This window comes from Cynocephalus volans, chromosome 5 (genome assembly GCF_027409185.1).
Source record: "Cynocephalus volans isolate mCynVol1 chromosome 5, mCynVol1.pri, whole genome shotgun sequence".
NCBI classification, from domain to species: domain Eukaryota; kingdom Metazoa; phylum Chordata; class Mammalia; order Dermoptera; family Cynocephalidae; genus Cynocephalus; species Cynocephalus volans.
In genome coordinates this window covers 163,013,393-163,157,571 of record NC_084464.1, presented here as the reverse complement: position 1 = coordinate 163,157,571, position 144,179 = coordinate 163,013,393, and the positions used below count along the sequence as shown (strand labels likewise).

Below are 144,179 nucleotides of genomic sequence, written 5' to 3'. Positions count from 1 at the left end.
CTATGTCCGTCCCACCTTTGTATGCTGGGTGTGTTGGGAGCGGATAACTAGTCTCTTTAGATCCACGGGTCCATAGATGCAGAGCAATTATGTCCCAGGAACTGAACTTAATGCTTACCCCCACCAGCCTCCTCTGACCTTTGACCTGATCTACGTGATGAAATTTTGAACTTTGAACTGATGCTATAAAGGGACAAGAATCATGGGTACCTTGAAAGGGGGTAAATGTCTTCTGCACATGGGAGGGGTGTGAATCACAGGAGGCAGGAGGTGGCTGTGGCAGACACGCTCTGAGGTGCCCCTGGTGTTCATGCCTTTGTGTGATCCTCTCTCTCCTTAGTCACAGAGCAGAACCTGTGACTCCTTTGACAAAGGTGATGGGATGTCACTTTGGGGACAACCTTAGGTTACCTGAGACTCCATCTTGCTAGTAGATGTGTTCTCTCTACCCTGGTTGGCCCTGAGGAAGCTAGCTGCCGAAAATCTTATAACTGAAAGAAATTGAATGCAGTGACAGCCACATGAGCAGGGATGTGCGTACTTCCTCAGTCAAACTTCCAGATGAGAACCTAGTCCTGGCTGACACCGATTGCAGCCTGTGAAAACCTAAACAAAAGACCCAGGTAATCTGCCCCTGGACTTCTGGCTCATGTAAACTGAGATAACAAATGTATGCTGTTTTAAGCTGCTGGGTTTGTAGTAATTTGTTACATAGCAATAGATGAATAATGCATGCACTTTATCCCTTTAACAGGAGTAAAGAGTGTGATGTTAATACATAAAGATTTTAATGGTTACACAATTATTGGTTTGCATGATTATTTTTATTAATTTGAACATATCTTTAGAATATTTATAGCCCAGTTCACTTATGAAATAGATAAATGTTAAGATTTTAAAACAATTTTGCATGTAATAGTAGTTTTTCTGTATATTTTAGCCTCGAATTTTAGTTGATACAATTTAGTACGTGAAATTTAACAAAAAGACTTACAGAATGCAAAAGTCTTATCTAATAGGCATTTATCTTCTACTGTTTGTCCAACAGCTCCATGCAATTTACAGATATTGTCTTATCCTCAGAACAATCCTGGGAGGAAGATATTTGTACTAAGTCTAGTTTGCGGTTGAGAAAACTCAGGGTTGGACAGCTTAGATAACTTGCCCAAGGGATAGAGCTTGGATTTGAGCCCCAAGGTAGATTGACCCCAAAGCTATTTATTTTAAGGTTTTAAGCTTCAGTTTTATCCATTTACTTTTGTCAATACTTTTTAAAATGAGCATTTGAAAATATTTTTAAATTTTCATAATTATGTTTCACATATGAGATAATGTAAATACAAAGGCTTTACTCTTTATATTTCAGTATCTTTTATTAAATATCATACAAATTACAAAATAAATAATTTTAATATCGCCAATTGTTAGCTACAGTATTTCTTATTATTACATTACATTATTTCTTATATTTATCATAGATGTCATGAATATTTGCATCACAAAGAACACTGCATTCTACTTTTATACTGGATATGAATGAGCTTTAATTAAATAATGTTTACTGAGCATTTGCACAGATAACGATGTTAAAATATAATTTTCAAAAAGTTAAAAACGTGGTTTCCACACAAATAAAAGCCAAATATATGTCAAAGATTTAATTCAACTAAATAGGAAGGGGATAAGTTAGATGTTAAGACTAATTCAAAAAAGAATCTGAGGTATGGAGATTTATACAGTGAATGGTCAGAGAAATGCTGAGATGAATTTGCTAATAGATGCAAAATAGGTTAATGTTCCACAAGACAATAAACCATAACTTGTGGCGTTTCTTTTCCACTAGACAGAAATTTGCATCTCTAATGTATAGAAATTCAACATGTAACTTTCCTAAGTCTTCAGCCTTTTATCAATAATAAGCAATGAGTCCAACCAAATATACCCACCTAGATGATCCTTGGTTGGGCCTTTAGACAATGTCCCTACCTGACATCAACAAGAATTGCCATTTTCTTGTTAACTATTCCCAAGTTTTGGATAATTTGTCATTGTCTAAAAATATCTTTAAAACAAATTTTATATTTGTAGATTTCTTTCTGTGTTCATATGGGAAATATTCCCCCCAAATCTTGATTTGAAAGACAGGTTCAAAATTTGATTATTGAATCTGGTAGACAGAGATCTGGTATGCAGATACTATAATTCATAATAGCTGAGAGCTAAAACTCCCCACAGTAATTCAATTGTCATTGCCTTCCAGTGGTTCTGTGACTTAACTTGCCTCTTGGTGAATTGTGAGCCCTGGGGGAATATTAAGGTGCAAAGCTGGGGATCTTGGGGAGAAGGAAGAAGTAGAACAGTAACTTTTACTATTGAGGGTCTGATGCTACACAATCTGGGAAACCCATACAAGTGAGTTATCATCCAAGAAAAAGGGAAACCTCCTTGGGAATTCAAGATTGTGTAAGAAAAATTCTCCCCGGATGCTTTAGTTGCTCTGAAAGGGACCATGTTCACTCACAGTTAAAGGGAAGCAGTAACAACTCTTTCTGTACTTTTAAAGAAAGAAAAAGAGAGTAGAATGTCACAAATCTTTTCTGCAGTGGCAGTTGTTATTAGATTTGGGATAGGTTTATTCAAACACAATTATTAACGGATGTGGGTAACAGTTGTAGTCCATAGGAAGTTGGCCTGGGGGTGAAGTGGGACGAAACAGAGGACTGCTACTTTTTATTTTAAGACCTTCTGAACAATTTGAATTAAAAAAAACCATGCACATATATTAATGCGATATTTTAAAACAAAATTATTAGAAAAGCTAAAATTTTAGACATAGAAGGGACTGGGGAGGCCACGTAACCCAACTCATTTTATAGAAGAGTTTTAGCCTCAGAACTGAAAACATTGATTTACAACTAAGAATAATAATTAGAATATATACATATCTATATTGAATTCATGTGTTTTTAGATTCTAGTTTAATTAAAATCAATGAGATAGAGTGATTCCTTTATTGAGCCTTAATCAAGTTATTCTAACTCAATGTCCATAGCACAAGACATGAGATATACCAATAAAAATATTTTTTTATTAATTTTCATTGAGAAAGACAAACTGATAGAAGCATAAAGGCACACACACACACACACACACACACACACACACACACACACACACACACACACACACACACACACACAGAAGACAGGAGAGTCACCTTAGAGGGAAAATACCCACATGTCACTGCAGTTCCCTTTTGGGTTATTTAGTAAAAGTGATTTGCTGATGTCTGTCCTCAAATTTTATCAGTGTGTCTGTCTATGATGATATACAAGGGGTCTTCAAAAAATCATGGAAAGACTCCTATTATCTCTCGATTCTGTTTTTCCACAGACTTTTTGAAGTACCTGGTATTTCTGATTCAGTATAGTCTCCTCTTCCCGCTAAGGGAATTTATCACGTATAAAGAGGCCACAGGGAAACAGCTCTCCGGTACTAGGTAAGCTCAGCGAACGCTTGCACAAAACACAAACAGCTAGTGTAGATGTTCTGACATGTGCCCTCCAACCACCTTCCCACTCACTTCCTAAAGTGTTTAAGGTGAGCAAGCATGAAAGGCACAGTCCTGCTGGAAGTCCCTTTGCATAGTTCCCTAAGTTCATAAGCCGCTCTCTGTGTGTGGTCTGCTGCGAAACACAGGGAGGAAGGAACCTGGGGGACTCCCGAGGCCCTGAGCATCCGGGGCGGGAAGGGACCGGGCTCGTGTCGCTGGGAGCCGGGCCGGCCGCTGGGCGTCGCTGCGGTGAGGACCTGGAGCGCGGGCAGGACGCGCACGGCGGGGACGCTGCAGCCGCGAGGGGCCACCTGCCCCGAGTCCGGCATCCACCCAACCGGAGAAGAAACTGTCATTCTAAAAAGCAGAACCAGCGACGAGTTCAGCAGTTTAGACGCAAAAGCGTGAGGACCTTTGCTTGACGAACGGCTGCTGTTTAAAGAGGAACGATTTGTAAGGAAAGGAGTGACATTCGCGGGGCTCAAAGGAACATTTGGTTGCTCAAAAAGGTTGATTTTTTTACGGGAAATTTTTCAAAAGACTCGTTGTGACATGGGTCGGATGCTCGCACGTCCGTGTTCACACGGTGGCCAGGCAGGGGTGCTCCCGGGACGAGGGACCCCGGGGAGCCCTTTACCTTGGACTTGGTGGCGCGCACCCCCCCCCCCTTGGGTCCCTTCCGCAGCCTGGAAAGACGTGAGAATGTGCCCGGTCACAGAATCCCAGCTGGAGTGTCCTCGTTGGGGACAACAGTCATTGCAGCTTCGAGGGACACAGCTTGCAGGGGAGCAGAGGAGACTGCGGGCGGGCTTCTGGGCCGCCGGCGGGGCTGCGCGGGGCACTGCGGGGCGCGGCGGGCGGCGGGGCCCCTCTGCGCCCTCATTAGCGCCCGCTCTGCTTAATGGCTCCCTGCGGCTGCGTGTTTGCTCGCCGCGGGGTGCGGCTGTGTTTCCCAGCTACCGAACCGGAGACTGACCAGGCTCTTCTGTCCTTGTCTGAAGCCTGTTCCCGGACCTGGACCAGCGTCCCCGCGCCGTCCCCCAGGCCGGGCGCCCCGGGTCCACTCCGCGGTCCAGCGCCTGGGGGGGACCGGGACGGGGCATGGCTGAGAAGCCCCGGACAGTCCTGCTCCTCTCCTCGGGGGTCTATAGCTCCCGCCGTCACTCTGATGCTGAAGGAGCTTCGTGGGCAGAATGACTCAGGAATTGGGGGCCCGGGACCCCAGCCCGCCCCGGGGCCGGCCTTCGCTCTTGGAGCCCCTGGGCCCCGGGTTAGGCGGGACCAACACCTGCCCCAGAAGCCTCTCGGGGTATTGGAAATGCTGGGAGCCGGACGGAAGGGAAGACCCCAAACACTGTGACCCCCCCAAACACCAGGACCCGGACGGAAGGGGAGACCCCAAACACTGTGACCCCCCCAAACACCAGGACCCGGACGGAAGGGGAGACCCCAAACACTGTGACTCCCCCCAAACACCAGGACCCGGACGGAAGGGGAGACCCCAAACACTGTGACCCCCCCAAACACCAGGACCCGGACGGAAGGGGAGACCCCAAACACTGTGACCCCCCCAAACACCAGGACCCGGACGGAAGGGGAGACCCCAAACACTGTGACTCCCCCCAAACACCAGGACCCGGACGGAAGGGGAGACCCCAAACACTGTGACTCCCCCCAAACACCAGGACCCGGACGGAAGGGGAGACCCCAAACACTGTGACCCCCCCAAACACCAGGACCCGGACGGAAGGGGAGACCCCAAACACTGTGACTCCCCCCAAACACCAGGACCCGGACGGAAGGGGAGACCCCAAACACTGTGACTCCCCCCAAACACCAGGACCCGGACGGAAGGGGAGACCCCAAACACTGTGACCCCCCCAAACACCAGGACCCGGACGGAAGGGGAGACCCCAAACACTGTGACCCCCCCAAACACCAGGACCCGGACGGAAGGGGAGACCCCAAACACTGTGACCGCCCCCAAACACCAGGACCCCAAACCCACCAGGCGTCCTGGGGGCCCTGCCTTCTATGCTATAAAGCTGGGACTGGACGTGAATGTCACAGGAAACCTCCGTTTCCTTTAAAAGTGTTATTCCGATTGGGAAGAGCCCTGAGAACAGCTGCAGAGGGAGAGAAGGGCCGGCCTCAGAGGGTCGCCTGCCTGGTGTCCAGGGATTCCGCAGTCTGTGCACAAAACATCACATTAAGAGAGGTTGCTCTAGAAAGTACACTAAAAAAAAAAAAAAAAAAAAAGAAGTCTGATGAGTGCTGATGGGTGAGCTACGTTCTCTGATCTTTTTGTAGTCCTGTGCATCCCTGATTTTATTCTTCTTGAACTGAAGAAGGAAAATGTGACCGTCATGTTACAAATTCCTGGGTAAACTAGAGGGTTCTCTGGGGGTCACTGTTTTAAAGAAGCTGGTCCACATGTCTGGTGATGCTTCCTAAAACAGGCCTCCTCGGGTTGTGTCCCCAAAGTCTAAGAGATGGAATCGTGTTTGGGAGAGGTGAGAATGATGCCTGTTTTCTACAAAACTGTCAAGTACGTTATTGTCATAAATTGATCACAGACAGCGTGTTTCTACGGGACAATTGATTTATACAGTACAAGGTAATTCTAGAGTCTCCATGCCAAAGGCAGATACAATTAGAAATTGAATTTTATGGGAAAGGTATATTTGTCAGCTCCTTCTCATGTCTTCAAAACTCCTGTCCCCTGCCTTGTAAAGCCCTCCTTCCTTCCTCCACCTGCCCTCCTCCTGGGAATTCCCTTGCATGAACTGCTACCCACCACTACTTACCCAAAAAGGAAAAAAGAAAAACAGTCGACCTGCCGTCAAATTGTCCCCTTTAATTTTTAAAATATGAATGAGCCCCTAGAATTTAGGGACAGAGGTTTTCAAATGTGTGATGTTACTTTTTGGTGTCAGTAACCTTTTCCTGACCAGATAGCTGCAATTACCGAGCCGTTACACTCTGATGCTTACTTAGAAAGGGGATTTTAAATTTTTAGTCATCTGCTGACTTATAATTTGCCATTAAAAATGTCACTCTGCCATGTCTATATATACACACTTGTTCTCTTTGAAAATAAGATTATAGGGTTGCAGAATGAATTGACCAAATGTGGAATCTTGAAGAATGTGAGAGATTGTGAAGATTTTGGGAAGCTGATTCAGGAGGAAGCTCACAGAACAGAAATCAAAGAAAAGCTCCAGAATATAAAATTTAAAAGTTTGTATATTTCCTATTTTTTTATTGTGGGTTTTTATATGTGCTTTAACTTGCTTGTCATTAGTGCTGGGAAGTAGTGATAGCATGTGTCTTACACTTGGGCTAAGATTACAGGACAGCTGTTCTTTAGAGATTTTTTAATATTTTGGTTTTTTTAATAAAATAAGCTCTGAAAAATAGTGCTTATATGTTTGATATTTTCCTTTAGTGTTGTAAAGTCAGTGATAACAGCAATCATGAAGAACTACAGTTCAGAGTGAGGGAAAACTACATGCTTTTCACCTCAGGCCATTACCAGGGCTGTCTCTCTCACCAAAGTGAAGAAATTTATTTCAATAAATGTTGAGTATTGACTTCTTGCTAAGAACTGTGCATACGTCTGTGTGATAAGTGACCTCGAGGATGAAAACACAGTGTTCCCAAAAAGTGTTTGAGTATTTGTGAACATGAGATTTTAAAGTAAGGCTGAAGGAATTTTGTAAGTTGAATTTACTTTATCAAATCATATCACAACTAATAATGTCACACCGTGGGTCTCAAATCAACAGAATCATTGACCCTTATGGGAGCATAATTTCTAAATTATTATTAAATTATTTTTAAAGTAGTAGATAGCAATAGTCTGAAGGTCAATGAAACTCAGACCAACACCATTCAATAGTGTGAATGAACCGTTCTCTCACTGGGTGGCCTGTGGCCTTTGAGATAAATAGGTTGTTTCAAGTGACTCACATAAGAACTTCATAGAGTTTGGTAAACAAATGACACCTTTGCAAGGTTTGCAATATCCCCTGGGGTTCATTCATGCATCTGTATTAAATGTTCACTCTGGGCCAGGTACAGAGCTGGGCCATGTCGGTACAGAGGTGGACACGACAGGCTGATTTCACACTTTTTTCTTTTGGCAAACGCTGAGGCGAGTACTTTTAGGTGACCACAATCTTTGGTTCATCTGCGTCACATCAGTGCCCTGAGAGGATGTCCTAGGCTCGCTGTTCTCAGATCGGTTGCTCCTATCTAAGTTCTGGGTTTTACAGGCAATATTATCATTCACATTACTCCATATATTGTTTAAATGCTGTTCCCATAGAAATAGCTAAAGAAATTTTGTTCAGACTTGAATAATTCTTAAGTAACTTGTGCCATAAAAAGTTAACTTCCAGAGAAGATTTAAACATTGTTAGTAGAGTGACTTTTTTTTTTTTTGAGAATGGAAAAATTCAAGTGCAACTTTGGGGATGGTGCACTGCAGAAAGAGGGCCTGTCGCTCTTTTCACGCATGTGCAGAGCTCCTGAAGGAGGCAAGCCCCCGCCTCTGGGATTCATGGGCAGGGGCCAGCCCCAGCGGCTTACGGAAGGCCTGGTGGACAGGGCCACTGGGATGGTCATTCTGCACGCATGGCTCATGCCCTTTCACTGTGAACGGCCTGTTTGTGTATATAAGTAGGACTGAAATCCATGGGAAGTCACAGACTAGGGATCTTTTTGAATGGACACAGAAAGCTGGGTCACCTGAACAAAGGTTTTAAATTAGAAATAGATGATAGTGGACAAAACACTTTTCTCACTATGGAAACCATGTGTATGTGGAGGTAAAGTAGAAAGTTCTATTGTCAGTTTAAAAGTGTATCTGCCATCAAAATATTGCTTTCAGCCATTAGTAATTGTTTTATGTTTTATAGAAGACCAGTGTGAAGACAGTGTCCTCCTAATTGCAACTGAAAATCTCAATAGTCATTTGGCGATGAAAGATCTGTTTTAGCCGTGGGTCTAGACTTAGGTGTCTAATGTGAAGGGATGTTAACATCGAGATGTTAGCAGCCTGTTCATAAATATTTGAAAAGAAAAATAGCAACGTATTTCAGAAAATACAGGACTTTGATTCAAATACGTACATACAAATATTATCTACTATAATTCTGGAATATTTAAATCATATATGTGTATAATGTGCTTTTATCTCTATCAAAATAAAAAGGTTAGTTTTCTCTACAATTTTAAGAATTGATAATATATCAGTAAAGTTTTTGATTCGTACATAATAATAAATTCAAATTTTATGAGCACTTGTGTATATAAATAATATTATTGAACACTGAAATACCAAAATAAATCTTGTATAGTTAAAAGTACTGTGAATTCTCAGTTTTGTGCCAAAAGGAAGAATTTATTTTTCAAATGTTGAGCTTGATGTTAAATATTAAGCAGTATATCTCATTGTAAATTCATAGCCTTTCCTACTTATAGAGCAGCAAAAGTTTACAACAGCAAATGCTATATTCTACTGCCACATAAGGACGTTGGTCCTCTTGATAGCTCAGAAATGTCTCTTCCCAGTGTGTTATCCTGGAGCCTGGGCCTTGGCTGCTCCAGGAGAAGGGAAACTGGGCAGTTGGACAGCACTGAGAAGGACAGTGAGCTCTGCAAGGGGAAACTGGTGAGATTTCTCACATTGATGAAAAATGTGCTTTCTAACATGATATTTTCATTTCTATTAGGGAATATTTTTGCATTTCTACTATAGTCCATGCTTTTTCAGTACTCAGCATTAATATCTTTATTCCATAAAGTGACTGGTATAAATGGCACTTTTTCATTCTCATTGCATGCAAAGTAATATTTTGCCTCATCCAAATAGTCTCATTTGAAAGATGTGAAAAAAAAGACAGTCTTGATTCCTGCCTTTGAAAAGAATATGGTGCATCTGAGGAGATCAACCATATGCTACAAATGCCCCGAGAAGAATAACACAAAAAAAAAAACAAACGGAAGCGCTAGTATGGGGAGAAAGAGAATAACCTGTGCTTGTGCTTTATTATGCAAAGTCAGGGTGAAAATGACTTAGGAGGATTGCCTCTGGGAAGCAGGCTTCAGCATGGTCTGAAAGGATTTGCTTCTGTGGAAGGCAGAGGGCTTCTGTCGTGGACAGGCGTGTGGTCTGCCAGCTGGGCTCTGCTGCAGGCTGGCGGGAGGGACGACTTCTGACACCACGTGTGCTTTTTTTCTTTCTTCCTTGTGCTGTTCTGTGAATCTCCATTCCCTTCAAAGTGAAGTTATTCCAAGATAGAATGCCACCATTTGGAAATTAAAGACAGAAAGATCTAGAACACAAATTAGAATGTCAAAATTATGAAATGTATTTTAGTACCTGCAGTTTACCAGTTAGACTTCAAAATTAAGATGATACTTTTGGCTTTGTTTTATAATATTGAATTTTTATTTGCATACTCATATGTAGCAGCAGTAGTGTAATGGAAAAAGCTCGGTCCTGGAGAAAGAAAATCTGGGTTTGGCTGTGATCTGGCTCCTTAATAGGGGAGTTGGCAGGTCCTTCATTTCCCTGAGTCTCTCTCTTCATCCAGAAAGACGTGATGATGATGCCTATTTTATGAGGTTATTATGAGTGGAAACGACGTGAAAGTACCTGACACAAATTTGTTTTAAAGATAAAAATGAATGTTTTATTTTGTCATATATGGTTTTATCAAGTATTTTTTTGTGAACGACTTGATGTGTTGGACCTTTTCTTTGAACTTTTTCTTGACTAGAATATTATTTGGGGCACTTGTGGTAACTGGGGCTGCTAGGAGGAGCAGGGCTGTGTCAGTCTGTCTGTCTGCAGAGCCTTGGCTGCTGCACACACGGCTCACTAGCTGTGCCCTCCGTGGTGAGCTGGGGAGGGCTGGGCCTTTGCACTGGGGAGTAAGGAGCACGTCAGTCTCAATGTGCTAGACAGGGCAGTATTTTTGAGTCTACTCTATCAGATGGCTGAAGCTGGCTGAAAGTTTAATTTGTAGTGATCATTAGTCTTATACACTGCGTTCTCTGGAGAGAGACAAAATGGTCTCATGACTGTAGACTCTGAAGTTTCACTAAACACTTTTGAATCAAGATAAATCTTACATATTGAATGAGGAAAAGTGGTTTTCTCAAACACTGTTGAAAATGTGGAGCTTTTGAAAAAAATTACCATCTTTTGAAAGTTAGGTTATTATTGCCACAGAAGTTGAAGAGTTTTAAAAAGTTTATGTTAATTATTTCTGGTTTTGTCCCCCCACCCCCATATTCAAAGAAGAAGTGAAAGCAGTTTATTTGTCCAAACAAACATGTACACAGAAGTAGTTAGTGCAGCCAAAAGTGGGAAAAATTTTGGTAGGGAACTTACAAGATTTTGTGGAGGTTTCAAGTCAAGAATAAAAATGTAATCCTTTTTTAGAAAGAAAGCTGAGCTGGATGGTGAAGCTCTAGGAAATTTCAGAGGAAAAACTCAAATGGGTTTACCTGAGCCCAGGAAGACAAATCTAAGGGGCAGCGTAAGTGGCCTCAAACACTGGGATTCTCATGTGGATTTCTTATTTATTTTGTTTTATTTCATATTCTGCTTTGGACTAAATTGTGTCCTCTCATCCCCAAAATTCATATGTTGAAGCTCTAATTGTCAATGTGACAGTATTTGGAGACAGAGTCTTTAAGAGGTAATTAGATGAGGTGATGAGGGTCAGAGTCTCACAATGGAAGGAGAACTTGCTCGTTCTGCCCACCATGTGAGGCTGCAGGGAGAAGGCGGCTGTCTGCAAGCCAGGAAGAGAGCCCTCACCAGGACCTGGCCTTGCTGGCACCCTAATCTCAGACCTAATTTCAGACTTCCAGCTTCCAAACTATGAGAAAATAAATGTCTGCTTAAGCCACCCAGTTTGTGGTATTTTGTTAGGGCACACCAAACTGACTAAGACAATATTGCAATAAACATATGTTATGTTAATTTCATATTTATCCTAAATGGTTTCAGAAACCAGAAGCAGAGCCAATGGGAAGAAGTTACAAAGAAATAAAGTTTGGTTCAATATGAGAGGGATATTTTCTTAATGGCTTAAAGTGTGTCCATGGGCCGGGTTGACCTCTTCTGGGTTGGACGTGTGGAAGTGTAGACTGCGGCCCCTCCCCTGCCACAGGGGTTTTAGTTTTGAGAGGAACACCCACCTGAGTGGACTCTAACGTTCCTTCCAATCCAAGATGTGTAGTAATCTAAGTACAGACAACAAAAGCAACTAGAAAAATAAAAACACACAATGTGAAATACAAACTTTACAGAAAATCCCTATTCAGAAGTCTACTTGGGTATATGCACTAGTCCCTAAACTAGAAACCACTTTATGAATGTAAGTGGCTGGTAATGTGTAATGCTACAGAGCTTTCAACTTTATAGCTTTTTAGGGGATGTTCACATTGTTTTATATAAAGAAAAATCCACAGCCAAATTTAAACAAGACTTATTCTACAGGGATTAATCTGTAGTAGTAACAGTGCTGCAGAAAAAGTCTTTAGAGAATGAACTAAAAATAAAATGTTTCTTACATAAAATATCGAAATAAGGAGACAAATGGTCCTTACCTCATGATAAGGCAGTAAGATATGGGCCAGGCAAACGACTAAAATACTAACACTGAATATTTATCTAACATGAAATTTTAAGCCTTGTTCACAGATTCGCCCAATGAATCCTCCCACAAAGCCTGTGACATGGTATATCTGCAGTTTTTTTTTTAGCAAACCCATTTGACAGATGAGGAAATGGAAATTTAGGACAATCCACTCACACACTCATCCCGAGGAACCCAGTTAGCACAGTGTGAACTCAGCGTCTCTCCAGACCCATAGACCTCACTGTGCACCACCCACGCGGGGAAGAACAAGGAATCTGCAGACACGCCCAACAGCACACATGCAAGAAGCTCTTAGTGTGACCAGCGATTGTGAGGACACCAGTCCCAATATCAGCATTTATTTAAAAAATGAGCCTGAAGTGACTTTCAAGTCTGTAAGACCCTCCCCCAACATTGCTTTTTGCTGCACTGTAAGTAAGTATTCCCACCAGAAGCCTTCCTGCAGAAGGACCCTCAGGTGACTTTGGAAATTAGTTTCTAACTCAAGGAGGGTGGGTGCCGCTCGCACCAAACTGTGAGAAAGGCCCCCCCTCGCCTTTAATCCAGCCCGGCACAGCGGGCCGCGGAGCCCCTGTTTGGTTTGCCTGGATTAAGGCAAACCTATCTCTGGCTCAGCACTGTTACTCCAGAGCTGACTGAAGGTGGAGACTGTTCACAGAAAGGCGAGAAAAAATAAAACTGAAATGAGGCGAGACTCCTTTTAACATGAAAAGGAGAAGTGCCCCTGGAAATTAAATCCCAAATGAATTTGAGATGATTGCTCTAACAATTTGTCAGCAGCCGGAAGATTAAGTGCAGGCCAGCCCCACTTTGGAGGAAGGACAGTGGAGAAAATGAATGAAAAATGGAAAATCAGAGCAGGCAGGGCCAGCCTCCCTCAGGTCGTGCACACAGCTGTGGCTTCAGTGTGTGGTTTTACAATCTTTCTGGTACAGTTTCATGTGTTCTGTCTAAAACCATGTAGCACAAGGCTGTGGCCTCCCCCCGTGATGCGACTTGGGTGGTGTGTGAGCAGCTGGCTGCGGGCTGACCAACGGGCCCTGCATCCAGCCAACTGCTCGAACGTCAGAAAATCCTGGCGGGAATGCTCCTGACATACTGAAGCCACAGCATAGGGACTGTGAGCAGCTTGGTCCAAGCGGCCACGTTTCTCCTCCCAGAGACACTCAGACACAACTTCAGTGACACTGTCACGAGCAAACGCAAGAGTTAGTTGGGCACAAGAAACCAAATATCTGTTCACTGTGGGAACTGCCCCCTTCAAACTTGGAGCTGCTGGTTGAGTTATATTGGGAGGGCACTTTTGACTGTTCTCTGAATACTTATTATCCTTATTGAGGTTTATATGTGACCACATAATGTGTACACATAAATCTGCCTTTCACAGGAGGAAGAGTCCTACTGTCACTGCTCCGGGAACCACTCACAGTCTAAGAGGAGGTCGTTGTATTTTTGCTGTACGTTGAAGCCCCCTTCTGTGAGGCTGATGTGCAAATGCAAACCAGAGCTGGCTCCTTGGTATCTTTGTCCCCACTCACCTGTCCTCCACTAGGACAGGTGGCCTCACTCATGCAGGAAACGACAAAGTGAATAATTGCACACACAGACGTGCAGTATTAGAAAATTTGAAGTATTAGAAAAATTTGCAGTGTTAGAAAATCTGAGATTTCTTAGGTGTGTTTGGATGGATTCTTCACCGTTGTCAAAGGCAACAATCTATCAATCCATATGATACACTGTATCCATGGTTTCCCTGTGTGATCCAGGACCAGCAGCAACCCCTGGGAACTTGGAAATGCACATTCTCAGGCCCGCCCCAGACCTCCTAAATCAGAAACTCTCAGGGTGGGGCCCGGCATTCTGTTTTGTTAAATGAGCCCTCCAGGTGATTCCGATGCAGACTTAAGTTTAAGAACCACGGCTGTTGTGGTTTCAATGTTTTTCAATGTGTTTCAAAGTTCACATGCTAGAGACTTAATCCCCAACAATGGTGTTGGGAGGTGGGACCTTTAAGAGGTGATTAAGTCATGAGGGCTTTGCCCCATAAGTGGATTGATGCTGTTATTGTGGGAATGGGTTCGTTATTAGGGGAGTGGGCTCCTGATAAAAAGGATGAGTTTGGCCCCTCCCCCTCTCTTTTCCTTCAAATTCTCTTCCTTCTGCCATGCAATGACGCAGCAAGAAGGCCCTTGCCGGATGTGGGCCCTGGACCTTGGATGTTCCAGCCTCCAGAACTGTAAAGAATACATTTCTTTATAAATGACTCTGTCTGTGTGTGGTATTTTGTCATAGCAATGCAAAACTAAGACAATGGCCCTGAGTGCTAACCTGGCTCAGGTGTTGAAGTGTCCCAATGTAATGAACTGTTAGGAGTCTGGAGCCCTGCTTTTGTATCTGCTAAAGATAGCCTGCCTCCTTTACAAAATTGCCAGGGGGGCTTGTTTCTGAAAGTGACTCTTCTCTATTTTGCCTGGCCATAGATGTGGTAGATGGCAGAAAACCCGCAGCAATCAAGCTGTGGGCTGGGCTTGAGCTGCGAGGTTTTTGTTCCCAGGTGGAAACGGGTTTGCCCTGTCCTGGCACCTAGTGACCAATGGCACACATTTATGAGAAACTCTTTAGAGACTAAGCTGCTCTGCTCTGTGCTAAAGCTAACCCTAACTTCGTTAGCACTGAATCTCAGTCTGTGGGCTGCAGGGGTGACCCGCTGCGGTGCACCTCTCCCTGGCCCAGTGTGGGGAGGTAAGGGGCAGACTCATCTTCGCTAGTGTGAATCGTGTTTGTGTGAATCGCCCTTCCAGCACTTTGTGGAAGACAGGCCCCCGGGCGCCCAGAGCACAGGGCAGTGGCCAAAATTGGTTCCCAGAAGAGTTTCAATATGCTTTAGAATCAAATTGATTGTGAGTGACCCAAGTCCTCAATAGGTCTTTTATTTTAGTCTTAAATCTCTTTATTAATAGTAACAACTGCTAATATTTGCAGAGCACTTGAACACTTTGCAGAGCAATTTTGTGGTACTTTTACAATAAGCTGCTGGCTTTGTAGTTCTGCAGATGTTGTGTTCCGTGCTCAACGAACTGAGGCACATCTTTTTACGCTCCGCAGAACGTGGTTCAGAACTGACGCTGGACGGGCTCAGCACACGTGCCACCACAGGGGATGGGAGGAGCCCTAGCAGAAGAGAAAGAGAAAGGGAGGAGGAGTGGAACATGGGATTGGAACAAAAAATGAAGCTCTTAAAAAAATATTGTATACGTCGTATCAGATAAGAGATTTCTTAAAAGGGAGGTCGTGAGGGGCTTTGGAGACCACCAAGGGTGGCGCCAGGATGAACACAGCCTGTCAGGTAACTTTACAAACTTGCTTATCTGAAAGCCAGGTTTTAACTTCAGTTTTCCATGTCTTAGTGAAGAAGCCCTCCTTTCAGATATCTAGTGAGCAGGACGTTGCGGGCACATGGTAGATGCTCAATAAACACTCCTCAAATGGACGAAAGATTCCTAGAAACAATGACTGACTGATGTTCCCTTGCAAGGCTGGGGGCTTCCCCGGAAATGTCCCTTGTGGTTCTCAGCCCGGAGCTTGCCCGAGAGACAGGAGGAGGGGACAGTGGTAACTCTCTGGGAGGCCCCTCCTTCCCCCTGACAACTCATGACAGCAGTGAGCCTGGCTCCAGGGCAGGCCAAGCAACCGCACCAGGCAGGAGCACCCAGATGAGAAGTGACAATGGCGCACAGACTGAAGGTCTCGGTGACACTGACCTAGCAGACCCTCCCTTCTAGTGCTGTGGCCATGCTGTAGACAGAGCTTCTTGAGATGGGGAGGGTCCCGAGTCACTGCCAGCTTTTAAAAAAGAAACCAAGATCAGCGCTTGTCTCCAAGAAACGGCTGGATGACCCCAGAAGAATCATAGAGAATGACCTTCTTTCCTGCCAGGTCGAGCCTCCTTCCTGACAGATCTCAGGACCTGTCCCTGGAGTTGCAAGGAATTCCTAATTACATGTGAGTTCTCAGGTGACAAGTGACACCTGACGGTCCTGCTCATTCCCAGTACTGGTGCACTTTATCTCCAGCACAGCCATCGAGAGAACAAGCCACTGCTTAGCTCTGAGGGCTGTGCACCTGCCCGTGGAGAAGGTGGATAATATTCGTGCTGCTTCTTTTGAGGAAGAATGAGCTGTCGGGTAGTGAGACTGACTTTGTCCTCGACTTCTCTTTTTTTGGTCATGTCTCACATGCAGTCTGTCAGCAAGTCATGCTGGCCCTTCTTTCAGAACACATCCAGAGAAAGCTGGAGACTAGTGCTGCCTCTTCTGGACTCTGTGTCAGTGGATCATGCTGTGATACCCGTCTCTCCAGAATCGACCACTCCCTGCACATCTGTGACTCCCGGCCCCGAGCCAGGCTCACTTCTTGTCCTACCTGCTGCTGCTGCTGCCCTTAGCCCCAGCACACACCAGCTTGTCCAGCCTTGTGGCAGTGTTTCAGTCGTCTGCTGCTGCTGTATGGCCAGGTGCCCGCAGCCTCACGACATCAGGCAGCAGCAAGGGTACCGCACCTGACGGCTGGCGGGGCATGGGCGGAGGGCCCCTCTGTCGCTCTCCCAGGCTCGGTCATGCAGCTGCATTTACTGTCGCCTTCTCTCTCTCTCTCTCTCTCTCTCTCTCTGTCTCTCCCCCCTACCTGTCTCTCTCCCCCTGTCTCTGTGTCTCTCTGTCATTTTCTGTCTCACTCTCGGTCTGTCTCTCTCTGTCTCTCTGTGTCCCTTTCTCTCTCCCTCTCCTGCATCTTCCTGTCTCTCTTCATGTTTCTCTTGGGCAGGGTGGCTGTTCTTCTAAGAAAGAAGCAATAGAAGATGTTGTCCTCTTTGGACCTTGGCTTGGATGTCACAGAATGTCACTTCTGCCATTTTCAATTTATCACAGCAAGTCACAGGGCTGCCCAGATTCAAGGTCAGGGAACACTTGCCACCTCCTGATGGGAGGAGCCACGTGGTGGCACCTTACAAAGAGCAGTGCTGCTGGGCTGGCTTCAGAGACCAGCTACCATGAAACGCAGGCCAGCCTCTGTCGGTCTCCACCACATCCCGCAAGTGGCTCATGTGTCACCAAGGCCGGCATCCTTGCCTGATGCAGCCTACAGGGCTGGTTTGTTCATTCGCCTGTCTGTCTGTCCGTCGGTCCCCCTTCACCTGAATGTGAGTTCCTTGTGGAAAGGAGAGTTTATCTGCAAGTTGCTGTGGCCCTCAAGGCCAAGACTGGCGCAGGCCAGACAGCACGTGTGCTGTCTCCTCACTGAAGGAGACAGCACACGTGCACGCACTTAGGTGACCTGTCACGGTTTTATTCAATTCTCGGTTGCATGCTATAAACAAGCCCTGAAAGACAGCATGAAACACTGCCACATGGCCACCAGTTGTCTTGAGGTGGGAGGTGGGACAGGAGAGAAGACACTGTCCCAGTGATGAGTTGAGGCCTGTGCCTGAGGGAGAGCCATGACATGAGAAGCCACTGGGACTGACTGCTGCGGGCCACAGAATGCAGTGTAGACATGGTGGCGGGCACAGCAGGTGAGGGGCCAGCCTCAGTGGAACACGGGACCAAGAGTGTCAGGCCATCGCTGTTGAAAGACTACAGTATGCGGTGCCCGTGTTGGGCCCGTTTGGTAACAGGAGTTATTCACGTTGGATTTCTCCGTTGCTGCTAAGCTAGCGGGGTCCATCGTACAGCAGTGACTGGTGTTTCCTCTGGAGTCTTATAGGCTGTGCATTCCTACCGAGGTGGATTTTTCCCCCTTTTTTGTTTGGTTTATAAAAATGCTAGCATTAAGGTTAAAATATCATTAAAATAATATAGAAGTAAAATATTTTTAGCTATTCGATGAGTCTCTAGTGTGGAATTCTTTCCTTTAATTGCCTTTGTTTTAGGAGTAGCATCAGATTAGACACGAAGAGCATGAATTTGCCCTTTTACGCAGTTTGACAGATGGCCAACACCGAGCTCTTGTTCTAGAAGCTAATCCATACCGCTTAGTTTGGTAACAGGGTCCTTACGTTCGGAGGGAGTTGTCTTTAACTTGTACACAATAGAAGAGATGTCTGCTAATGTTTCCAGTAAGGATGGAAGAAAAGCAAGTTATAATAATACTGGGTCTAGGGTAAGAGTAATAATAAACATCAACTCTTGTTAGAAATGTTAGGAAGGATATTTTGGAAAACCATTATCTGGCCATTCTGTACTTCCTTTTATTGTTTACTTCTTTTAAATTTTCATTTTTACGTACCTTTCAGGATTCTAAAGACTTTATAGTTTAGCAGTGACAAGTTTTTGTCAATCAACGCAGTGACATCGCACACTCATTTTTAATACTTAATGTTAAAATCTTCATTTTCCTTAAAAGTAAGTGGAAACGATATCAGTTACTGATATGCAGGGAATCGTAAACTTTTGAATTTCAAAAATAGCAATGCAAAACAATTACAATTACATTAAATATAGATTAATTTGACTTTCACAGTTTTAGACAAATCTGAAATTGCAAAAGGTATTAGTTCAAATCTCTAATTAATTATGTTATTTTGCTTGATAGCCTGTCCATCCTTATTTTGGCCAGAAAGCTGTTCTGAAAGCATATCTAGATATTCCGAGAAGCAATAAATAATATGGTTGTTGCATACTTTATGCCATGTTTTATAAATACTGTCAATCACTAATAACTGCGTATAAGGAAATTTTCAAGAACTGAAGATAATTTTCCTCTAAGAAGGTACAAAACAACAGTACACTTTGGGAATTTATTATTGTAGGCCATTAGTTACATGCTGAGAAATCTAGACAGATATAAAGACAGTATTTATTTGAATGAGGAAAAGTTATATCAATGACCAAATATGTATGTAAGAATATGTTTATAATTCCAGGAGTATTAAAATACGTAATAATACCTCCAAATAGACTGTGTTACCTTGTGAAATGCGACAAGGCATGTCCCACCCAGAACCTGGAAACTTCTCTATCATCAGAACTGAGTGTTTGATGTTGTTTTTCCAGACTCGGGCGTCTTCTCCAAAACCAATACGCCGTCTGCCTCAAACACAGGAAGAGTCTCAGCAGCCACCTTCCAGGGTAAGTGATATAGAGTCTTCACTGCGGCTTTGAAATCTTAAGGTTATTTATCAATTTGATAATTAAACCAGGACTGAGTATGGCGAAAAATACATTCTGAGAAGCAATAAATAATATGGCTATTATTACAGAATTAATCATAGAATCCCTACATTTGTGTGTAGCAATGAGATTGTATATGTTTCATCTCCACGAAAATGAAAAAGGTTGTATATTGTTGTTGTCTGTCCTATTAGGAGGGGACATGGTCCTGTATGCAAGGGTGTGTTTCTCTAAAAACCAAGTGCTTACTTCTCAACTTAATCAAATATCATGTATGCATCCACTAAAGAAATATTCATTCGAGTAGGCACCAGAACAGACTTATGAGAGATAAAGAGATGAACCAAATTCTCAAGTGACTAACGTTTGGGTAATTTTTTAGCATGTATGGTACTGAAACTTGGTTTGGGTTTTAGAAGGAGAGGTGGAGTCATTTTTAATTGTGATAATCTATGTACAGTTCGATGTTGCTGTTTTTCTTTTCAACAAAAACAGTCCACTCTGAGAAAGTACCTAAAGGGATCAGAAATAAGGGCTAATGAGAACATTTCAATGAAAATACACTCTTTCCACTTATTTTATCCCTGGTCGACTACTAGCAATTCAGTGTTTCTAGTTTCCCTTTATTTTACTATAAGCGTCCTTCAATCTATAGTTAAAACTCACCCTAAACACTCTTCACTAATGTGCGAGAAATGGCTTAGAATTACCTTTGCAAAGATGTTCCTGTGAGGTAAAACATGCAGTATTCTCTCTGGAGCTCCTATAATTGAACTTTTATGGAAATTTGTGTGGTCACCAGATGCCTACAGGGTTGAGTAACCCCCTGGAATGAGAGAGGGGAGTGTGCCCAGGATGGCCCTTTTTTGCCTTTTTCTTGTGATTTCAGCAGGCAGATCATCAGCTGTGAGTGTATATAGTTTCTCTCTTTTTCACCTTATTAAAATAAAAAGATGAAAAGAGTCTGACTTGCTTTTATATAGAGGTGATATTTTCATGAAAAAATACAGTTTCCTGGGAGGAGGACTTGAAATCAAAGCTTCCACTACGTGGTGGTAGCACGCCACCAGTGTCCTGTCCCTGCAGCTGAGGGGTCCATTCCTGGGTGCTCAGACTGTAAACAGCCTTCAAGGCACTTAAAAAATCTGCATTTTGTGGGCGTTGGCACAATGAACTCTGGCTTTCTCATCTGCCATCTGTTCTTTGTGTCTGAGTCTCCCTTTGAACATTTGCCTTGGCTTGTAAATACTTCAATTTATTTCACTTCGGGTTTCAAGTTGATGCCATTTTGCCAAATGCACTTGTGGTTGGTCAGTCAATTCCTAAAAAGTCTTCATTTTTGTTAGCCTGACTTGGCTTTTCTTGGTAAAAAGCCAAAGTGCAGGTTTTAGGGAGCTTAAGGGCACCCACAAGACCTGGTGAATCTCCTGCTGATGATGATGACAGGGCAGAGGTCACCTTTCTCAGCCCCTTTTATGACCCACTGGAAGCCACATTGCTCTTAGCTCTAGCATCCAAACCCCTGAAGCCCTGAGGTCTCCCCTGGGCTGGACACGGGCTGTCAAATGGCCCCAAATCCATGTTTCCTCTTTGGTCTCTTCAGGGCTGAGGCAAGGCACAGGAACGAGGCAGGGATGTCCCAGTGCCCTGTCCACCATTTACATCCTCGTATCTGATAAAATTCACCGCTTCAGGGTTTGTTCTTAAGAGAAACCCCACTGCCCTGGGGCAGGCAGGGCTGCTTCTGGGGAGAGTCCCAGTTCTCTTGTCTGCGAGGAGGCAGGAAAGGACCGAATGCCCAGGACAGAAGCCTGGGGTCTCTCCGTCAGTGTGGCATCCTGCCATATGGATTTCCTGGTGTCCAGGAGGGCTGGAAGAGGGGCTTTGCCACATTTGTGACATCTCAGAGTGAACCTGCTATATTGATAGGAAGGAACTAGAAGTTGTGAATGGAGTTCTTTATTGTGTGAGGTGAGCAGACAGAAGTCTAAGAATGATGCTGTGCTGTCACCAGAGAGCTGGGGTCCACTTCACACCAGCTGAGTGTGTGGTGACCTTCTCCTAACTATTCCCTTGTCTGGGGTCCCAGCTCCTCATTCCAACCCCATTAGTCATCTGCTCCCATTCTCCGTGCCCAGCCACATCAGTTTCCTTGTTCCTCAAACACCCGGCCCCACTTTCTACCCCAGGGCCTTTGCACACCCAGTTCCCATTGCCTGGAATGCCCTCCCCTGAATATCCTCATGGCTACCTCCATCACTTCCTTCAGGTCTTTGCTCAAAAGGCTTGCACTGCCTGACCTATGTAAAATGTCTATACTGCCTCCACACCAAAGTAACATGCCTACACTGCCTGACCTGTGTAATACATCTACACTGCCTGACCTCTGTAATACATCTACACTGCCTGACCTCTGTAATACATCTACACTGCCTGACCTCTGTAATACATCTACACTGCCTGACCTCTGTAATACATCTATACTGCCTGACCTATGTAACATGTCTACACTGCCTGACCTCTGTAATACATCTACAGTTTTCGACCTATGTAACATGTCTACACTGCCTCCACACCAATGTAACATGTCTACACTGCCTGACCTGTGTCTCATGTCTACACTACCTCTACGCCCTTCTGTCATGGTGATAATTTGGTTAGAAATTGGGTTGTTGAGGCCATCACCCTTGTTTCCTCCCACATGCATCCATCAGCTCCAAGGAGGGAGGAAGCCTGCTCCAAAGCCCCCGCCTGCTCCCTGCAGCATCTGAAACATCTGCTGAGCACTGCTCCAGACCTATGTTTTTCTGGGGGGTGAGTGGGATGTCAGTTTCGCATCCTAAAGGTAACATAACACTCACACAGTGCCATGTGCAAGTGTGTCTGTGATGAGGGTGTTCAAAGATGGTTGCTGAAAGTTATCTTCCTTTTTTTAGGGTTTTTTTTTTTGGGGGGGCAAAAGGTTCATTGCAGGAAATCTCGTCTTCGTCATGAAGACCACACACTGACAACTTGAGAGAAATGATTAACCTCTACCAAGTACACTTTTTCATAAGCCATATTAAATCCAAAGTATTTAAGGCTGTAGAGACTGAAGGACTAAAGGATATATCATAAAGAAAAAAATAAATGGTTATTATAGATCATAACTGGTGGGTTCTTTTTTTAAAAAATATTTTGTTTTCCTTTGAGAATAGTTATTATGATTAGGTTATATAGACTCAACGTGGGGAGTGTTCATGTATCTTGCTTTTTGTTTAATCAGGGTCTGTTGTACAGGAGTGTGAGCACCTTTAGGCCAGAAGTAGATATTTTCTATCTTTATGTATCTAAGGTCTAGCACAGTTCCAGGCAGACTTGGTAGAAATGCAATAAGCATATACAGTGCAATGAATGGATCCATGGATGGGTGGAGTTCTAACCCACCACACTGGGCTGTGAGATGGTGTGGCAGTGCCTTACAAATGTGAAGCTGTCGCCAACTATTACCGATGACATTGCAGGGCCTCTCTGTGGGAATTGCAGGTCATCACATACTTCATTTCTCGGAGAGGTTAGCGACTGGCCAGACACAATCTTCCTGATTGTAAATGGCCAAAATACTGATTCTACTCGATTATAATCTAAATAGAGACATAGGAAAAATACGTTTTTAAAGCTTATTTCCTAGCTACATAAAGGGCGTTTGCAATACTGCCTCAAAGCGTTTTACTTTCTTAGTGGTGATGGAAGATATTTTAAACTGCAACGCGCATCATTGTCAAGTTATTCTGAGTGAGCCAGAGTCGTTCTTCGATCCTGGCTCTTTCAGTGTTTGGTTACAGACCTTGGCTAAGTCCCCGTTTCTCCATGTTTCAGTTTTCTTATCTTTAACATGGGAGGATAGTTCCTACGCACAGGGCTATTGAAGAGTTCAGTTAAACAAAGTAAGTTATGCACAGTTCCTCTCTCAAACTTACCACTCACTGAATGTGAGTTCTTCTTTTTTTATCGCTTCAATGCATTTCAATTTAAAAAATGATAGCCATGCTAAATTAAAAAATGTTGCTTGGAATGTGCATCAGAGAATGGGAAATGACGGGACGGGAACGTTAGGCTGCACGTCTGCTAACTTTGTCCTCACTCAGGATAAAATTGGAACGCAGGTAACGCCGCGGCCTCCTTCTATAATTGTTTTATACATTTTAAAAATGGTTTTGTATCACATGCATCCGACGCACAACCCTACCTCCTTGCACGAGAGCGGAGGCTGGACGCTGGGCAGGTGGGCGCAGGTGGAGGCCCTGGGCAGCCTCGCTCCACTGCGCCCCCCGTGCCCCTCTGGCCTCTGCTGCGGCAGCAAGCTCTTGCTGGGGAAGGTCGACTGTCCCACCCAAAGTTTTTATTTTCAATTAAGGAAAGTTACAGTCACGCTTCTCAATGCTTCTTTTTCACATATTTCTTACAACACTTAAGGTCTCCATTATTGTCCCAAAATTTAACTCAGTAATCTTTAGTGAACAATTTCTTGTCTATTTTGAAGCATATTTCTCCCAACATTTTGCAACTAAAATGGGCCAGCCGGTGGCTCACTCGGGAGAGTGCGGTGCTGATAACACCAAGGCCACCACCGGTTCGGATCCCATATAGGGATGGCCGATTAACTCACTGGGTGAGTGTGGTGCTGGCAACTAAGCAGAATCCATTGGGCTACAACCATTTATCTTGTTAAGTTCTATACAAAGGGATTAAAAACCAAACTTTGGGAAAACGTATACTTGTAGCTGGGAGAACTGCTTGTAGTCATGAAAATGTGCAAATTTAGAAACAACTATTTTTTTTTTTAGATGCAAATAGTACATTGATTTATTCAGAGGGAAGCCCTCATATGAACAAGTTGACTTCTAGATCAGAATTTTGTATTGAATACTCCTATAAAAATGGTGAATCTAATGAAATCCAAGTTGCGCAGAGCCATCTGTTTTCAACTTTATCTAAATAAGTGTATCAGAAGCAACTTCTTGCCGCCCTTAGTTTACCACTTCGGTTGGGAATTTTACATGCAGTTGCCTAATTGGGGCAGGCAAAGTGCACTTTATCAGACCTGCTTGTCCTGCAGGTAAGTCGTGACATACAGCTCGGTACCAATCCCTGTTGCCTCCAACCAGCCGTAAAATGTGGCCGTAGCTCTGTGTGGTACAAATGGCATTAATGGCCTCAAATGGACATAAGCCAAATGGAGTCATTGGTTTTAGGAACTAACCATATCCTCCACTTAGATCAAGGATCAAACTCTTATTTTTCCTGGTTCCAGGAAAACACATTTTTGTTATGTTTATATTGAGCAAACAAAATCAATAAAAGGAGGAAATTCCAAAAATAAATGTCCTTTTTGTGTGACTTTCTTTTCTTTTTAGATTCTCTGCATATGAACGAATAAACCCAGGCTGATCTGTTTGCCTTAATTTCTCAAGATGTATAAATTTCATTCACCCCACATATGCTTAAAAGTAATATAAAACGTATAAAATAAAAATTTCAAAAATTTTCGATTTCAGCGTGGGAGTAGTTTACTATACCCAAATAAGTGATGAAAGGACAGCATGTAGGTTTATTGGTGGAAATCAAAATGGCTTCATTGTTTACTCCTGGTGAAAATTGACATAATATGAAATTTTGCTTCAATCATATATTTCATTAGGGAGCACGAGCATAATTTTAGAGGCTATGGTTACATTCTTGGTAATTAAAGACATGTCTTCAATTACATCTGAAAAGAAGTCTTGTCCCCAAATGAAACAGTCTTCATGGTTCGACCACAACTAGAAACCATGGTCCTTAAGAATGAGGATTCTCCAATATATGTTTATTTTAACCATGGAAAATGTCTGTGTAAGAAGAAGTCACAAAGTGGAGTGGCCAGAAAGAGCTCACAGACATCAGCAAAATTTGTATACTGTTGAAATGTTTAATGTACTGATTTCTTCATTAAGAAAAATGTTACATAATAAATCCTAAACCAGAAATACGGAAATAAGTTTTAAATTAATTTAAATTAAAGAGACCCCCCCACCACACACACAATATATGACATCCTGAAAAGTCTAAGAAGAAGGGAAGAATCTGCTGGAGCAGGGCTTGTTCTAGCTGTTCTTATAATCCAGGCCAACATTTTCTGGAAAGGGGTAGAGAGCCGTCGTTCTAGACTTTGTGGGCCACGTTTGATGTCTGTGGCATGATTGTCCCTTCTTCCTTTCTCTCTTTCATTTCTTCTTTCTTTTAAACAACACTTTAAAAATATAAAACCACAGATTTGGCTCCTGGGCTGTAGTTTGCAGACCTCTAATCTAGATTAATGTCAACTTGGTCATTGTTTTTTCTAGATTTAAATTATAGAAAAATAAATTGAAACATATCATGTGTGTTTTGGAATTCTAAAATACCAAAGACACCTTCTTTACAATCTTGCATTCTTCTGTTTAAACTGCATGCTGTATTATGTTTAATCTTTATATGCCAAGACTTAGCCCAATGCCGGACATATCTTAGATTTGCAGGGAATTTTTGCCAAATGATAGCATTTCTTATTTTTATCCAATTCTACAGTGTTGAAAAGGTGACTTAGATTCTGAATGAAGGTTTTTTACCATCAGCCTTAGTAGAAATATTTCCACGGGTTACCTGTCCCTAACTCCACCAGATTTCTGTAGACTTTATAGTATGGAACCCAGCAGATACAACTTATCAAAACTATTACCTTGATAAGCATTAGTATGTATACTGCAAACACAATATTAAAGAGTGAAAATAATTGAAGACTGTAAGACCAGTTTTTTGGCCACTGATTTTTTAAATGTGTTTAAATCCATGTTGTGTTATTTGTTGGGTATCCCAATAAAAAGCAATGTCCTTGAGAGCAAAACCAGGGCTTTTTATACTTCTTTCATGTTTTTTTCCTTCACTGTGCTCACTTCTACCCACCCCTCACCTCCCACCCCAGGTGGTGAAGTGGCCATTACAGCAGCACACAGTGGGAGCTTAATAAGTGTTGCCGACCTGATTCATTTGCTTTGTAGACTCTCTAACACGCTCCTTCCCTTCCTCCTCCCCTCTTCTTTCACAGAAATGCCACGCCCACTTTTCCATTTCTTTAAAGAAATGTATTTCACAATCTGCCAAATTAAAACAACATAAACAGTTTAAGATTGCTTTAAGCAAATTGATTTTTTGTTTCTTCCCTTTTGTTTCAAAATATCAGCACAGAAGAATAAAGCATAATGAGCTAGGGATTTGCAGAGTTTTATTACAACTGACTAATAGGTATTTCATAATTATTACTTTCTTCTATCATGCAAAGAAAAGAAAAAGGGCAAGATTCATTACATTCTAACGATTAAACATCAATGTAAATTACTCTGTGAGCACATGCCTGATTTTTATTTCTCTCTCTCAGCCTGAGGAGGAGAGGACCTGGCCTTGCAGATTTCAGAAGCATATTTTGTTATAGTCCTTGATGCTGTTTAGCATATATATATATATTTTAACTTGGGTGATCCAGTGTCTGAGTTAACTTGGCGGCTTCTCTGTGTCCCTCCTGCAGTGGCCTCGCTTTTGGTGAGCTTGTGCTGCTCAGAGGTTTACTGGGAGGTTAGGGGGCTCTGGCTTTGCTCAGCTCCAGCCCCCAGTCACACGACTTGGTAAATAGCCAAACCCAACACCCTGGCTGTGGAAAGGGAGGAACCGGCCGGGGCAGCTCCGCAAACATCCCTGCGGCTCCTGGGCCCTCTGCGGCCCAGCATGGGGTGTCAGCGAGATCATTAGGGGCATCCTGCTCCTCTCTCCTCCACACCTGCGCTGGTTCCCCTGCAAGTTTATGGGCCGTGAGGAGGCAGGTTTGACGCCAGGGAACACAGTCCCTGCCGACAGCTGCAGACGGCCCAGCTCCCCAGACAGTAAAATGTAAAGAGGGGGAGGGCGGGGAGCCTTTGAAGTTTACAAAAAAGCATGACTTTGACCACTTCCTTTTTCCTTTTTAAATTGGTGTCCCAGGTATGTTGACAGCAACCACTGCTAACTTTACAAGGGAAGATGCGCTTCCTCCCAAAACTCAAGGTCTGCCAGGCTCTCATTTTCATGCCATTTCTCCATGGCTTCCTTCGTTTCAGGGGGACATTGGTGAGGAACAAATGAGGAATGTGTTGCTTAACAGAAGGTCCCATGTCAAAGGGCATGTGGATGTGCGTCTGTAAACATACGCGTGCATGTGTATACACAGAGTGCTGGATTCAAGTTTAAGGTGAGGCTGTAGGAGGCCACCACCAAGTCTTCTTCCTGCATCTTTCCCACATATTTTCTCTGCATTCGACCTTCCCGCTTTTGTCCTTAAAAGAACCATGAGTGAGTGAACCAAAGCTGTGGTGTTAATCTTCTTCTTCATTTCATATCTGTATTTGAATCACCAATTAATGCTTTTCGTCTCTACTTTGCTTTCAGTATTTTTCTCTTTTTGTTTAAAAAAGGACTCCAGGATTTTAGTTGTCCCATCATTTTTACAGTTATGAAAATTTAGTAGGAAATGTCCTGGAGGGCTGTGTGTGTGTGTGTGTGTGTGTGTGTGTGTGTGTGTGTGTGTGTGTGTGTGTGTGTGTGTGTGTACACATGCACATGAGTCCTTCATTTACTCATCGGGAGATCTTGCTGGGTTATGGGGTTTGAGTCTCCAGTTTGAACTATGCACATAATCAACGCATAAAAGATTCCCTTCAGATTATTCAACACTCCTCATATTTGACAACTTTGTGATTTCCAAACTTATTTCTTTTTAAAGTGGTCTTGACTTTATGAAATGCAGGCAAAATGAATCAAATTTAGAATCTTTGACATTCAATTCCAAAATAAAAAGTAGAATCATTGTAAAAGGCTGTTTCCAGGCATAAAATTTAGAGAGAAAAAAGAAGCATGGAATTCTCTCATTTTTTTTCAAAAGTATTAAAAGGAGCATCAATATTTTGCATCTTTTCTGGTAAGGTAGAAATTAACCTAAGAAACTCACCCGCAGATCCTCATGGTATCATTACTGGAGTGTTTGATGGTCTCTGACTACTTAGTTGTAAGACTTTAAACCATTCACTTAATTTCCTGGGATTCTGCTTTCCCATTTGGAAAATGAAGCAATTAATCTAGATTCCTTCTGTCCAATACTGTAGCCATCAGTCACATATGACTATTTAAATAATTTAATACAAGTAGGTAAAATTGAAATTTAATTCCTCACTTGCACTAGCCACATTCCAAGTGCTCCATTGCCATGTGTGGCTAGTGGCTACTGCGTTGGACAGGGTGGGCAGAGAATGTCCCCATCACCGCAGTGTTCTGTGGAATGGCAGGTAACATGTGTATTATCTTTGACAGCTGTAGAAACAGAACATATGGGGAATTCCAAGCTGTTGGGCTCTAATCACAACTTCCTCACTGTCTCTCTTACTGCTGAAAGTTTATTGAGTCATTATTGTGTTCTTTGTAGCAACAGTTCAGCATAGATCTGTCCATTAATTGAGTATGTAATGAGCACTTGTTATATGCCAGAAGTCACGCAATAGGCTGAAAATATGAAGATGAACAGATCTTGTGCTTGTGTTAGGCACTTACCGCCTGACTGAGGAGAAACCAGCAACGTAACAATTACTGATAGTGGGAGAGGATGGGAGAGCTGTGCAGGGAGGGGTTGCTGGGGGGCCTAGGATGAGAGGCTCTAAATCAGGCAAGGGGAGGGGGACGGCTTCCCAGTGGAACTCTAATGTCCAGTGTAGAATAAAATCTTTGTGCATGAATTATTATGTAAGAGCACAATGGGATAAACATTTAGAAATAGAGCTGCCTAGTTAAAGAGTATGACATATTTTAAAGGTTTTTATGATGCGAGAAAGACCCCGAAACTCTAATCAGCAGACTGAGTCTCAAAGGAAAAGCCTTAGCCCTTCATCAAAAACTTGTTGAATGAATATGTGATCATAGACTTAGTTTTAAACATATTTTCTTGAAAGGCTTCCAGAATTAAGCAAGTTTTAATGTTAATTGGCTACCAAGCAAATCAAATGGTTCCATAAATTGTTTTGTTATTATCTGGACCATGAATCTATAGATTCCCTCTAAGTAATCAACCAGAATTGATGAGTGCTATTTGAAATGTGGGTTCACATCTAGAGTAACAAGGATGGGTTCACTCAATCAGACACTGCGGTACTGTCATGGGAATCAAGTGAACTGAACAGAAAAAATAGAGCAAGACTCAAATATATTTGAAAATGTAGGATGTGACAAAGAACACATTCCAAATGAGCTGGGAAAGAATGGAACTTGAATGGGTTGTCTGCATTTGGGATTTCCAGTTACACGATTACTTAAACACCCCTGGAACCCAATCTGAGCGAAGAATCCTTTTCAGACTTTTCCAGTTTTCTCTCCTCCTCCCAATTTGTTGGTGGCCTCTTAAGTGACTTTCCTTTAGATGTCTTCCCAAAGCAGCCAGCATGGTTTGTTTATTCTTAAGAAAGAACTTCCTCTCCTAGTCACATTTCACCAGCTTATATAAGTGTTGTATTAAGCTTTGCAATTATGATTATAAATACACTTGACTTTGACAGGGATCAAACACAGACAACCCCTCATGAGCATCAGCTGGACGTGGAGCCCCCCTAGCCACACACAGGGGGCCAGCTAGTCCTGCGCTCAGCCTGCCCGGGTCCTGGGCTCCTGTGGTCAGTGGATCAGTGGGTTTCAGGGAGGTGCTGGGTGCTCATAAAGTGTCACTAGGAGACAAGCTGAGCCTGTGATGCATGAGGAGAGCCCATTAACCTCCCTCTCTGCTCCATTGTGTGTCAGACAAGACCCTTAACGTGGTGACGTTAAGGGACTACTATGCAAGCCAGTAGCCTGGGAACTATCCCTTTTATCACCCTCTCTCTTACCTCAACATCTATTCTACCCCTAAACTTCTTGCTAATGTCCCCACCTGCCAATATCTCTTGGGTCTGTGGCCTTCTTTCCCTCTCCTCATTCCCACGTGGGGCCAGGCCACCATCGTCTGCCACCTGGACTTCTCGTGGCCTCTCTGCATCCACTCTTGCCCTTCTTACCTTGCTTTCAAAGCACATCTGTGATCATGCCAGCCACCTCCTCAAAGCATTTCACTGCCTTCCTAGTGCCCTTAAGATAAAGACCAAAACACTGACCATGAAGGACACGGCCCAGCACACTCTGCCTCTCCTGTGTCCTCAGCTCCCATCTTGCTGGCCTTTCAGTTCCTTAGCTGGGCCTTGCACCTCCTCATAAAGAGCCTCCTGCACACTCCACTCCTGCCTGGGCTCTTCCCTGTGCCCGGTCCCCTGCCTTCCACCCAGCAACTCCTCCGCATCCTGCAGATGTGACTACAGGCTTCTACACCTGGAGAAGCATTTTCTGTCTCCTGGTAAATGTTGAATCTTCCTCCTAAATACGGTCTCAGGAGTGAAGTCCCTTTCCTCTGTAGTACTTACCCAGTTATGGCTGCAAACACATTTCTGTGGTCTTCTGATTGACATCTGTCTCCCCAGCGATCTGTGGGTGGCCTGAGGGGAGAGATCCTGCCCAACCCCACTCACCCCTGGGTCTATGTGCCCCAACAAATATTTCATGGCATGAGTAAATGTGATAAAGCCATCTGACAGCCTGGCACATGAGATGCGTGTTTACAGATTTTTTCCCTACCTTGTTAGTTGGTCAAACGGGACCCTATTACTTGTTAAATGGAATATGTCAGCTCTGAGCCAACTGCATTTGGTGCAGGAGGAAAATGTACCGGCTCCCACCTTGGAAGTGATTTCTACACATGGAAGTGAGGAGTCTGAGAAGACGTCACAGCAGACGCAGGACAGTGGAACCCTTACAGAGGAGTCACCTACAGCTCAGGAGTTAGCTGCTCTCTGTAGACCTTGGTCTTTAGCAACATAATGTCAGTTTCAGATCATCCCAATTTGCAGCGTATTTTTAATTGCATTAGGTTTTTTCTCCCCTGGAGCAGCGGGAAGCCCCGCAGGGACTGCCACCACTCAGTCACCCCTGCCCCCACCCCCAAATTTATCTATCGCTTTGATTATGGAAACTTGCACGAACGTGCTTCACTAGTTAATTTGAATCAACACTTAGTATAAGATTTGGAACTTTTACTTGTTTTTTCCAGGGGCTTGCAAACTTTTTCTATAAAGGCTGGATTGTAAATATTTCAGGCTGGGGGTGGGACAGGGACATGTACCCTTCCTCATTTTTACGGCACCACTTGGCCCTGACTCTGCCCTTGTCCCAGAAGTTGCTAGAACTGCTCTTCACTCATAGCCTTACCCCCACAGCACATTACACCCCAGCAGATCGATCTTCCTAATACAATTATCTGAGGCCCTATTGTCCCACACAAATTCCACCTTGCTGCCTGTTCGGCAAAGTCACATCCCCAGATGGGACATTTGCATCCACTGTCCAAACCTTTCCAGCTGGAGGTCTCTTCCCCGTCCCTTTCTCTTTTCTTCTCACCTGTTCACAGCATCCCCTTCGAAGACCACCCGGTGTCCTGCTCTCTGCCCTGCTGGAGGTTTCCCACCTTCCCTCAACGCCAGGCTCGTCAATCCCCACCCCACACCACTGCTGACGCCTTCCACGGGGCTGCTGGCATGACGCTGGCCCTGTGCCTTGTGCTCCCAGCTGGCTGCAAACCGTGACAGCACAGAGAACTTATATTCCTTCTGCACCCCCCTCAAGATAGGCAGGTTCCCTGTCCCATGGCATTTCCTGTGCAGGTGTTGATGGACTCATTCTTTGGTTCCGAGAGGGCTGGCCACCCTGTGGTTGTGCTCGAGGTTTAGATAAGAGGTCCCCCCTCTACAAAAGGAGACAAAATCCTGAAATTCAACTCAGTGTTCTCCAAAACAGGGTGCTCAAAATTAGCCATTTAGGGGAGGGAGAAAATTCTATTCATATACATTTTTTTCTAGACATAAAAAAGAAGTTAAACAAAACTAATACGGGGATACTTCAAAAAGTTCATGGACAAGTAGAATTAAAAGACGATACAAATATTTCCATGAACTTTTTGAAGTTCCCTTGTTATTTCATAAGCAGGCTGAGCCCAGCATGTCCTTGGGCCGTGTTTCAGCCAAAGCAGAGCTTTGTGGGGCCTGGTGCATACACACTTCTGGGGATCCTGTTTAACAAAAATAATTCAAAATAAGTTATGAAAGTGAATATTTATTAAGTGTTTGAAAAAAATCCCATATTGTAATTTAAAAAAACCCAACAAACAGCATGAACATCCTTGAGCCCACATCCATGTGGGCCCGTGCTAGGACTTTCCCGGGGCAGGCCTGGGGCTCAGGCTTCCAGTGTGGCCTGCATGCTAAGTGAAGAGTCCTGAGAGTACCCTGTGGGGTGGATGGTGCTCACAGCCTGGGCTCCAGCTTCCTGGGACAAGCTAGTCTATGTGTGAGATCACGTGTGTACACAAGTTGACGATGACGCAAAAACAGTGAGCCCTTGGGAGTGGGCAGCGGGCATCCCGCCCACCTGGAGCAAGTGCTTGGTCAGCTCGCGAGCAGCTCTTCTGACACGATCATCTAGTGGGAGTCGAGTCAGAACAGAACAAGTAAAAGAAATGACAAAAACACAGCTAGGAGTGTATTTACAACCCACTCATCCACAAACCTTCCTGAGGGTACATCGTGCCTTGAGAAACTAACTTAATGACCATGTGATGCCTTCATGACCCAGCAGAATATTTAAAAACAAAGCATTGGGTACTTTCAAATTAACTGCTATAGTTCTCAGTGACATTTATAATCAGGTGCTATTGCATTCAATACTTTACAAAATTTTTTTTTTTTTTTTTTGGTGGCTGGACGGTATGGGGATCCAAACCCATAACCCTGGTGTTATAAGGTTGCACTCTAACCAACTGAGCTAAGCAGCCTGCTCAGCAGAATTTTACCACACTCAATGAGGATCATGTAGAAGGTTCTTTTGTGAGGTTTCTGTCCTAACAGAGAAAGATTAAAAAGTCACGTATCATTTGTGAAAACTTGGCAATTTTGTTGAGATAAAAATGGCCAAAATAATATACAGAAAACAGTAAGGTGACAAACTAAAATGTACTTCTAAAGCATGTGCTGTTGGATGACATTTAAGATACCTTACTGAAGATCTGAAGAAACAAGTATTTCAATAAATTTACAATGTGAGAATTTTTTTTATGACAGATAAGAAGTTCAGATGTCGTAATAGGTCTTGGTTCATGTATTCACCACGCTCTGTTTCAGTTTTGAAATCTGTATTTACCTAATGCCGATACAATAGAATCTTTTAAATACTTTGAGTACTACTCTATGGGTGTACTCAATAAAGATTTATTCTCAGTAAATAATTTCTTAAGTTTATAAGAAAGTTTTATAGAAATTCAATGAAAATGTAATTGGTAATGCAGTGATGGCCTTGGCAGGAATTAACCAAAAGATGGCTGCACAGTAAGGTCACAGACACAGCATCACGTGTGAAATGAGAGCCCTGCACCATTCATAGGTGAACTTGGGAAAAATAAGTTGAATACAGAAGTGGACAAAGTGCTGTAGAATGTAATTAATATTATTAACTGAACAGAAATAAGACGTTAAGTATATAGCAGAATGGTTACAACGGCGTACGTCAACATGGGGGCCGTGGCCACGACGGCCTGTCTTATACCATGTGGAGGTTTATGTTACCTCCAGGCAGAGCACTCTGGAGACTTTGAGTCACAGATGAATGACATACTACTTTTCAGTGAGAACTGCCCTGAATTTGCTGACCTTTTCTGTGATAACAGAGGACTGCCACCTCACAGAGGGTTCAAAACCAAAGCCTAGTTCAGATGCTTTAACGTAAAGACAAAATGATCACATTTTACTTATTATTAACTGAGGTCCATAGTTTACATTGAGGCTCTCTCTGTGTTGTACATTCTATGGGCTTTGACAAGTATGTAATGTCACATATCCACTATTACAGTATCACACAGAACAGGTTCACTGCCCTAAATGTCCTCTGTGATCCGCCTGTTCATCCCTGCTTCCCTCATCACCCCTGGGAACCACTGATCTCTTTACTGTCTCCATAGTTTTGCCTTTTCCAGAATGTCATAGAGTTGAAGTAATGCAGTGCGCAGCCTCTAGGACTGGCTTTCCTCCTTAGTAACAGGCGTTTGTTTCCCACGTGACTCTTGGTGACTTGACGCTGCAGTCCTCTTCACTGCGGCACAGTATTTCTTGTACTGATGCACCACGGTTTGTTTATCCGTTCGCCATCTGAAGGGCGTCTCGGTTGGTTCCAGCTTTTGGAAACTGTGAATAAAGTTGCTGTTAACATTTGCACGCAGGTGTTTTTCTTTTTTTGTGGACGTAAGGTTTCAACTCATTGGGTTAAATACCTAGGAGCGCAAGTGCTGGATTTTATGGTAAGTCTGTTCTCTTGCCAAATTTCTTCTTACTTATAACTTAAAATTGGTTTCTTATCAATTATACTGAAATCATATTTCTGAGATTTTCAATTCAGAAATTTGTTCAAAGTCCAGTTTTATTCTTATATTTTATGGTTATGACTTGGGAAAAAAATACAACAATAGTTTGCTATGTTTAAGTATTTTTTTCTCTAATAGATCGATGCACCTTTAATTTCACTAAATACGTATCGTGAGATTCACCTTCCCATTTTCACCCGGAACTTGCCTTTACCATAATGTCCTAATTAATACGAAATGTGCTCCAATATATGTAGGCCTGAAGGCACAGAAAGTTCTTCATGTTCGGATGAAGGCCCCGACGTGTTCTAAGTGTTCGAGAGTCACACGTGCTATCTGGAGAGTGTAAATGGGATGCGGCCACGGCCAGTGGCTGGTCTGCTCCTGTGGGTCTCACGCCCGGCTTCCCCGCTGTGCCTGCCCAGCCCTGCCCCGTGGGCGGCCGGGGACTGTGCGCTGTGTGGCGGGATGCTCGTGTGTGTACCCGCCCAAAGCCCACGCTGCGCGGCCTGCGTGTCCTCATCTCCTCTGCTCCTTCCCTTTGCATTCGGGGCATCCCTGTTTCTATGGCTGCACCTAACCCAGTGCTTCCAATAGCCGCGCCATAGAATGGTGAGGTTTCCACTCTGTTTTACTTACCTACTCTCACTGGGTGATGCAGGTCCATGGAGGTGACTCCGAGGAGAGGGTGAAGTGACCAGGAGGAGCCCAGTGTGGCAACATCGGATAGAAGAGCAGGCCAGGCCAGGCCACAGGGCTCAGGTGGGAGGAAGCCTAGTGAGCAGGGAGCAGAAACAGGGTTGGTAGCTTGTGGTGAGGACAGGGCTGTCAGAGGGGCTGTGGGGGCAGGAAGGGCCAGGTCGGACAGTCGCCTTCTCAAAGAAGGTCATGTGGGGAGCTTAGAGGCAGAAACAGTCAATTATCTTTAATCAGCTAATATGTATTAAATTTCCACTATGAGCCAAGTTTTGTACAAACCATATTTCTCATTCTTACAATTGATGGGGTGTCATAGTCTTTACTGTATTGAGGCTCCAAATTCATTCTCTTACCCACAGCCACAGAAAAAAGAGCCAGAGCTGGGATCTCGGTCCTGGAAGATCCAACGCCAAAATCTGCACACCCCTCCCTCTCCTCACTGCAGAGCGGGTGAGGGCAACTTGAAAGAGTTGCGGAATGTCTCTGGGTTTCCTCTGGAGATGATTCGAGAAACCAAATACGGACCCATCTGAAGGAAGGCTGAGAACGGACATCCCCAAAACTTGTGGCATCAGTGACAAGAGTAACAGAAACAAATGAGGAGGGAGCTATCAGTATTGTCCTATATCTGATGCATTTGGTATATATTTAACCAGAAAATGAAAGGTAATAGCTGACATTCTGCATAAGGCGAAATGCTGTCGTAATACAGAAAAAATAGCTCCTGGCACCATCAGACCAGAAGGCCTAAATAATGAATCACAGTGTGTCCACATCTTACAACTAGGAATAGAATGATCACTGACATCTGGGTTCTGAGCCACACTGGGCTGCATTTGGAGTCTTAGCCTTAAATCACAGCAGGGATCCTGCCCGCGTGTCTAGGTGCAAAACGGTGAGTAAGTTTTCCACTTTTTAAGTTGTAGTGAAAAATTGGAGGAACACAACTTGGCTGACAGTATAAATAAACTGTGCTATTAAACGGTATTTGTAAAAGGATTTATCTCATTTTTCTCTAAGGATCTTCTCTCTCGACTCATGGAATGGAGGGAAAAGTGTCAACAGTAAGAAACTGCAGAAAAACGACCCCAAGGACAGGAGGTGAGCTCCTTGGGTCTCCCTAATAATCTCTGCTGCATCTTTTCCATCCTTTCCCTGCCCTGTTGGGTCCTTAGACAGCCAGGTTGGTGGAGCCAAGTGGTCTTTAGCCTGAGACAAGGCCCAACGGCTGGAGCTTCACAGTGAGAGTCAGAAGAATCAAAAGTGGAGGAGAAAAGAAAGGAAGCAGACGAATGCTTTCCTTATCGTGACAATAGCAGTGAAGACGGCCAAGAGGCTGTGGCAGAGGAGAAAGTTACTGTCCCAACTTATTAAGGCCAGGAGTTTCCTTTCTCAACCTGGAGAGCAGTTGCCTGTGTGGCTTTGTTCCCTAAAAGCATGCCAGGATGACGCCAGTGCGTAACCTCATCAATATTTGAGCTTCCTCGGGTGCATGTGAATTCTTGAAACCCGTGGAATTTAATGAGCAAACTTTCCTCCAAGGACTTACCGTCATGGGTCATGAAAGCTAGAATTGGTCTCTGTTTAATTTGCTTTCCAGGCTACAGGTTAACCAGGGGAGGCGACAGAACTCTCCCAAATCTAGAAAAGGGTAAAAGACACACACCTGACCATGCGTACTCACACTTGAATAGATACACAAACTCACATAGCATATGTTGTACACATCTCTTGCCAACCAAATGGATTTTGACAATATAATCCCTTTAAGGACTCATTCTAACCATAAAATTTTATGAATATTCATGTCTAGAAAGCTAGGGACCAGGTTACAGCAGCCACGCAACTGGATCAACTTAAGTGGAAACACACACACACAAACTCACGCTTCCTAAGGCCTTTCATCTATAAAACAAATCCTATTGTACAACTAATATAGTCTAGCTTTAAATCCTATTCTTTAAGCAAAGAATGAAATGGTAAATCGTGTGCATATGTTTTGAAGCTACCTGAAAGACAGACCAGCCTCTGTGTTTCTAACTCCTCTTTCTGAGCCATACTCAACTGTAGGAGTGTTCCCCAAGTGTGCTGGACCACAGCAATCTCCTGGGACACTTGATAAAGATGCAAATTCCAGGGCTTTCCCCCAGATTCTTATGCAGTTAGTCTGTATGGGGACCCAGGAACCTCTATTATTTATTTATTTATTTATATTGGTTATGGATATTCATGAGATACAGAGCTGATAGTCACCACTTGTGCACAAGATGTGACGGCCAGATCCATACTGGCAGCATGCCGATTCCCACAAACTGCAATTATACCCTGTGTCCCCCATCCAATTATCCCCGACCTCCCTCTGCATCCCCCTTTCCCCAACTCCACTTTATATCCCTAGGTCTGCTCTCTCCCTCTGCAAGTCCAACACACCACTGTGGTCTTTCTTTCCTTCCTTCTTTCTCTCTAGCTGTCACTTATAAGTGAGGACATGTGGTATTTATCCCTCTGTGCTTTGCTTATTTCACTCAACATAAGTTTCTCTAAGCTCATCCACGTTGTTGCAAATGGGAGAATTTCATTCTTTTTTATGGCAGAGTAGTATTCTGTGGTGATTTTTGTCATGTGTCTCAGGTAATTCCTGCAATTTAGATGATTAGACAAGTCTGGGGGTATCCTGACTTGGTTGACCACCTGGTAACTCCTGGAAGCCCAGTTACATCTACTTAAATGAAATGAAAGGATACTTCATGACCACAGCACTGTCCTCTGGAGCTCTGAGTGAGAACGCATTTTGCTCTGTCTATAACTCTTTCCTTATCACAGGTCTTGGGGGTTTGGGAATTTGCTGTTACACAATCCCTTTCTTAGCCCTTCCATCTCCTCTTAGGTTTATATTCACAGTTGTTTCTTGGTTATTTTCATCTGTTTGAAGTTTTCTCAAACCTAACAGTCTATATCACCTGGGATTCAATTGTGTTTTACTGGAACTTTCCAGCTGGTTCTCTCTCTCTCTCTCTCTCTCTCTATATATATATATATTTAAATTTCTCCTCATTTTCTTAGAGTGGTATGATTTATGTCACTGTAGTGGATTGAATTATGCCCCCCCAAAACTCATTGAAGCTTGAATTGTGTCCCCGAAGTTTTATGTATTAGAAACTTGTCCCCACTGTGACTGTTAAGAGGGTGGGAAATCCTATTATGGTAATTGAAAGGTGGGGCCTTGAAGAGGTGATTGGATTGTAGGACCCTGCAGTAGTGAATGGATTAAAAATGGTGGTCAGGGGCATGGTTCTGAGGGCTTTAAAAGGAGAGGAGAGTCTGTCTGTCTGTCTGTCTGTCTCTCTCTCTTTCTCCTTCCATCATCTTGCAATGTGAGACCCCTGGGTCACTGTTGTCACCACCAGATGGACTTTGGACTTCCCCACCTCAGAAACTGTAAGCAATAAACTTTGTTTTTCTTTAGAAATCACCCAATTCCGGGTATTTTGCTGTAAACAACAAAAACAGACTAATATGTTTTTAAACAGTCACTATGTTTGGATTTCAAAAATGTTGTCTCAATCACTTTACTTGATACCACCTTTAATTATGTTATGCTGAAACAATGACCATTTGTTTCAGTTCTACAGCCTTAGCTTAGGTGTCTAGCGCTCCCTTAGGTATCACCACTCTCTGTCGCATGGGTGTGACCTTGACTAATTTACACTGGAAAATGAAGGCAGAGATCAGAGCAAAGCATTATAAACGTCCCGGGGGGGGGGGGGGCTACATTTAATCATCGTATAAAACGTTACAGTGTACGCCTGTGTGCACTTGATTTGATCTGCTCAGTGGCGATATGAAGAGGTTTAAGTCCTCAGCCTCAACAATCTTACATTCTAGCTGCAGAGGTTAAGACATGGGCATAATTTTTTAAAAATATAGTATTTCTGGGCCGAGCCCGTGGCGCACTCCGTAGAGTGCTGCGCTGGGAGCGCAGCGACGCTCCCGCCGCGGGTTCGGATCCTATATAGGAATGACCGGTGCACTCACTGGCTGAGTGCCGGTCACGAAAAAACGACGACAAAAAAAAAAAAATATATATATATATATATTTATACTATATATATACTATATAATACTATATAATACTATATATATATATATATATAGTATTTCTTTCAGAACGAGATTATTCCTAAATCAGATGACGGTTCCCAAAGTAACATCTGTCTCAGTCGCTTGCATCAAACGTGTTCTGCCTCCCTCGCCAACGAGGAGTTCTCCAGGAGGTGAGTTCTTTTCTAAACGTGTGTCAATGCTTATTTTAAATGTTTTCTCACAGTCACATTCGCACAGGGATATGAAAGACTTGCCACTCTACAAAACGGTATAAACACTATTAAATTAGCGCCGCTGCTGCCCACTGTGCATGCGCCGGACGGAGCCGCGTGTCCCAGAGCGCCCCCCGCGGGCAGTGCCGGTACTGCAGGACGCGCGCCGCCCACGAGCCCCAGAGCGCCCCCCGCGGGCAGTGCCGGCACTGCAGGACGCGCGCTGCTGCGGTGAGGCGAGCGCAGGGACCGACGCCGGGACGACACCTAGTATGACAATGTTAAAAGGAGGCAGAGACCGAGGACAGAAGTTCCTAAGCAACCCTCATCTAACGCGCAGCCTTCACCGGGCTCGGGCTCGTACCTTCTGCTTCGTGGACCCTCTGACGTTCGGGTGCACCGGCCCCGTTCCACAGAGGAGGGACTTCGGACGCAGGGTCAGGCAGCCTGCTGGGGTCACGTCAGCGGCGGCCTGGGGACTGCAGGTCCCTCATGCACCGTATGCAGTTTTGCCGCGGCTGTGCCAAGACGTGGCCACAGGCCTCCCTGCTCCCCAGTACGGAACAGGGACACGGGGTTCCCAGTGCGCACAGCCCAGGCCCTGGCCCGGGGTCATTCTCAGGTGGCAGAGTTAGGAACTTCGAGCATCTGGCCCCAGGTCCTGCTTTCCGAGGTGGAGGTCGGGGAAGCAAGCCTCATGGGGACTGCTCCAGGGCCCCGGTCCCCTACAGCGCCGGGTGGGGGGCTGAGGAACCCGTCCGTTCTTTAGAGCCCACAGAAGCAGGGTCCCCTAGGAATTAGGGTGAGCGGAGCTGGTAGCAACCAGCGCTCGAACTGGGTCCTTTTTCCTCAACAAAGAATGCACACGTTGCGCCAGAGCTGCTCAGGTGTCTTTCTGGATCTGCAAGGAGGGCGCTGGGTCGTTAGGAGGAAGGCGGACTCCTTCTGAGCTGGCCTTGTTCAGAGAGAAGGCGGCCTCCTCTTCTCCAGAAAGCAGCTGGACCACCCCAGGATGCTTCCCCTGAGGAGGTTTAGCAGAACATACACTGGGAAAATCCTGCAGATTCTTGCAGCAGAGGAGTGACTTTCTGGTCATTTGCAGGGAAAAGTGTCTCCCTCATTTAGTGACCAATTCAGGCCCCGGCTATTAGCATTTGAATCAGGCAGCCATGCTGTTTCGATTGAAAAGAGAAGCCAAGCCTTTGTTGTTGCAATTGCAGGGCGGGAGTAATTTTCCAGCATCCTTTAATCAGTTCGAATAGTTGGGGAAATGGCAACATATAGGAAAAGTGTGTCCTAGCCTCGAAAATGCAAATGCGATGCCAGGTCCCAAGCTTCCGCACGTGGGCCCTTGATCCTACCTGCGGCTGGGTGGGATCTGCTAGGCTCCCGTGGCCGGCTGTCCTTTCAATCAAAACCTCATTAAGTGTCTTCAAAATATTCTCTTTATTTGTATTAAACCAATTCTAATCATTATGGAAACACAGCAGGACTGGATCGAAATGCTGATGGTCAAAGCCTTCTCTCCCATCAGCGGGTCCATATTTCCCACACACAAGAGGAGCCAAAAGGTGGAAGATTTGCAGCAATGCAGGGATAAGATCCAAGTACCGTAACACTTCGCCCTCAGTGAAGTTGAGGTCCCTTTGGAGGGCAAAGAGTTACTTGAAGTAGTTTATAGTATTGAATTTACATGCTTAGGAGACATCCTATTCACTTTTTAAGCTGAGAAACACTGCAAAATTTTAAGTTTAAAAAAGGTGGAAGACCAAGTTTTCAAATATCGTGTTTGCTTTTTTCCTCTTTAGATTGCATTGTGTTTTCTTATGTCATGTACATAGAAACATAAAGATTTAGAGTTTTTAAAAACACAGATGACTAGGGAAAACCCACTAAGAAAAATGTCTTTGGAAGAGTTGACGTGTCTGTGCCAAACTCATAGTTCATAGAGGTTTGTAGATTTTGTTCTGTGGCTTGCTCCGTCTTGCACACTGGGAGCTTCAGTTCCTGGGCCAAGTGGAGGGGGACAGAGTTGACTCTGAATGTCCTCAGTGAGTGTCTGTGAAAGGTGCCTGCAAGGCCCCAGCACCGTGGAGAGGTGTTCCGTGCTAGGCAGTTCTCATGTGACTCTGAAATAGCTGACAAGAAAAGCTCCCCTTAGTGCTGGGCCAGGGCAGGTTCCACGACAATGTGAAATCACTCATGGCATCGGGAGGCATCTTCAGAAGGCCTGTGTGCACACCACACCACGTTTTGTCGGCTATTCCAGCTGAAATACTTGCTCGCTTCCTTTCCCCTTGCCACCCCTCTGTAGATAAGACAAGCGCCTTCCCCCGAGACTGGGTTTAATCCACTCCCTTTCCTTCCTCCTCCTCTTTTCTGCTGCCCCATCACCTCCTCCAGGAGGCCTTCCAGGATCCAGCTTCCTCTCTCACTCACTCCTGCATGAACTGGGGCTTAGTTGCGTTTCCTTGAATTATATTCTATAGCTGCTTGAGATCTGTAAGTGCTTCAAAGGCAGGTACCGTGTCTTCTATTTATTGTGTATTCTCCACTAGGCCGGAGGACTTTTCAAGAAAAGCAATTTGTTACACAGCTGTTCCCAGGATCTGATAAAAGACTGTGTTTGTTTCTGCCCTGGTGTTTGCTATATTGTGTGTACAGAGACACACGGCAGGCAGGGCTTCAGGGCACCTGTCCTGTCCCAGCATGAAAAGAACTCAGCCCCAAGTGGCTTCTCCTTTGTCTCCTGGAGACCCCATGGCCCTGCAGAGTCAGGGCCCTCCAGCAGCTTCCACTGCAGAAGGCTCACCTGTGCTCCTCTGCATCGATGTTCTGGCCTCCCAGGGAGAGGCAACATGAAAGGGACAGACAAGCCCCCTGGGGTCTAGCCCAGGGCCACACTTGGGGGCTGGGTAACACTTGGCAGTGTATTTAATGGTCCCAGAGCCTGTGTCCTGAAAAACAAACCAGCAGCAACAATAATTACTCCCAGTTCTCAGAGCTGTCATGAGGACCAAGGGAGTGTATGTGGGGAAAGATGCCCCCACAGGTGTTAATGCAGGGAGACGTCCTTGCAACTGTACCTGGGAGGTCTACAGTTTGACCTGGGGCAGGGCCCAAGGGTAAGCTAAGCTCCCCTGGCCTTCAGAACTGGCTGAGGCCTACAGGGAATTCCCCATCGGACACACAGACTCACAGCTTCTGTCCCCAGGATGTAAGTGAGGGGAGGGGGGACACTGTGGGCCGAATGTTGTATCTTTTATTAGCATCAAGGGAGAAGTTGGAGCTACTGAACACCTACGATATTCCATGCACTCTGTGAGCTTCTTTATAAAATTGTACACCACTTCGTCCTTAACCCTGTGAGTAATAAGGACTGTCACATGCTGCAGATCATATGACTGGGGCTCAGAGCAGTTACTGAAGCACATTTGTGTCTCTGGACAGCAGCAGTGGAGCAGACACTGAAACTCCAGCCTTGCTCCAGGAGGCGTCCCCTGCAGCAGCAGGTGCTCCTGTGGGCCCAGACCGTCTGGGGTTAGGCCCATTTTATACAGGCTTTATTTTCAAGCACAAAAGGATGGCATAAAAGGAAAATATAGTTTCCGTGGCTGTAATAATGGCTGAATTTCAACATGCTTTGTACAACATCTGTATAAGGCGTCCATCCATAAATTCATGCCACGTGGGGCCTGGAAGGCTCTGCTCACCATTGTTTCTTCCCAGCTGGATTTTAGCCAAAGGCTTCCAGCAAGAAAAATATTGAGGACATTATAACAACAGTCACTGTGTATTCAAGGAGTGCTGAGCCCGACAGCTTTCTCCTGTGTTTGCTTTTCTCTGTTTGGTGCTACCCTGAGCAGACTGCTGGAGAGAAATGGCTGGTTTGCAGATGTGGATGGAGAGGGCAGAGCTGGAGGTCTGGTCAGTGTCCTGTGGGTCTGGAAGCGGCACAAGTGAGACTCTGTCCTTCCCTAGCTTTGAATTTGGGGGAGGTGACGGGGGAGCTGGAATTGTGAGTGCATGATGGCTTTCCAAGCTGCATGTATCGGACTTTATCCTGAGAGTTCTTGTGGATGTAGAAAGCTGTCGGGAGACAGTGGTGCCATGCAGAATTAAGAAGGAAGATCTAGTCCATTTATACTGAACTGTGGTTCTGTTCTGGATCTTGATGTGGTGGTGGCCCCAGGACAGAGAGTTAACTTTTGATTTCAGAGAGATAAAAGTCTACTTGTGAGTTTAATTTAAAAACAACAAAACCAAAACAACCAGGACCTTTCTGTGGTCTGGTTTTCCCTCCTGTTGCCTGCGTCTCCACCTGGACTGCATGTGCAGGAGACGGGCTCATGTCGTGCTCCAGGGGCTCATGTGGTATTTCTTGGCAAGAAGCTACTCATTTTTAAATTAGCATGTATTAGATAATGAAAAAATTTTAAATATGAATAAAAACACATTTTAATGATCACCACTAGTCCAACTTTTCCAAATTCTAAGAATCACTTCTTGTACTCTGAATGTAATGAAAACAACAAAAAATGACAGTTATCCTTGCTTCTGAAAGCTGGATTACATGTTCCCACATGGACTCACACAGCTCAAAGAAGTCCAGCCCAGGGCGCTGGGGACAGACCCCTCGCCAGCTGCTCCGCAGCCCCCAGCACAGGCCCCCTCAGCTTCCTGAAATGTGAGAGCCCAGCCCGTGAAAAAGGAGATTCGACTTGGAAATCAGGAAGGCACCAAGTGGCCCTATGTGGCACTTGAGTAATCAAAAAAAAAAAAAAAAAAAAAAAGCAAAAACCAAAACATACTGCAGTTTTTGAGAAGAATCTGGCAGCGGACAGGTAGAAAGAATTGAGAACTAGGCAGTGTAAATTCCAGGCCTGATCTGGCAGGTTCCCGCTTTAGGTCTCACCCAGCCCAACGTCACTTTCCCCAGGAATCCTTCCTTCCCGACACCACTGCGGTGCTAAAAATGATCAAAAGCTGCATGATCTCGAGTCTGTTGCCAACGAGGGAGAAATCCCCCTGCAGCCTGGCCTCCGATTCTGTTCAAAATGGATTTGTGGGGCGGCTATTTCTGGCATTCGTCCAATTTGTTGTGGCGGTAAAGCCCCAAGATAAGACACAGGGGTTCCGTCTTTTGCTACTTTGGTGTCTCGTCAGCATTTATTTTTCTTTTTGGAGTCCTTTCTAGATGGAGTGAAATGAACAGAGTTAATATTTTAATTAAACACCCTGCACCTTCCAATGTACCTATCGTGCTCTCTTATCCTAAAGATGCACTTGAGCACACAGGCGGTGATGTTTAGAGCCCGGGAGGTGGATTCTGGAGGGGCCGGCAAAGCCCCACACAGTCACTGCTGGCTGGGGCCTGGTCTAGGGTGACCCTGATCTCTGCCTTCTGAAAGTGACATGGGCGCTGCTCCTCTGGGTACATGGCATCGCCCTGTAACTGAAGACAAGAGTTTGCCTGAATTTTGTCCAAGGAATTGCCCTCTAGTCCCTGTTTCCAGGATAGCCCACATTCTATCATTTATGCGCTTTTATAGACACTAACTTCACACCAACCCATGTAGCAGATGTAAATTCACCAGTGAACAGTATATTTGGATTTTTATGCAAATTGCAGGAATGATTATACTTTTATCCTACACACACAGACACAAACACATGTACACAAACGCACATACACATATACAAACACAGACACATGCACACACACAGAGACACACATAGACACACACATAGACACACCCACACAGACACATATAGACACAAAGACACACACAGACTTACACATATCCTTGCTAATAGTGATTTGTTTTTATTTCTCTGATAATCAGTTTTGGTGAAGATTAGTGTCTTGCTATCAGCAGAGGCTGTTTTATTTAACCAATATTTGTGGTTCTCAAAACATGCTCTAAAGCAGGATTGTTAAATACTAAATACTAATCCAAATTTTATATGCTTTTTCCCCCAAAATCCTGAGGAATGTTTTCATAATTTTCCCAGCAGTCAAAATTTTCAGTTTGAGATAAAATAGCCTTGTGGATTCATATAATCAGGAAAGGAGGTAGGGATATTGGTAAATGTGGATGTATGCTCAGTAAAAACTTTCTAAGTAAAGCAGTCTTCAGAGAGCCTGCCGAATGGTGATATCTGTAGGCAAACTTGCAGGAGATCGGGGTGCTGAACTTAAGATTCATAAGCTTGGGGCGGTAACCCCCTTAAAATATGTTGTACATGATTATAAACACTTAATTTTCTTGGAGAGGAGATTCATAGTGTGTTTTTTTCAAAAAATAGATTCTTGAGGTCTGTGATCCAAAAAATGTTAGTGTCATGAACTTGAATGAATAGGAAAAAATCTTATATTTGCGAAACAAGTATGCATTGGTATTAACACAGTGTTAAGAGTTTTGCATGGAAAAAATAATTAAAATACAAACTTTAAGAGAAGTCTCCCTCTCTTTTTCCTTTAGGCTTAACCTTCCAGAATACATAAGGGGTAAACCTGCCCCTCGAGGGATGACTGTGGCTCCCAGGACCATGGCTCCCAGGCCCACGGCTCCCAGGCCCACAGCTCCCAGGCCCACGGCTTCCAGGACTACAGCTTCCAGGACCACAGCTCTCAGGCCCACAGCTCCCAAGACCACAGGCCCCAGGCCCACGGCTACCAGGACCACAGCCTCCAGGCCCACGGCTACTGGGACCACAGCTCCCAAGCCCACAGCTTCCAGGACCACAGCTCCCAGCATCACGGAGCTCTTTGGCCCACAGCTCTCAGGTCCACAGCTCCCAAGACCACAGGCCCCAGGCCCACAGCTACCAGGACCACAGCCCCCAGGCCCACGGCTACGGGGACCACAGCTCCCAAGCCCACAGCTTCCAGGACCACAGCTCCCAGCATCACGGAGCTCTCCGGCCCACAGCTCCCAGGCCCATGGCTCCCAGGACCACAGCTCCTCTGACCTTGGAGCAAGTGATGCCGACTCATCGAGCTGTGGCTGGTGCTGGTCTTTTCTCTGCCCAGTGGGTAGAGGATGTAGTTCTCTGTGAGATCAGAGAGCAAGTCATAGCAGGAGTGAGAGCAGAAGATGCTGGAGGGATGGGAGATTGTGGTCAGGGCAGGACCCTGAGCATAAGATTTCTGAGTCAAGCAGCTCAGGGTGATGCCCAAAGGCAGGAAAGTGAGCATCTCCATGGGTGGGGGTGGCCTTTAGGAGAAGTCACTAGGAGGCCAGAGATGGAAATATGGAAATTCCCAGAACAATGGCAGGGCTGGAGGGGAATGAATTGCTTCCTGCTTCCCTGGTGAGAGGTGGTGGGTGGCACCTCACCTTCAGAGTTTACAGATATTTATAATGTACTTATTTATATTTTATGTATACATTTTCTTGTGCTCATTCTAGGAGGCTAAGACAGCAAGTCGATACTGGATTAACTACGTGGATTAAGAACTCAACTGTGGTATCATAACTAGATTAAAAAGATGAAGAAATGTTGAAACTCCCAAAGAAATAATGGAATGGCAGCTTTCTTTTTCTCTAATTCAAAGTTATGATAAGCAATGAGGGCATCAAATAAACAAGTATACACTTAACACAGTGCTTCAATAATATTTTCACTACACATGTGACATTTTTCATGCAGAAACCCAGAACCATGAATTAGAACCAACAGGAGTAAAAGCCAGCAGAATTGGACTCACAAGGAATTCAGATAAGGGAAATGATCAGACATGGAAAATACAAGAAGTCTGATTACAATTTAAAAAGAAGTTTTAAATTATGGGTAAGGAATAGGAGATCATAAAAATGAATCAAGAATATTTGCAGCAGAATAACGTAATAAATGGAAACAAATATCCAGTGGGTGGGCTGAGGAGTAGCTGAGGCTCATCCAGGGAACCAGATCAATCACATGGAGTTACCTGAAATACTTGGACAGTGCTGAGAAGAGAGATGGGACGTACGAGTGTCAGGGGAGGTGAAGGGACATGGAGGCCGACTCAGAAAATCTACCGTGTCTAATCACAGTTTCAGTAGGAATAACTGAGAGAACGCGGATGTACAGTGAAGTTCCTTAAGGAAGCCAAAGAGAAAAACAGATCACTTAGAGAGGGACAACATCTTGAAATACAGGTGGCCTTTGTGACGTTAATTTTAGGTGTCAACTTGACTAGATTAGAGAGGACATGGAAATTTGTATTTATTTTTGGGTATGTCTTTGAGGGTGTTTCCAGAGGTGATTAGCATGTCAGCCTGAGTGGACCAGGTGGGAAAGATCCTCCCTTAATGTGGGCAGGCACCCTCCAACCTGCTGGGGGCCCAGAGAGAACAAAAACAGAGGAAAAGGCAAGTCTCACTCTCTATTTCCGCTGGAGCTGGGATCCACTCTTCTCTCCTGTCCAAGGACATCCAAACTTGAGACTTTTCAGCCTCTGGGTTCCAAGACTTCACACGAGCAGCAACCCTGGCTCCCAGGCCTTTGGACTCAGACAGAGAATCACACCATCAGCTTCCCTGGTTCTGAAGCTTGGACTGAGCCACGCTACCAGCATCCAGTTTGCAGACGGCCTATGGTGGGACAACTCAGCCTTCATAATCACATGAGCCAATTCCCCTAATAAGTCTCCTCTTATACTATTGGTTCTGTCCCTCTGGAGAACCCAGACTAATACAGATTTTGGTACCAGGAGTGGTTCTAGAGAAACAGAATCTCAAAGGGAAATTTTAAAAATTGGTTTCAGGGCTTTAGACCTAAAAATGCTATCCTCTTGACTTCCTAATAATCCACACAGCACTGATAGTCGATGGTGTGAACCGTTTGTAGAGATATGCAAAATAAATGCACTCCACACTCCTGATTCACCACTTACAAGAGGCAAGGGACTTAGTGACTCTATACATGACACCCTTGTGTATTTATGAACATCCAAGGACTATAATGGCGTTGGCTGTTTGCTCCTGGCATTGCTGGACAAAGTGAGGAAAGAAAAGGAGGAGCTCGGGGATTTGAATTCTTGGTTCGAGCTCCACATAGATGACCTAAAGTGTCTACGTGTGCTCTGGGTCAGAATCTTCTCCCCAGCACCCGTAGGGCTGAAATTGCCAAAAATCAAACACGAGCCTTCATCGTCAGATTGGCTGAACTACAGTGGTAGTTGAATTATCCACCTCACAAGGCATCTACTGCTAAAGTGAGGTCGTTGGTTGGGAGAGAATGGGATCCTGCAAGCTGGGAGAGGGACATGTGGGAAGACCTTGATGAGACTGGGGACATGGGACCCCTAAATTCCAATGAGTAGCCAGAAATGAACTTCCCCCTTCACCCCCAGAGAGAGCAGCTTTTCCACCTCTGCCAGAGGGGATTGACTCTGCATGGCCTAAGGAAAGAGGAATGGTTCCCCTGAGGCAGTGACTGAGCAGGACAATGCTGATTCTCCTCGGGACCCCCCACCACCTGTCTTTGATTCTGGACTCAAGGCTTGCAGGCTCCTAAATGTGAGGTACAAACTCTGACCCATGAGGAGGTGCGTTACACTCCAAAAGAACTAAATGAGTTTTCTACTTCATACAAGCAGAAACCGGGAGAATATGCATGGGAATGAATACTGAGTGTGTGGGATAGTGGTGGAAGGAACATACAACTGGACCAGGCTGAATTTATTGATACGGGCCCACTAAGCCGAGATTCTGCATTTAATGTTGTAGCTGAGGAAGTTAAGAAAGGTGCCAGCAGTTTGGTTGGCTGGTTGGCTGAAATATGGGTCAAAGAATGGCCCGCTGTGAGTGAGTTAGAGATGCCAGATCTCCCTTGTTTAACTGTAGATGAAGGGAGTCAAAGGCTTAGGGAGACTGGAATGCGGGGATGGATTCGTCACATAAAACCTACTCGCCCACACTGGGAGGCTCCCAAAGACATGCCTTTGACTGATACTTTGAGAAACAGATTTGTGAGGGGAGCCCCAGAGTCCCTGAAGAGCCCTGTTATTGCTCTTCTCTGTAGACCAGACCCTACAGTGGGTACTGCAGTCAGGCAACTGGGAAACTTAAATGCAATGGGACCAATTGGATCCTGGGGTGGCAGCAGCCAGGTGGTGGCACTCAACCGGCAAAGGCAAGTGGATGTAGTCACCATAATAGACAGCGGAGGCAAAGCAACAATCAGAACAGTCTGACCTGGGTAGATCTATGGCGTTGGTTAATTAATCATGGTGTTCCTATGAGTCAAATAGACGGGAAGCCTACTAAATTCTTACTTGATCTGTATAAGCAGAAAACTTCTAGGTCAAGTAAATAAAAGTCTAACTCAAATCATAAAATCAGAATCATGGCCCCTCAATCAATTTCCAGACTTGAGCCAGTTTACAGACCCAAAACCCCTTGAATGAAGGGGTGGCTATGTCCCCTTGAGGAAGAGTCCCGTGTCCCCTGGGACTCTACCAAAAATTTATGCTATTAGTCTTTCTCCTATCCTTCCCCACAGGGGACCTATGGCCTTTTCTCAGAGTGACTGTGCATTGGGGAAAGGGAAATAATCAGACCTTTTGGGGACTACTGGACTCTGGATCTGAACTGACATTGATTCCAGGAGACCCAATATGTCACAGTGGCCCTCCAGGTTGAATAAGGGGTTATGGGGAACAGGTGATTAATGGAGTTTTAGCACAGGGCCAAGTCACTGTGGGTCCAGTGGACGTCCAAACCCATCCTGTGGTTATTTCCTCAGTTCCAGAATGCATAATTGGAATCGACACACTTAGCAGTTGGCAGAATCCCCACATTGGTTCCCTGATCTGTGGAGTGAGGACTTTTATGGTGGGAAAGGCCAAATGGAAGCCATTAGAGCTGCCTCTACCTAGGAAAATAGTAAATCAAAAACAATACCGCATCCCTGGAGGGATTGCAGAGACTAGTGCTACCATCACGGGCTTGAAAGAGGCAGGGGTGCTGATTCTCACCACATTCTCATCCAGCTCTCCTATTTGTGCAGAATACAGAGGGATCCTAGAGAATGACAGTGGATTATCATAAGCTTAACCAAGCGGTGACTCCAATTGCACCAGTTGTACCAGATGTGGTTTCATTTCTTGAGCAAATTAATGCATCCCCAGGTATTTGGTACGCAGCTATTCATCTGGCAAGTGCCTTTTTCTCCATCCCTATCCACAAGGTCCACCAGAAGCAGTTTGCTTTCAGCTGGCAAGGCCAGCAAGGCACCTTCACTGCACTGCCTCGGGGGTATATCAACTCTCCAGCCCTATGTCACAATTTAGTTTGCTGGCATCTTGATCACTTTTCCCTTCCACAAGACACTACCCTGATCTGTTACATTGATGACATTATGCTGATTGGGCCTAGTGAGCGTGACGTAGCAACTGCTCTGGACTTATTGGTAAGACATTTGTATGTCAGAGGATGGGAAAAAAAATCTCACTAAAATTTGGGCACCTTCTACCTCAGTTAAATTTCTAGGGGTTCAATGGTGTGGGGCATGTCAATATATCCCTTCTAAGGTGAAGGGTAAGTTGTTGCATCTGGCCCCTCCTACAACCAAGAAGGAGGCACAATGCCTAGTGGGCCTGTGGATTGTGGAGGCTACATATTCTTCATTTTGGTATATTACTCTGACACATCTACTGAATGACCCAAAAGGCTGCTAGTTTTGTGTAGGGCCCAGAACAGGAGAAGGCCCAGCAACAGGTCCAGGCTGCTGTGCAAGCTGCTCTGCCCCTTGGGCCACATGATCCAGCAGACCCAGTGGTCCTTGAGGTGTCAGTGGCAGATAAGCATGCTCTGTGGAGCCTTTGACAGGCCCCTATAGGTGAATCACAGCAAGGAACAATACTGAGCCTCCATTATGGCACCATTCCCTGCGGTGATCAGCTGGATACCTTGTGCAGGCTGATTACATTGGGCCACTTCCATCACGGAAGGGGCAATATTTCATCCTTACTGGAATAGACACTTATTCTGGATATGGATTTGCCTTCCCTGCATGAAATGCCTCTGCAAAAACTACCATCTGTGGACACACGGAATGCCTTATTCACCATCATGGTATCCACACAGCATTGCTTCTGACCAAGGACCTCACTTCACAGCTAAAGAAGAGTGGCAATGGGCTCATGCTCACGGAATTCACTGGTCTTACCATGTTCCCCATCATCCTGAAGCAGCTGGTCTGATAGAATGCTGGAATGGCCTTTTGAAGTCACAGTTGCAGCACTAGCTAGGTGACAGTACCCTTAAGGGCTGGGGCAAGGTTCTCCAGAAGGCTGTATATGCTCTGTATCAGCACCTAATATATGGTGCTGTTTCTCTCATAGCCAGGATTCGTGCACGGGTCCAGGAATCAAGGGGTGGAAACGGAAGTGGCACCACTTACCATTACCCCTTGTGACCCACTAGCAAAATTTTTGCTTTCTGCATGACTTTACGCTCTGCTGGTTTAGAGGTTTGGTTCCAGAGGGAGAAATGCTTCCATCAGGAGACACAATGATGACCTCATTGAACTGGAAGTTAAGGCTGCCACCTGGCTTCTCATGCCTCTGAGGCAACAGGCTAAGAAAGGAGTTACGGTGATGTCTGGGGTGATTGACCCAGACTACCAAGGGGAAGCTGGACACTACTTCACAATGGAAGTAAGGAAGATTATATCTGGAATACAGGAGATCCCTTAGGACGTCTCTTAGTACTACCATGCCCTGTGATTAAGGTCAATGGAAAATTACAACACCCCAATTTGGGCAAGACCACAAGTGTCCCAGACTCTTCAGGGATGAAGGTTTGTGTTACTTAGCCGGGTAAAGAAACACGACCAGATGAGGTTCTCGCTGAAGGCAAAGGGAATACAGAATGGGTAGTAGAAGAAGGTAGTTAAAAATACCAGCTTCAGCCATGTGACCGGTTACAGAAATGAGGATTGTAATTGACCTCTCTATTGTTTTAAGAATACATCTGTATATAGCACATATATTGTATGCAGAATAGTTGCATCATGTTATGCAGGACTATTACACTGATATTGTCTCATGTGAAAATTAAGTATGGCTTAAGGAGATAAGTATGGATACCAAGCTGACAAGGGGTGGACTCGTGATGGTTAGTTTTAGGTGTCAACTTGACTAGATTAAGGAATACATAGAAACCTGGGAAAGCATTATTTTGGGGTGTGTCTATGAGCATGTTTCCAGAGGAGATTGGCATGTAAGCCTGAGTGGACTGGGTGGGAAAGATACTCCTCAATATGGGCAGGAACCATCCAATCTGCTGGGGGCCCAGACAGAACAAAAACAGAAGAAAAGGCAAATCTCACTCTATTTCCACTGGAGCTGGGATCCACTCTTCTCTCCTCTCCATGGACATCCAAACTTGAGACCCTTCAGCCTCTGGGTTCCAGGACTTACACCAGTGGCAACCCCTGGCTCTCAGGCCTCTGGCCTTGGACTGACAATCACACCATCAGCTTCCCTGTTCTGAGGCTTCTGGACTTGGACTGAGCCACGCTACTGGCACCCAGTTTGCAGAGAGCCTTTTGTGGGACTCTCCAGCCTTCACAATCGTGTGAGCCAATTCCCCTAATAAATCCTCTCTCATACATTTATACACATATGCTATTAGCTCTGCCTCTCTGGAGAACCCTGACTAATACAACATCTCAATGACACTAGTGGACAGATTATTAGAAAATTATCTCAGCAAGAAGTAGTAGAAAACCTAAATAGTCCCACAACTATTAAATATATTAAATCCATAATTTAAAAAACTTCCCACAAAGAAAGTGAAAAAAACTATAGGCTCATATGGTTTCACTGGCAAATTCCACAAAAGCTTATAGAAAAAGTGATGCTATTATTGGTACATAAACTCTCCCAGAAAATAAAAAAGAGGGTACATCCCCCAACTCTTTTTGTAAAGCTAGCATAACATTGATATCCACACCAGAGTAGGATAATCATTACTGGAAGGAAAAACACAGGTCGATCTCACTCAAAAACATATTTGCAAAAATCTTAAACAAAATATTAACAAATTGAACTCAGTAATACATTGTTTATTTCAGTAACTTATGCTCATAATAAGAAATAATAGCAAATTAGGAATAGGAGGAAAATTCTTTAATCTGATCGTGTATTTAAAATATACATTAAAAAGTAATGTACTTACTGGTAAAATATTGAAACTTTTCATTTTGAAGTTGGTGACTTTTTTTTTTTTTTTTTTTTTTTTTTTGTCTTTTTGTGACCGGTAAGAGGACTGCAACCCTTGGCTTGGGGTTCGCCCGCACCGCGCTCAGCCACTGAGCCATTTCTATAGAGGATCCGAACACGCATAGGATCCGAACCTGCGGTGGGAGCGCCGCTGCCCTCCCAAGCACTGCACTCTCCCAAGTGCGCCACGGGGCCGCTCCACAAACGATTGCTGACTTTTTTTTTTTTTTTTGTCTTTTTGTATTTTGAAGTTGGAAACATCACAAAGATACCTGTCTTTACCGTTTCTATTCAATATTATACTGGAAGTTTGACCAGTGTTATAAACAAGAAAAAGATACAAAAGCTATAAAGTTTATAAAAGAAGGTATAGAGCTGCTTTTTTAAATAGAAAAATCCGAAGAATATACAGATAAATTACTGGAATGAGTGAGTTTAGAAAGATTGCCAGAAAAAGGTAAAGATACAAAAATTAACTGTATTTCTCTGTATCAGCAAAAATCAATTACTTAACAAAAATTTAACAGAATACACCATTTACAATAGTATTAAAAATATCAAGTACCAGGAATGATTTTAATCAAATATGTGCAAACTCTCTACTCAGAAACTATATAACATTTTTGGAAAAGATTTTTTTTCCACTTAAATAAATGAAGGCATATATCTGTTTGTGGATTAGAAGACTTGATACTATAGTATCTATATACTAATGTACAGATTCTATGAAACTCAATCATAATTCAACAATTTTATACCAAAGGAAAAATGGCAAGTTGACTCTAAAACCTATGTCGAAATACAAAATTTCAAGATGGTTCAAAATATTCTCTCTCAAAGAAGAGTTTGTGTGACTTGCTCTATCAATCACGGGAATACTATAGTAATAGGCACAGAATAAACAAATGTAAAAAATAAAGAGCACAGAAAAAGACCCACACATATGTGGACATAACTTACAATAAAAGAGGCACTGCAGAACAGTGAGGGAAAAGACAGTCTCTTTAATAAATGATCCTAGAACGACTGGATAAAATTTGATAAAAGTAATTCCATGAATCAATTCTATGTAGATTGTAGGTCTAAATGTTAAAAGTAAAATGGTAGAGTTCCTAGAATATAATACAGGAAGTAATTTGATGCTGTCAAGATAGAGAAAAATGTCATAAATGGCACAAAATCATTTAGCATTAAGAAAAAAGTTAGATTACACTAAATTAAAAACCACTTTTTGGTCAAAAGATATCTATGAGTTAAAAGGCAAGAGAAAGGGTAGGATATTTACAACACTTGTAACTGACAACAAACTTGTATCCAAAATATATAAAGAACTCCTACAAATAACATATAAACAAATAACCCAATAGAGAAATGCAGAAGAGGTTTGAAAAAGTTCAGAAAGCACAATAACGAAATGGCTGAGGAAACTATGAAGATGTGTTCAGCAGCTACAGTTACCAGAAATGAAAATTAAAATCACAATGATGTATCACTGTACAGACCAGAATGTCTAAAATGAAAAAAGACAAAAATATCAAGTACTACAAAAGATGTGGAGCAAATGGGATTCTCAAACACTGGGGTAAGTTAGCTCCAGTGCTTTGGAAAACCACTGGCATTGTCATCTTCTAAAGTTGAACCTATGAATACCCTGTAATTCTGAAATTCCCCCCTTAGGCACAACCCCAGCATGTTTTTCATATGCACCAAGAAACAAAATAATGCATAGCAGTATTATTTATAACAGCCGCAAACTGGAAACAACTCAAATGTTAGTAGAATGGATAAATAAGATATGGAAAATTCAAATTCCATGCAGTAATGAGAATGAGCAAATTTGCTGCATGCAGCAACCCCAGTGAATCTCCCAGACCTCACAATCATGATATGTGTAGAATGATATAGACCAAGGAAATGCAATATGTAAAGTTCAGAAAGAGGCAAAATCAAATTATTTAGCTTATGAATATAATTTAGCTCATGAATATGATTTAGCTCATAAAAGAATACAGAAAAGCAAGGAAGTAATCATCATGATTTCCTAGAAAACAGCTAACTTTAAAAGGGAGGTGGGGTTTGGGATTGGGAAGGGAACTTCTGGGGTATTGGAAATGGGCTATTTCTTGAACCGGGTGGGGGTTACATACATGATTACTTTATAATGTGACTTTATAAAACTGCTTACATAAAAATTATCAAAAGTTAATAACTTTTAAGAAAATGTCATTTGTGATAGCAATGGTAATTATCTAGGAATACATTTGGGAAAAGATATGTAAACCCTTCATGAAGAAAGTTATAAAACATTATTAAGAGGCATTGAAAAAGACCTAAACAAATGGAGGTACCATGCTCATGGATAGAATTACTGTACATTTAAAAGGTGTCAGTTCTCACCAATCCGATCTTTAGATTTAATGCCATTTCAATAATTTTTCATGGAACTGCACAAGCTAATTTTTAAGTTTATGCAGAAGAGCAAAGGCTGTAATAGCCAAGACACACCAGCTTGTAGTGAAAGAAGTGAGAGCGAGGACTTGCCCTACACAATATCTAAGCCCCACTGAAGCCCATATGGCAACTAAGATAGTGCTTTACTGGTGCAGGGGAAGATAAAAGTACCAGTGAGTTAGCACAGGGAGCCCAGAATCAAACAGCCCCAGATCAGATGCAGAATGGAAACTACATTTACGGCAAATTTATCACCAATTTTTGGTGAAACAGATGATCAATAAATGATGGATGGACAATTGGTTTTCCACGCTGAAATTTGATGTCTGTGTCATCTTATGCAGACAAGTCAATTCTAGGTGGACTAGAGTCCCAAACATAAGAAAGCAGAACCGTATAACTTTAAGAATACAGGAGACTGTCTTTGGGGGTAGGAATTGTGCTCTTACACAAGGCACAAAGAGCATAAAACGGACATGAAAAGTGTGATAAGTTTGACTATATTACAATTGGGAATCTCTGCTCACAAAGGACATTATCAAGGACATGAAAAGACTAGTCACAAAGTGGGAAGATGTTTTATAAAACTAACCAATTAGTAGTACCAGCATTAAAAAAAATCCTGGAATTGCATATTTACAGAAGATTCAACAGGATGCTCCAGATTTCCCTTAGTCATCAAAAAATGCAATTTAAGGGCCGAGCCCGTGGCGCACTCGGTAGAGTGCTGCGCTGGGAGCGCGGCGACGCTCCCGCCACGGGTTCGGATCCTACATAAGAATGACCGGTGCACTCACTGGCTGAGTGCCGGTCACAAAAAAAGACAAAAAAAAAAAAATGCAATTTAAAACTATGACATTCTTTTTTATTTCCACCAGATAGAAAAAATTTGAAAGTCTGACAATATCAAGCACTGGCTAAGAAGCAAGGGAAGGGGATCACTGTTGGGAGGATGTCAAACTGGTACAACCTCCTTGGAAAGCAATTTAGTAGACTCTAGAAATACTGAAGACGGACATTACCCAGGAATTCCCCTTCTAAGCTTATACCCACGCTCAGGAACTTTTGCACATGGGCATCAAAAGACACAAGAATTTTCTCATGGATTTATAAGACGAATAGGGAAATCTGGACACTAAATTTGTGATAACATGAAACTCTTAATTTTTTAAAGGTGCGATGATAGTGTTATGGTTACGTTTAATCAGCAAGAATCCTACCTTTTAGGGATACACGCTGCAATGTTTTCATCATGGAGGAAAAGATCTGACGTCCAGGATTCGCTGCCCAATACCCCGGGGGTGGGCATGACAGCCGCGGGGCAGAGGAAGCAGGTGGCCCACGAGCCCCTGTCGTCGAGGGTCGTGGCGCTGCCCTCTCACACCTCTCCAGCCCCTTCGCTGGCCCTGCGCTCCCGGGAAGGCTGACGCAGCAGAGAGCCGAGCTGCGTGACAGACCCTGGGCTCAGGGGACAGGGCCTTCCGCCCAGGTGGGCTCACCTGCCCAGCTCTTTTCTTCCCTTGTCACTGCGCCATTTCGACGGATCCCTTAAACCACGGTGGTGATGTGACCTCCGTAATCTGGCCTGTGGGCTCCTCTGCGTGTGACTCTGCAACAGCTCCCCTGACCGTGAACTTGAAGGCCACCCCGGCAGGCGTCAAAGTGCATCTCCCGCGTGCCCCTCACAACGCTGCCGTCGGTGGCTGTACCCGGTCAGTGGCGACAGGGGAAGCGGAGCTCGCATGTACCGCCTCGGTGCTGATGGCCACAAAAACGCAGAAGACGGTCAGCGATTTTCAGAAGGCTTAAATCCTAACGCTGAGTCGTAGATGAAGAGGGACAAGGACAGACAGAATTAGACCGTGTGGGTGGCGTAGAGGTGACCGCGGGACGGTCGCCCGCGTCACGACCTGGTGGCTCCACCGTAAAGGCTTGTCCAGGGTTCAGCCCTTCTCACGGCCGCGGTGTCGGGCACTGGGGCTCCTGCAGCAGCCTCGCCGGTGGTCTCACCTTCGCTCTCGCCCCTGTATTCAGGTGTCAACGCAGCAGTCGCAAGAAACCCCCCTGTGCCTGCGGCCCCGGCCCCGACACTCACGCGCACATGTGCATCTTCCCATCGTCCACCGTCCTGCACCTCCCGGGGTCCCGGAACACACCGAGTGGGCCTTTGCTCCCAGCTTCCCTGGGCTGGAGCACTATCTCCGCCCCCAGCATGCTCTGGCCTCTCCCCGCCTCATCCGTGGCTTTGTGCAAATGCCTCCTAGTCACGGAGACGGTTCCCGGCCACACTACCTAAAATTGCTGTCCCCACTCAATGCACAAAAGTAACGTCTCTCTAATCCCCTTCTCCTGCAGCAAGCTCACCCCTAACACAACCTTCTCCCTGTTTGCTGGTTGTCCGTGACCTGCCACTAGGAGGGGAGCTCCCTGAGGCCCCTGGGTTTCTCTGCTTTGCTCACTGTCCTTTCCTGGGCTCCTGGAGCAGCTCCTGCCCATAGGAGGTGCCCGATCAAGGCTGGGTGAATGAGTACATCACTGTCACCTGAAGGAAAAACATTCGCAGAACAGCTGCAGAGAAGGAATTATGATGTAGAAATTAGGGGACCAAGGAGGAAAAGTTTGGGGAATTGTTCTCCTGGCTCCTTGGCTCCCACATGGGCTAATCTGCTTAGAGGGTGACCCATGGCCAGCCCGAGGGAGCAGGCTTCCCACTGGATGTCCTGGGACCAAGCAGAAACTCTGGGAGGACACTGTGCCAGTCCTCCTGGCATCTCCCCATGTCCACTGGGGGGAAACTGTAAATTCTGCCCCATCGTTTGCTTTCTTGCTGGTGTTTGTGGAGGGGGTCCACTGTATCCCCTGTGGCCACCTGGGAGTACCCAACCAGGACTGAGGAAGGTGAGGACAAGCTCAAATGCCCCCCTCTATTTTATGGGGGCTTGAGAAGAGAGGCTGAGTTAACTTTAGGGGACTTTAGGAAAAGCCATCACCATGAAGGAGGATTTTGATAGCGCTGATGGAGCAATTATGTAAATATGTAATAAACAAACTGGAATGTCAAATCCTATCAAAAATAGAATTGCAACTTGTAAAATTATGTAGTCCTATAGGTTGAGTTGTAAGAGCACCTGGGAAAATGAAAAAGTTAGTTAGGTACAGGCATGGAGCTGGGAGTGACCTTAAAAGTCACAGAGCCAGTTGTTCTTTCATCCCACTGGCAATAATTAAACACCTACTGTGTACAGCCAGCAGGTTAATGGTATCATAAGTAAATATTTTAAAAAGAACAAAAAACCTTCTGCCTTTCCTCCCCCCTCATCTGCCCAGAGGATGAATAAAAGACTCAAGAAGAAGTAGCCTACATAGAATATAATCCTTTAACAATATTTTGAACTTCTAGAGAGATACACATACATGACAGTCTCCAGAAGAATGAAAATTAATTTGCCAAACTCATTTATAGTAAGAACAAGTAGAGAGGGAAGCCAGAATGCATATGAAGACTTTTCTAGATTGGATCCAGTTCTTTTAAAGCCAAGCCTTATGGCAAAGAGCTGAATGATTGTTCAGGAGACTTGTTACAATCTTCTAACAGAAGACGTTCCAAGAGCACGCTGGGTACAGTGAAGAGAACGGTACTGCTCCCATGTACTCCTGATGGCCTCAGTCTTCTGCAAGTCCACTAACTGGAGTGCCTGTCTTCAAAAGACGCAGAAAATAAGTCTGTGGTTCTGTGCAGGGCAGTGAAATGACTTATTTTAAGAGGACTTTTCCTTACCTCAGTTTATAACCCAAAATAACGCCAACTCAGGATTATATCTTATTAAAACCTTCACAGACTTTGCATGGAAGCTGCATGTCTACATTATCAGTTGTGAAAGAAACTCAGACATCAAATGATTTTCACATTTTAAGATTTACCTGCTCTTTCATCCTATGCTGTAGCCAACTAGCCAACTGATGTTTCACATTATTTCCTGTTGGAAAAAATAAAATTCCCACAGCTTTAGGTTTTAATTCGGCTTTAAACATTTGACATAATTATGTTTGCTCAAGTATGAGAAACACATGAGAATTTGTACCCCGCGTTCAAACCTTACCAGGCAGCGCTGCACAAAGTCCAGCAGCGCTCCCTGGTTTTCTCTCCATGCCTTTAGTCTCAATCCCCCAACACACAAGTAACGTAGCAGTATATATAGCAGCAACACAGTTTTCTTTTTAAAGCCAGCTCCTGAAATTAACAGTGTTTGAAAGTTATGGTAAAAGACGAGGGCACATAATCTTAGTCTTCCTACTTAGTCTGCAATCACCATGTCCTCTAGTATAATGTGGAATTATAGTTCCTCACTAACTGTGTGATCCTGGGCAAACTTCTTAACCTCTCTGATCTACATTTTCTTTTATTGTGTAATTTTTAAAAGGAGGGGGATAATAATATTGACTTCACAGGGTTCTTTGGAAATTCAGTTAGGATAATGTACATGTGTACTTCAAAAAGTTTGTGGAAAAATAGAACTAAAAGACAATACGAATCTTTCCATGAACTTTTTGAACTGCCCTGGTATTGAGGCTTAAGCATTGTCTGGCTCTTACTTTGTCCTCCAGTTGCCATCTCTGTGGTCATAATCCAGCATGTCAGACTGGGTAGGAAATTGTTTAAGGGTTAAGAGTTTTCCTCTCTGAGCTCCTTTAGGTTACTAAACTTTTTTTCAGATTTCAAAAGTAGTTAAGTCAACCAGTTTCTCCCCTCCACCTCCCTTCCCCAAACACACACTCACATACACACACGACTGCGTGTCAGATGCTTTTTATGAACAGTTGTATGAGTATGGTAGGTGAGAGAAAGAAAAATACGTTTGTTTCTATTTTCCATATATTTAACCTAGTCTGGTGGAATTAAAATGAGTTTAAAATATGACAAATCAGAAACCAAATTGCTACTCCATTCTCACTCTTTTGTGAGCCTTACTTACCTTGCAGAAGAGAGGGTGGATATTCCCCCTTACAGGGTTGTGCTGTCGTGTCTGAATGGTAATGTATGCACAATTACTCACATATAGAGGCCTCAGCGAATGCCAATTCCTTGTTCTTCTTGTGTTCTGGGGCTGGGACAGGTTGTCACCTTAAAGCTGTGAGTGTGGGTTGTGGAATGTGCTAATTCTAATTTCCAAATGGGTTTTCCTCCTCAGGAGCATCTTTTCAGCTGGAAAAGTCCTGCGGTGGGAGCCATTGATTGTGAATCTGTTCTCACAGCTGTGCTAAGTCCTTCCTCTGGGCCTCATTTTTGCTGTCAGTCTGGTACTTGATGTGGAGAAGTATCTTATCTTAGCTCCACCTCCCCACTGCACCCCCCAGGCCCTGCCCCACATGCTGGGCAGCCCCGGGCCCAGATGCCCTGGGGTGGGGGCTCCAGGTCTCTCACTCTGCATCTCCCTGTCATCCCGGGCTGCAGCCTCCTCCTGGGGAGTCCTCAGCAGATTTCTGCTCAGTTCCTCCTCGGTCTCCCTTTGGCCCTCCCAAACTAGTCTTATAATTAGATCACGCTCTCTTTTTTTTTCTTTGTTCATTGCTGTCTTGGTGGACAGTGTTCATAGGTATTTGTATATGAAGCCTCTAACAGTGCTCCATTTTCTTCTAGAATCATTGCAGGCCTTTTCTAGAGTTCTTCCCAACCAGTCCCTTGAAGACATTGAAATCCCATCCATTTCAACAAGTCTGCTCCGTGCCCCACTCCAGTTTCTACCTGTTTGGTCTCCTTTCCTCCTGCTGCCATGTTACCTGCACTGAGTGCATCTGTCGCACACAGCGTGTCCTGTGGGCTGGGCCCGCCTGATTTCACATCCCGCTTGTTCTTCCCAGCTGGGTGAGTGTGAATCGAGTCTCTACTCTCATTAAAATCAGACTCTTGCTCTTGGTCTGTCATCCTCAGCTTGGCTCTAGACACTGGCCCTTTACACAGCCTGGTGCCTTCTGCTTCCCCAGGTGTCCCTGTTCTCTGCCTGTCCTCCAATCCTACCTCCAGCCACACTGAGTATCTCTGGGTTCTGCAACAGAAAGAGCTGGCTGCCTTCACCCCTTGGGCCTGACTCCTGCCCTCCCCCAGTGGCCAGCACCCCCATGCCAGCTCCTGCTTATTTTTAGCCCATCCCTGCTTCCTCTGAGCCTAGAGCCTGCTGGACCAACCCCTTCATAACAGCGAGCACACCTATTGCAATTCTGGACGTAATGTCAACCCGTCCTGCTAAACAGAGATTATGGAAATGAGAGCCGGCTCAGCATAAATAGTGTATATGTATCTCTACCTGCACTTATTCCCACATTCTTTCTACAAGACATTGCTTGGGGCTTCACATTTCATTCAGTGCCAAAATGGAATTTTCCAAAATGAGTTGTAGAGGAGAGAGAAAGAAAATGTCTGGTACTATTACATACATACATATATATATATATATATATATATATATATAAAACCATTAATTAAATGATTGAATTAATGATTTCTGGAGTAATTTTAAGCCTGGAATGATGTTCCTTCCCTTTCACCTTCACTTGTTTCCCTTGGAATAGCTCATTTCTATTTATCTTTAAAGTCTCATTTAATACACAATTTTCACAAAAATCCTTCCTTTACGATCTTCAAACAACTGACTCTTTGAATCAATGAGTGGTGACTAAAGAAAGAAAGGTCACTCGAGCTTCAGCTGCATCTTGCATGTTAGTGAATGCTAAGCATTGACATTTAGTCCAGTGCTGCTGTTAAAATGCTCCGTAACATATGTGCAGCTGGATTTTGAGTACGCTGGCTACTGCTCCTTCTTGGGTATACCTGCTACCTGCGTTCCAATTTTTCCTACCCAGTCACACACTGAAGACCTGGTGAGTCCTCACCATGAGCTGAGGGCTAGCTTCATGGTGAGTAAGACAGGCCCTGCACCTCGCCTGTCTTCACAGGGTAGCTGTGAAAGGGGCATTCACCCAGGTCTGCTGAGAGCAGAGCCCAGGCAGGTGGCAGGCTGGGCAGGTTGTCTCTATGAAAGAAGTAGGAAAAGAAAATAACATGGGGCTGCCCCCCAAAAGGGCTAAGGATAAGGGAGAAAGAGGAATATTCACAAAACTCAGGGGGAAAGCAGCCTTGAGAAAGGATAAAATACAGGCACCAGAAGACGAATTTAGAAAACTGTGTGGCCTTCCAAGTAAGAAACAAAAAGCCATGGCTTCTAAGAAGCAGAAACAGAGCCTTAAGGAGCAAAAGAACTTCAACAGAAGCCAACGGAATGAGATGACACAGGCTAGGAAGGAAAAGCTACAACAGAGAAATAAAATCTGCATTGGAGGCAGTAAAACCCAAAAGTGACATTGAGGCAAATTGACAGAGTGGTGTGGAAAAGAGATTTCACAAGCCATTTAATATATGCAGAAAGATCTAAGAGATAAAACAACACAAGGGGTAGAAGGCAGGAAACCAGGTAATGTGATTTGGAAGTACAGATAACCCCTGAGGTAGGAAGAGAAAAATCAAAACCGTTACCATAATACAATCATAACTTGTTGAATTGAAACGGGCTCTTCCCGCATTCTAAGCAAGACCAGGAAAGAGAGATTCCCACTTAAACACATCACAGAGATAGTCCTGAACTACCAGGACTGGAAAAATTAAGTGTCCAGGCAGGAAAAACTCAAGCTACCGAGCACGGAAGGTACCAAAATCCAGCCGCCCATGGATTTCTCCTCTGCGACCTTGAGTTCCAAACAGAACAGAAGCACCGGAGTTACACAGAGAAATGTTACAGTCCCAAACACTCAGTCTGGCCAGGTTGGCTTGTTTGTGTCTAATGTGTGAACTCCTGCCTCTAAAGCAACTGTACCCTGTCATGTGGGACAAAGAGCAGTTGCTCAGAAAGTATAACAAGAATAGAATTGGTCTCGAGGAGCTGCCTTCAGCCCGTCACCACAGAATCCCACTCCTGCAGGGTTTCACCCCTTCCCTGCAGCTCAGGGGGAGCTCACGGTGAAACTGAAAATGATGGCCTAGTTGGCCCTCCCATAGCTGCCACGAGGGATGGGCTGAGTACAGAGCTGGGCCACTGTACTGAGAGAGACTTTTTAAAATGCGTCTCTGTTCTTTTCCACAAAACCACAGCCACCCTGAACAACCCAGTGGCCTTCTACAATTTTTCAATGCTAGGGAGTCTAAACAATTATGTTATGCAATTTTATAAACAATAACAAAAGTCACCAGGTTTCTTTCAATGGGAGAGACAAATGCATCAACTGGTGACAGAATTCTTTGCAGTCAAGCAGCCTTTATGTGTCATGTCTAATATAGGATTGACAAATGCTTTTGTTAAATCTGCTTAATCAGTATGGGAAAATGAACTTACCAGAAGAACAGGATGAGAAAAGATTATGAAAATACACCAAAATATGAACAGTGACTAGCGTTTGAGGTTTTCATTTTCATACACACACACACGCACACACACATTTTACAATGAGCACAAATTATACGATCAGAAAAGAAATGTATTTTTTCTTGCAGAAAAGAAGGAAGCTGGAGTGTAGGTAAGAGTCACACAGCAGTGTTGTCCTCTGCTCCACGCTGGCCTTGAGCCTGTGATAGCACCCTTGGTACCTGCTCCTAAAGACAAATGGTCTTGTTGTTTGAGAAGGGGTTGGACCCCTGGAAAACTGCCTCCCTGGGAACTGAGTTGTGTGCGCGCGCGTGCATGTGCGTGCGTGCGTGTGTATGTGCGTGCGTGCGTATGTGCGTGCGTGCATGTGAGATAGTTGCATCCATTTCTTATTTTTCTCTGAGTGGTTGGGCTTCCCAAGGAGACACTTCGGGAGAGAAGCAGCTGGGAGCGCCTCTGCCCCCGCTGCCTTCCCAGGAAGCACGTCGTTATTAACCAGGAATTCTTTATAGCTGGGCTGGAGGAAGTTTTTGGCTGTAAACTGTCATGCACTGCAGCCTTCAATGAAAAGGCTGAGGGAGTGGACTTGGTCCTGAGAACCGAGGAAAAAAGATCAGAAAATCAGCCTCAGAAAGGGGAGGAAAAATAATAGGAAATGAAGGACAGGAGACACCACACAAGTTACGGCCAGTCGGTCACTTCCAGCCTCTGCTCCCTCAACTCCTGTGGTTGTTTCTGGGTCCTGCCCTTGAACACTCCAGACATTCTTCCTGGATGCAGAACTTTCATTGCGCATGTTTGTAATGCAACATTCTTTTCTGGGGGGTTTCCATGTTACTTGGCCTTGTGCTCTCTGGTTCAGAACAACAGTTTTAGAGCGATCTGTTAACCGTTCCTTAGCGCTTCTGGACCACGGGAAACCGATCGCGAAGCAATCAGAGCGCGAGGGGACAGCACCCGCCTTAGGGGCTTTTGAGACCCCCCAACTGCTCCTGCTTCCACGTCCCCCTCACGCTCCCCTTTTATTCTAAGTGCGGAGCTCGGGAGGTCTCAGGCCACGGGGATGTCCTTTGAGATACTGTAATACTCTCAGCAAGGAACGTGGCACACACGCACAGTCTCCCTCCAAATGCCACGGCCCGAAGAGCCGGGTGGAAGGCGTCTCTGGAGGGTCCGCTGTCAGCAGCAACGGACGTCCTTTTGGTGTCTCTTTCCAGAAGGAAACTCCCCGCTCCGGTCGGCTCCCTGGGAATTTCCATGCGTCCTGGAAAACAAAAGAAACTGAGAAACGCGGGTAGCGAAGGTGTCGCATCTTCCTGACTCGGTGTCAAGTCGGAGAGGGGCGGAAAGGAGCCCTGGAAGCGTTCTCGTCCCACTCGGCGGGCGGCAAGCAGCCTCCCCCGGAGCTGGCTCCTGGGAATCGCTCTCCGGGAAGGCGGAGGCGGGCGAGTCCCCCGCGTCCCGGGCGGGGATCCCTGCGGCGGCGTCCTCAGCGATTCCCGGTCCCAGAGCGAGCCCGGCCCGGCGCCGGGCAGGGAACGGCTAGTGCGGGGCGCAGATCCCGGGTCCGGCCCGGAGCGCCCTCTTGCTTGGGAACCGTGTGTCCCACCTGATGCATCTGCTTTTTGTAAAGGCGTGGGTGGGGTGCGTGCGCCCAAAGACGGGGAAACTGAGGCTGGAACCACAAGCCCTCGCTAAAGCGAGGGGCAAGGTGTTGGGAGAACAGCCGGACATCGGCGTGCGGCTTCTGCTTCCTTTCGCCGTGCCGGGCTCCCGTTTTAGGCGGGATGCTGTTGTTTAAGGAGACCCGTTGAACTATTTCCTGCTCGTTGTCACCTCTCCTTCGCTCTCCCCGCGGAGGTTCTCACCGAAAGGTAATAAACCGGCCGCTGCCAACGCCGCGTGGCGCCGCGGCCAGGCGGGGAAAAGCGCCCCGCGCCCGGCTCTCCGGGGAACCTGCCGCCCCGTCCCACTCCCACCTTCCCCCAAACAGTAACTGGACAGCGGACGCCAAGCAGGCTCTTGGGCCCCGCTCAGTTCCCCTCGTCGTCAAAGTCCTGCTCGTCTACGGGGGGCGAGGCAGGGGCTCGTTTTGTTTATTTGCGTCTATTTTCCTCTCCGCGCGCGGGACTCGCCTTTCCAGACTGGTGAGGGCCGCGGGGGACACGTGACGCCAGGGCGCGCTGATCCACGATCGTGGGTGTTCGTGGTGCCATCTGGGGCGCCGCGGGGCAGGGGACGTGTCGGGACAGGTGTGCTGCAAACTGGCCGACGCGGGTGAGGATCGAGACAGCAGGACGGCGGCGAGGTGGAGCCGGTTCCCTTAGGCCGGGCCGTGCGCGCCTTCGCAGCCGGGGGACGGAGACGCCGCGGGCCCGGGCGCAGGGCAGCGCCGCGGCGGGCCCCGGGATGAGCTCGGAGGGCGAGGGGGGACCGGCGCGCGGGAGTCGGAGCGCGTCGCGGGCAGCCCCGGAGGAGGCGCGGGCGGGCGGGCGGGCTCGGGTGCCCTGCGCCCCCCTTGTCCCGGCTCCGCGCGGCCCGCCCAGCCTCTTTGATGGAGGCGCAAACGTTTGGGGAAGGGCGGGGGCGTAGGGGCCGGGCCGGGACCGACAGGAAACGGCGCGCGGAGCCCATTGCTGGCCCCCGGCGTCCCGGGCCCGCCCGGCCGGGTCTGATATGGCCGCGCGCGGCCAATGGGCGGCTGCCCGGCACTTCAAAGCGAGCGCGGCCCAGCCCGCCGCGGCCCTATTTATGCGAAGGGACCGAACTTCCCTCCGCAGACCTGTCCTGGCGCCGCGCGGTGCGGCCGTCCGGGTGGGGTACCCCGTCACCCCGGCCCTCCCCGGCCCGGCCCCCCGGTCGCGTCTTCGCTCCCCACTCCCGCGTCTGTGCGGGGACCCGGGCGCCGTCGCGCTCCCGGCCCCAGCGGCCTCTTTCCTCGGAAGAGCGGCGGCCGAGGGGGGCGAAGGTGGCTGCCGGGTAGGGAGTCGGGGTTGCGGGGGCGGCGGGAGGATGAGCTCCCCCGGGCCGGGCGGCGAGGGCGCGGGGAGGGGCCTGCAGCACCGCGTGGACCACCTGCTGAGCGCCGTGGACAGTGAGCTGCAGGCGGGCAGCGAGAAGGGCGACCCCACGGAGCGCGAGCTGCGCGTGGGCCTGGAGGAGCGCGAGCTGTGGCTGCGCTTCCAGGAGCTCACCAACGAGATGATCGTCACCAAGAACGGCAGGTGGGCGCGCCGCGGCAGCCGGTGGCCTCGGGGGCTCGGCCGTCGGACGCGCTCCGTCCCGGAGCAGGACCTCGGCTCGTGTCCGCTCTGGTTGTTCGTGGCCCCTGGTGTGTCCCTCGCCATCGTTCGTTCTTCTGAGGCTTTCTCCGCGGAAGCTCGGGGAGGAAGGACTCGAACCCCAGGGCCGGACCTCGCGGAGGCGTCTCCACGGCCCACGCCTGTCCCAGCCGCGCTGAACCGCCGCCCCTGCCTCCCGAGGCCGTGGGGTCGCGCGGGGGCCGCCTGGGCCCAGGACCCAGAAAGGCTCGGGGCGGGGGGAGCTCAGCCGGGGTCACCTGTGGGCGGTCCAGAGCGGGCTCTTCTTTGCCCCAAGTGCCAGATGCCTCCGGCCTGACGGTCATGCCCGCGGTTCTCCTGCTGCCACCTAAGGCTCGGGGCCCGGGGAGCTCAGCCGGGGTCACCTGTGGGAGGTCCAGAGCGGGCTCTTCTTTGCCCCAAGTGCCAGATGCCTCCGGCCTGACGGTCATGCCCGCGGTTCTCCTGCTGCCACCTAAGGCTCGGGGCCCGGGGAGCTCAGCCGGGGTCACCTGTGGGAGGTCCAGAGCGGGCTCTTCTTTGCTCCAAGTGCCAGATGCCTCCGGCCTGACGGTCACGCCCGCGGTTCTCCTGCTGCCACCTAAGGCTCGGGGCCGGGGGAGCTCAGCCGGGGTCACCTGTGGGAGGTCCAGAGCGGGCTCTTCTTTGCTCCAAGTGCCAGATGCCTCCGGCCTGACGGGTCACGCCCGCGGTTCTCCTGCTGCCACCTGTCTTTTCCAGGAGGATGTTCCCGGTGCTGAAGGTGAACGTGTCTGGCCTGGACCCCAACGCCATGTATTCGTTCCTGCTGGACTTCGTGGCGGCCGACAGCCACCGCTGGAAGTACGTGAACGGCGAGTGGGTCCCCGGCGGCAAGCCCGAGCCGCAGGCGCCCAGCTGCGTCTACATCCACCCGGACTCGCCCAACTTCGGGGCGCACTGGATGAAGGCGCCCGTGTCCTTCAGCAAAGTCAAGCTCACCAACAAGCTCAACGGAGGGGGACAGGTAGGTGTGACGGAGCCCGCCGAGGGCTGGGACCGACGAGGAGGGCGTCCGTGGGCTCCGTGGGCACCTTCTCATGCACGGGGGCGTCTTGGAAGGGAGGTGACGTCTGCCACAGGCGCCCCCACTTAAGCCTGTAGTAGTGTTTGCATTGCATCGATAACGGCAGCGCCAACGCCTGCCTGCAGAAGCGGGAGTGGGAGCCTGAGCGGGAGCCCTGGGGAATTTTCGTGTTTTAGCCTAAACTGTCCTAGAGGTAAAGGGATATCAGCCTTGACGGTAAACAGGCACGTCAAAGCTGAGCGAGCGCCACGTTATTTACTGCACGTGGAGTCTGAACAAACTTGTACATCCGTCTTTTTCTTTCTTTTTTATTTTTATTTTGTTTTTATTTTTGTAAATGCGTCTTTTTCTAAAGAACTTTCTTTAGTCGGGGATTGTTCCTGGAAGACCTCTGTCCCTGCAAGTTGCAATCAGGCCCAGGCTTTTGAAGATGTCTGTAGCCTTCTTGGAGGCCTTAGGACTTTATCTACCAGGTCAAAGCATCGTGCCATGGGCATCGTTGCCTTTCATGGAGTGTAGCGTCTCACCACAGTTCTTTTTCAAACAAGCTGTGGGAAGGAGCACGTGGAAAACGCTGAGAAGCGTCAGCAGTGGGGAAACCCACTTTCCTCACCAGTAAAAACACTTTATTGGGAGCTGGAGGACTTTCTGCGTCCCTGGTGTATTTTTCTCCTCCACAACAGGACAAATGGATGTTTGGGCGTCTTATCCAGGACTTTGCTCACCGCCACTCCTGTCTGTCTCCCTCAGATCATGTTGAACTCCTTACATAAGTATGAGCCTCGGATTCACATAGTGAGAGTGGGGGGTCCACAGCGCATGATCACCAGCCATTGCTTTCCGGAGACCCAGTTCATAGCTGTGACCGCTTACCAGAACGAGGAGGTGAGAGGGACACAGAGAGAGCAGTCCCCTGTGCTGTGGGGTGTGATTGTGTACTTGAGACTAATGTTTAGTGCCCTTTCAAATAATTTACCATAACTGAAGTGAAGGCAAAGGGGACAAAAGTTTAAAATAAGTCCTCATTCAAGCATTTTCTCCTTTAATTCTCCGTAAAAGTGTCTCAAATTTGAAACACCTACAAAATGCTCAAAATGAAGATGCGTAAAGCATTTAGGTTAAGTACTGTGCACATTTCTGGAGAACAAGACTTGAGGGAGAGAGAGGATCTTCTTAGTATGGAAATCTTCTGAAAGGGTGGGGTGCAGCCCCCAGCCTATGCAGTATGAGGACTCTGGTTAGATGCCTGTAAATCTACGTCTAAGTCTAACCCCAAAGTATAGAATATCTGTGATTAGTTGGTTAAGTTGTCAGTGCTGACCATAAAGTAGAACTAGGAGATCACTATTTCCTAAGAACCAGGTTGTTTTGAACCATTTTTGATTTATATACATGGAAGGAATATTGTCAGTAGTTGGTTAAATTGATTGTGAATCCCACTCAGAAAATTGGCATATAAAACTTTTCATAAACATGTTTGTCCTTCACAAAATATTGTGATTACTCAGCCACTTCAGAGCCAAACAGTAAAATATATCTGGAAAGAAGTCTTATTATATTGGAATATTTAAAGGTGGTACTAGTGTTTCTCAATTTCCTGGTGCCAAATTAAATCCTCTGGCAATATGCTAGTAAATGCAATTTCTTGTTTTTCAGATCACAGCTCTTAAAATTAAATACAATCCATTTGCAAAAGCTTTCCTTGATGCAAAGGAAAGGTGAGAGAATTCTAACTATACCCCTTGGGCAAAGAAGTATGCAGAAAGATGAAATACTGTTGCAAACACTTCTGAATTTTCTTCTTTTTGACAATTCCATACTTTTTTTTTTTTTTTTTTTTTGACAGAAGTGATCACAAAGACACGATGGAGGAACCAGGAGACAGCCAGCAACCTGGGTACTCTCAATGTACGGTTTGTAGCACTCTGTGTGGTCGATGAGCTTTGCTTTGGGAATAGACTTGCTGAGAGCTGGCAGGAGGAAACGGAGTGGACAGTGAGGTTCCTCCGGGTATGGCTGGGAGCAGGAGTGTCCTTGCACTGCACAACGGACATGGCACTCTGATGGTGAAACTGCATGACCGTCTCCACCCTCTGCTCTAATTGGGGTTGTGGATCCCAGGCCTGAAGGGAAACTCCCCTGGGTTCTTTTGTTTTGCTCTGAGGCCGCTGCAGCCGGGCCTGGGATGGATAATTGAGACCTGGGGGGTGGTTAGGCTCCTGGATTGAGCAGAGGAGAGTTTCCCTCGCTATATCCCATGAGATGGTTTCTACTTGTTTTAATGGCTGAAAACTGAAGGACCAGCTTTAGGGTGATGCTTGTGAACAAATTTTTCCCTTAGTCCACTTTGGTTCCAGGATTGGCTCATCAGTCCCTGTAGGTTTTGGTGGAATCAGTGGCTGGTAAAATGGGAAGAGTCTGCTTGAAGTCTAGCTTCCTTCAGGAGTTCCATGGGTCAGAGCCAGGGATGCAGGGATGTATGCAGGTCTGTAAACAGCACGTATCAGGAAAAAATGCCTGCAGGGAAGGGACTTCGGGCTAGTAAACATTTGACACTGTAGAGATAGAAAAGTTAATGTCTGCAAGAGGCTTAATGTATTTTAAAATCATCTGCTGTGTTAACTTAACAAACAGCTCTACTAAAGTGGCCTGAGGACAGTTACCTCAGGTACAATGTGAGTCACCGCTCTGGCAAGTGGGGGGCCCATGTGTCGTGGGTGCAGCTGTACCCTTCCCTCATTTAAATGTCTGAAGGATTGTTTATAGTTTGGAAATTGGAGCTGGGGCAGTTGTCCCCCTAAGGTTTGCTTTTTCTGAATTAAAAAAAAAAAAAAAATAGAGAAAAACTTGAAACTTTAGAGGAGAATAGGACAGTCTTGGAATGACTTTCTGATGCGTAAGTGGGGAGAATGTGGGCAGTCTTAAGACAGAAGAAGAATAAGCAGAAAACTGCATCCACCCTGGGCAAGGACAACCGTCCCTTGAGTGTAACTTTGGGTGTTAGGAGCCAGGGGTGGGAGAGACAGGGACACAAGCACTTGATTAACCCTGTGTGTCTCTGACCCCTGCCTCTCTTCCTTGGTCTGTTTTTACATTGTATTCATCGCAGCCTGTTTTTGCATTGTATTCATGCAAGCTGACCCACCCTGAGGAATAGTAAATCCCATAAGAGGTCCAGAGGATTCTCAGGGGTGAGGTTGGAGTTTCTCAGGTTTACTAAGTGCCCTATAGGTTTGGAAACTGTGGCTGACCTGTGACAATAAGTGTGGAGCTGAGTCCCTGTGACGCCGTGAGACCGAGACTGTGGACTAGATGTTAGACATTCAGCATTCTTTACCTCATCAGGGACTCCTGAGGAGGACATCCAGACCACTGGTCTCTGCTCTCCCTCCTTGAAATCATGGAGGTCATACCAGTGCCAGTTACTCCGCATTCTCTTCTCACAGCAGGGGGGTGGCTTATTCCTGGAACCAGCACCCTCTGTCCACCTGCCAACCCCCATCCTCAGTTTGGCGGCCCCCTCTCCCTGCCCCCCACGCATGGCTGTGAAAGGTACCCGGCCCTGAGGAACCACCGGTCATCGCCCTATCCCAGCCCCTACACGCATCGGAACAATTCTCCAAGTAAGTTGGAAGTCTCAGTCTACCGGGGGTGGTGGGTGTCTGGAAGAATACTTCTAGAAAGGTGTTCTGCAGGGGTCCAGAAACCAGACAGAGGACCCTCTTCCGGAACCCACCCGCAAGCCAAGTTCTCTGGTGGCTCAGGATGAGACCCTCATTCACATCCACACCGCTGCTGGCTTCACCAGAGCTCCAGACCAGAGGCTGTCCATGTTGATGGCCTCAGAGATGGCGCTCCGTGTTTTAAAATGACGGATTCCTAGGCCCCTCCACAGAGCCCTGAGTTGATCTCTAGTGGTAGAACTCGGGTTTGGATATTTTATGAACCCGTCTAAAGTGGTAATAACATTGGACCAGCTGAGCACAAGAACTCCTGGCTGGACCCGTGATTCTCCACGCACGGTGCACGGACCAGCAGCAGCCGCCTGTAGCACCCGAGGTCTGGCGAGTCCTTCCTAGACCAGATGCTCTGGGGCTGGGGCCCAGCATCCGTGTTTAACCAGCCCCTTGTGAGAACACTGGGCTAGACCATAAAGGTCCCCTTGCCTAATGCTCTCTAACAACGGGATGCCTAGACTCAATTTTGTCTGGCTCCAAAAGGAGGAAAATAGCTAAAGGACACCATAAAACAATTAAGCAATTAAAGCTGATTTGAAATGAAAGGAGCTTCTGTGGCAAGGAAATAGTCTTTGGGACTTGTTCACCCAGAGGCTAGACTCTGGCTATAGGAACTTATTTTTAATTTTGCCTGGAGTATTAATGGTTTCTGTAGCCCATTCAACTCTCACGAAATACATATTTTCTTGAAAAGGTAGGTTAAAGTCACATTTGTTTCTAGTTTTAAAGATAAGTAATCTTCAACCAATTGATTGTAGGATTCAGTTTCTACAGGGCATGTACTCACCTTGATGTTAAAGGAAAAAGCCTGAGTTGACCGGAATATGTTTTCAAATATATACATTTGGTAGTAAATGCAAGTATTAGCCCTTGATGACCAATTAAGCAGGCAAATGGATTACTTTCTCTATTTATTATCTCACACACATTTTGTTCTCAAGGTCAGGTAGTTCCAGTTATTGCTAGTATTTCACTGTATTTTGTTGCTCTTGGAAGACCCCATCCAGTAACCACACTTTCTTGCATCCCAGCCTGTTCTGACAATTCATCTGCATGTTTGTCCATGCTGCCATCCCATGACAGCTGGTCCAGCCTCGGAGTGCCTGCACACCCCAGCATGGTCCCCATGAGTCCTAACGCCAGTCCCTCTGCTGGCTCCAGGTAACAGATGTCTGGGATGGGTGCCCTCCCTCCTGGGACCCTCCCTGTGACTTCATGCCATTTCCATTCATACTGACCTTTATTTCTTATTTTACCCTGTACTTGTGCCTGGTCGGGCTGTGATTTTTAATTCTATTGTTAGCCAGATATGTCCACGGACCCCAGGCTACATGACTGCAGAGTTCCTGCTTTCAGTCTATCTTCTGGGAGGACTGACAATTCCCTTTAGAATTGTGGTGTGGACTGGGAACTGGGCTATCCCATGCCGAAATGAAACTGGGGCCCCTCTGGCTCTGCCCCTGAATGGTTCATATGATGGTCAAGTCACCTAACCTTTCTGAGCCTTGATGAAACAATAAATAACCCCAGCCTCAGCCTGTCTCTTACAGAGTTGTTGTAGTCAGTGGGTGTAGTTTGAAGAAATGCTCCCAGAACCTGTTTTGAGAGGAGCTACTGAATTAAGGAAATAAGTTTGTTGGCTTTTCTGTTGATATAAGATCAAAGTCCTTAACAGCAGTGACAACTATTTTGTTATTAACTTACCAGAGAGAATGGCTTAAAAAATCAAGCAGGTTGGTTAATGTATTACATTTTTTTTTTTTTTTAAAAGATGACGGGTAAGGGGATCTTAACCCTTGACTTGGTGTTGTCAGCCCCACGCTCACCCAGTGAGCTAACCGGCCATCCCTATATGGGATCCGAACCCATGGCCTTGGTGTTATTAGCACCACACTCTCTCTAGTGAGCCACAGGCTGGCCCACATTTTTTATAGGATTAATACAATGAAAAATTAAAATGGCAAAGCTAGAAGTCAGTCCTCATTTTCCAGTGAGGAAAGGGGCCCAAAGACATTATGTGATTGGACAAACTGTTCACAACACAGCAAGCCTGGAATCAAGTGACCCTGGCCTCTAAAGCAATGCACTTGATTGTCTATAGAATATCAAAATATGCCTAAGATCATGATTCTTTTTATCTAGGAGACAATTCCTTTATAATAAGAATCGAATTCCTTACAAATAAAGCAAACAATGCCCAAACAAGCAAACTTTTCAAGGGCTCCGAGATCACGTTTCAGGAAGCTGCAGTTCAGTCCAAGCACCTGCAGGTCACACACTGGTGACAGTGGGCCCCACCTGAGGGTTTCAGTGTGGCTCTAATTGGGCATCTCAGAGCCTGAAACTTTCATTTATCAGCTGGGACAGTAAGCTGCCTTTGAGTAACTAAGACTTATTTACAAGGTCAAATGCAATTGAAATATGGGACACGGTGTGGTGTACAATACAGCTGTAGAACCTAAGATCTCGTTATTCATTCATAGAAGGAGTCTTAAGAGTTTTTCCTAAAACAAAACTTCAGCATAGTTTAGTATTGTCCACTTATATGTGCTTAGACTAGAGGATTTAACACTCATTTCCAACTCCCTTGTTTTACACGTTGGGAAACGGCCTCCCAAGTAGTGTCAGAGCAAGTCTAATGGGACACAGCATGTTAAGGGCAAAACCTCCTGGTCTGACTCCCAGGTTTGTCTTTCTGCATTAAGTGCTAACTCCCCTGTCTACCTGACAGGACAACAGCAGGGAAGGGGTCTACACTGGACTTATTCTGAGGAATGCCTTTTGCAGCTTTGGGGGGGGGGATTTGTCTTGGTCACTAGAATTACTGCAGTGAGGGTGGGGCATGCTAGTTAAAAACACAGATGTGTAAGCCTGTTCTCTGAAGCTTTTGATGCAGTGTATCTGCTACAATTTTGTATTCTGAGCAAGAATGCAAAATTACTCGCCTGGGGTCTCGTACCAGCGCTCTGCTGTGAGCTTTGCATGTGTGAGCGGCCTTCCAAGACCACTCCCGAAAGCCTGTGTTCCTTGTGAACAGACACGATAACTTCTACACAGCTCAGTGTGTGGTTGATAGTCATTTCATGACATGAAGAAAATGCCATGTTTGAAAGAAACACACCGTCCACCGCACTTCTGAGGACTGGAGCGTCCCTGTCGCCCCTCCCTGCGGCAGGGCCCCGAGGTGGCCGGTGGGACTCACCTGTGCTTTTCCGTTGCAGTCAGTACACCGGCCTGTGGCCGGTGGGCGGCGGCGCCGCGGGCACGCAGGCGACAGGGGTGTCCGGCGGGCTGGGTGCCCAGTTCTTCCGAGGGGCCCCCGCGCACTACGCGCCACTTCCCCACTCGGCCGCCTCCTCCACGGGATCCCCGCTGTATGATGGGGCTGCCACCGTCACCGACATCCCCGACAGCCAGTACGACGCCTCGGCCCAAGGCCGCCTCCTAGCCTCCTGGACACCCGTGTCACCCCCGTCCATGTGAATCCAGACCTCGGCTTTACAGGATGACTTTCTTGCAGTGACTCTCGTGGTGGCCACGTGTGTGGATTGGATCGGTCTACTAGTCACAAAAAGACAGTCTCAGGGGCTGAGGGCAGGAAATAAAGCCTCACTAATTCCACTTTAAAACAGGAGAGGTGCAGCCCCTGCTTGTCACGGCCTGTCGCAGTGTGTCCCACGCCGTTTCTGTGCACAGGTAAATCCAAGCTCGGAAACGATGCAATTGGCCCAGTTCCCCACGATTCACGGTCAAAAATGGTCAGGGTCCAGGATCTTTATCTGATTCTCATACAGCATATAGGTGACTTTGGCAAACCCAACTTTGTAAACTACTGCAGAGGTACAAAGCACACTTTTAATTCCCTTCCTTGTTGCTTTTGATTAGTTAGAGGTGAGCTGTTGCAGACAGAGTAAAATCGTAGTTGAGGACAGGAGATTTTGGTGGAACTGGAAATTTGACTGCTCTGTCCACCAGAAGGTGTTTATTTTGAGCATATGTAGCTTAAACTCTTGTATTAAACCTACAACTGTTTTATGTTTTTCTTTTGACAAAGTAGCCAAAGACAATCAGCAGAAAGCATTTTCTGCAAAATAAAGGCATTATGCAAAATTGGGTTCGTCTAGCTGTTAATTCAAATCCTTCCTTTTTTGGGGTGAGTTGCCGTTGTTGATTATAGCTGCTGATAAAGACGTTATCCCAAGGAAGCACTTGAATCTGTTATGGACATTAGTATCGCGTCTGCTCCGTTGTAGAGCTGCAAGTGAAATGTGTATACTTAGTGGGAATTGCCACAAACATGCAGAGATATTAAATGATTTTTAAGAGGCTTAAATACTCCACATTGAATCAGATGAACATAAATAATGACAGAATATAGGTTATATCGAGGCCATAAAGATGAATATAGGATGTCCACCTAACTCAAGCGAAAGTACATAAAATGAGTTTATAAAGAGTTATAGCTTATCAATGTAAAATGTAGTTGCCATAGTCATTTGAACAACGTGGCGTTTGTAACTATAGTTCCTACTGTTTATTCTCAAGAGTGCAACTGCAGCTGTGCTGGATTAGGACAATTTCTCCATCTAGTGGCAGAATCTTTAATGTCCACCCTACTTCAAGCTTAGTACTCCAAACCTCTGCTTTCTAAAAGTTCCAGATGGCCAATAATTTTAACCTCAGTTGGTAACGGAGGAGTGTCAGAGTGGCACTAGGAATACAGGAAGGAATATGGGCATTAAAGGTTTAGTGGGAAAAGGCTGAGGGGCTCTGAGACTCCCAAAGGCATGGGAAAAGTCATTTTTTTCCACATTAGCATTGCCAGCTCTACTGCTTAGTCCAGTTCTGGCTTCTTAGACTCCAGATAGCATTTCTAGGACATAAAGTAATTTTTTTTTTGGTCTTATTGAGTACAAACCCAGAATTTAAATGTAAAGAGCTGGATTTTTAGTGTAATTCATGCTTGCTTCCCAGGTAGGATGTGCCTATTGTTAACTACCATTGACAAGTTTTTCTTGGTTTTATTTATTTATACACATGTAGAAATACCCCCAAATCAGGAGTTATTGACATAAATATTCTGGAATATTAAAGTTGGAATAGAATTGGGAAATAAAACTGTCCCCAGTTGTCTGGACTGTGGTTTCTACCCAGAGCAGGTGTTGGAGTCTGATGGAGAAGGTCTGGAAGATATTTGGGCAGGAGGCAAGAGCGTGGGGAGGTGCCAGTCTGTGATCTCACGTGTTTGGTGATTCCTTCCTTAGGATCACTTCATTGAAAACTGCCCACCTTGACTGCTGACTTCCCCGGACCACGGTTTTGTACTCTCAGTATCTAGCCCAGAGCCCGCCCATCCTGGTGTTGGCACTGTGGGGATGAGAGGAGCTCTGGGTCGACTGAGACAGGGATGCCGCAGCTTAGTGAGGGCTTGTTCCTGGGGGGCACCACTGGGGAACATGCCCTGCCCCTTGCTGGGGGCTGTGGGGAGACCGAGTCTTATGGCCCCTCATTGAGAGGCTTTAAACTGTTCTGGGGAGACCAGATTTTCAGGTAGAAAATGGATGAGGTTTTGACATGTCTGAGTTTCTAAAGGTGTCCCAGATTTCAAACTCAAAGACTATTTTAATAATTCAAACAGTGTCTTTTCAGTTATGCAGTGCGGCAGTCACAGCTGTATAATGGAAAGAGCATGGAATTTGGGATAAAAGACCTGGATTTGAGTATTCATTTGCCTTACTTGCTCCCAGACCCTAAGAAAGTTAGTTATCCACTCTAGAACTTCAGTTTCCTTACCTGTAAAAATGGAGGGAAAAATGCTTAGCTATTAGGGTGGTTGTGAGAAATAAGAAAGAATGATCTTGGAGAGTAGGTAGAAACCAGAATGTGGGCTATCAGCATCATAGTTCAGGTTCTGAGCCAAGAAAACAAATTGTCAGCTCAGCATTATTTATGGAACTCTTGTAATAAGATATCGCTGAATATGAAAAACATAGACAAGATCGCAAGCCACTTATCCTAATTTGGAATGCAAATCCCTTTCATGCTTGCGAGGAAATTCCTATGAATTATTTCTCTACCAAGGTTCAGGTGGGATCTCAGTTATATATCAATAAAAAACATGTAGTCCATTCTTTAATAAACAATTATACAACCTGAGCTCCATGTCTTTGGGGTTATAGTGTGGACTGACCAGTATGTGAGGTGAGAGTGATCTTTAAAAAATGTTCCCCATGACTGTTTTAATATGTGTGACCTTATTGCTTTATTGTATCTTTTTTCTTTGTGGGAGGAGGTGGTTGAAGTAGACAGGGATTATGTCTTCTAAAAAGAAAAATTTTGAGACATGTACATACCAGATGAATGTTTAATAAACATATTCCTGGTCCAGAATATGATCAAGTCAATGAAAATGGCATCTGTACAGAGATTAAGGTGGTGTACTTGTAATCAGGCTTAAAATAGAGCCTAATCAGTAAAACTACAAGCTAATATAAAGTTAAAGAGATCCAAATCTGCATTAGTCAGTGTCCTTCAGAGAAACAGAACCAATAGGAGATATATAAATTCCTATATATATATACACATAGGAATTGGCTCATGCAATTACAGACGCCGAGAAGTCCCACAATCTGCCATTACAAAGAAAAGGCAAAACAACCATCTCCTTTTCAGATTTTTTAAAAAATTAATTCTAAATTGGGAATTAAATAATTACAAAATTATCATGTAATGATATTTAATATTTCTCAGGTTGGAAATTTTTTTCCATAATGATATTTATTCATAGAAGCCAGTTATTGGTAAATTAAGTTTCCGTAAACTCAAATTCTTTAATTTTTTTTGTTTGTTTGTTTTGTTTTTGTTTTTTACATGACCGGCACTCAGCCAGTGAGTGCTCTGGCCAGTCCTATATGGGATCCGAACCCGCGGCGGGAGCGTCGCTGCGCTCCCAAGCGCTGCGCTCTCCTGAGTGCACCACGGGGCCGGCCCTCAAATTCTTTAAAAGTGATTGTGTTTTATCTTTGTAACAATGATGCAGGTAGTGCATAATATAAAAATGAAAATACAGAAGTGGCATCTTTTAATCCACCTGGAGATTTGGATGGCAGTAAAGTTTAAATTTTCTATACACTTCCTTTAAAAAAAACCCCTCTAAATATATCATCACGTAAATTAGGATACAAATTTAATGTAAATGTGAGTCTACCATTGACATTTGTCATAGTCTCAATAACTGGCAGCTGAAGTCAAGCCATTACTTGTGAGCAAAATAAAAGCTTACTGTCGCCAGTCAGTTGTTGTGCTGGTTTGGTCACCTGTCATCTCCCCGTAAGACCAGGAAAGCCAGCTCATCAAGCAAAGCTAATTTTATTAGACAGTAAGGAATAACATCGCCTTGACAGAATATGACAGTGTCCAAAACAAGGGAAAAGAAAAAAGGGTTCTTATAGGGTTTAGAGCTGAGGCCATATAATTGAATGCAAATAATGCAAGGTGGGAATAAGCTGGGACTGCGCCGAGTTTATGACACATAAGCTCTGGAACAGAGGGCACAGGAGGGTCCTGGAGTGAGACTCGTGATGAGACGCGAGTTAGTTGGTTCAGTGTTAATCTCCCAGGTGCAAAGCATGTACTGGGGCAAGCAGCTATTTTATTTATTTTTTAATGTGTGGTCCCAGTATTGATTAACATAAACATGAAAGAAAAATCAAACCCAGTCCCAGTACTGCTTAAAGCAGGGACAGAAAATTCTGTTCGCGTCAGTTTTCATTTGTTATACTACAAAAGCACATTGCTGCATATGGACATACAATACAACTGCAGTGTGAATTCTTGGTATTTATCTGGTACTTTAATTGTTGTAAACAATAGCACTTGTTACTTTGGACTTATTTTTGTATGTGTTGACAGATAAAACAAACGACTATCATAGTTCTTACGGTAATACCACCTAAATGTTTTAATGGAATAGTTTGTTTGTGCTTGCTACAGGTTAATAACATACCAATCACCACTTTATAGCAACTTCCTACAAAATAATGGATACGTAACAATGATTTTGCCCAGTTGCATGGGTTTTGATTTTATCCTATCAAGAAATAGAGAACAAACCCTCATTGATAATATTGCAGTTTATCTAAAACTTCTCCAGTCAAGTTAAAAGGCTAAGTCACCAAATTATATCAGGTGAGAATTTTGGTCCAGGAATAATATTTTATTGAAAGGAATAAAAAGAAGAATCACGTAAGGTATCATAATTTGCTTTTATGCAACAACAGTGTTGATGAAATATTTCCTCAATTCTGGCATCAAAGAAATATAAAGAAGTCTGCGAAACTGAAATGTTGGATAAGTAATGTAACGTGTATATAAAGTCAAGCAGGAAAATAAATTGTGGTGGACATTATGAAACTAATGAAACATATGACATAAGCACTAAAAGAAATTGGAGAAACATTTTTTATTTAAATCCCTCAAAATAATTGACTGTTAAACAAAAACAGGAACAATGCAGCATGAGTTTATAATATGTGTTTAAGCAAATATATGATAAAAATAGCTTTAGGGTTTGGGGGAGAAATGAAACTATAATATTGAAAGATTCTCACGCTATGCATAACAGGTGCAATATCATTGAAGGTAGACTGATAAGTTAAAGATGTCTGCTATGAACCCTAAAGCAACCATCAGAATAAAAGAATTATAGCTAGTAAGTCAACAAAGGAGATGAAACAGAATTATAAAAAATATTCAGTTTAAAGGAAGAACAAGTGGAAAAGTGAACAGAGAGGTGGGACAGTTGGGAAACACATAGCAAGATGAGCATTTATATCACAGTAAATGTAAATGGTCTAAACATCCAAATAAAGAGATTGCCAGATTTGATAAAAAGAAAAAAAGAAAAAAAAAAAAAAAAGGAAGCAAGACCCAACTATATGCTTCCTGCAACAAATGCAATTTAAATATAAATAGGTTAAAAGTAAAGTGATGGAAAAAGGTACACCGCCATAACACCAACCAAAAGGAAGCTGGAGTATATGCTAACAGTAAGCAAAGTAGGTTTTAGGGCACAGAATATGACCAGGACAAACGGTCCAGCAAGGAGAGAGCAGATGGGGAGCCATGGTCAGGTGCAGAACCTGGGCTTGCTGAGTCCAGTTCCTACTCCAGAGTGGAGGGCCCGGCCTGCTCTGCACAGTGGTGTTGGTGACAGCAAGGCATTTCTGATTCTTCCGCTTTTCAGGTGGCAGTCCTTATTGTCTTTCTCTGCTGGGTGTGATGGGCAGGAATCTTTCTTTGATTTCATAGGTCTCCGGATCAAAAGGAGTTTCATCCAGACCTGATGCAGATCACACAATCCTAGACTTTGAGCTGATGCTGTAGTTGGTTGTTTCCCAGAGGGTGGACAGTGATTGCTGGCATTATTGGCCCTAATTCATTGCTACTCCGTGTATCCAGGCCCTTTACCATGTAACTTTTCAGTTTCTCCCTCAAAAGACACATTCCCACTTCTTCCCTTCTCCAGATCAGCTGTGGGACCTACATGGGCCATTGGAATGGGAGCAGAAGTTGGCAGTGTGCTGCTTCTGTGGCTGGGCCTCAAAGGACTTTGTGTCTTCCCTACCCCCTGCTCTGTCATCTCCTAGAGATCTTCCCTGGGAGCTAATGCCCTTTCATTCTGGGCCCAGAAGTTGCACACATGGATCAGAAAGGATCAATTCATTCGCAAGGGCACAGTCCTAATCACCTCTTAAAGGCCCCACCTTTCGTTTTTTTTTTTTTTTTCTCTGTGCTTTGTGTTAGTCATCATGGGCTTTGAAATAAGAATACACTAGAAACAATAAATATTTATTGGATAAATAATTAAGTCAGCTTACCCATCAAAAGACAGCTGGATAGATGCTCATGGGATAGAAGATTAAGCATCTTTCAACTGTAATAAATTTCTGTAAACCATGAAAACAACAGCAACAAAAACTTAGGCTGATTCTCTTTAAGTGCCTAATACAGATTCTACCATCACATCGATAATCTAAGTTCTCAGAAGTTTAACATACAGAGACTTCAGGACAACATAGGAGTCTTTGGCTCTAATCAACAGAGGAAGGATCATAGCTGGTCATTTGATCTCTGTCTCTTTCGTCTTCTGGAAAAGGGGCCTAATACCACTTCCTTTTCCAAAAACATAGCTGCCTTGCTTGCAGTTCCACCACCCTGTACCAACCCATCCTCCTCTTACTTGATGTCTGTTCTCTGATCAGTTCCTCTTCTAGCACAAACTGGAGAAAGGGATCTTATCTCCTTTCTTGGAGGCTTCTGATCCCAACTACAGGTCTGCATCAAAAACATGTGGACAAAGGATGGCAGTCAATTTGTGCACTTGCACAAGTTCAAGGCAGTATGGTCTATTTCCAGGAAGGCTGGATTTCATTTACACCCAATGGAAAAATCCCAGCCCCAGCAATGCCCGGGATGGAGTGGAGAAGACAGATGGGCAGCAGGTTCAGGAGAAGGTACTGACCGACCAGTTCTTAAAAGATGTGTTGTCGTCTGAATCTCCTCCATTGCTCCCTCTGGAAATTCACAGAGGATGGGGCCCCAGCTGGAAAGCAGATGGCCTGGCTGTTCCTCTGACTAAGTGAAACTGAGTACAAAGAGCCTGATGGGTTGACTGAGAGTCAGTGATTTGCATTGGGAGCCTGGAGCCCCCAGACCTTCTCCAGACTTTGATGATGAAGCACCAGTTACAGCTCCCCAACTTGCCTTCCATCACCTGCACTATGACCTACAGCTTGACCAGACCCACCACTGAGGGATGATCAATACAGCCAGCACCTGCTTGCTTTCCCAGGTCACTGAGAGTCCCACCATGCCTTGAATACTGACGGGTGACATTGCGGGTGATCCGTTTATATTCCTCATTGGCCAGCTGTATCTTATTCTTCTCTAGCTGGGCAGCTAGTTCTGGGCTCCCTTTCTCTCAGGTGCTAATGCAGGTGCCAATGCAGATCCTGGATCAGACAGAAGGAAACCAAGCTTTGGGGGCCACTGGGGCCATCATCAGCCATGTGCTCCTTCCCCAGCTCAGCCGCAAGCTTAGCCTGCAGCTTTCAGGGCAGCTGCTCTGGCTCCCGCTCCCCACCGAGCCCCAAAGCTCACACCTGACGCTCACCACCAGCAAGGAAGATGCCGTGTGTAGCCGATTCTCGAGGTCCCACCTTTCAATGACCATAATAGGATTTCCTACCCTCTTCGCACTGTCACAGTGGGAGTCAAGATTCTAACACGTGAACTTTGGGGGGACACATTCGACCCATAGCAGAGCGTTACATTTGACCCTATGTTATAGTAGAGACATCAGAAGATGGGCTCAAAATAGACAGGGGAGAGCCATCGAATTTGAAAGCACCTGATGTTAAATGTTAGAATATTAACAAAACACAGACAAGAAAAATCTCTCTGAGAAATCTAGAAATCAAACATAACATGACTCCGAGGAAGTGGGTGGGTCTGTCTTTGGATCCAAAGCAAAGGGCTTGAAAAACCCAGTCTGAAGCTAGTAAAATGTGCTGGCGTTTGAAGGTAAGACTCAACAGCGAATAAAAAACGCAGTGTTGAAAAGTCAGAAACCTACAGAAATTTTATGAGTCTACAAATAATTTTTAAACTAAAGAAGTAAAAATATCTTAATGAATTAAAAGAAGAGGTCAAATATAGACTCCTTTGGGCACAAAGAAAATATCAGACTGCAAAGGGCACCAAGGAGCTGCTACAAAGAGCAGGAGGCTGAGTAGGCTCCGTGCAGAGTGAGAAAGCAAAGCGTGCGGGAGCTTTTCCCTGCACAGAGGGTGAAGACGGATTCTCTCCAATCTTGATTCTCAGAGCGGGAGCAAAAGTAATGAAAAGCAAGTGATGGGGCCAAGCCCGTGGCGCACTCAGGAGAGTGCGGCGCTGGGAGCACAGCAACGTTCCCGCCGCGGGTTCGGATCCTATATAGGACTGGCCGGTGCACTCACTGACTGAGTGCCGGTCACGAAAAAGACAAAAAAAAAAAAAAAAAAAAAGCAAGTGATGGGACAGTGGAGAGCCAGCTGGTCCTGAAATGAGAAAATAAAAATTTAAGAAGAAAAAGTAAATATTTTCTGAGAAAACCTATATTTAACAATAGAACCAAGAGGATTTGCAACCAAACTGAGGGAAGAAAGTTTTCAGTTAGTCGAGCGCAATATGAATCTTGTTCTGGTCAATTGATAAAAGCTCACCGGGAAAGTGAACGGCAGGCAACACCTGCACCTGAAAAAGGAGTTTCCAAGTGAATGCTATGAGCAGGTAGTGCCGGCTTTGAACAAAAGCAGCTGCGTTGCAAGATTATAAGTAGAAGCTTGTAAGAGACAGAAAAAAAGGTATTCTTTAACAATTTTTGAAAAAGGTATTTTTTTTAAAAAAGCAGGTATTTATTTTATTAGGAGCTTGTGATTACTAATGTGCTGCTCTTCCTGTAAGAAAGAGCTAGGGCAGGACAGAAGAAGCAAGAAATTAGGAAATTACCTGCGACAGAAATTAGTCCAATCAAGAGATAGTAATGCTTCAGTGATCGGAGACTGAAGACCCCTTTCAGAGAGATCTGGTCGTCGAATCGTCCCACGGAGTGTTCTTTCAGGTCATGTTGCACTGTCACACCCTTGAGTGTCGGGACACCCAACTAACCCCCGCAGACAGATAATGCTAGCTCTCTCCTGACCTTAACTCGGGAGCTAAGACTAAAGTGGCCCTAGTGATTGGCCTCTGCCTGGTTCTAGTGGCCATTGGCATTATCTGGAAAACCATCCACCTCTGTTCAAGGTCCTGGTCCTGCTTCTTTTGATCCAACCCCTGTGAGTGGCGGGGTACCCCAAACTCCACTGACACACAGTTACATTGTCTCTTTTTTCTATGCACCTAGAAATGTCCCTTATAGAGACACCTAAGGCCTCTCATCTGGGCCCCAGGCTGGTACATGAATCATGCTCTCTGGCCCATTACCTGTGAGCCATTGTGCATTCTGTGTCCCATTGAAAAGGAAGTAACTTTGAGGGATTTTTCTCTTTAGTCTTCATTTGCTTAGGTTTGAGGTTATGGGGCGGGGGTCTCCATGTCTTACTAACAGGTAACATTTGGCCCTAGAAAACGAAACCAATCTGTTCAGGGCCTTATTTAAGAAAGGATTTTATTCCGATATTTTTCAGAAGGAGCAAATAATCCACCCGTAAAGTATGAGAAATCAGGAAATCACTTTGGTGGACACCCTCCTTCACTTTGCTTCTAAGTACAAAGCCTAGACTTGTACCTGAGTAGAAGGTGGCAACCAAGACCCAGGGTGTCATATTGGACATCGGTGCAAATGCCTGCCTCTCATGGAGCCTCTACACACCCACCACCAATGACTAGACAGTTAGAGGATTTCATTTAGACTAAGAATTTCATGTGCTTCCAAGTTCCTAGTGAGTTTCATATTGCTTACTAAGTTTCTCAATTTTGTAGTACTTAATTCTGCCCTTAAGCTGTGTTAATTGTGTGTTGATGTGATAATGCTTTGGAACAAACAACTTCAAAATCTCAAGCACTCAAAATAAATATTTATTTCATGCTCACAGGGCTTGTCAGCAGCTTCAGATTGGGGTCTGTGGTTCCATTCCAGGTGGGGTGGGGTAAGTCTGGGCCGTGGGTCTTTCTATCAGGGACCCAGGCTTAAGGAGCACACTTTTCTCATGGAGCAGGGTGGAGCTCCAAGAGAGCTGGCCGCAACTCGCCTGCTTGCTAAACTTCTGGCTTGTAACCAGCAGCCTTCCACGTTCACTTCCATTCTATTAGCCAAAGCAGGTCATATGCCAAGACCTATGTCAATGGTATGGGAACGTATTCCTCCCATGGAATTCAGTGGGAATATTTGGAGAACATAATACAATTTTCCATAAACTGTGCAATTTTGAGTCAAAGAATTCAGTTCTGAGTACAATATTTGTTTTTCACCACAGATGAATATCACCTTTTAAATAATAACTTCTTATAGCTTTTGATGTGTGTAATTCAAAAGTATTGTGTTTACTTTCTAATTAATATAAGTCATGTATTTGGTAAATGATTTTAAATGTCATTAAAATATGCTATTAAAAAAGTCCTTGTGAAAACACAAAAGAACACAAGAAAATTTTTGAGGTGATGGACATGTTTAATGCCTTGATTGTGATGATGATATCACAGGTGTACACATATGTCCAAACTGATCAAAATGTGTATGCTAAATATGTGCAATTTTTTTGTATACCAATTACACCTCAGTAAAGCTTGAAAAGTTCTTATAACAGAAAAAGTTATCCCCTTTTTATCCTTTCTTTCATTTTTAATCTGTAATTGCTATATACCACTGGTTTCCAAAAGACCTGTGCTCTTAAATATTATTCTTCCTGAAATAAAATTTGGTTCTAAAAACAGGAAGGAGAAAACACTGTAATTACAAAAATAATAATCAATGTGAGTAGCAAAATCCCATAGAAAACAAAAAACAAAATGAAACTTAAAGCTAGGTACCACGTGTGAGAAGGCGGTGTGTGTTTTAGGCCTGGTGTGTCATCTTTCCTGCAGGGTAAGAACTGGAAAGGGACATCCCCACCCCTTTTTCTCTGCAGAGTGGCTTTCTCTGGTGAAAGTTTTAATGGAAACATTTTTCCAGATCCTTAACTTCCACATGTCCTCTTTCCTAAAATTGATCTGCCTGAGAAGGATCTTGCTGGGGGTTGGGGGTGGGGGTTCTCCCTTCCACAGTCACCCTTCTGTGTAACAGAGACGGGTTTACAGCTCACTCAGGATCTGACATTGGCCCAAGTGTAAAAAACATCAATCAAAAAGACGCTTGGACAGTCCCAAGGCCTCATAAAGGTCCTAGCACTTCCAACCAGTGAATCCCATTAAGAATCCACGTGGTAGAAGATGCTCACGTCCCAGCACCCCAGTGTATTATCACTTTCCTTCACTTTACAGAAACAAACCAATTGATTTGAATCTCAAGTTTTAAATTTTGGGACATAATTACAGCTATCATTTTGGGGGCTTGTTATGTGCCTGTCATTGTTCTGAGTGCCTTACATATGTTAATTCATCCTCTATGGAAAAGGAGATGGTGGTCAGAGAAGTTAAATCCATTGTCCAGGGCCGTACAGCCAGCAGAGGAGGAAGTTAGGAACCCAGGTGGTCTGACTGCAGAACCCGCACACCACCAGGATGTGCCTGACCCGGCAGACAGGAGTCGGGCCAACTTCCTTGATCTCATCACATGTGACCACGGAGGGTCCGAGCTGATACACAGATGTGGCTGCCACAGTTCTAAGACTAGAAGGTCCTGTGAGCTGCTAAACTCCCAGAGGCATCCAGTACATTAGATACCAGTATATGCGGACAACATGGCTTCACCCAGCCTTGCAAACACCCGAGAGTGGATGCTGGGGAGGGAGGGGTGGCTGGAGGAAGAGGAGGTGGAGGTGGAGGTCTGTGACTGTGAAATCGTGCGATAACCCTGATGCCGAAGTACGAATGGAGGGGGAAGAGCCAGGTGGCTCACAGACACTGCAGAGCACCAGCAGCACGCCGGTCCCCAAACCTCCACAGGGTGCTGTTGCCACGGCTGCCTCCTTCCCCTCTCCCTGTCTCCCTCTCTCCTTGCACATGTTGAATGCGTGTGTCGAATGCACGTCATGTGCGAGGCATGATGTCAGGTGCTGGGGTGGCGTGAGGGCGAGGACGGGCCGGCTCACAGCACCAGGTCTCGGCACTCACTGTCCAGTGGGGGAAACCCACATGCAACGAGAAAAAGGTTTTGAAAGCAGACACCTTCGGAGGATGGTGAGTGTTGAGGAGAAAGTAAGCAGCGTCTTGGGGAAAAGGGCCACTGAGGTGGGTTGCACTTTTGCTAAGGTTGTCAGAACGTGCTTCTCTGAGGAGGTGACATTGAAGCGAAACCTGAAGGTTGAAAGAGCCAGACATGCAAAGATCTGTGGAAGGACTTTGAGAGGAGCAGGAGCTTGTGTTCAGGGAACTGGGAGGTCAACAGGGACAGAGCGTGGTGCGAGAGGAGGGGCTGGGGACAGAGAGTGGAGAGGTGGGCCACAGGGGCCGCAGGGACCAGGCAGGCCCTCGCAGGCCCGGCCAGTTTGCATTTCACACTGAAGCTGTTTTTGAGGGGAAATGCAGTTGGATTTGCCCTCTTCTTTTCTTTTTTTCCCCCCAAAGCACTCTGTTATTTCAAGAACAACTTGTAGGGGAGCAAGAGTTGGGGACAGAGTTAGAGGCTCCTGGGGCATTGCATGTGAGAGGCGGCGGTGCCCTAAACCAGTGGTCACCGAACGTTTTCGCTCGCTGCCTCTTCAAGTTTTGTCTTTTTTCCCCGTGGGGATATCCAGTTTTCCCAACTGCAGTGTTAAAAAGATGCTCCTTTCCACGGTGGTCAAAAATTAACTGTTCATGCACGTGTGGTCTGTTCTTGACTTTATGTTCTGTTTCATCGATGTATGTCACTGTCTTGATTACTGTAGCTTTGTAATAAAGAATTCTTGAATTTGAGGAGTGCAAGTTCTCCAAACTTGTTTTTCTTTATTCAAATTTTTATGATTCTTTTATCTTTGTTTTTGCATTTCCATATACGTTTTAGAATCAGCTTGTCTAATTCTTCAAAAAACCCTACTGCCTTATTTCAGTTTTGCTGAGGTTTGCATTGAATCTGTAGACTGTTTTAGGGACACACCATGATGACTGTATTTCATCTTCGAGTCCATAAACATGTGCCATTTTTCAGTTTATTTAAGTCTTATTTAATTTCTTTCAGTAGGGTTTTATAGTTTTCAGTGCAGAGGGCTTGCATATCTTTTGTCAGATTTATTCCTAGCAATGTGATATTCTCTTGATACTATTGTAAAAATATTTGTTTTTATAATTTCACTTTCTAATTGTTACTAGTGTGTAGAAATACAATTAGTTTTTGCATTTTGACCTTGTATGCTGTGACCTTGGGCACTACCTTGGGCACTTCACGTGATAGTTCTAGTAATTTGGGGGTTTTCTGCATAAACATATCATTGGTGAATTATGAAAGTGTTTCTTCAAATTCTTGTTTCTTTTATATTATATTTTTGTGTTGTGTCAGTTGTTAAGATTTCTAGTAAAATCTTGAGTAGAAACACAACACATGAACTCGTGCCCTTTCCCCAGTCTTGAGGTAATAGAGTTTGATGTTTTGTCATTTTATATGATACTAGCTGTTGGCTTTTATAGGTTGAGGACATTCCCTTGTATTCTTAGTTTTCTGAGAATTATTATGATGAAAGCAATTTGAATTGTATTAAGTGCTCTTTTCACAACTATTTAGATAATCATATAGTCGTTTTTACTTGGTTAATGTGGTGTATTGCACTGACTGGTTTTCAAACATTAAACAAATGCTGCATTTCTCCTGTAAACACCACTTGCTTTTTATGGCATATACTTTTTATCTATTGGATTTAGTTTGCTAATATTTTGATAAAGATAGTGAAGGATATGGTTCCGAAATTTTTTTTGTCAGTTACGAAATATCTTTGTCAGTTTTTGTTATCAGAATAATGCTTCTCTCATAAAATGTTTTGGAAAATTTACCAGTGAAGTTATTTGGCCCTGGGGTTTTCCTTGTGGAAAAGTTTTTAATTAATAATTTAGTTTTCTAAATAGAGATGAACCTATTTAGATTTTCTTTTTTTTTCTATAGTCACTTTTGGTTACTTGTGTCTCTTAAAGGATCTGTCCATTTAATCTAAACTATTGAGTTTATAAGCATAAGTTTTTTCACCAAATTCTTCCTCCTTTTAATTTCTGTAGGAACTCTAGTAATGTTGCCTCTTTGATTCCTACTCTTGTAAATTTGTGTATTCTCTCTTATTGTTTTGATCCATCCAGTTAGTGGCTTATCAATTTTAATTGATATTTTCAAAGAATCTCACTTTGTTTTTATTAATTTTCTCCCTATTATGTTTTCTATTTCATTGATTTCCACTTTTACCTTTACTATTTCCTTTCTTTGACTTACACTACGTTTAATGTATTATTCTTTTTCTAGGTTATTAAGAAGGAAGCTGAAGTCATGTCATTGACTTTAGAACTCTCTTCTTTCCTAATGTAAGTATTTAAAGTTATAACTTTAGGGGGAGGGGGCGTAAGGGAGGAAAAACAATTATATTGTATAATGTTGAACATACTAACTATCTTGATTTGAGCATCACATATTGCACTCAGGTAATGATATTCGACCCACAGATACATACAATCAACTATGTTATAATCAAAACAAACAAAAAACCAAAAAAACTTATTTCAGAATTCTCAGGAAAAAAATAGTTATAATTTTCCTGGAAACACAGTTTTAGCTGCATACCACAAATTTTGATGTGTGTGTTTTTATCATTTAGTACAAAATATTTTTAATACGTTTCTGTTTTAACACATGAGCTATTTAGAAGTGTTAACTAGTTTCTAAATATTTCTGGGTATTCCATATATTTATTTTATTGATTTTTAAATTTATTACAGTGTGATTAAAGAATATACTCTGAATTATTACAATTATTTGATATATACTGATACTTTTTGTGACCCACTGTATGATTGATCTTCATGAATTTTATGTACACTTGAAAAGGCTGTGTATTCTACAGCTGTTGGTTGTAGTGTTCTACATATGTCAATTACTTCAAGCTGGTTCATAGTGCTGTTTAAATCTTCTACAGGAATATTGATTGTATGTATAACTGTCATATCAATTTCAGAAAGAGGAGCATTGAAATCTGTAACTAGAATAATTTGTCTATCGCTCCTTTTAGTTCTGTTCATATTTTGTCATACATTTTGAAGCTCTGTTGGATGCACCTGTACTTTGCATATTTTTGTCTTTTTGATGAATTGATCCTTTTAATATTATAAACTGTGTTGCTGAATCCCTAGCAATATTCTTTGTCTTGAAAGTTTACTTTGTCTGATGTTAAAATAACCACACCAGGTTTCTTATGCATAACTTGCATAGTATATCTTTTTAAAGCCTTTTACTTTCAACCTGTGTCTTTATAATTAAAGCATATTTCTTATCAACAGCTTAATGCTGAGTCATGCCCTTTTATCTGTCTGACAATTACTGCCCTTTAACTGGAGTGTCTGGTCCATTATTTCATGTTGTTATTGACATGGTGTGGTTTATGCCTTCCATGTTGGGATTTAATTTTATTTATCCTACTTATTATTCTTTCACTTCCTTTTCTGTTCTTTTTTTTTTTTTTTTTTTGGACAAGTATTTTTTAGTATGCCATTTTATCTCTTGTATTTAGTTTTTAGTTATACCTCTTTGTGTTTTTTATTGGCTGTTTTAAGATTATAATATTCATCCTTAAGTCATTACAGTCTACTCTCAAATAGAATTTTACTTACTTCACAAATGTTCCATGAAGCTTAGAACATTGTAATTTCATTTATTCTCATTATGCCTTCTTGTGTTTTTTTGTCTCACATTTTACATATGAACATGTGCGAGGGTGCTACAAAAAGTTCATGGAAAGACTCACATTATCTTTTAATTCTATTTTTCCACAAAGTTTTTGAAGTACCCTTATATATAGAATCTCCCCACAAAATTATTATTATTATTGGTGTAAACAATCAATGTATAGTGCAATATTTTCCCTTTATGATAATCTTCATCTTTTCCTTCGGATCTGAAGTTCCAGCTGTAAATTTTCTTCTAGCAGTTCTTGTAGGATTGGTTTGCTGGAGGTCGATTCTCCCAGCTGTTGTCAGTGACTGTCTTCACTTATCTTTCAATTGTGACTAATATCTTCATTGGGTGTAGAGTTACAGTTCATTCATTTGGGTCATTCCCGTGTCTTCTGGCCTCCACTGCTTCTGGTGGGAAGTCAGTGGTCATTCACATAACTGTTCCCCTCTACACAATATATCTTTTATTTCTGATGGCTTTTAAGATCTCTTATTCATTTATTTATTTATTGGTTTTCAACAGTCTTACAATGATGTTATGATATTATAGGTTTGTTTTTCATGCATTTATTCTGCTTAGGGTTTGCTGAGGATTCTGTATGTGTGGGTTAATTTTTTTTCACCCATTTTGTAAGATTCTTAGCTGTTGTCCCTTGATATGTTTCCTCTGTAGCATTATGTCTCTCCTCTTCCTCTGGGACTCCTAATTACTTACATATTTGGTATTTTGTCCCACGAACTTTGGATGCTCCTGTTTGGTTTCCTCCAATCCTTATCTTTTTATTCCATCAGGATTCTTTTTACTGAACTGTCTTCAATTCATTGATTCTTCTCTCTGCAACATTCAACCTGATAGTAAGCCCATCTAATGAGTCTTTATTACTGAGATCACATTTTTCATATGTGTGTATGCTAAAATTTGCCATCTTTTTACACATGCTCTCTGTTTTTTTCCACTGGATATCTTAGCATTTTTATTATAGCCATTTTTAAGTCTGAGTCTTTAAAAATATGCTTCTATTGCCTGTTTTCCCTTTTACCACGGGTCGCTTTTCCTTGCTTTTTTCATATGACTTATAATTTTAAATTTTCTGTTGAGTGTTTTTGTAGAACAGAACAAGAGAGACTGAAGTAAACGACATTTACCTCCAGCTAGGGCAGGCTCTAGTCTGCGAGGCTGCTGATGTGAGGATCAGTCTGTCTATGTGCAGTTGGGTGGGATCTGGGTTTTGTTCCAGTTTCAGTTTGATTCAGTTTACTGCTGGCTCACATATTTTGAGGGACGATCAGTAGAGCTAGGATTTGAAGACCGGCATGGTTCCAGTGACTGTATTTCATATCTGAGCCATTGCCTGGCGTGCTCTGAAGGCCTGATGCCCAGGAAGGGTGTCTTGGCTTTCCTGCTCTGTCCTCTCCTGTCTTCCGAGACTGGTTCCCTGCCCTCCAGCCCCCGTTCTCTGTTCCCGGCTTCTGCCCTCAGCACTCAGAGAAGCGCCCACAGAGGCCCGTGGGAGACGGCAGGAGGCTGGGCGCAGACTCGATCTCTGACTCGACTTCTCGCTCCAGCTTACGGGCAGATGTGAAAAACGTGGCGAGTTCTCTTCGCCCTCATCCACGTGGATTTATTTTATTCCTGTCTTTCTGCCATAGATAAGAGCATTCTTGCATGTCTCCTCTCCTTTTAATGGCTCGTCCCTTTCTAGAGTTCAATTAATTTATGTATCTTTGTGACCCTGGAAATCTAATTGGTTGTTAAAAAATGCTTTGTAGCTTATCTCTTTCTTTTCCTGGTTAGGTTGAAATCAGTAACTTCAGGCATTTTGTTTTCTGTTAAAACCAGAAGCAAAAACTCCTCTGATGCATTATTCATCTATCGAATTCTTTCTTGAGCTGGTTACTTCATAATTGCTCGTCTTCAAATGAAGTATTTTTTCTGAGGAGCAATTTAAGGGAGAGGGTAAGGCCATGCTTTACGCTAGCAGGGATTTCCCTTGTTCCCCAGATGTGTGTCTGTCTGTGCGAATGTGTCTGTGCGAGTGTGTCTGTGTGTATGTCTGTGTTTCTGCTTGTGTGTCCCTGTGTATGTCTGCATGAGTGTGCGTGTGTGCATGTGTCAGTGTGTGTGTGTGTGTGTGTCTGCGTGTGTCTGTGTGCATGTGTGTGTGTGCGCGTGCAATGGAGACAGGTAAATGTGAAGTTGCCCATGAGACTGTGTCACTTCTCTTTTCACATCTATGACACACTTATTCTTTCTAACATTGCTTTTCTGTGTGTGTCCTTATTTCCAATAGCATGTCTTGACTTTTCAAGTTCTAATAATCATGATTTTTCTTGAAGTCCTGTAGCACTACTTCCTGAAGTATACAATTTACCAGCTAATTGAATAGACAGTGGTCTGACTTTCACATGTCAGCTGTGTAATCTAAGTTTCTGGGGCCCAAGAAGTAACACAGATGCCAAAGACTGATGCAGGACTCCAGACTCCTCACAACTTCTCTGCTGTATTACGGCAAGTGCTCAGGACAGAGCCCTTTCTGCACTGAGAGTCTCCAGGGCTTCTTTAGCCTATCTGATCCCTCATCATCTCAGCATGAGAAGCCTGCTCTGGATGGGTGCAGCCTAGTCAGGTGGGTAGCACAGGTGCAGGCTGGATTTCAGCCCTCCCTGCAACCCCTGGGTGACTTAGGCAGACACAGCCTGTGTGATTATATACAGAGTGTGCACACCTGGAGACTCCTGTAGTTTTTCAGTCACAAAAGTCTGGGGGAGCTGCATTTCTGCCGAGGGTCACATCTATGGTGCCATCTGGCTGGACCGACCCCAGCTGCGGGCCACCGCTGTCATGCTGGAACCCTCACCATCCCAAAGATACAAATGCCTGGCAAGTTTGGGGATAGCATGCCTCTGTCTCTTCTATATTACACTGTGTCAGGGTAGCTCCAAAGAATTTCTGTTGGTCCTAATTGGACTAATAGAGTTTTTACTGAAATGTTTTTTCTACATTGAAAAAGGATGACAAATGTATTCTCTCAAAGATGCAGACATTGGGATGATGTAGGTGTGGGAGAGGCACCCATGACAGCATACAAAAAGTCACTCCTGCTTCTGACACTTAGCGCCTCACCCCTGGTCGAGCCCATCACACCTGTGTTTCAGCCCTGGTACAAGTCAGCTCTTACGGGTCACTGGCAAGACGGGCCCAGGTGCGTGTGAACACAATTAGACATAACTCGGTGTGCCACTCTGGGGTCCTGCAGCAGTGTTGTCTCCAAAATCTACTGAAAGCAGGGTGAAGTAGGCCTATGTCCTATACATCCACCTGTCCTGTTTCTTCCACGCACACCACCAAAATTCCAAGTCTGTGTTGCTCAATGAATACTTGCACTTGAATGACTCCTGTTTCACTTCCATGGGATTAGAAGCTCTGATCAGAATGGTCTCTGTTTATACTCAGAGTGGTTTGTGTTTTGCAAAAACCACGTGGTCTTAAATAATACTGGGTGAAAGTGGATTTTCTTTGCATTTCATGATGAGACACCAGTGGGGGTGGTCAGGACGATGGTGAGGCTCAGGGTCGCCATTAGGAACATAGATTCTTTCTCTTTCTGCTCCATGATCTTTAACGTTCTGGATTTAATCCTGATGTTTGCACCTTGTCAGAGGACTGCTGTATTTCTAGGCTTCTAGTCCATGTTTCCAGCAGCGAGAAGGAGAATAGGAAAAGCGGCAGCTACCAGCCAGCTATGTTTCCTTGGCCAGAAGTATGTTACGTGGCTGTTCTAGCTCCATGGGAGGCTGAAAAAGCCAGAATGTAGCTTTTATCATCTCTGTAATAGAGGCAAGTGTAGGGGAAAAGAGATAGATTCATGGTTGAGGCTCCTATAGCAAAAGACAGACTGACAAGAGTAAAGCATACAGATTTATTTAATACAAGTTTTATGCGACACAGGAGTCTTTGGAAATGAAGACCCAAACCAGGGAAAGCTATGCACACTTCATGCCAGGTTTGATGAAGAAGCGGCTGGTAGTAGAGAACTGTGACTGGACAAAGGGGATCGATCTAATGGTGGTAAACTGGGGGAGATCGGCAGGGTCTGTCCGTTCAGGTTCTTCCAGGTCTGTGTCTTCAGAGATGACGATGCTCCTTTCCTCTAGGTGCAGGGAGGGCACCTCTCACATGAGGGTCTTATGACCTGCTTCAGGGGAAGGTCAGAAAATCCTTCCTACGTTATATAACGTTATGTAACGTTTCTTCCCGTCTCAGGGAGGAAGGGTCGGGGAAGGTCGGAGAGACCTTCTGGCTTCCACTGTTTTCTCAAATGCTGTGTTTTTGGGTAGCTTGTCCTGAACCCCATCACAAGCTAAGTAGAAGAAGCTGCAAGAAATTGAGTAAACTAACCATGTGTCCCATGCTATAATACTGAAGTTTCTCTACTTAATGGAATATCCAAGATCTCGGAGACAGAAATGCTGAGAAGCATGGTGGCGAGCAACTGAGTATGTTTCAGAATCCCTCATGAGTAGCGCCATTGTAGATGGGACCTTCTCCATGCTTCCTCCTTGGTGGGACTATACATTATGGCTTTATCCTGTCTTCACTGCTTGAAGTTATGCCTCGTTTCCTGGAATCAAGAAGTCTACCTTATTTTTCTCTTAGCAACTTTGCTTCATGATGTACTAGAAGACACACCAAAAGCAATCTGAAAAATAATTTCATGAAGTGTAGAGGCAGATTTCTTTAATGACCTTGCTCTCAAAATAATTTCCTCCAGCCCAGATAGGGGTTCCACAGTGTTCCCGACTGTACTGTGCTCTTTTAGGCAACTTCCCTTACAACAGCACTTAAGGTTTCTCTTGCAAAATTTGGGCATGCTACTTTCCTGTTAAAAGATCAAGATTTTGTTAAAATCACTTCAGCTGGCCCATACAACACAGACAAGAAAGCGCTGCCCCAAACACAGAGGTAAGACCTCAGTGTGGTGTGAACTGAAAGGCTGGCCCGGCAGCGGCACACGCAGCACAGGCCGACCGGCCGGCCCTTGCTCCTCCCTGCGGGGTGGTGTGCTGGGCTCTCCGTGCAGGCAGGGCCTCCATCCCAGTCTGATTCTGTGTCCCTGTTCTTAGAGGCCAAGTGTTGGAAATGCATGCCATTCCTCACCTAGGAGGAGAATGTTCTCATCAGGAAAAACACACAGTTCAGACGGCACTGAGGAAAATTCCTTTGGTCTGTCTGAGTGATTGATGGAAGATGGAATGAGAAACAGAAGGAGTGGGGATTCTAATTAAACGGTATGTGTTTCTGAAGAAAGTGGCACATCTGAATAGTTAGTATCCTTAAGATTTATTTTTGACATGGATAATTAACTGTGGTTTGAACTGTGACCTATATTTGGTTTTGTTGTGACGTGTGGAAAGCACAGTGGGCATTCATGTGACTTGCTGTCAACATCTATTTTCATGTTAGGGAAACTTTTTGCGGACCATGCATATTCGCAAGAACATATCCAAAGGATAATATTTTGTGAACTAAAATGTTTGTACTATGGTTGTATATTGTTATTCAATGTACTAAGATGAGATTAAAGAAAGAACACATTTAAATTATTTTAGAATTAGAAATAAACTAGTTTTGCCTTTTTCAAAAGAATGCTACTGGGTTGAGAGTATTAAAAAGCAAGAAGAAATTGCATTTAAAAATATGGCATTAAGAACATTGTAATCACTCATTAAATATTAATTATTTATCATAGTTTTTAGTTTACTATACTACCAGAAATCAAACATTTTGAGTGTTACTTAATCGAATGCTCCAATTTTTGGTTTTGAAAATATGACCACTGTATGTATGTGTAGCGCAGTGGCCTAAGTCATAATGAATTGTTCGGTAAACTTTGTTTTGTTTCTGCATTAGCACCATCATGGGTAGTACACTAAGTGTACTCGTAACTTCTGCTTTTTATGGTTATTCCTCTTAATGTCTTATACCTTGTTTTTACTTAGTTTCTTGTTACACTATGGACATTTTCCTCTCCTGTTCTTTCCTTACTAACTTACCATTTCCTGCTTCTTTCAAAATATCTCTTCCACATCTTCATTTTCCATTTCTATTATAAATATTTATTTTAAAAAATCTGGCAGAACCTTGAAAAAGCATGATGATTGTAGCTAACATCTAAAGACTCCCTTCCTCCACCAGGAATTATATCTAATCGTGTATTCCTATTTCATCTCCACGGTAACCTGTTGAGACAGGTGCTGTTACTCTTGTGTTTGTGGAGCACAAATGGTGGGGCTGCTGGGAGAGAAAGCATATTCCAAAATTCCAGATGTGAAAAAAAAACTAGGAAGGGAAGAGGGAAATCAACAGGTGGATTTTAGGCCAATGAAGTGTCTTCCCACAGCTACTTTCACCACAATGACCTTGAAGGGGAAGGTACCAGGTAGCTCCACTTTTATAGATAGGGTGGACCTCGGAGGTTGAGATGCTGGCCCGTGCTTGCATAATTAATAGAATGCAAGAAGTGAAACCCACGCATGTCTGTTTTGAGAGTCCATGGTCTTCCCAGTATGTCATGCCCAGGATATTTACGGGAAGGACAAGATAGTTGCCATGTAACGTGGACCCTTGCCACTGGGGTGACTAAATTAAAATTAAACTGTTGTTTAGCCTGGATTATCTCAAGTCATTTGTACATTGTTTTTAAAGACCATCACTTTAAAAAATATTATAGTATGTTTCAAACAGGATGACACCTGACTCAACTGCTCAAAATCTGACGCATATCTAGGTTTAAAGTACTATTCTGAGAAGAAAACCATTATATACATAATTTCTTCATAGTGGTAAACTAATGTCACATTGTAAATAATTCCAGTGGATATGTTGAACTTTGCAGAAAAGATCTGAAGTATTCCAAAGGTATTGATGGAACCCTGTTTCCTGAGATACTTTTCCAATTTCATATAAGTGAAGCCACAAGGATTTTGGTCACTGGTTTCCATGTGAGTGTTCTGCCAAGGTGATCAGCCCCGTGAGGTGACTGTGCAGCCCGGAAGTCGCAGCTGAGCTACATTCTGGTTATAGAGATGTGAGGCCAAAGTCCCCGGCCACCCACTCATTGCTTTCTGTCCGGCTAATGGAAGATTGGGCGGAAATACGATTGCCTGTCACAACTCATCAGTGGCACCAGCGTGGATATTTTGTCCCATGTCAGAGTGGCGTTTCATGAAGGGTTCTGACGGAATTTTCGGAAAGAAAATGCAGCTAGTTAGAGCTCATTAATATAGGTTTTCCATATGTTTCCAAAGCACCTTTAGGTCTCATAACTTTTAATTAGATGTGGCTTGCAGTTTAAAGAAGTCTTTCTGCCAGGGTGAGTGGGGTGACCTTGGATCAGAAATGTCAAGGGGAGGGGGGTGACATATGTCTCCTGCTGTTGCAGCCCTGCCTGTGAGCACATCCCTCCAGATGAGGCAAACAGAGCCGTGGGTGTTCTCGGATGCTTGGCTCTGCGTGAAGTTCATGGCTCTGACCCGAGCGCTCCCCAGGCAAATAGCTGGTTCAGTGGCTTACAGAGGTGAACCGTGCACGAGCTAGCAGTGTTCTCCTGTTTGGCCACCTGATTCTGGATGCTTTACCTGGTTAAAGGAAAACCTTAGACTTCTCAATTGATGGAAAATGGTGGTAGAGATGTGGCGAGGGGGATGAGCGGGGCCTGGGGCATGGAGAGAGGGTGCCCGACTGGCACCTGGGGGCTGAACCCTTTACTCCAGTCTGGAATCTATGGCAAGTATAAATAGGAAATAAGAAGGCACTTCAGAAAGTTCATGGAAAGATTTGTATTGTCTTTTAATTCAGTTTTTCCACAGACTTTTTGAAGTACCCTCGTAGTAAGCTGTAAATGTGAACACCAAGCGGATACCATCAACATTTCACATGTCTTGATGTTCTTGGGAGAGGCCATGTAGCTTAGCTCTTTGAATGCAGTTTGCAGTCATCGGTTGGGATCAAATCTGTGCTCATCTGACTCCAAAGTCAACGATTTTCTATGACACTAGGCTGTCTTTCTTCTAAGTGTAAAGCACAGCAGCAGATCGAGAGTTACAGCATGAAGCTCCATCATCACAGGATGGACGGACACACCTTGGGCATCAGCGGCTGGGAGGCTGCTCTGCTCAGCTCTGCACCCTCACCCCGCAGCCAACCACTGCCATCCCCGCCTGTTCTGCACGGCCCGTTCTGGCCGTGGTTCCTCTTCAGCCCACCTGCCCTCCCCAGACGCCCCCGCTCAGAGCTTATCCCAGCTCCCATCACTACAGCAGTACTGTGAGGTCCTTTACCACCTACGTGAAAACTTTTTTCTTTTAAGTAAAGCCATTAGGATTAGAAACCCTTGACCTGTGTATCTGACCTGCAGAAATATTTGATTTGGTCACACAATGTTTTCAAAGATGTTTGAATTTAAACGCCTTTCCCAGAGAGGCCCCACCCTACTGCCTAACTCATTGACTGGACCTTCCTGGCCATGAAAACACAGAATTTAAGAACCTTTTACATACAATGTAATCTATCAAGGAGAAAAATATTTGTCTCACTTCAGATTGTGGTCCTATTTCTCAGTAATGGAGAATATTTTTAGTATTAGTTTTTCATGATTTTTACGTTACATTTACTATTTTTACTGCTTATTTAAAACTTGTTTTCTACTAAATTGATTTGTGTTATTGTTGTTTTGTTTTATGTGTATACTTCTAGTAAACTGGATATTTGTATTTTGTTGTAGAAGTTACTTTTATTACTATCCATTTATACTTTATATTCTATCCCTTTATGTTTAAATAACAATTTGTTCACATAGAAAAATTCATTGGCCGCACAATGAATTTTCCTCTTTGAGAATCTGTAGACATTGCTTCACTGATATATGGAATGGAATGTTGCTAGGATTTATTCCAGAGCCAGTCTGATATTTCTCTCTTATAGGTGGTGACTTAGCCTTTTCAGTTTGAAAGTCTAAAGGCTTTTTCTTTACCATTGCTTTTAGGTAACTTATATATTGTTCTTATCAAATTTTCAACAGCCACAGTTGGCTTTTCAATCTAAAAAGCATACTTTTAAAAGTCCTTCTAGCTTATATCTTTATAACTTATAGTTTGACATTCTGTTCTGTTATTTTGGTTCTTCCTTTGGGGATATCCATTATGCATCTGTTGGATCTTTTTTGCATGTCTTTCAAATACATCCTTTCCACCTTTAATTTTTAGAATGATTATTTTTCTCTACTTGGTTTTGCTTGATTTTCTCAATCATATCCTAAACATCTCCTACTGTGTTTTACCATCCTTTCTGAATTTCTGTCTGTATGGTGGATAAATTGATGATAGTCCCAGCAGTCTCTTTGACCATGGATGGAAGCCATGTGAGAAGATTAATGGGGGAGAAACATAGAAGGACCTGGGCCCCTAAGACTGTCATGGATCTTCCATAAAACTTTGAATGCCTCCATCAAGACTTGTATGTTAGAAAAAATTCAACTCTAATCTGTTTAATCAGCTGTAATTTGAGTTTTCTATTTTTTGTAGTCGTACACGTCTCTTACCTGAAATAACACAGATACACTGCAATTTATATTACCTAATTATGAGTATTTATCTTATCTGTAATATTTTGCTGCAAAACATTGCTGATGAAAAATAAATGAAGGTCTAGATAAATGGGGAGATACATTATGCTCATGGATTAGAAGACAATATTGTTAAGATGTCAGTTCTCCTCAAATTGATCTGTAGATGCAAGGCAATTCCAATCAAATCTCAGCAGGCTTTTTTTTGTTAAACATTTAGAAGCTAATTCTAAAATTTAGATGGAAATGCAAATCACCTAATACAACCAAAATAATATTGAAAAAGAAGAATGCATGGGCCGGCCCTGTGGCTCACTCGGCGGGGGCGGGTGGTGGCACTGGTAGCGCCAAGGCCGTGGGTTTGGATCCTATATTGGGATGGCTGGTGCGCTCACTGGCTGAGCGTGGTGCTGACCACACCATGCAGGACAAAAATAAAAATAAATAAATAAATAAATAAAAAAGAAAAAGAAGAATGCAGATTACTTATTCTACATGTTAATACAACAAAATATTTCAAGACATAATATAAAACTTGCCAAAGCTGTATGGTATTGGCATAAAAATAGAAAAAGAGTTCAATTAAATAGAAAGTGCAGAAACAGACCCACATATCTACAACCAATTGATTTTTGACAAAGGTGCCAAGTCAGTTCAAGGATAACCTCAACAAACGACCCTGGGACAATTGAATAGCCATATGAAAATTAAACAACCAACCGAATGAACCTAAAGTATAGACTCTTACCTCACACCATTTAAAGCATCAACTTGAAATAGGTAATAGGCCCAAACATAATAGAAAAGCTATAAAACTTCTAGAAAAAAACAGAAGAGAAAATCTAGTGATGTTGGATTTGGAAAAAAAAAATCTCTTCCAAAGGACCCCAATACCACAAACTATAAAAGACAAAAAAAAAAAAAAAAAAAAAAAAAAAAATTAATTTGTCTTCCTCAAAATTAGCACTTTTGCTCTTCAAAATATAATGGAGTTGAAAAGGCAAGCCACAGACAGAAGATAATATTTATAAAATATTAATCCAACTTGTAAAATATGTATTAAACAAAAGAATTTGCACTGCTGAATTATGAGAAGATAGCCAACCAATAAAAATGGGCAGAATATTTGAATGGACACATCACAAAATAAGATATAATAGGCAACAAATAAGAAAGTAAAAATGTGCTCAATACAAGTAGGTTTCGTGGAAATGCAAATTGAAACTAAAATGAGAACCCCTCATACCTACCATAATGGCTAAAATTAAAAGACTGATCACACTTGCTGGCAAAGATGTGGAATGGTGGTAGCTCTCACACACTGTTGGTAGCACCGCGAAATCCTACATCTACTTTAGAAAATGTTTGATAGTTTCCTAAAAAGCTAGAGATGTCTACTGTGTGGCCCAGCCTTTTCACTCCTATATATTTCACTCCTATATCCAAGAGAAATTAAAATTCTATTCCACAGAAATACTGGCACACAAACGTTCAAAGAGGCATTATTTGTTATACCCACCTACTGAAAACAGTCCAGAGTGTCCGTCAGCAGGTGAGTGGGTAAGCAGACTGTGGTATATCCACACAATGGAATACTACTCAGTCATAAAAAGGAATGAACTATGGATACATGCAACAACACTGAAGAATCTCAAAATAATTATGCTATGCGTAAGAAGCCATACAATAGGGCCAGCCATGGCTCACTCGGGAGAGTGTGGTGCTGATAACACCAAGGCCATGGGTTCGGATCCCTGTATAGGGATGGCCGGTTAGCTCACTTGGGACAGCGTGGTGCTCATGACATCAGATCAAGGGTTAAAATCCCCTTACCAGGTTCCAGTCAAGATGGCAGAATAAATGATTCCCAGTGTCACTCTCTCCCACAAATCAACCAATTTACAGTTATAAAAATGTAACATCAGCCAAGCCGGGGCCGCTGGAGCTCAGGGGAAGAGGGGGAAAGACCTACAGAGGGCATGAAGGCAGGAGAAACTACGATGAGAGAAAGAAAAGGCTGCTCTGAGCATTTCAGGCCATGGCTGCTTTAAGGCTGGAGCTGATGAGCGCATGGAGCAGGAGCCGACAGAAGCCACAGCTGTGCCCTTTAGATGGAGTTACTTGGAGGTGGCAGGGGAGAAGCGGTCCTTGGTGGCCCCCAGGACAGCAAGACCACTAATAGGGTTCCTGTGGACCCACATAGGAGCGAGGAGCTAGAACAAGTGAAAAAAAGGAGCCACTCAGAGACTGGTGAGTCATTTCAAGGGACTGGCGCAGGGCCTGTCCCATGGGAAGTGTTTGAAACATGGGCGGTGGGCAAGATGGGAACACTGGGAGAACACTGGCACACAGCAAGGACAGCCGATCTGATCCCCGATCAGTGCAGGACCACTCAGAGGAGACTGGTCAGGAATGCAGAATTGCATGGGATGTAGTTTGATGAAAACACTCAGGCCCAGATCAGAGATTCTACAGAACACAGATCTACTGGGTCTCTGGAGAGCCGGAAGTACCTATGAGGTCAACCATTAAACCCTGAGCTACACAAAAAGCCTTCCCTAGGGAAACAGCAGCAAAGTGTCAATTTAAACAACCACACGGCTCAAGTACTGGTTCCCACAGGAAGTTCCCCCATGTTAGAAGCAAAGGACAAAAAATTAGTTCTGTTCCAGGCACACCACCAGCACCTTGAGGCCTGCCTGGCAACCAGAGGCTTGCATCCGGGAACCAGACCTCACTCCCACTTCCAGGCAAACTGTGTCAGCGCCTTGGGGCCAGCCCGGGACCCGAGGCATGGAGAAGGGACTGGATCCCCCTCCCACAACCAGGCACACTGTGCCAGCACTTTGGGGCCCTCCCAGGGACCTGGGGCATGGAGAAGGGGACCAGACCTCTCTCCCACAACCAGGCACACTGCGCCAGTGCCTCAGGGTCTCGGGGCATGGAGAAGGGGACCGGACCCTCCTCCCACAACCAGGCACACCATGCCAGCACCTCAGGACCCACCCAGAGACCCGGGATGGGGAAGGAGACCAGACTGCCCTCCCTCAACCAGGCACCCTGCGCCAGCACCTTGGGTCTCACCAGTGACCCGAGGCATGGAGAAGGGGACTGGACACACCTCCCAAAGCCAGGCACATGGCACCAGTGCCTTGGGGCCTGCCCAGGGACCAGAGGCATGGATACGGGGGCCAGACACACCCCACAATCAGGCATACCACCAGTGCCAAGGAGCATACCCAAAACAGCACCTCTAGGTGGATGGCCCACCGTAGCCTCCACAATAACCATGGCTGCCGTGAAAGTGACTAGACACCACAACCACCATGCAGATGGTCCGCCAGCCACTGGAGTGCATTGACACAAAGAGAGCCACCAGCAGAGACAAAGAAAAAAAGAGGATGTCTCTTTCCACAAAGCCCATTTTAGAGTGACAGAAAAAGCATCTACTCTATGATAATATTGGGGGACCCGATCACATTTCTCAGCATTGGACAGATCATCTAGGCAACAAATTAACAGAGTAACCATGATTCTTTCAGAAGAGAAGTAATCTAGGACAATTAGAGAGGGGAAGGGGAGGAATTGGGGGAAGGGGAGAGATTGGACAAGGGGCATAAAGAATAATTATGATTTGTAACAGTATATATGCTAGTAATACTGATTTGATCAACATCTCAATGTTCAACCCCCAAAATATGTATAATTGATTTTGACTCAATAAATTGAATAAATTTTAAAAAAAGATCCCCTTACCAGTCATTTAAAAAAAAAAGCCATACAATAAAAAGTAGTGTTATTATTACATTTATATAAAACTGTATAAGATACACACTAATATTTAGCTAGGAAATCACATCCTGGTTGCCTTCAGGACAGGAAGCTGGGAGGGGGAGATGGATTACAAGAGGCAGCAGGAAGTGTTTGCGTGTGCTGGTTGTGTTCATTACCTCGATTCTGGTGACAGTCACAGGAGTATACATGTCACATTCATCCAATTGTACAACCAAATATGTGCAGTTCATTATATGTTACTTGTACACCTATAAAGCTGTTAAGATATTTAAATATAAAGAGAATTTTGGGACATGGCTGTGGGAGGGTTTGGAAGGATGGCAATTTGGGTCAGATCAGGGAATGCACGGAGCAAGCAGAGGTGAAGGTCTGGTTGAGGACAACCTGGGATGTGTAGGAGAGAGGGCTAGTTAGGACCATCTGTTGGGGGAGGTGGGTGATCAGTTCGTGCTGGACCACCTGGGCACACTGTCAGCACTTCCTTCCTGCAGAGGCTCGTGAGCCCATAAAAGAGTGGCAAAGCCTCCACAGGGCATTGTCTCTCAGGAAGGCTCTGGGAGAGCCTTCTCTACTGGTGGTGGTGTGGCTGATGGAGAGGCTTGGCCTATCTGGAACAAGGGACAAGGACATGGTCTCATGACAGTCACTTTACATATACATATTCATACATACGTGCACACAAATACACATGTCCATATTCGTATACAAATGCACGTTCTCATACTTGCACACACATATATATTCATGTAAACACCCTTATACATATTCATATCATATACAGACATACATATTGATATATAAATACACACGTTTATATATCCATATATGTATACATATTCATATACATGCACATACACACATATAAATACTAGTGTACTAATGTATACACATGCATATATTTATATGTATATACATGATATACATATACATACTCACGTACATATGCATATACATATACATAAACAATATACACATGAATATACATATACATATAGGCATATACACATTCATATACACACAATATTCATATTCAATTTATATACATATGCACGCACACATAATATTCATAGTCATATACCTGTACTCAAACATATATACAGACATATTTTTAATCTTTATTACAATCTTGTTAACTGCTTTCTATCCCAATTTTGCCAATGAGAAAAACACATTTCAGAGATAGTGATTCACTCACTAAGAATGCATAGTTAATATTAATTAATTGCTAGTTAATGTACATAACCCTGATCTCACACTTCCATAAGTCTAGAGCTCCCTTCAGAAAACATTGAAGCAGCAGCAAGTCCTGAGAGTTGGACCCACACAAACTTGATTCTTTTATTTTTTTTCCCATGGTTTATTTTAATTTTTATTTTGGAACATTTCAAACATACTAAACACTGGGGAGATTGGATAATGCTCTCCTTCCGGTGCACCCGTCTCCCGCGTCAGCGGTTACCAGCTCACAGGATAGTCTCTTCCCCCTATTTCCTTGTCCTTTCCCAACCAACCCCCTCTATTATTTTGAAGCAACTTCCAGACATCAAATAATTCTGTCTGTAAATATTTCTCCCAGGAGTGCAGCCGGGCCCTGCTCCCTCGGGCTGACAGACCCTCCAACCCACAGAGGGCCCTTCACAAAGGGGGCTCCAGGGCTGTGAGCTCCCAGCGCTCCCCGCACTGCCCTGTCCTGCAGCCTGCAGTGCTGCCTGCTTCCCTTTCTCCCTTCAGACTTGGCGTTTGTCACGTACCACTGTCTTCCTAGCCATGACTCAGCTCTTCTATCTCTAATTTTGTGCTCCACAGTGTCCCTTGGAATTGGGGGGTAAAACCTTGCCAGCTTATGCCATGTCCCCTTCCTGCAACACTGCTCCTCTGGAGGACAGTACAAGGAGCTTGTGTTTTTGAGAAGGTAGGTCTGCTTTATGGAGACATCATGCAAATAAACTCTCCTATTTTATTTCTAAGTTGTTTACCCTCCTTCATTCCTGTTAGACATTTTGGTGATTGGCTGTGAAGTCTTGAGAACACTATGTGACTCAGCTGTTTGAGGAAGGTGCTAATTTTCACACACTGTCGTACTCTGGCAACACTCCTTACCTCAGGGACAAGGTAGAAGGTTGAACCAAGTAACTGGAACAACAACCAGACACTGGTTCCCTAGGCCCCCAGCCTAGAGAAGCGACAGCAAGGGGGGTTGTGCTCAGTGACCACACAGGTCCATTCCTCTTTGAGCCTGGCCAGCTCCAGGCATGACGCTTCCTTGCCCACCCCAGTGTTTGCTCACCTCTGTGACTCAGCAGCTCCCCTGAGTGAAGCCCTCTGCACTTGCTGTGTGCAAATGGCAGAACCCGTCACTCCTGCTGCCACGAACACCTGGAGTTACCACAGCTCTCTGCTCTCCTCTATAAGGTGACACTAGTTAGTGGAAAGTTCCAACAGGGTCCCAGCTCCACCTGGACTCTTTGTGGACTGCTCAGGAAGTGATGCTACCTTCCACCTGCTGTGCCAGGAGCCGGGCACGCCAGCACTAAGAGTGGTGTGTGGGACAATGAACAAGATTTCATGGCAATGAGCGGGAGGGACAACAGGAGCAGGTTAGGACACCCAGGTCTGTTGTGAGAAAGAAAGTCGATAGAGGAACAACTTACGGGGACAGAGAACACAGGAGAGGACACAGCAGGGGTGGAACAAGACTTAATTTCAGACACGTTAAGTTTGACGTGGCTGTGCCACGTGTTTCAAATGGATTTGTCAAGTAGCTGTTTAAAGAGGTCTGGGTTGGATGTAGACATTTGAGAATTGTTGGGACATAGATGGACCATAAAGTCAAGGAATAGATAAGTCTCTTAGGCAGAACTTGAAGCCATTCAGAAAAGGAGGCTCAGCATGGAAATCTGAGATGAGAAAGGGGAAAGGAGCTGGTGAAGGAGAGAAAAGAAGGGGCCACGTGTAAGGCGAGGAGTGAACCGAGTTGGAGAAGTGAGAGGGAAGGGAGAGTGAGGACCGTGGGCCTGATGCTGCTCAGTAAGATGCGGACGAAGATGTGGAAGGGACACACGTGGAAACAGGCTTCTGGGAGGACTTGCTGGGAGCAGCTCCGTTTCCCCTCCTCAGCCTCACTCACCCACAGGTCGGCCATTCCCACCCAGCTCGCGCTGTCACACATCGGCATCAAGGCCCCGGAGGCCACGTTAACTGTGCCACCTGGTCCATAATCAGCTTGCGTCCTCTGGAGACCAAGAAGCCGTTAATCTCAGCTGATGGGAAGCTGAGATTACTCCTGGCATTTCCCCTTAAGGTTTAAACAAGTACGGAAATGGCCTGGCTCTCTGAGGTGCCCGCATCTGCCTCAGTTTCTTTGCCGTTGTTTGGCTCAGTCCACACACACCCGTGCTGACTAGCTCGCGCAAAAGGTGTGACAATTTTTGCCTCACGTCACACAAAGATCGAGGCAAGAAGAGAATAACCATCTCCAGAGGAATGCAGAGAAATTGGAAATGTCTGGGGAGAAAATGATGCCTGGTTGCTAGGAAGTGGCTACTATTGTCACTGGAAGCTATGAATCACCAGCAAATGTTCACAGTAGTGTGCAGAGCCCAGGGAGAGGATCTCACTGTACCTCCTGAATGGGCAGATGGCATTCTTGTGAAGACAAGGACAGTTCCAGCCACGGAACAAACGGTTATGGAAGGACTGTACCTCTTTCTCCATCCTATCCAACTCCTGTCTTCCATCCCAGTGGCAGAATGGCATTCCAGCAGGAGCATTTTCCTCTTTGGATATATCCAGTGGTGCAGTGAAAAGTACCCCTGTGGAGCAAATGGATTTACTAACACTGTGAAGTCCTTCAAATCAATAGCTTTAATCCTGGGACCCACAGATGGGTTCAGGGAGATTCATGGACTCATGAAATCGATTGCAATGATTTTGTATTGTCCTTTTTTTTCTGTTCACTTTCCTTTTAATAATTTATTATAAAAATAATGTATACAAAAATTTCCAAGAATAAGTGTGATAAACACGTGACTGTCATTCAGCTTAAAAAGTGAAATATTGCAAATATAGTTGAAATCACTGCTATATGCTTCCTTGATTGGATTCTCTATACTCCTCACTGTAGGAAACCATTTTCCTGAACCGGCTGTTCATTTACTCTCAGGTAGTTATATTTTGATAGCAGGCATATTTATTCCAAAGTTATTATGGTATTTTCCATGATTTATTTTATAGTAATCTTAGGCTTACAAAAATGTTGCAAAAATAGTACAGACTTCCCATATATCTTTCACCTAGTTTGCCCTAATATTAACAACTCACACAGCTATAATAATATCAATCAAATAAGGAAATTAACACTGGTATAGTACTATTAACTAAGTCATAGACCTTATTCAAACATTGTCAGTCCAACAATGTATCTTATAGATCATTCTATATCAATACACTTAGTGTACATGAATGAATTTTACTAGTAGAACACTTTCCTAGAATTATACATTCTGGGTCAAAGAATATACACTTCTTAAATATGACAGAAACCACAAAACTGCTCCTGAAAGAGGCTGTGCCAATTTGCATGACCACCTTTGGCATGCAGAGCACCTGCTTACCCACACCTCATCAGCACTATCTATTATCAAACTTTTAAATGTTACCATTCTGATAGGTGAAAAGATGCTGCCTCAGTTTGTAAATAACAGCTCTGTTGAGATAATATACACATACCACAAATTCACCCTTTTAAAGTTTTTAGTATATTCAAGGCTGTGCAGCCAGCACCACTATCTAACGTTAGGATATTTCCATCACCTTATGCTCATTAGCAGTTGTTCCCATTCTTCCCTCCCCTGGAAATCACCAGTCTTTTCTATCTCAATGGATATGCCTATTCTGAACATTTCATATAAATGGAATCTTAAAGTATGTGGTCTTTTGTCATTGGTTTCTCTCACTTATAATGTTCTCAAGATTCATCCAAGTTGTAATGTGTATGAGTATTTCATTCCTCTTTTTGCTGAACACTATTTCACTGTGGATATACCACATTTTGTTTCTGCAGTCGTCCTCCAATGGACATATGAGTTGTTTTCACTTTTTGGCTATTATGATATAATGCTGCTATGAACATTCTTGTACAAGTTTTCATGTGGACATATTTTTCATTTGTCTTGGATATATTCCTAGGCGTAGAATTGCTGGGTCATATGGTGACTCTGTATTTAATGTTCTGAAAAGCGGCCAAAATGTTTCCAAAGTTGTTGGACCATTTCAAAATCCAATCAGCAATGTAAGAGGGTTCTAATTTATCCACATTCTCCTCCACAATTGTTCTTGTTTTTCTTTATTTTAGCATCCTAGTGGATGTGCAGTGGTATGTCATGTGGTTTTGATTTGTATTCCACTGTTGACTATTTATGCTAAATGTCTCTTCATGTGCTCATTGGCCATTTCTGTACCTTCTTTGGACATATGTCTATTCAAATCCCTTGCCCGCTAAAAAAAATTGGGTTCTTTGTCTTTTTTTGTTGAATTGATGGGTTCCTTATATGTTCTGGAACAAATCCCTTATTAGATACATGATTTGCAGATGTTTCTCCCATTCTGTAGCTTATATTTTCATTTTCTTGGTAATGTCTTTTAATGCACAAAGTTTTTAATTTTAATGAAGTATGATTTACCCATTTTTTCTCTTGTCACTTGAGCTTTTGAGGTCATACTAAGAAACCATTGTCCAAATCAAGGTCATGAAGACTTAACTCCTATGTTTTCTTATTAGTGTTTTATACTTTTAGTTCTTATATTTGATTTTAGATATATTTTAAGTTAATTTTTGTGTGTGATGTGAGGAAGGGGTCCACCTGACTCTTAGAAGTAGATATCTAGTTGTCCCAGAACCATTTGTTGAAGACTATTCTTTGCCTATTTTACTGTCTCGTTAAAAATAGATAGGATGTTCACTCAATTTTATGTAGTTTCTCCAGCTTTTGACTCCCCTTCACAATACACTTGCTTTTGTTTTCTTTTCAGAGTCCACAATTTTTCAAAGTACACCTTTTGTGTTTTATCCAGATATTTTAGTTTTTATCAGCAGGAGAGTAGACAGCTGTGAGCATACACACTCAGTGCAGAACTTCCCCAAAAGGTGCACACAAAAACCTGCACGCATTTGGCCAGTTAGCCCGGTTGGTTAAAGTGCAGCCTTATAACACGACCAAGGTCATGGGTTTGGAGCCCCTTACTGGCAAGCTGCAAAATAAACAAACAAAAACAAAACAAAAAACACCCTGCACTCCAAAACTTGCACACAGAAAGGTGCACTCATACCAGGCAAGCAATGGAGCCAGACACTGCCTCACTGGGGTCCTGAGACAGGAGCTGAGGGCCAGCCCGACCCACAACCCCCAACAACATCTTAGAAGGTACTTATTAGCCACGTATGTTTCTTTGGGGTGTATGACTTATCTGCTTATGCCTTCCCAAAATTTCTGCTTAGATTTTTCTAATTCATTTTTAAAAGTTCTTTTTTCATTAAGGATGTTAATCTCTGAGTGTTAAATTTGTTCGGTATCAAACTGACTTTAAAAAAAAGAAATATCCACCCATTATATGAACTATCCATTCATTTATATGAAATATCCAGAATAAACAAATTCAAAGAGATAGCACATGACTTTTTGCCAGGGGCTGGACATCAGAGGGAAATAGAACAGGTTTCTTTTGGGGGATGATTAAAATATTCTAGAACTAGATAGCAGTTACAGTTGCACAACACTACGAAGGTACTAAATGTCACTAAGCTATATAGCTTAAAATAGTTAAAATGGTGAATTTATGTTAATTTACCACAATAAAAAAAAAAAAGGATGCATGCTGAAAAAAAAGTGCACACAAAAACCTGCATACAAAGGCATAGAACCCCCTTTTCATAATTGCCAAAGCTTGGAAGCAACCAAGAATTGTTACTGTCTGGCCTGCCAGGCAGCCCCTGGAAAAAATCCTTTCACAGGTTTGTCTTTTTGATCTCACTCAGAGCTCGCTCGGTGTGGATAACCCTATCTTTTGAGCATTTGTCAAAAGCAATAAGGTATACTAGTTTAACATCATTCCTCCCTGAGATGGCAACATCAGTTTGGACAAAAAAGGCAAAGAAGAGAATTCACAACTCTGCTTCTGAACGTGGACAGTCCTGACATCACCCTTCTGCTATGAACGGGCAGAACAATAAAAAAATAGAGAACAAAAGCTTGAGAATGACAACTCTGCCCACAAGAAAACAAGACCAAACTTGTGGTCAGAATCTAACTGAGTCGATTGTCAGTTAAAACCCATCAATATTCTCCAGAGGATTATAATGAGACTCAGAGTCAATATGATACAACAGTCACATGTACATGACACAATCCAAAATTAATATGCAAAGAATCAGAAAAATGTCAACAATCTTCCAGTGAAAAATCAATAAACAGATGCTAACTCCAAGATATACAGATGTTGTCATTATCAGAACAGGACTTTAAAGCAGCTGTTACCACTATGCTCCATGAAGTAATAGTCAACACATTTTAGATAAGCAGAATAATAGAAGTTGACTTCAGGGAAACAGAAATTATTAAAAAGAACCAAAAGAAAAGTTTAGGTCTCAAAAGTAAACTGACTAAATTTAAAAATTTACTGAATGGGCTCAAGAGCAGAATGGAGAGGATAGAATAAAGCGGCAGGAAGCTAAAGGTAGATGAATAAATATAACCTAATCTCAAGAACAGAGAGAAACATTATTGAAAAAAGAAAATGACAGGACCTTAGGGAACAGTGAAGAAACATGAAAAGGTCTAAGATACGTGTCATAAAAGCTCCAGAAGAGCAGAAAAAGAGATTGGTGCAGAAAAAATATTTAAAGAAATAATGGCTGAAAGCTCCCCCAATTCAGTGAAAAATATACTCAAAGAAAACTATGCCTAGACACATAGTGATCAAATTGTTGAAACCCAAAGATAAAGAAAAATTCTTTAAAGCAGCCAGAGAAAAATGGCACATTATATGCAGGGGGAAAATGATTTGAATTGTTCACATATGATAGATTGAATTATGTTCCCCCCAAAGTTTCATGTGTTGGAGGCTTGGCCCCCACTGTGACAGTGTTAGGAGGGTGGGAAATCCTACTGTGGAAGTTGAAAGGTGGGGCCTTGGAGAGGGGATTGGATTGTGAGGACTGTGCCCTCATGAATGGATTGATCCACTCTTGGAATAATTGGGGTGTTCTGGTGGCTTTAAAAAGCGAGTGAAGGAGGAGGTTCGTTTCTCTCTGCTCCACCATTTCACAGTGTGATACCCTGCATCACTGATGTCACCACCAAAGAAAGCTCTCGGCGGATGTGTTCCCTGGACTTTGGATTTCCCAGCTTTAGAAACTGTAAGCAACAAATTTCATTTTCTTACAAGTTATCCACTTTCAAGTATTTTGTTATAAGCAATAGAAATGGACTAATACATCACATTAGAAACCGTAAAGACCAGAGATAGAGCAGCAACATATTTAAAGTGCTGAAAGAAAAGAACTGTCAGTCCAGCATTCTGTGTTGAGCAAAAATATCTTCCAGGAATGAAGGCAAAATCAAGATATTCTAAGATGAAGGAAAACCTAGAAAACATCACCAGCAGACCTGCTCCACGAGAAATGTGAAATGAAGTTCTTCATGATGAAGGAAAATAGAACTTGAGGGAACTGGGATTTTCACTGACAAAGGAAAAGCAGTGATACATGGCTAGGATCATATAAAAGCCTATTTTTCCTCTGAAGTTCTTTAAAACATTGTGATGACTGAAAGCAAAAATTATAGCATTATCTGGTGGAGTTTCCAATGTGTCCAGACGCCATAGTATGACAACCATAACATACAGGTCAGTGGCAATGAAGGTGGGAGAGGGTCCAACATGTCTGCAAGTTTTTTATGTTATTCTTGGAAGTGGACAATATTAACACTACATCAGATGTGAAAAGTTAGGTATGTATATTTTAATCCACAGAGCCACCACGAAAACACACAGAGATATAGTTGAAAAGCCCACAGTTAAGTTAAAATGAAATATTCAAAACTAAATTATCCAGAAGAAGGATCAGAATAAAAACAGAGGGAACAAACCCAAAATAAATAATAAAATGAAAGACATAAACCCAGTCATATTCATACTTACATTAAATGTTAATGGTCTAGACACTAATTAAAAGCCAGAGATTGTCAGAGTAGATAGTAAAACAAGACATACTACATCCTGGCTTTGAGAGACATATTTTAAATATAAAGACAAAGGTAGGTTGAGAAAAAATATACCACGAGCAAACCCTAAGCATAAGAAGTCTGGAGTGGCTGCCGTAACATCAGAGCATCACAGAGACATTCCATCATCTTAACCATAGAGTGACAAGAAATCAGAAAGCTTTAGCAATTAAATATGTAAATGTGCTTAACAACAGAGCCTTAGATACATGAAGCCAAAATGGACAGAAATGGGAAATACAGACAACTTCACAATTACAGCTCAGTGTTTTTAATACAGCTTTTTCTACAATTTATAGAACAAATTGACAAAAAATTAGTAAACACATAGATGATCTGAACGACACTATCTATCTCTTTTATCTAATTGATATTTATAGAACACTATATTCAACAACTGCAGAATACACATTCTTTCCCAGTGCACAAGATATATTCTCTAAGATCGACAAGATGCTAGACATAAAGCAAGCCTTATAAAAAGTATCAAAATCTTGCAAAGTATATTTGCTGAATACAGTGGAATTCAATTAGAAATTATTAACAATGAGATTTATAAGACCCCCCCCCCCAATATCTGGCAATTAAACAGCACACTTCTAAATAGTTCACGGGTCAAAGGTGAAACCAAGGGGAAATTAGAAAAGATTCTGATCTGCAAGACAACAAACACAACATATTAGAATTTGTGGAATGCAGCCAAAGCAGTGATCAGAGAGAAGCTTGTGGCTGTCAGTGCTTATGTAAGGAATGTGAGCTTGGGGACAGGTATGGAATTAGCAGTCACCAGCACCCAGGTGGAACAGAGCAAAACCTTCACAGTGAGAAAAGCAGAGGCCAGACCTAGACTCAGGGGAACACCAAATCTAAGAGGAGTAAAGGACACAGACAGGAAGATGGGTGTGAGAGATGCCCGTGAGTGTGAGCGCAGGTCCTGTTGGCCTCTGACTTAGAAACGGAGAAAATACAGCGCACCAGAAGCCTTCAGCTGCAATAGGCCAAAAGGCCACACGATGGCGGCACGGTGTTGTCAAAGCTTCTCAGGTCCTTGCATTTTTAACTTTGCTATGTCCCTGCACCCACTTCTGCGTGTGAACATTTATTAAACCACGTATCGGTTCAACCGATGCTCATGGATTTGTTGCTCCATGCCAAATACTAACACTACCACTGTAAAAAGACAGTTCCCTCCCCAGGAGTGGGATTGGGGTGCAGAGAAAAACCCAAGTGAAAAAGGATAATTTCAGAGTGTGGCAAAGGGTTGGAGAACAGCAGGAGCAGGCATCCTAGAGAGCCAGTTGTGCTGGCGGAGAAGCAGAGACCGGGACCGGACTCGGCACAGCTGCATGGTCAGGTGGACAAGAAGTGGGCCGCCACTCACGCCCGTGCCCAGACGTACATCGGAGCACCCCTGCTCAAACGACACTTACTGCTTCTGGTCAGTTTTCTGCACTGCACTGCAGTAAACAACTTTTTTCTTCTTCTTTTTGGTCTATCTGTGATTTTGCTTTTTCTTATTGTGAATTCAGTCCATCTATCCATACATCTGTATCCATCTTATGTTTTTATGCATGCATGCATCATCTAGCTGTCATTGACCTATCCTATTTATCTAGCCATCCTATCTATGCTATGCATCCCTCCTACGCATGTATGTACGCATGTATCTGTTTACCTATCATCCATCTGATCAATCTACCCTATCTATATATCCACCCTATGTACGTATCTATCTATCCTTCCTATCTTTTTATCTCTATCTATCTATCAATCCACCCCCCTGCCCACCTATCATCATCCACCTATTCCATATTAGTTCTTTCCCTCATTAGCCCCCCGCTTGCTTAGCTCCTGGGGCCTCACTCCAGCCTAGGACCTACCCGCACCTGCATCTTCTCTAGAACCATGGCGGTGAGTGCCCGGCTGTCTTCTGTGCAGATCCTCTGAAGCAAGGGGAATTCAGAGTTTATCTGTGGGTGACTTGGGATGGGTGCAGTGACTGGGGAGTGGAGAATAAGAAACCACATCTTATAAACTGCAGTTGATGAGACTTAGGCTGTTGTCTGGAGAGGAAAACCTCAGGGAGGTGGGGAAAGATCAGGGGGAGGCGAAAGCCTTCAGTATCTGGGGCGACTGGGCAGAGGCTGGGGAGATAACTTGCTCTTTGCGACCTCAAGTGGCAGAACTAAAGAAGGCTGTAGGAAGCTGGTTTGGGTAGAATAAATGAGAGATCTTTTTAGGTTGTCAGCTGGGTAAATGTGCCCTGCCCTGCACGTGAGCGGGAGGAAAGCCTCTCACCCCTACTGCAGTGGCCCAGAGTGGGCATTGGTCAGGGGTCTTGGCAGGTTGGGGTAGGGAGGAGGAATTCAAGTCATGGATGGTGTTTGAACCAGATAACTCTTTTTAAAGTTTTATTTTATTTTTAAAGGATACAGAATTACTGAGATCTCTTATCATCCCCTGATGGAGTTTGGATGTGTTGTCCCCAACAAAACTCATGTGGAATTTTGATCCCCAATGTGGCAGAGTTGGAAACAGATTGAGTCATGGGGGTGGATCCCTCATGAATGGATTAGTGCTCTCCCTGGGGGAGGGGGGATTAATGAGTGAGTTCTCGCTCGATTAGTTCCCACGAGAGTTTGTTGCTTAAAAAGACCCTGGCAGGGGCCGGCCCGTGGCTCACTCGGGAGAGTGCGGTGCTGAAAAAGACCCTGGCACCTTCTCTCTCTCTCTTGCTTCCTCTTGCCATGTGATCTGCTTGTACCTGCTGGCTGCCTGCCACTTTCTGCCATGAGTAGAAGCAGTCTGAGGCCCATGCCAGATGCTGCTGTCCCAGAATCATAAGCCAAATAAACCTCTCTTCTTTATAAATTACCCAGTCTCAGGTAGTTCCGTTATAGCAACACAGAACTGACTAAAACATCCCCCAATTCTCTGATTTTTGAGAGAAATTGACAAAGTCAGGAGAGAGTAGAAGAGGAGTCAAGGAAAGAAACCAGCCGAATTGGCAAAGTTGGAGTAAAGTGAGAAAGTACAGGATGGGACCAGGAAACCCAGGGGAGGGGGCTGGGAGCAGGGGGCTGCTTGTCAAGGTTAAGGACGTAGAAAATGAGCAAAGCATCAGCTATCGCAACTCTGGGTTTTAGCACGGTAGGAGGGTTAAAGCCAGATTGCAAAGAACCAAAAGGAGAGAGGCTGGTGCAGGAGACAGAGTGTGGCCCACTCCTCATAAACCTGCAGTGCGGCAAAGGAGCAAGATGGGCCTGCAGCCCGCAGGACGACAGGAAGGAGAAAAGGTGCTTTTATTTGTTTGTTGAAGTATTTTGTGAGCAGAGGGAACTTACCTAGCTGAGTAGATTGACAGGGAACCACTAAAGATATAAGTAATGTGGAAATAGTTTGTCAAGGAAGAGGCCTATAGATTTTATGGGGTATTATGTCAATATCATATCTTGGCAAAGGAAAGGTGCTGTGTCTGTGACGTTACCATGGCAAGACAGAGTGAAAAGCTGCTGAGAAGCAGGTGAGGAAGGGTCTTGGAATTTAAAACAAAGCCAAACCTGGACGTGAGCCCTCGCTCAACTTCTTCCAACTGTCGGGATCGTGGGTAAGGCATGTAACCGGAGGAGCCTCGGTTTCCCACTGGTCAAGTAATAAGCAAACGGTGGCTGTGATTTATTGAGTCCCAGCCTGACTGCTTTCTGTGCATTAGCTCACTGAATTCTTATGAGTCTGCGTAGCTGGGAAAACGATTTCCCAAGATCACAAACTGACTCAGTGCCTGTAGTTGGGATCCAGGCCTCTTTAGCTGCCTAAACAACAGTTTTAAGAACTAAAAGATAAGGAATGTGCAAAGTTGTTGTAATTATCGTAATAAGATTATGGTGTCCTATGGTCTGATAAATACGGTCTGATAAATATGTCATTAAAAATAAAGTAAAACTTTAAAAAAGTTATCTAGTAACTATGCTTCATAGTAAACATGTGAGTAATTAAACTTTGGGGGCATTTCACTGATTTAAAAAATCTGTGCAACAGGTTTGTTGTAAATCACTTAGAAAAGAAAGAATGAATTACTCCTTTTTAATGTGTGAGATGCCATCTGATGTTTCAGGTGGCTTCCGGTAGAGCACCCTTAGCAGAAGACAAAGTTGCTACCACCAGCCTGGGGCCTCCCTGGGGCCTCCCCTCGTCCTCCTGCATTCACTTTTTCAGTTTCTTTGTTTTCTCCCAGTCTGCTGGCAATGTAACATCCTTTCTTCTAAGGTTATCCTAAGCCTTCACCTCTATATTTGAGAAATGACGAAGTGTAAGCTCTGCCCCTGTCTGTTCCACTTGGTACCCAAAGCAGGGAAAATGTGCCTACCGTGCTGACTCCAGTGTTTAGGAGCCTGTGCGGTTCTGAGCAGTGCACACACGTTCCCTTAGATACCGGAAGACTCCACGTTGGACCATTTCTGGGTTTCTAACTTCCTTTTGTGGACTTGTTTTTGTATCTTTCTAAATAACCTTGAGTATATTCTGCAGCTTGCTAGTAGTTTACCTATGAGAACTGTGCTAATTTATTAGATCGTGCATGCAGCATGCCTTGGGAAACAGGGATTCAAGCTTCCAAATAGGGGAGCTTACATGTGTTACCTTTTCTCAGGATGCAGCACCCTTGCATGGGCTCTGCTGTTTCTTCCAGGCTTTGCAGCATCTTATGGAATGATACCTAACCGTCAGGAGAAAGTTGTGAGGCGTTTATTGCTTTCCAATATGCAACCAAAGCGAAAGGTAGAGATTGCAGCTTTAAGATCAATAGGTAGATTGCCTTTCCTCAACTGAAGTGTCGTAACTATAAAAAAGTTCCCCTGCAGTGCTCCCGTGCGTTCACTCACGCACACTGTCCCGAGCCTCTGATACATGCCAGGTGCCCTGCCAGGTGAGAAGGATGAAAGATGAGCAAGAATAAAATAAAATAAAATAAAACTGCACATGTCTTTGTGAAGCTTATAATCTCATGGGGAATCTCATGGGGAAGGCCGATATTAGTCAAATAATCACTCGAAGAAACGTTACACTTCCTGTGACGAACAACGCAGAGCAGAGCGCCCCGGCCGGTGACAGTTTATCTGCATGGGAGTTGACCTCAACCAGCGACCAGCCACTCGAAGGACCGATGAACGAGCTGGAATCTGGCAGGTGAGCAGAGCAGCTCCGTTGAGCACCCTGGCACCTCACTCTGGGCTTGATTTTCCTAGTTCACTCCCCACAGGTCTCTGCAGAGATTGCTATGGATGGTCTTGAAGGAAGAAAATAAACACCAGGATTCATCAAGTTCCCTGAATTCCTCTAAAATTGCTAACCATCCCTACACTTTTCAATGGAACTTTTCCCTACCACTGGTGGGGAGTACTTTATAAAAATTGTACTCAGCCTTTTTATTTTAAAGTAATGCAAACAACTTTATTTCTAATTACACAGATAACATCCATCTATGTAGAAAATCCAAGCCAAATGAAATTTATAAGGAAGACACTAAAATCACTTAAAAACTTGTAACCCACAGTTAACATTTCAGTAAACTTCCTTTCCCAAATCTCTCTTTGCACAGGTACAGACAGCCGTCCATATCAATTGCTTCTCACCTCGCAGGGCAGCTGTCTTCACGACACACAGTGTCACAGAGTTCCTGCCATGCCAGTGCTACTGATGAGCATTGTTTCCCACGACTGGGCCATGCTGCACTGCAGGGACGTAATTCCACTGCTGGGTAACCAGCACCATGCCTGTAGACCTGAGTTGCTTGCCAATTTTCCATCTTTTTAAATAACGCTAAGATCAAAATCTTGCATACACGTCTTTGTCCCTGTATATGATGATCTCTTATAGGCAAACTACCAGGTTTTTTTTTTTTTTTTTTTTTAACCTCTAATTATTAAGCACATGAAAAGAAGGCAATGGGCAGGCCTCACCCCACCAGTCTTGGTGAGCAGGATTTCTATGCTCATCGCCTGTCCCGTCCACCGTCTGGGCTGCAAGCAGCGCTTCCAGTGACACTGGCTGAGCCATCACAGAGCAGCTGTGTTTCAGATCCCTTCAGAAGATTAAAAATGTCGTGGCCCTTGGGAGTTCTTATTACGTGGTGACTAGTTCCTCTTGTTTTCTCTCTGTGTTATAGTGGATAAGGAATTTCATTTAGAAGAATGTTAGGAGAAAAGGAAAAAAAGTGGGTTCCACAAGGAGATTTGGAATGGGGACACCTAGACATTCCAGGAAGATAAGGGCGTCTTGGGCCCTGAGAATTCTGCAGGCTCGCAGGTCACGGACCCCCAGGCAGGATGTGTTTGAGTGGCTCCTTGCTGGGCCCTAGGGGTTCTTGAGCTCAGCCTTTCTGATCACCAGGCCAATGAAAAAAAAGCTGTGTTGCCTCATTGTCTCCAAGGGACAGTTAGTAAAACATTATTGATCTCTTGCTTTATGGTATATTTGTCTTGTCACTGTCTCTGTCCTCAAGGCTTTGATGGGTTCTTTCCTGCATCTAAGGTAGACTCTTGCCTGCTGATGTCTGCCCTGCTTTTTCCAAGCTTTAATAATTATTATTAGTTACAGAACAGAGTGGGAAAGTCGTATTTTTCAGCTGTAGTACGATTATCTGTGGGTAAGGGCAGACAGTTTGCCGACCTGTCCTCTGTTCAAGGGTGGGGTGTGACATTGAGCCAGGGCAGCTGTTGCCTATCCCTGGCAAGCACCCATCAGTTCTCGGACCCCAGAGCTGTGCCTTTTCCAGAGTGCCATATAAATCGAATCATGCAGTAAGTGATGTTTTGATACTGGCATCTTTCACTCAGCCTCATGCACCAGAGGCCTGTCCTCGTGGTCACCTGTGTAAATAGTCTGTTCCTTTTCATTGTCGGGCAGTGTCCAAGGCTGGGAGCATCCCTGTTTATCTGTTCACCCACGAAGGCCATGCATGTTGCTCCCAGTGTTTGGAGATTATGGATAATGTTGCTATAAATACTCAGGTACAGGTTTTTGCGTAAGGATAAGTCTTTTATTTCTCTGGGACGGATGTGTAGAAGTGGGTACCGGAAAGCTGGGCCTCGTGTAAGCAGACGCTCACCTCCACAAGAAACCACCTGGCCTTTTGTTTTTTAAACCACACCCCTTCTTTACTTTAACTGAGAAGGCTCAGATTATATCTCTAGCTCAGACACTTCCTTTGAAACACAAGTCTGACTATTACACTGACTTAGGAGCATCTCTTCCAGGATGTTTCATAGGCAACTCCAGCATAACCTGTTTAAAATGGAACTCTGATTCTGCCACCCAAACTGTGTCCTCCCCGTGTCCGTAAATGGCTCGACCACCTGCCAGTTTCTCAAGCCTGTGGTCACCCTTGACCGCTCTCCTGCTCCCCTCGTTCTGTTCCTCAGTGAGTCCCGTGGACTTGATCTTCAGAATGTATCTCAACCCCCCACCCTTCCCCCTCTCCACTGCCACCGACTCTGTCCACACCACCCTCATCTTGAGCTGGATTATGACAAGAGCTTCCTGGCTAGTCTTGCTTTGCATATCAATTTTGTCCCTAAATAGATGGTGCTTAAAGCTCCCAAGGGCCTCCAGGGCAGCATTTGGTCCCTGCCTCCTGCCCTGCCATGGCTCCTGGGTCTCCACAGTCTCACTAAGCACCAGTGCACTCGGCTCTGCTGGTCCTGCAAGGACCTGGGGCCGGCTCCTGCCTCTGCCTGGAACGCCCCTTCCCCATCCCACTGAGGGCTGAGCTCCTTGTCCTTCAGGCTTCCTTCCTCCAAAAACATGAGCAAGTTTGTTAATCATAGCTGGAAACTTGTAAGATGTTTTAAGTACAGAAAAGGAACTAATGCACAATCTGTTAGACATGGGCAGCATTCATTGGTTTTGCTGAGTAAAGATAAGTAGATAACAATATGTGTGTGTTAAATAGAGATAGAAAGAGATGGAACACATAGATACTTAATATTTATGAGTTGCCTGGTCACTAAATATTCATAACGTACTAAATACAATATGCTCAATGTTCATGATATGCTAACAATTCTGTGCAGAAGATGCATGAGAGTAAATCATGAGCCACTAACCATTCAGGGCACCCTAAATATGCACAAGCACTTCACATTCATGAAGCCATGATTCAGCCACATATTGGTGACTCCGATTCTGGCCTCATGTGTCCTTTTTCCAAGAAAGACAAAGAAAACAAACAGTTGGTCCTTAGGCTAACTGGCAAGGGGCAGCTACTGGCCAGGCGTACTTGTGCCTGTGCTTGTGTGATACAGCAACTGTGTCATCAGTCTAGGCCACCTCGTTCATGTAGAGCCCTGCCCAAAACTCAACTCTGGTTCTCATACCACGTCATCAGTGGGAAATACCGATGCAGCAGAGGGGTGGTGATAGAGGGATAGGAGAGAGAGAGATGATAGATAGATATGGTAGAGAGACAGACATGATAGATGGACATATGCTAGATATGACAGGTGATTGATGAGTAGACAGATAAATATAAATAGATACGATGATAGAGATGAACAGATAGATCAATATGATAGCTATGATAGATATGACAGAGAGGTGGAAAGATAAATACAATGGATAGCAATGAAATACAGACGAATGGATATGACATGATATGATAGTGATGTCAGACATGACCGATAGAGGTGATAGATGGACAGGGATGATCGGGTTGAGGGACAGGAGAGAGACAGAGACAGAGACAAGTTAGGAAGCTCGTGTACCGGGATTCAGGCAGAGCGACCCCCCTTCTTGTACATTACCCCGACTGAGCTGACTTCCTCCATATCTTTCGCTTGCTTCTTTCCGGGTGTTTAAAATTGATTTGAGGTACCAGTGTGATTTAAGCTTTTTATTCTGTGTGTGACCTCTGGGATGGCCTACCTGGTAGTGGGCTCGGAGGCTGTGGTTGCATCCAGGCGATTTGTCAAATCATGCTCTCTGCGGGTGGCGGTCATCTGCCCTGGCTCTGCCCGCACGCCCGCCTTGCAGAACTGCAATGGTCTTTGTGGTTGAATCCTCAGCAGCCCTCACTCTGAGCCGGTGGTGGCAATCCCAAACTCTCCGGCAGGATGGGTTCAGAATGAATCCCCAGGAGATGAAGGAAACCGGCTGGACTGCTTCAGGGAAGGCGTCCTGTCCTGGCTCTCAAGAAGGACCCAGCAGCTGCTCTGTCCTGCAAGTGCCGCCCCGCACTACCTGCCCCTGGAGCTGCTTCAGGCACTTTGCCGCAGCCGAGAAGAAAGCCAGTGACAAGGCGTGCTGGGCAGTTGTCCACCAGGCCCTGTGAGCACAGCAGGACCGATCTCACTTGGGCTACTGCAGTAGGGGAGAGAGACCTCAGCACAGAACCGAGCCCAAACCCGAACACGGCAAAGACAGTGGGGATTTACAGCCACAGAGCAGGGCAAGGGGGTCAGGGGGTGAGAATTACTAGAGGAATTTGCTCACATATATTAAGGGTGGGGAATTTTCGATAAACTGACTTTTAGCAGGATTCTTTGCTAAATCCGGCTGGCAGGCCATGCTCAGGCCTAGTGGAGAAGTGGGCTCAGCAGAGCCTGCTTGCAGTTTGGGCAAGGAGAGAGTCTTTGTCCTGACCGGGGTCACCTGTTGGGACCAGGGAGATGGCTGCTGCTGGGGGAGGGGAGCCACAGGGCGGGCCCGAGCAAGTGCCTTTTGGGGTTGCCTGCGGGGGCTCGCGTCCCGTTGCGAGGCTGAACAGTTCCTGCTGAGGAAGATATGGAATCCCAAAGAGGTTAAGCAATTTGCCCCAACTTCCGTGGAGAGCAGGCTCGGCCGGCTTGCCCCACTCCAGCATTTTCCCCTCCCATCCGTGTCCCTCCCCTCCATGTCCCCCTCCAAGGACCATGTCCCCAGAGAACAACCCCAAGGTGGAGCCACAGGGCTCGCTGCCTGTGCTGTTCCTACACGTGACAGGAGCAGCCGCTGCAGGTGCCCTAGACGTCGTGGTGGCCCTGGAAGGCCCCAGCAGGTGGACAGTGGTTTCAGTTATGCGAGATGAGATGGGCCAGTTCTGAACAAACATACCTTCAAATATACTAACAAAAGGCCAAGGTGGATGCATCTTCAATTTCCTCTTTAAAGCTTTTCCAAGCCTATAGCTACTCTGACTTCAGTCTATGGGGCTTTATAAATAAATCCATGATTAGCCTTGTGTGTGTGATTTGGGGTGGCCTTTAGAAAGCAGCTGTCCTCGAGATCTCTCCCTCTGTCCCTTCCCCCCCCTTCCACTTTCCCCCTCACCTTCTGTCTCTGGCCCGCCAGAGGGACACTTGGGAAACTGGACACTTGGAAAGCTGACTCTATAGTCTATCTTTTTAATCTTTACCCCTCTCAGCCCATCAAAAATTTTTCTAAGCCTGTATTTATCATGATAAGACATTGAAATAAAAAAGGGTACTTAGAAATATTTGCCAAATAAAAATTTACAAATCCGACAGCTAAATCTCCAGGTAGCCTGGATTCCCTCTCAGCTTTCAGGGGTAGTGAGAAGGGTCATTTAGGTGGTAGTTCTGTGGGGGACAGAGGATTGAGGGCCAGGGCTTTTGTCTATTCCTGTATTTCCACTTGGTTTCTGTTTGTGATTAAATCATTTGCTAAATTTGGATGTTACCTGAGATTTTCCAATAGGCAGCTGACTTTCCTCAATATATAAATTTAATTTCCAAAATGGGGACCTTCCCCCACCCATTGGCTCAATTCTTTCAAACTCAAAGAAATAAAATCATAGTCAGTCTGCTCATGTAATTTTTTTTTTATAGCAGGGTTTTTATTTCATACAGAAAACCACACAGACTGAAAACATAATCAGAATCAGTTTTAATTTAAAACTTAAGTGAGAGATGAAGGCTGCTTACCTCATTTGGGGGGAGTTCTATGTGGGGCCCCAAAACCATCGTTTTCACTTGAATTTAAGCTGGAAATCTTATCATGTAAGTTGGCATTAATAGAACACATTTGCCTAACCTACAAAAGAAAGCCATTTTGGTGTTGTCAACAAATTTTCCCTTATGGTCACAGTCCTGTATTCAGAGTTTGAAAAATAATTGGGTAGAAATCTTGGTGGTAGGAGAATGCTCTGAGTGTCATGTGACATTAACTGTGACCAGCCTCTCCTGCCTTTCCTAGACACACACGCACAATCACACACACATCCCCACACTACACAATCACACGTGCATGCACCACACACACCCCTCACGCCATCACCCACGTACACACGTCACTGGGGCCGTCTAGCTAGGTGACGTGTAGCGCTTACCTCCACATCGAGAGAAGCAGTGTGGCGTAAGCTAAACACTGGAGTAACACAGACCTTTGCATTCCTGGCTCCTTCCCCTGACTAGCAACTTAAAGATATTTTCTGACTCTTAGTGTCTTTAACTATAAACTGGGGCTCATACGTAGCTGGTAGACTATTGGGAAGTCCCCCTGCTGGACCTCACTAGTGGGTGGCTCCAGTTTCTGGTGTGCCGTGGGCTCAGAATGTGCTTGGCCCGAGTGCTCGCAGCTCCCCAAATGCCCGCCTTCCCTGGGCAGGAGACGGCTCGAGAGCAGCTCAGAGCTCTCCCGAGGCTCTCGTGTCTCCCTACACTTCCCTTCACCATTTGGATTCACTCCAGCAAAGTCTTCATTATTCAGACCAACTCAGTGGTAGATCTATCCAATGATAGTTAGGTGGCGTGGCAGAGATAACGCTGTGCGTCCATCCCTCCTGGTCACACAGCTGGCCCAGCAGGCCCTGCAGTTAGACAAGGTGATGTCCACCCCTTCCAGGCTTGGTCTCGAAACTGTCATGCTCCGTCTCCGTTCCTTTACCTGCCCCTGAACACAGAGGACCCAGGGGACCTGAGGCTTTGGGGAGGGGGAGCCACTGGAAGTGCTGAAGGGTGGACAGAAGAAAGAAGGCTGAAGAGCGCTGGACTCTGCTGGGACAGTAGGACTCGTTAGGCCACCGGCACTAATATGGTGGCCGTACTTTTCAAATCAAAAATAAGGATTTATGATCTCACAGAACGTGCTAAAAAGAAGGATGAGGTAGAACTTTGAAATTAGGACCGTTCTGAAAAATCCTAGGCATAGCATTTAAACAGATGTGGGTCAATTTGCTCTTCTCAGCCCTCAGTAACCGAATGTGAGTCAGAAGAGTCAAGTGAACGCCGGTCGTCAGGCAACACAATGAAGGTGGACCGAAAAAATCACACAGGCCTTTGCTCTTGCTTTGTCTTGTTGCTAATAAAGAAACTTCATGCAGTTTGACTCTTAATAGTCACTTTGGCCTTTGCATTTTGTTTCACTTTAAGATGGATAATTCACCATTCTTTCTCGCAATATATCTGACTAGTGGCCCTAGCAAGCCCGAGATGACATGCTCCTCACGGTGCGGTCGTCGGAACAGCAGGATCGGCATCTCCTGGGAGCTGGCGAGAAGCGCAGAAGCTCGGTCTCACCCTAGACCTGCCGAGTCAGAATCCACGTTTTAACAAGATACTCAGGGGACTCGTCTGCACATTAAGTTTGAAATTTTAGTATTATTTTCCTGCCTCACAACTTTCTGTAATGCGGTGGTATCTGGTCACTCATTTTATGCAGTAAGACACTGAAGCACTGAGAAAAGGCATTTCCTCCCAAAAGTATGAGTGTATCTCTGGGCTCAAAGTGCTTTATTTCTTTTAATAAAGCACAACTCCCACTTCACTAGATTGTATGATTGACATAGGTGGAAGTCAGCCCTCATCATGCATTCCAATATAAAAGTGATAGACAATATCAAGGCAGTATATAATGCTGATATCTAAGTGCTGCACAGGAGAGGTTTAGACACTGCTGAGAGTCCCTGGGTTGTGATCCTGAGCCCCGCTGTCACCTCATTGCCTTTCTCTGACTCTCAGAAGCACATGTCCTTCCCAGCTTGAGCCTGGAACAAGTTGATTTGCATTCTTTCCATGAAAACCGAGAAGAGTCTGGAAACTGCAAAGCTGGCCATCGATTACCTGAAATGTGGCCATTGTCACAGCACCTGCTTTGCACTGCCACCTGCTGGCAGCTTCTGCAGGTACGGGACACGAGCCAGCCCCTGAGCAGCTCATCGCTGCCCCCTGTGCTTGAGACAGAGTGGCTTTCTGAGCCTCAACTCTGCTTTAGAGAAAAGCAATCAAACGTTGAACAATCCCGGGTTCCCACCTCTGAACTGGCCCTGAAATGGTGTTCGGTGGCTTGTAAAAATGGCCAATTGTGTGTCATGTCTGGTTTGGGGGGAAGTTGGGCTGTTTACTTTTCCAAGTGGAGACTACCCACTTTTATGGAAAAGTTTGATAGCCGAGTCTCTTAAGACATACAGCCTTCTTCCTTCCACCAAAAAGGTGTGAGTCAGCTCTACACCAGCCATAATAGCTGTGGGCCAGCTTTCAAAGTCTTGGAGATGCAGTGCGTATTATACTATTGATTCCAAAACTCTGATTTTTTTCCCCCTAAGCTGTCTCAACAGTCAATAAAATTTGTCAGAGGAGCCTGGTAAGCAGCCCAGTGGTGTTCTTAAAGATATTTAAGGGTTTTATATTTGTTAAAAACAGATGCAGAAGAGAAGAAAGAGAAAAATAGAAGGTTGGAGAAGACACATCACTTGAGGCTCTTAAATTTAGGATTTAGGATAGCATATAAAAAGAGACTTTGGGGTAATAGAAGTCCCGTACCAAACATGATAACGATTTTCCTGAACTAGCATTTATAATAATATGCTTATGTTTGTATATCACCTTTAAATGCAGAAATTGCTCTCACATTCATTATTGTATTTAATCCTTATAATCACTCGGCAAGTGAGAGATTGCTATTCTAATTTATAGACGAGCAAACAGGTTTACATAGGATAAGTGGTTTGCCTGTCTAATTGATAAGCAGCAAAGTTTGCATAAGTAACTGATATTTTGAAAGTGTATAGTTTTGAATGATCTGTCTCTTACCCCAGTCAGCTGTAAAATCTGCCTATTTTTTAACACATGGTATGGCTCAAAAAATGTAAGAGCAGAATATTTTATGTGTTTATTAGCATTTAGATTTCTGAAAAATGTTTGATGTAGTAGACACAACTCCTTACCTAAAAAGGAAAAGAAACATGGGCATGTTACTCTATGTGCTACTAAGCAGTATTAAATCCAATTACCCTTTTTATTACAGAGAATGTGGTGTAACTAAAATATAAAAATAAAATCATTTCTATTGATTTTGAAAGTCTAAGCATAAATACAGATTAAGTATCCTTTATCCAAAATGCTTGTGCCCAGAAATGTTTCAAATTTGGATTTTTTAAAAATTTTGGAATATTTGCAGAATACATACTGGTTGAACATTCCTAATCTGCAACTTCAAAATCTGAAATGCTCCAATGAGCATTTCCTTTCAGTGTCATGTTGTCACTCAAAAAGTTTCGATTTTTTGGAGCACATAGAATTTCAGATTTCAGATTAGGAATGCTTAACCTGTATGTGTATCTTAGGCATATGTATACTTACATTGAATATACATGCATATGTATGTATACTTACATTGTATATGTATACACATATATATGTGTATATTGTACATTTAAAGAAGTTTGTGTGAAAATGGAATCAAAAGATATGAATCTTTACATGAATTTTTTTAAGACCCCTCCTATGTGTGTACTTTTTATGCATATGAATACATGTATTGTATATTATGTTGTATATGCATATGTATTTGTTATGCATATGTATATTGCAAGAGTATGAAATAGCAACCAATGTGTTTTTGTATTGATGCAAGCAGCAGAAATCTTTGCTATGTAAAAGCTACCAAAATTTGAAATCCTTCGAATAATCTTTATTATTTTAGAGATTAACTTATTCAAAATATAAAAATGTGATTGTCAGCAGGTGATGAATGCTAAACCCAAGGCACTTGTTTGGTGTATTTGCCATGGCTTCATCTTTTAGTTGGTGCCTTGAAATCTGGGCTTTCTGTCACTCTGAATAAGTTTGTAAGGTTCAGCAAACAACAGTGTGGGCATTAACTCATGGGGCTGTTAAACAACCAACAAGCTGCACTAAGAACCCTTCAAATGACAATGCAGCATGAAGGAAATTTTTGATGCTTTCCTAGAGGACCGGAGCAGGGAGCTCATGCACTACTTTTGTGTACTTCAGGACTCCAGACCATCTCAAGGTCAAAGAGCTAGCCAAAACTTAATTTTTCCTTTTTTCATGTCTTCACATATTTTTTTCCCCTACATTTCCCCCTTGTTTTAATATTTAAATGTCTTCATCCTTTTAGGTAACAGATATCAGGCCTGTGAAACTTCCCTCCCAAAATTTGGAGGGTTGCATTTTCAATGCATTGTTAAGATTCCAAATTGCAAAACAGTATTTTTTAAAAGGTCTATGTTTTTAAAATTGACATGTATCTTTTTAAAAATTATAAAACCAAGTTGTTGAATAATATTAATTCATCTATGAATTCAAATTGTATTGATTCCTACCATGTGCTGGGAGCTGTTCTCAGGGATGCTAGCCTCAGGATGAACATGAAGTCTAGCCTTCAGGGTAGCACTCTCATGGGAAGAAGGCTGTGAACACAGGCGCTGGCTATGAACAGGGCTGCAGTGGGGTGTGTAAGATGCACCGTGGGCCATAACTGAGCCGCGGTCACCTTTAGTGGAGCTGACTCACTTCCCCTGGAGAAAGGAGGAAACTCTTTTAGTAAATGTGCCATGTTCTGTCTTCTACACTGTGTAAGACACTTGAATTTTCAAGATCTGATTGGAGTCTCAACAATCTTGGGAGGTCGTATTAGTCTGTTTTTCATTGCTAATGACAGAACACCTGAAACTGGGTAATTTATAAAGAAACAGAATTTATTTCTTACAATTTTGGAGGCTGGGAAGTCCAAGGTGCAGAGGGCACATCTGGCGAAGGCCTTCTTGGCTCAGAGGCCCCTGGAGAAACAGGGTATCACATGGTGAGGACTGGGGGCGGGGGGGTATTCATATGCTATCCTTGTAAAGCCACCACTCCACACCCATGATAACCCACAAATCCATTAACCCACTAATGGATTAATCCATTCATGAGGGCAGGGCCCTCATGATCCAATCAACTCCTAAAGGCCCCACCTTCCAACACTGCCACATTGGGGATCAATCTTCTACATGAGCTTTGGAGGGGACTCACATTCAGCCCATATCAGAGGCAGATGTTTTTTTCAGCCATATTGATAGGTGTGGGCAAAGATGGTAATGAAGGGCTGCAACATCACTTAGCTGGTAGATGCTGAGCCAACACGCAAGTCCCGGCCTAAAACACCAAAGTCAAAATTGTTTTTACATTTTTAGTTCTAATGCTTATTTTTTTCTATTATAGAAGTAAAAATGTTCATTAAGAAATTCAAAACAAGTATAAGGAAGAAAACAATTATCTCAATTTCCACCAAACAGTAGTTTTTTGCAGAGTTTTACTGTTCATATATTTTATATACATAACTTACAATGCTGTGCCCATGTGGCCCACTTGCATTAGAAGCACTAGAAACCAAAAATAATTTGAAAGGAAATCTAGTCCTTAACAGCTTTCCTCAAAGTACGTGGGAAGAGGTCAAATTCAGAACCTGTGGCACACTGATCCCTCTCATGGGACCTCGGGGTCTTTCCTCTTTCATGATCAATATGTGTCAAGTGCTGCTGCGGTGCATGTGCTGGTTCCACAGAGGCAAGTTAAACATTCAAACTATTTGTGTATGGCCTTGGGCAGCCTCAAAACTTCTGTTTTTATCCATTTTCTCATCTTTGGAAGGGGTCTAATGATGCCTAATGAGAGTGTACGAACAATGCCTGACAGTTTGGGGACTCAGTAAACGATGCTCCATTCCTGGTTTCCTTTCATTTCTCCCCCAAATTTTTCACACCAAAAATACTTATCATACAATACACTGACAAAAAAATATATAGGTCACAGCTCCTAGCAGACTTTCTAGCTGGGGAGAAAAGATGCACCTGGAGCATCCAGCAGCAGCACGTGGACGTCCTTGGTTGTGTAAGGCAGGTGAAGGTCGTTCCTCGTTCATGTAAGGTCTTGTGCTCCCCCCTATCTCAGTGACTCTTTGGATTCTCCTGCTCCAGTGGGGCAGCCGCACACTGAACATGGTCCAAGTATCTTCAAATGGAATGGAAGGTTGTGCTGGTGTGAAAAGTGTCCCCCAAAATTCATGTTTGCTGTGAGCCTCAGAATGAGACTGTATTTGAAATAGGGTCTTCATAGATGTAGTCAAGTTAAGGTGAGGTCTTATTTGATTAGGGTGGGTCCAAATCCAATGACTGGTGTCCTTATATGTTCTCATTACAAAGAAACCATCAATCTTTGTGATGATGGATTTGCTAACTACCTTGCTTTGATTGCTACACATTGTATACATGTATGGAAATATGATTTTGTACCCCATAAATATGTGCAATTGATGTGTTTCAATTTTTTTCAAAAAGAATTCTTTATACGCCCCTCCCCCCCCAAAAAAAGGGAAATTTAGACACAGACACACGGGAGCAGAACACCATGGGAGGATACAGAAACGTGTAGGGACAATGCCTATTACAACAGAGGCAGACACCCAAGAGGGACTGCCACACATCAAGGATTGCCGAGGATTGCCGAGGATGGCTGGCAGCCACCAGAAGCTGGCAGAGGCAGGAAGCCTCCTCCCTTTGAGCCTTCAGAGAGAGCGTGGCCCTGCCCACACCTTGATTTCAGACTTCTGGCCTCCAGAACTGTGAGACAATAAATTCTGCTGTTTAAGCCTCCCAGGCTGTGGTACTTTGTTACAGTGGCCCTGGGAAACTGACACAGAGGTCTCCCATGCGAAGGTTCCAACCATGTCTCCAGCTGTTTTGCCCCCATGCCCCACAATGCCACACCTGCCCTCAAGCACCGCCACCAATTTACCACCTCCAGCTGTGTGCACCACGTTTTCTACACCTGGATGGAATTTCTTTTTCCACATTCTCTCCCATCCACACTCTAGCTTTTCGGTTTATGTGTGGACTCTACCCTAAACCCAGGAAAAGGGCTTAAGAGCAACTCTTTCAAAATCAAAACCCTCATTTTTGGTGGATGTCTATCTTTTGTGGAAGGATGTTTTATACATTGTTGAAAGCACTTTCTGATCCTGTTAACCATAAAAAACCGTGCTGCCTTTCACCATTTAGCTGGGAGATTACAGTCTATGCAACCCTTTGATTTATTTAGTCAATCAGGAAGAAACAATGCTTAACGTTAGATTTTTGTATTGCTTTTTCTTTGGATGGGGGGGTGTCTTCGTGGGTGTTAAGATACATGTGTTTTTAACTGTTTCCAAGTGTGGGTCTATTTTAATAATGTAATGCTGCTACGACTTGACTATTTGTCTCCTCCAAAGCTCATGTGGAAACTGGACCCCCAATGCAGCAGTGTTGAGAGGTGGGGACTTTAGGAGATGACTGGACCGTGAGGATATACTCTTGTGAGTGGATTAACTGATTCATGGATTAGTGGGTTAATGGATGAATGCATTATCACAGGAGTGACACTAGCAGCTTTACAAGGAGAGGAGGAGGAACATTGGCATCCTCCCGCCCTCCTTGCCATGTGATACCCTGCCCCGATTTGGGTATCTCTGCAGAGAGTCCCCACCAAAGAGGCCCTCAACAGATGTGCCCCTTGACCTTGGACTTCCCAGCCTCCAAAACTGTAAGAAACAAATTTCTTTTCTTTATAAATTTCCCAGTTTCAGGTGTTCTGTTACAAGCAACTGAAAACTGACTAATACAAATGCCATTTGGCAAAATAGCCCAAAACTCAGTGGCTGAAACAAGTGACCACTGGCTTGCTTGCTATTCTTCAGCTGGACTGGGCACGGCTGGAGAGTTCTTCTGCTCATCTCACTTGGTGTCATCCATGTGGCTGCCAGACAACTCCACTCATATCTCTGGTGCTTCTGCTGGAATGGCTGCAGTAGCTGACCGCTGGTGGAATATTTTTCTTTCTCCATGTGGTCCCTCCAACAATGCAGCCATTTCTCTTTACCAGGTGTCAGACTTCAGCTATGCCTTAGTGAGAAGCTGGAGAGGGTTTAGGAACACATCCATCCAGTCAATTGTATTCCTGGCTGGCATGTATCCTTTGCAAGTCTGGTGAACACATCTGGTGAAGGCCTTCTTCTGGGTGGTGACTCTCTGCAGCAATGCAGAATATCACATGGCAGCAGAGAAGAGGCTGAGCAAGAGAGAGCTAGCCTGATCACTTGCCCTCCTTATACAGCCATCAGAACCACATCCATTATTCCATGAATGGATCAATCCATTCACCAGGGCACAGTCCTCATGATCTAATCACCCCTTAATCACCTCTTAAAGGCCCCACCTTTCAATTACCATAATTGGATTTCCCACTCTCTTAGCACTGTTACAATGGGGATCAAGCTTCAGTGAGTTTGGAGGAACACTCAATCCACAGCAATAAGCTTTATGAAGTTTTTGCACCTCTTTAATATTTCAGCATTCAAGAAACTTAGACATTTTAGCATGTTACACTAGAAAGTAAAGCTCAAAATATTCACAAACAAATTGGGAGCCACTGCTCTATGTCCTAGCTTCCTGATGCTGATTTGATGTCTACTGAACAGCAAGAGATTGCTTGGTGAAGGTGTTCTTGGGGAGATTCCTGTGACCAGTGGGGCAAACACTGAGCCAAGGAGGGAGGTTGGACGGAAAATGAGGATCATGTTGATTTGAAGGTGGTGGGTGAGATGGTTGCATGGTGGACCTGACTATGAAGAGCATGTGCCACAAAGTAAATCAACAGAGGAGAGTTGATTAAACTGGATCAAATTCCAATTGGATCCAACCAGTCAATCAAAGAAAACACACATGTGGACATAGAGAATGCAGATATGATGACTGTGCCACACCAGACAAAAGTATCTAATAAAAAACCAAAGCACCAAAACATAAGCAAAACTTGCTATTTATCCAGAGCTGGGCATGTACGGATGGTGATAGCTTCACTTCTGGAACCCCTTGAGTGGTTGCACCTTCTTCTGGCTACTGCAGTGGTTTTCTCCTAGTCTTTGGTTGCTCACCAGTACCCATCCCACTACTCTATTAAGGACAAAGTAACTGCTGTGTGTGTGTTCTGCATAATGCTTTTTCTGTTTTAATCCTTCAAATTGTCAAGTGTATGTTTTGATCAACATCAAGTAAAAATGAGGTGAGAAGAAAAATTGGTTCTTAGAAAACACACTTTTTTCTTCATAGTGACATGCTTATTGGAATTTTTTTGTTTATATCAGTAAGTTATTGTGAGTTCAGTGTTTAACAATAAATACAGGAAACAAAAATAAGAACATTGCATACATTCTTTGATTGGATGAATTTAAGGTTTTGCCTTTCTCATTTTTTATATATTCCTGTTGTTTGTAGAGCATTCGCTTTCAATAAAAGCACATTGTTCTAACAAAACTAATCCTAAGTAAATTCTTCTTAAAGTCCAGTGTGTGGTTTAAAAAGTGTTTTTTAAAAAATTGTACACGCCATACACTCTTTAAAGAATCAAGGTCATGAAAGACAAAGAAAGACCAAGGAGTCATTCTGGATTAAAGGAGTCAAAGAAACAAGACAACCAAATGCAGCATGTGGTCCTGGACTGGAACCTGGACCAGAACCTTCTCTGCTTGTTTGCTTCTCTATAAAGAACATCAGTGGAACATGCAAAATTTGAAAAAGGTCTGTAGATTAGACGTTAGTATTGTATCAAGGTTAGTTCTTGATTTTAATCATTGCACCGTGGTCATATAAGAGAATATACTCGTTTTTAGAAAACGCACACTGAAGTATTTATCGGTAAAATGGCATTACATTTGTGGCATTATGTCCTCAATTGTGGCAGGCAGAATTCTGAAGGCAAGGACAATCAAGCAAACAAGAGGAAAGATGCAAATACATTATGTTAGGCTTGAGGATTGCTATGTAATCAAGGGTAAAGAAGAGATCCAGAAAAATTATAAATGTATGTTCTGCACAATTTTATAATAAATCAGACTCACAGGAATCAGAAATTGTATGCATAATTAGCTTTACTAGTAATTCAAAAGGCACAGGTAATCATGAGACCTACAAGTAATCGTGAGACCTTGGTGAAGCAAGAAGACTGAGACCACCAATGTGGTTCCCAGGTTCTTGCTCACCAAGATTTATCACATAAAGTCCTACTTGTGTGCAGGCATTGCTTTCACAAAGGGAACCATTTTAGTCATGAAAATATCTTCATTTTATACTCCAGTAATTACATATTTGACATTGATATTTTCCAGGGGCTCATGTGCAATATAAATCTATAAATCCTGTGTTTGTTCACCATATGCAACCTAGACAGACCAGGTGCAGCCTGCTAAAAGCATTCTGTAGATGAGGGCTCTCCGTTGCCTTTTTGTTAGTAAATATCATGAGGAAGCCTGATTAGCACGTTTACAAAGATGTTTGACCAGTATTTTTTCTTTCTTTTTTCTTTGTCTGTCCTGGGTCCCTGAAAGAGAGAATGGATTACAGAGCAGCCTCTAACCTTTTCCTTCCCAAGACCCACAATAACTTCTGGTTTGTCTAGGAGTGTCTTGTTGTATGTCTGTTTTCTTGGCATTCATCTGGCTAGCACTCGTTTTATTCTCAAAGTGCTCCACTTTTGAAAATAGATTATGTCGTCATTGTATCTGTAATCAGTCATGGATGAGATAAAAAAGAATGCATCAGGTCTAAGTAGTTACATGCAAGTAATCTCAAACATTTAAGGAAAATTATTATGCATCATACACTCTTCCAGGGTATAGTGGATATGATGGAAAGCTTTCCAATATTGTTTTTTTTTTTTTAATATAACAAGAATAGCCCTGAAACTAAAGATCGATCTAAGTCTATTGGCTCTTGTGGCATGGCTGGATATAGGGAGTGACCGATCCTGGTTCTGTCATTTGCTTCTGATTGTCTCTGTGTTGGCATCGTCCTGGGGTAGCTGCTCTTCACGTATATGTCAGTCACCTAATGCATACCAGTCAGAGAAAACATTCATCCTGAAAACGATCTATTTCAAATGTTGTAGTTCATGTTAATAACAAAACTTCACTTTGGACCTTCTCAAGTCTGTCTATTGATCATAATAAGCATGTGATGGGTGGTAAAGAAGGAGAAAATTTTGACAGCCACCCAAATCTTGGTCAAATAAAGAATTTCAATAGCAGCAATTTTCATTAAACCAAGACAGAAGGGGGAATTATAAGAAGCTTAGGAAAGAAAGTTTCCTGAAGAAAAAAAAAAACAAAAAACAAAAAAAACCCAGAATCTGTATAATAACATTAATTTGCCTTTATCTATATTTAAATATTTTATTTATGCCTCTGTTACGTTGTTCAATACCCTTCATCATGGAACATTCTGTAAGAGGCTGTCTGCTTTCCTGGATCATGAGCACTTTGGGGGAGGAGACCACAGTGCATCATTTTTATCACCCAAAATGCCCTTCACAGAGAGGCAGCCAGTACATGTTTGTGCAATGAATGAATGAGTTCATCCTCAAGTTCTCCAATCTTTTCTCCTAAACTTTGGTATTTAAAATTTTCCCCTCTATTTGACTCTTATTTTATATAGATGAAGCATAGCTATGAGGATCCCAAAAAGAGTTCTGATTATGCCAGGTTGGGTTCTGCCTAAACACAGAAACAGCTACCTGGGAAGAATGTTTTCTTATTTAATAAGTGAGGGAGGTCTGCTGAAATAACTTAATTCGGCTGACAAACGGATTGGTATCATTCTTCCTTCTAAGATGCCTGTGAACATTTGCAAGTTTAAAAAATGTCCTAACAAAATATTTTTCTCATGCTTTTGACCTGTGGACCAGAAGTCAGGATGTGGCCTACACTGTGTGGACATCAGGCATTTTGTACCACAGGCTGCTCACCCTGCAGTCCGGAGACACATGGTCCAGCAGGAGCCCTGGCTGTCTGGTGGCAGCCTTGTTTCCCAGGAGCTCTGGGCTCCTCCCCTGACTGTCATATTGTGTCTGGCCTTGTTTCTGCTTTCCCTGCTGCCCTGCTGCTCACCAACTCCCTGTCTCTGTGCACTGCCTCAGGATTTCCATGGCCTGCCCTCTCCATGTGTTCCCTCTGCTTCTGACCACTGCCTTTGTATGTGTCATATTTATATTTCCCAATAAAATACCCCAGTGGGGGCCCCTTTGGATAATTGTCCCCAGGTCCCCATGCAGATGGCTGCCTTTGGTTCAGGCACCAATACTTGGCCTGGTCAGCTGCAGCAGGGTACTGGATTGTATGGTACAAAGCATGGCTTAGCCAACAGCTTTCAGATTCTTTTAGTACTATTGTTAATCACTAGTGACGAGAGATGAGTTACCTTCTCTAAACCTGACACCTGGTGGGCTGTTCTAATTAAAGAAGGCTAAGACTCAATTCTGACTCACATGTATTTGTTAGCAGATGGACCCCAAAGCAGATATACGACTGAATTTTGTGGTCTCGGTGGAGTCCTTTCTATGTGTCCTCAAGTACAAGCAGTGAGTCCAATAGTATCCAAATGTCAGGATCAACCCAGCGTCTTCTTGGACAGGGAGTCACTGTTTTTAGTCCTTGTTAGGTGGAGAATTCCAGGTCTAGAGCATTGCTCCATATGTGTCAGGTGAACAAGTTTACCAGGTTTTTACACCTTGTCCATGCAAGGACCCTGGAACCTTTAAAACCTTTCTATTCAATTCCATTTCTTAAATACTATTTATTACTCTAAGATAAGTTTGCTAATTAAAGAAATTTCTGTGGCAGATTTATGTAACAATGCTCCAAAATTTTGCTATAGTCCCCTATGACGTGTAGATTTCTGATTAGCTAGCTGCAAGCTAAGTATCCCTGGGCATTAAAGTCAACTTCCACACATGCTCACACACCACTCTTTACTCTGAAGTAGTTAAAATTTGCTCTGCATGGTGATCTGTCTGTCAGGAGTCATCTTCAGCTGCTTCTAACACCCTTAAGAAAAGGAAAGGGTAGTAGGCACTTTAAGAATTCCCATCATACACCAATCCCACCCAAATAGGAAATGAAATTAGCTTAGCACTGAATTTGGGTGAGCGCAATGTGTGCATGAACGTATGCATTAATAACACAGGAGGGCAATGGCCGGGGACCCAGTATGGATGAATCTACCTTCTCCTTTACTCATGTTGAAAATGGAAAGCTGATTTACATGTTTTTGTTTTTTCCTGATTTCTAGGGTTTCTCAAGTATTGCAGACAGTCCTCCACCTGTTTCACACAAAAGCATTTTCTGTGTCCTTGCAAATAGTTGGTGTAGGCCAAGAGCCTCAAATTGATTTGAAGTGACACTTTTATGATTCCTTTTTCTATCCTGATTTTTCTCCCTTTCCTTCTTCCTTCCTGTTTTTACTGGAAGACAGTCCTGGATGCGTTTTGCTGTTGGCTGACTGGGCAGGGTGAGAACACCGGGTCCAGGAACGCACCTGAGCCTGCAGCGGGGTGGGGCTGCATCTCTGGAGTAGTGACCCCTTGCTCTGCATGGTCCTCTTCCCCCTTTCTCTTCCGTTGGTACTTGGTGAGCACCTCCAGCTGACATCAAACAGAAACAGAGTCCTAAGAAACCTCCAACCCAAGTGTGAGATGTAAAAATTCAGAAGCATGATTGCAGAGCCAGCTTTTTTACCTGGAAGATCAAGTCATTCTGATGTGGAGGGGAAAAGGCAGAAGGCTGAAAAATGAGGTAGACAAATATTTGAAAAGAGTAGTGTCTCAATTTAAGGGATTTTCTGTTCCCAAAAGCCAAAGAGTAACCGAGCTGCACTGAGGGGGCACCTCCCAGCCTCACCTCACCTGTGGGCTCCCTGCCCTCCAGTAGATGGTGCCACGTGTAATCACGACCCTGGGACAGAGGCTGGACATGTGCACAGCTTGTGGGGATACCGGAGTCCGAAGGTGAAATTCCATCCCCTGGATAGGATATCCCTGGACAGGGTAGAACAGGACTTGTTGGGAATTTCCCTACAGGCCATGGCAACAGTGGACTCACCACTTTTGTTACAATAGTTTAGTTCTAACACTTGAGGTTTAGAGTGCAAAAGGACAATTTGTATTGGGTGGAAAAAAATCAATGACTGTTTAGAGTGAGAGGAGGCCAGAAAGGAGGTAAATGGTGACAGGTGCCTAAATTTGATCAGTTCAACCAAAAAACATCTACTCTGCACCAGGCAGGAATATAAAGAGAAGGGTGGGAAGTGGGTGGTGTTCAGGAGGAAGAGAAACAGAGCCCTAAAGACAAGTTATGCCAAAAATGAGTGCTTCATTGACTCCTTTAATCACGGTTTTTGAAACTATTTTAACCATATTTTTAATTGACGCCCAGTACATACATGTAAATATAACATTTAAGAAACATCTTTCTCCTCACCAAGACACTAAGGCCCAGATTTCAATGACAAATTATTTATCATTTATATAATAAATATTGATAAATTCTGCTAAACTTCAAGAAACAATTAATTCCTACTTTATACAAGTTATTTCCCCCCAAATATAACAAAGACCAAAATCTGTACTTTTCATTTTATCACCACGTAAGGACAATTAAAAAATATATAGGCATTGTTCATTTTGAACACAGATGTAAATATCTTAAATAAGATACAGCCAAGAAAATACAACAGCATGTTAAAAAAGACACAATAATTATTCATGAATGCAAGATGGTACACCACCAGAAAATATATCAATGGATTAACTACATCAACTAGGACCAAAGCACAAAATGCCTGGTTATCTGAATTGATGCAGAAAAAGTTTTTGATAAATCCAACACGTATTTATGGTAAAAATTGTTAACAAACTAGAAACACAAAGCAACTTCCTCAACTTCTTAAAGTTGTATGCCCTAAAATTATAGCAAACTTTCTACTTATTAAGGGCATTTTAATATTTCCTCTAAAATTTTGAAGAGGATAAAGATGCCCATCATCGTTCCTATTATTATTTAACATTTGCATGTAAGCTTCTGACCAATGCTATAAGGAAAGAAAAAGAAATAGGAGTTATAAAAATTTAAAGGAGAAGATAAAACTTATTATTTGTAAATTATATAATCATCTACCCCCCCCAAATTGAACTATTAGAACTAGAAAGAGAATGTAATAACAATTTCAGATATAAGAACAACTTATAAAATCTCAGCATCTTCTACACTGACAATACTAACTAGAAAATATAATAAAAATATTATTCCACGCAGTAATCAAAATTCTAGAGTATTTAAGAATAGAAGCATTATGGAAAATTTAATTTTAATGAATTATACAGAAAATGAAATGGAAAGACCTCCCGTGTTCTTGGGTGGAACATATTGATATTATTAAGACCTTAGTTTCCCCCAAGTTAGAATATGAATTTAAGACAATTCCAATAGACATACTAGTTGAATTTTTTTTGAGGGATGAAAAAAATCTTATTATAAAATTTATATGAAGGTTTAAAGGTCCACATAAAGATAAGTAAAATTTGAAAACATAGTCACAAACAGATGAGATCTGCCCTAGCTGATATTAGGACATACTGCAGTGTTACTATCATAAACAGTATGTATTTTACAAAGAACAGATAAATAATCCAGTGGAGCAATATACTGTGCTCAGAAACAGATCCATGTATTTACATGGGCACTTAGTGTATAACAAAACTGACAACAAAAATCAATCAAAAAAGGAGATTATTTGGCAGATGGTGTTTGGAAAATTGGCCATAATATGGAGAACAACACGAGAGGATCCCCGCTAACACCATTTTCAAAGGTGGATTGCAGTTGGATTAGAGACATAAACGTGAAAGTAAAACTATAAAGTTAATATAGGATAATGTAGGGAATTATTTTTGTGACATAGGGACAAAAATCCTTAAATAAAATCTTAAAATCGCAATTTACCAGGCAAAAAACTGATGGCATTCAAAGGCTACCATGCACAAAGTTAACAGCTGACATATTGGAAAAAGATGTTTGTAAAATCTAAAACCAGCAATGCTTAGCATGTTAGGATTTCCTGCAACTGACCCAGCTAATGATAAGAATCCTAACAGAAAAATGGGCAAAGAACATAAACAGACAATTCACAGAAGAGGAACCCCAAAGATTGAAAAGCACGGAAAGAAGAATTCAAACCCCTTTGCAATCAGAAAAATGCAACATAAAGAAACTTATCATTTGATGCCTATTAGACTGGCAAAATTAGAAATATGATGAATAATGCCACACTTGGTAGAATGAGAATATAGGAAATCCCTTGTGGAGACAGGTGCGACCATTTTGGGGAGTGGCCAGGCAATATTAGTCAGGTTGGTAGATGCTTCCCGCATAGATTCTCACATGGGCTTATGATGGAGCATACGTGAGGATGTTCTTTGCAGTGTTTGTTGTGGCAGGAATTCGGAGAGAGTGGTGGATAAAATACAGTGAATGCTCACCCTGGCAGTGCTCACTTAAAAACTTAGTGCTGAGTAAACAAAAGAAGAAACAGAGTAGTGGTGCCCTAGGGCAATGATGGTTAATAATATCATACTGCATATTTCAAGATAGCCAGAAAAGAGGATCTTGAATGTTGTAACCACAAAGAAAGGATACATGTTGAGGCGATATATGCTAACTATTGTGATTGTATCGTTATACAATAAATGCATGTGTCGAAACAACAAACTGTACCCCATAAACATATACAATGAAAAAAATTAAAATTGAAAAAAAAAAAAGGAAGCAGAGTAGGGGCTACAGCACAGTCCCATGTGTGTAAATTAAAACACACACACACACCTCAAATAATTCACATTCTATGAGAAGACATAGCAAGCAAAAGAACACACCTATGGGCCATATTCAAAATATTTAGCAACTTTATAATAACACTAATTCACATGTAAATCAAGAAATAAAAGACATTTCCTTTTCAGCTCTGACTAAACTATGCAGCTTATTAAACTGCCTATCAAGTGATAGGTCGTAATGCAGAGCATTCGATGTCTGTCAAATCACTCTTAGTTTCCCGGCGATGGACTGATTTGTTAGAATGTGTTGATGCAACAGTTTCTGTTATTGGCACCTCTTGCTCAGCAGTTTCCCTGTCTGAGCTGTGATTTGATGTAAGAGACACTTCAAGGACTTCCCACGGAAGCGACCGTCATGAGCTGATGGGATGTGGCAGGCATGTGGGACAGGGTCCGCATGGCTGGCACCACCCAGCCTTCCTCTATCACCGTGCACTCTTGGTGGAAGGGACACCACTTTTTAAGATTGTACTAGAAGGGAAATGACCGCATGCCTCGAGCTGCTGCCGGGAGTGCACAGTGACGAGGACGAGAGGAAAGAGAGAGGACAGCGTGCGTGGACACTGGATGACTCTTTCTTCAGCTTCTGTTTTCTGAATTGAAGCAGGAGCCAACATCTTTTATGTACCTTGCTCTGCCAAAGGAACATGAGACACAGGTCACAGAGGTGGCAGTTGGGTAGATTCCAGTTACTAAGACGGTAAATGCAGGAGAAAGAAGGAAAAGAGAAAAGGACAGACAAGCTGGGTGAGTCTTTGCCTAGCGACAGGTGGGGCTTCTGCTGAGGCTCCATCTGCAGGTGACAGAGCAGGGAGGCACTGGGAAA

The 144,179-nt window shown here is 43.9% G+C and overlaps 1 protein-coding gene and 1 pseudogene across 3 annotated transcripts; one reads left to right on the top strand and one right to left on the bottom strand.

The window, feature by feature from the left end:
- The first annotated feature begins 68,063 nt into the window (after positions 1-68,063).
- Positions 68,064-76,636, top strand: TBXT (T-box transcription factor T). Of its 3 annotated transcripts, none has more exons than XM_063098042.1 (8): positions 68,064-68,275; positions 69,092-69,356; positions 70,167-70,301; positions 71,073-71,134; positions 71,263-71,324; positions 72,866-73,039; positions 74,185-74,314; positions 76,375-76,636. In XM_063098042.1, the coding sequence occupies exons 1-8, from the start codon at positions 68,064-68,066 to the stop codon at positions 76,634-76,636; spliced, it is 1,302 nt and encodes a 433-aa protein (XP_062954112.1). The 3 variants fall into 3 exon arrangements, with proteins under 3 accessions (XP_062954112.1, XP_062954110.1, XP_062954113.1); XM_063098040.1 differs by having other exon boundaries at positions 72,863-73,039; XM_063098043.1 differs by lacking the exon at positions 72,866-73,039.
- A 7,021-nt stretch (positions 76,637-83,657) lies between these two features.
- LOC134379190 (transmembrane protein 199-like) lies at positions 83,658-117,295 on the bottom strand (annotated as a pseudogene).
- Between the last annotated feature and the right edge of the window lie 26,884 nt (positions 117,296-144,179).

Excerpts from the sequence above, each read along its gene's own strand:
- TBXT (XM_063098040.1), top strand. The coding sequence starts at position 68,064 with ATGAGCTCCCCCGGGCCGGGCGGCGAGGGCGCGGGGAGGGGCCTGCAG. Across the intron at positions 68,276-69,091 it reads ATCGTCACCAAGAACGGCAG|GAGGATGTTCCCGGTGCTGA; the intron begins GTGGGCGCGCCG and ends TGTCTTTTCCAG. Across the intron at positions 71,135-71,262 it reads TTCCTTGATGCAAAGGAAAG|AAGTGATCACAAAGACACGA; the intron begins GTGAGAGAATTC and ends TTTTTTTGACAG.